The sequence below is a fragment of the Coturnix japonica genome, chromosome 9 (assembly GCF_054131305.1).
Source record: "Coturnix japonica strain WE chromosome 9, WE-NBRP24, whole genome shotgun sequence".
NCBI lineage: Eukaryota > Metazoa > Chordata > Aves > Galliformes > Phasianidae > Coturnix > Coturnix japonica.
Genome location: NC_140671.1, coordinates 25433629 through 25558157, shown reverse-complemented (window position 1 = coordinate 25558157; position 124529 = coordinate 25433629). Strand labels below are relative to the sequence as shown.

At 49.7% G+C, this 124529-nt stretch overlaps 8 protein-coding genes and 1 long non-coding RNA gene across 13 annotated transcripts; 6 read left to right on the top strand and 3 right to left on the bottom strand.

Annotated features, from left to right (window-relative positions):
* Positions 1–4190: 4190 nt before the first annotated feature.
* LOC146759875 (protein MANBAL-like) lies at positions 4191–10851 on the bottom strand. Of its 3 annotated transcripts, XM_085508803.1 has the most exons (6): positions 10497–10851; positions 7643–7741; positions 7489–7568; positions 7191–7314; positions 6912–7105; positions 5124–6473 (listed from the first exon to the last, which is right to left on the bottom strand). In XM_085508803.1, the coding sequence occupies exons 5-6, from the start codon at positions 7059–7061 to the stop codon at positions 6366–6368; spliced, it is 258 nt and encodes an 85-aa protein (XP_085364929.1). In that variant the 5' UTR covers positions 7062–7105; positions 7191–7314; positions 7489–7568; positions 7643–7741; positions 10497–10851; the 3' UTR covers positions 5124–6365. The 3 variants fall into 3 exon arrangements, with proteins under 3 accessions (XP_085364927.1, XP_085364929.1, XP_085364928.1); XM_085508802.1 differs by lacking the exon at positions 7191–7314; XM_085508801.1 differs by lacking the exons at positions 5124–6473; positions 7191–7314; positions 7489–7568 and adding an exon at positions 4191–4344.
* A 5323-nt stretch (positions 10852–16174) lies between these two features.
* Positions 16175–18634, bottom strand: LOC107306923 (olfactory receptor 14C36-like). Its single transcript, XM_015850332.3, has 2 exons — positions 18333–18634; positions 16175–17391 (listed from the first exon to the last, which is right to left on the bottom strand). The coding sequence occupies exon 2, from the start codon at positions 17366–17368 to the stop codon at positions 16436–16438; it is 933 nt and encodes a 310-aa protein (XP_015705818.2). The 5' UTR covers positions 17369–17391; positions 18333–18634; the 3' UTR covers positions 16175–16435.
* A 12662-nt stretch (positions 18635–31296) lies between these two features.
* On the top strand, positions 31297–36694 carry LOC146759874 (uncharacterized). Its single transcript, XM_085508787.1, has 9 exons — positions 31297–31411; positions 31617–31678; positions 32292–32445; positions 32634–32890; positions 33079–33164; positions 34120–34250; positions 34768–34885; positions 35202–36029; positions 36536–36694. Exons 1-9 carry the CDS (start codon positions 31297–31299, stop codon positions 36552–36554), a joined length of 1770 nt encoding a protein of 589 aa, XP_085364913.1. The 3' UTR covers positions 36555–36694.
* A 16251-nt stretch (positions 36695–52945) lies between these two features.
* On the top strand, positions 52946–59185 carry LOC146759873 (uncharacterized). Its single transcript, XM_085508786.1, has 9 exons — positions 52946–53060; positions 53266–53327; positions 53941–54094; positions 54283–54539; positions 54728–54813; positions 55769–55899; positions 56416–56533; positions 56850–57677; positions 58184–59185. Exons 1-9 carry the CDS (start codon positions 52946–52948, stop codon positions 58200–58202), a joined length of 1770 nt encoding a protein of 589 aa, XP_085364912.1. The 3' UTR covers positions 58203–59185.
* A 167-nt stretch (positions 59186–59352) lies between these two features.
* On the top strand, positions 59353–64229 carry LOC146759872 (uncharacterized). Of its 2 annotated transcripts, none has more exons than XM_085508785.1 (2): positions 59353–60064; positions 63468–64229. In XM_085508785.1, exons 1-2 carry the CDS (start codon positions 59353–59355, stop codon positions 63539–63541), a joined length of 786 nt encoding a protein of 261 aa, XP_085364911.1. In that variant the 3' UTR covers positions 63542–64229. The 2 variants fall into 2 exon arrangements, with proteins under 2 accessions (XP_085364911.1, XP_085364910.1); XM_085508784.1 differs by having other exon boundaries at positions 63285–64229.
* Positions 64230–64317: 88 nt separating this feature from the next.
* LOC146759871 (uncharacterized) lies at positions 64318–71557 on the bottom strand. The gene has a single exon (XM_085508783.1). The coding sequence runs from the start codon at positions 71555–71557 to the stop codon at positions 69725–69727; it is 1833 nt and encodes a 610-aa protein (XP_085364909.1). The 3' UTR covers positions 64318–69724.
* Positions 71558–79986: 8429 nt separating this feature from the next.
* Positions 79987–80936, top strand: LOC146759870 (uncharacterized). Of its 2 annotated transcripts, none has more exons than XR_014931941.1 (3): positions 79987–80207; positions 80282–80361; positions 80530–80936. It is a non-coding gene; the product is annotated as an uncharacterized LOC146759870 (long non-coding RNA). The 2 variants fall into 2 exon arrangements; XR_014931940.1 differs by having other exon boundaries at positions 79998–80207; positions 80573–80936.
* Positions 80937–81707: 771 nt separating this feature from the next.
* LOC107306784 (uncharacterized) lies at positions 81708–87528 on the top strand. Its single transcript, XM_085509897.1, has 9 exons — positions 81708–81837; positions 82043–82104; positions 82718–82871; positions 83060–83316; positions 83505–83590; positions 84544–84674; positions 85192–85309; positions 85601–86453; positions 86935–87528. The coding sequence occupies exons 1-9, from the start codon at positions 81723–81725 to the stop codon at positions 87466–87468; spliced, it is 2310 nt and encodes a 769-aa protein (XP_085366023.1). The 5' UTR covers positions 81708–81722; the 3' UTR covers positions 87469–87528.
* A 15575-nt stretch (positions 87529–103103) lies between these two features.
* LOC146759869 (uncharacterized) lies at positions 103104–108134 on the top strand. The gene is made up of 8 exons (XM_085509719.1): positions 103104–103224; positions 103430–103491; positions 104105–104258; positions 104447–104703; positions 104892–104977; positions 105933–106063; positions 106581–106698; positions 107015–108134. The coding sequence occupies exons 1-8, from the start codon at positions 103110–103112 to the stop codon at positions 107928–107930; spliced, it is 1839 nt and encodes a 612-aa protein (XP_085365845.1). The 5' UTR covers positions 103104–103109; the 3' UTR covers positions 107931–108134.
* The last annotated feature ends 16395 nt before the right edge of the window (positions 108135–124529 follow it).

Here is a 124529-nt window from a genome sequence, read left to right as displayed (position 1 = left end):
TTTGCTTTGTAAGCTAACAAGTCTGTTGGTTTCTCTGTAGCATGTTCTGTAGAAATAAAACGTTGTTCTTATGAACCATTGGTGCACTTTGCTGTTCTTTATGTTGCAGAAACATCCCGTGGATGCTGTGGATAACCACACAGCATCTGCTATCCCGGGTAATACTGGACTTCCAGCTGAGATAAATGACTGTCTCCCTCCACTGCTTGAGCAACCTAGTCTGTGTGAATTCATACTGCATAACAAATACATATTCGTATGTAGATGCCAATTAATCCCTGTTCTCAAGCATTAAAATAACTTCTGTTTTGATTTTTGCCTTAAGAAAATGACATGGAAAACTGAATGAGATGCTGAGCTGCTGATGGATGAAGGAACAAAGCCTTATTGCTCCAGGTAGCTCAGGTATTCCTATATGAAGCTGCACAGTAAATGAGCCATGTCTTCATCTGATTGAGCATTGGAAGCTGATATTTTAATGCGTTTCTGTTCCAGAAAAAGAAAAAAAAAACCAAAAACTGAAAACAAAAAGGCTGTTAAAATTGTCTTGTTTGCATCGTTCTGACATGCTGTGCTTAGTCTGTGAATTCAGCTCTCGGTTCTGTTGGTATCTCCAGCCCCTGATTCTTGTGGTGTCTTCTTCCTTTTCTTCAAGCATCGCTGTTTGTGTAGATAAGCTCTATTGAACAAGGACATGAACTGGGATCAGCAGCACTGGATGGTAAAATACTGTCCTGAAATTCATTGTGGAAATTTCCTTGTATTGTAATTTCCAATACTCAGGTAACTGTAACAATATCTCTGTAAGTCAAATACGTTTATAAGAAGAGTCAAATTGATGCTTGTCCTGTTGTTATTGGTTTGGTGTTACGAAGCACGAGTGTAGAAATGAAGGATTGAACTGCTGCATGGGGATGCAGGTAGGCTGGGATTCTGTCGTGTGATATTTCTGCCTGCTGGGAATGTGAGCGGGCATTGGGCCCGAGCCCCGCTCGTGTTGGTCACAGCACAGGGGCTGCGGGAAACACTGGGAGAGCAGAGCGGGGAGAGCCGGGCTGTGTGCAGGCCAGGGCATGACATGGAACCTTGGCAGCTGTGCAGCTGCTGAGCTTTTCCCCCAGGTCTTCAGACTCTCAGGTGATAAGGCTGTGCAGCAAAGCCAGCTGGGCACTGCTGATACTGCATGGTTAGGGGATGAAGCCCTGCAGCACCCGCATGGCACTCCCTGTAGTTTGCCATCCTTATGTGCACAGCTGCTGTAGGTGTTGTTGGAGCAGCGGAGTGGCAGTGCTGTGCTGCAGGGCAGCTACACACCCAAGTGGTCTCCATAGGCTGCAGTGATGTGACCCAAGTCCCACACTTACTTTCTTTCCCATTCCCAAGAATGACATACCAGTAGCAAAATATGTTTTCCCCTTTTCCCAGTGTCCAAAGACAGAGATGAGGTGTCTTAGCAAGTGCACCAGCAATGTGTGGAGCAGAACCGCCTTGGGAGCCACTCAGTGGCTCCTCCAGTCAGTGAAGGTCCTGAAATTGGTCTCTTCAGCTAATAGGGAGCTTTCCTCAGCTACCGTGTGTTTGGAAAGAGGAAGAGCAGTCCCAGGACCTTCAGCTGTGAGACTCTTCATGCAGACCACGTGGAGACATCTGCAGGTGTAGTCTGGGATGGAATGGCTCCTGTTTGGCTCTTGTTACCCATGTGTGGCATGTGGTTACTGAGCTTTGAAGGGAGCAACTTAAGAAAGAATCCTGTTCTCATCTACTACCTAATGCTAAGTCATTCCTCCTCACGGGGAAGTGACTAAACATTGGTCCTGGGTGCTAGGAGAGGAATGTCAGATCTGAAACCAGTGTGAATGATGGCCAGCCTTGTTTAACACAGGGCTGCTCTGCAGTGCGGAGGTGCTTGTGAGTTCAGAAGATACCTGCTGAAGGAGAACTGCTTTGCTGTTGGATGTCATCAAGCTGCAATCTGCAACAGCCAAACAGGCAGAGGTGTGTGCTCTAGACTGTGCCAGCCTTTGGCATCAGCAGGAAGCTCTGCCCATGCAATACTCCTCTCCTGGGTTCCTTTGACCTCCCTGTAAGGTCTGGTGGCACAGCTTGATCCCAGGTCCCTGCTGGGCTGTTACTCCGCCCCGGGAGCAGCTGCCAGGAAAACCAGTGCCACTGGATAGGTGATGTGTGCAATGGGCACCCATGACTTCTCTGGACAAACCATTCAGACCTGTTTATGAGCCCCATCCAACCGCTCCGTGGGGCCCCTAAAATCTCTCTGCAAAGTGAGAGGGGCCCTTTGAGGTCCAATGCTCGGTCGGTCCTGACCTCCTCAGCCCAGCTGTGGATTTATAACAAAACAGCCATTCATCTCTGGCCAGTTTTATTTTTAAGCATCCCTTTGGCAAGCGTGCATTAAGTCTTGTTGCACAGATTCTGTTCCTGAGGCGAGCTGCGCTTTGCTCGCTGCAAATTCCAACTATATTTGTAGGAATTATTACTATGATTAACACAATGGTGGTGATTGAGTCACAGACAGATGCAGCAGAGCCCTTTGCTCTGATCTTTTCAGGAACTCAAGCAGCTTTTTTGGCATCCCCACCTGGAGTCATTGAAGCGTGCAGAATCACAGAATCACAGAATGACCCGGGTTGGAAGGGACCTCAAGGATCATGTAGTTCCAACCCCCCTGCCTAGCAGGGCCACCAAACATACACCTTTACTAGATCAGGTTGCCCAGAGCCCTGTCCAAGCTGATCTTGAACACCTCCAAGGATGGGGCATCCACAACCTCCCTGGGCAGCCTGTTCCAGGACCTAACCACTCTCCTAGTAAAGAACTTCCCCCTAACATCCAACCTAAATCTTCCTTCTTTTAAATTAAAACCATTTCCCCTAGTCCTGCTATTATCAGCCTTTTTGAAGAGTTTACTCCCCTCCTGGGAGTAAGTTCCCTTCAGGCATTGAAAGGCTGCAATGAGGTCACCCTGCAACCTTCTCTTCTCCAGGCTGAACAAACCCAACTCCCTCAGCCTGTCCTCATAGTGGAGGTGCTCCAGCCCCCTGATCATCTTTGTGGCCCTCCTCTGGACCCTTTCCAAAATCTCCATGTCTTTAATGCAGCCAGGAGCTGGACTCAGTGGCCCTCACAGGGACCCTCCAGCTCAGGAATTCTACCATTTTACAATCACTAAACTTGGCAGACTTGCAAAGAGTGTGGATGTGACAGCAAGCAATTAGCATGGCCAGCATCAGGAACCCATGGTTATGAGCTTAGGGCTGGTTTAGGTTTGCCAAGCGGGGGGACTAATGCTGGGATCCTTTTCTCCGGCCTGGAGGCTCTCACACAGCAGCATGGTTCTGTGTTTGGCAGGTGGGTTGGACCCAGGCCATGCAGGAATCAACCGGGCTCTGCTTCAGCTGCAGTCTGAGGTCCTTTGGCTGAGCTGCTGTTCACACAAGGTGCAGAAAGCTCCAAAGCCACACAAGGGCCTTCAGGCTCCGAGTGAAACCCCACAAACTGAGGGGAAGGCAGTAAACATCACCAGAGGTGGGGACTACACAGCACTGATGTGTGGTGACAGATTGGGGTAGGCGGTGAAGACCAACAGGATCATCACCCTGTAATTGCCAGCCCAGACAAGGGACGTTTTGACCAGCGACTGCTCTGATCCACTTAACAGAAGTCACAAAACCACTCCATAAACTTAGAAGAACTGCTCAAAGCCACAAGCTACAGGTACTGGAGGAGAGCAGGACCTTTGCCCCGCAGTCACCAGCAGTTTCAGAAACACCAAAGCCGACACTGGTTTGCTTCCGTATCTCTTGTGGGATGGCCCCAGCCAAATCATCCCTTCTGGTCTGAGGATGAGGAGGGTCAGATCCTTTCAGAGCACCAAACCTGGCAGCCAACCTCATCACCAAACAAGCGGCCGGAATCCAAACGCCAGCACTCTCCATTCATCATCCCACTTCCTCGCTGCAGTCAATCCGATGCTTCATGAGATTCAGAAGCAAACAAAATCAATACAGTCATCTTGATCCCTGCAGGAACACACTGTGAGCAACAGAACACCTTCCTGGAAGAACTACCTCCACGAACAGAGGCAGGGACCACCTCCTCCCCTCCTACAGCCTCATTGCTTTCTCCTTAAGTATCACCACACGGAGCCTTGACCCTCCCTGGCACCCAGGCACCAAAGGGCTCTTTTCATGTTCTTTACACCAGGCTGGGAAATAATCTTGGCTTCAAAACTTCCAGAGCAGCAAGAAGGAAGTATTGGTTCTCTTCACAGATAGCCTTGGCTCTTCCGCTGCTGCCAATGGGGAACATCACCAGAGAGCATCCCTAAAGCAGAGAGAAGCACATGTATGAGAATGAAAGTCAATTAGGTCTGAGCAGGATTAATAGGGATTTACTTGAACTATGTGAACTGGAACTCAGGTCACAAGCTGCTTATTAGCCTGCCTCAAGGGATCATGCAGCTTGCACTGGAGGAGCACAAGGATGCACTGTGAGCGGGACAGCATGTGGTCAGAGAGGGAGACCTGCTTGAACAGTCAAAAATGGAACAGAAAAACTGCTTGAGATAGATGCCTGGGAATCTGAGGACTTACCGCACAGTCTCTCTTTCCTTTCCTCTTCTGGGGAGGGAACCAAGTAACACCAGCCAGAGCTCACCCAGCTCGCCGCTCCTCCTGCAGCCCAAGTGGCTGCCAGGCAGCTCCCTGCTACAGCTACACTTGGCAGGGAGCCTACAGAAATCCCCATTATCAATCAACTGAATCCCCATCTAATTCCCCGCTCCTATTAACAAACACTGCCTTTATTTTGCTACCTCCACGGGGGCTCTTGGAGCCAACATCCCTCATGAGAGGCAAATTAATTAAGACATTGCACCGTTTCCTCTTTCCAGGAAGGTGGAGGTGTTCTGGCAGACATTTGCTGCTTCCAAGTCAAGCACGACACACACATGCCTGAAAGTATGAGCTAACCACCTTCACACAGATCGAAGGAGCTGAAAGGCCTCCCCTAAATGGGTCACTCTCGTGAACAGGCCATGGATATCCCTGTGTTTCTACAGAGCTCCAGCAGCTTTCATAGTAAACACACAGAAAGAGGCAGCATGACTTTTAAAAAGTTATTTTTGTTTTAATTTGAAACAAAGATGATATGTACACAGAACATAAAATATGTAAGATACTAGTAATTACTCAAGGCATGCTATAAGTTCAGCTAATAATCCAGGTTTTAAAACAGGTTTTGAGCTGTTAGAAACCAACCTCCCCCCACAAGATGAAACCCCAGGAATATCCAGGAATTCTACTTAACAAGGAGTCATTCAACCTCAGCTCAGACAGGAGGAGAAGCTGTTCTGAGTTAACAACCACACAGGGCTCATTGCTGACAGGCTCTCGGCAGTGGAAGCACTCCTGTAGTTTGGGTAACATGTGCATTATTCTTTCAGTATTTGTACTTCTCTTAGAAGAAAGCAACAGAACCAACGTTAGGGAACCTGCAGGAGGACAGGATTAACTAAAACAACTACCATCCCCATTTGTGGAAACTCACAGCTCAATATTAGTCTTCATTGTTGGTGTGAGATATTTTTGTCATGTTTCTTTGTCCTGAGATCTCCAAGCAACTTCAGAGTGCTTTTGTCTCGCATGCTTTGTTCTGTTCTCCTCATGGTGCCCACCTGACTCATCCACCAACAGCAAGGGAGAGAAGCAAATGCAGTCCTTCTCACACTGATGGTTCCAGCAAATGTGCTGTTAGGCTTCTGGTAGAGAACAGACACAGCACAGCACTGCTGCCGGACCTGGGCTCACAATGCATTTGTCAATTGAGGATGGCAGTCTGTGTATGCAAAAGGATGGCAGACTTGCAGCCCCACCACAGAACCCTTTTCTTCAAAGCCACTGTAAGCCCTGGGGCACTTAACACAGCAGCTTCTCCTCCCATTGACTCATTCGTGATCAAACAAACCAAGCAGTGAGCTGGCATCAGGAAGCTCCCGATGCCTTACAGAGACTCTGTGGCTATGACACCACCTCTCTCTCCAGTCCCGTCTAGCCATATTTCAGGCTAACACTAGACCGTCCCTGGCCCTCAAGAGACAGACCCTGAAGGAATGAAGCGTCTCCAGCTCTTGCCATATATCAAGTTCAAGATAGGTGAAGTCCTCTTTACTGCTAATGCATTGGAAGCCCTTCCCTTCCAGCTTCTTTAGTTCCAATCCGCAGTCCACGAAAGGGAAAGCACAGCCAGGCCTGAAAAGCAGACCACGCAGTGTGTGTCCTTTGGTGCACCTCTGAAGAAACATTCCAGGTGATTCTGCTGTCCTTTGTGCCTTCCTGCTCAAGCCCTTATCGTTTCTTTTTGCTTTCCTTCTTGGCTTTCTTGCTCAGCTGAGCAGCACTTGCCTTGGGTTTCTTCACCGTCTCCCAAGTCTTAGACTCAAAACCCTCCGAGTCCTACAAGAATCAATTGGGAAACAGTCAGGGAGCTACCTAACAACTGGCTGACAGCTGCTTTGGGAGCTCAAGTCACCAGCCCGGGCAGCATTGGGGCCCAGCACTGGAAATCACCTTCCTGACCACAGGGCACATTAGAAACTCCACCTCTGTCTAGTTCCCAAAAATCCCATGCAAAACAAGACCTAAAGTTTTCTCTTGCAAGGCGGTCCGTGCTGGGAGGGTGGACTCTCTGCCTGGCAGCTCATAGGGCGCAGCAGCAGCTGCAGAATAGGATGAGCTGGCACCTCAAGGCTGCTGGCATGCAGAAGGAAGGACAGAACCAAGTGCGACACTCTCAGCAGTGCCGGGGCACACTGCCGTAGGCAACAGCTACAGACGGTTCACTCCCAGCCGACTTCCTGAGCATTCCTATCAATCTCACACAGCGCTACTTACTGCCTTTGGGGACTTGGAAGCTGGCAGGATGATGGCCAGCAAACACAGGAGCTGGAAAAGGGCTCCAAACAAGAGTCCGTAGCGCAGCATGTTCTCCAATAGCGTGGGCTCAGGGATCTCAGGTGGTGAGAAATGCAGTTCAGAAGCCATAGCACAGACAGCTGCTGCTCCACTGCTCTCACAGAGGCTGCGTGCTGTAAGGGGAGAAAAAGGCATCATTAGACTCAGGTACTGCAATGGGGTTACTTCCTGCTAGCAAACATTTCCAGGCTGACTTACAGAGGTGCTGGGAAGATATCCAGGGCCTACTGACCCGAGAACAAAGAGGGACAGCAAACTTGCATTTCAGTTGCCTTTTCCCGCCTGCCCAGGAAAAGAGCCCTCAGCCTTCAGTACTGTTGCACTTGCAGGTGAGGGGAAGAGAAACAAGAGAGGACGGGTGGATGTCAAATAAAGGAAGAGCTTAACAGTCAAGAATAAACCTATCCCTGAGCTCCAGCACACACGCGTGACCACTGCCTTATTAATAATAACAGCAATCTTATTCTAACCATTAAAGTTTCCCATGTTCACATACCTGGTCGTACACGTGTTCGTGGCCTTGCTGCTGCTATGCTCTACAATGCCAGTCACAGAAATAGAGTGCAGAAAGCTGATCTGTTGAAGACAGAGGAGTGAGCTGTGCTTAACCAACACTGCTTCAGTGCACGCTTACAGTAAGGCACACCTACCTTACAATGGCCACGCAGGAAGCTCCAGACACAGCTCCAGACTGTTTCCATGAAGCCCAATTGCATTTCACAGCCACTCACGCTCTGCTCCTCGACAATCTGCAACAGAAAAGTCACAAGATGCAAATCCCATCCCTCGGAGGTGTCACAGACCTCCTCACTCATGGCATTGGGTGAGAAAGCAGACGTGTGCTTACCAAGTGAGTGCTGTTTGCGGCCAGCTGCTGGTAGGAACCCACCCAACTCTAAGTACGAACAGTAACCTATGTCTAACTCTAAAACAGGAACAAAAACCTACACCTAACACTAAAACGTAAACAGTAACCTACACCTAACTCTAAAACAGGAATAATCATCTACTCCTAACACTATCATGAACAATAACCTACTCCTAACTAAAAAACACTAACAATAACCTAATCCTAACACTACAACTAAACTTAACATGAAAAACACCAATAAAAACAGGGTTCAGATGGAACCGGGGGCCCGCAAGGTCTCAGAGGAGGAGATGATGTTAAATGAAGCCACTCGGCTAATGTCGGGGGCAGGGGCCGCGCAGACAGTACGGAGCCCAGCGCCTGGACCAGTGATGCTGCAGCTGAGGTGGTACTGCTGCAGGGCCTGGCATGGTGGTGTGGTACCAAGCCAACTGTGCATCGGGCAGATCCACCTCCATGGGCTCGTCCTCAGGAGGATCCACCTCCATGGGTTCATCTGGAGGTGGATCCACCTCCATGGGTTCATCTGGAGGTGGATCCACCTCCATGGGTTCATCTGGAGGTGGATCCACCTCCATGGGTTCATCTGGAGGTGGATCCACCTCCATGGGTTCATCCTCAGGTGGATCCACCTCCATGGGTTCATCTGGAGGTGGATCCACCTCCATGGGTTCATCCTCAGGTGGATCCACCTCCATGGGTTCATCCTCAGGTGGATCCACCTCCATGGGTTCATCCTCAGGTGGATCCACCTCCATGGGCTCCACGGAGGTGGTCATGCGCCTGGTCCAGGCGTGATGGCAATGGGCTCGCTTGCCTGTCTGCCACCTGATGGTCCTGGCGGGCCCCCTCCTCCTCCTCTTCAACCCTGCAGTCCCCGGAACCATCTTCCCTGCTAAATGTTGGGTTTCCTCCTGCCTCGCTCTCTTAGCTCCCCACATGGCTGTCAACGGCTGGAGCTCTCAGAGGCGAGTGCGTTGCGTGGGGCAGCAGTGACCAAGGTGACATGGCCAGGGTTCTAACATGGCAGCTGCACTGCTGGCACTGGCGTTCCACATGGCATGAGGAGGGGGCTGGAGGACAGGGCACGGCACGGGAGCCAGAAGGCACTGCCTGTGCCCAGCGGGCAGCCCTTCTCTCCGGCCAGCAAGAGGCCACAGAGGAGCCGGCCCTGAGCAAAGGGCCCTCGGCCTCCTTCATCCTCCCCCTTCTTCCACAAGGGAATCTCTTGGCGCTGCCATATGCAGCACGCAACGGCACACTCAGGGATCTCCTGAGCTCAGCGCCAGCAACAGAAGTCTCTACAGGGGTCTTGACTACGCCTGCCTGCTGGGACACAGAAGCCCCAGCTTCCATTTCAGCACCCAGCGCCTCTTCCTGCAGGTCACATCTGGGCATTCAAACGTCACCTACAATAAGTACAACCAACTGAGTTCTGAACAAAAGGCTCAGAGTATCTGAGGGAAGACCTCATAGGGAACATGCTTCTTCCACAAGGCTGCCTGTTACTCGCCTGGCTTAGAAAGCCCTTGCATTCAACAACCCCAAAATCACACCCCCACTGCTCGCCAGAGCATCTCAGGCAGCCTTGCTTCAAAGATGGGCTGGGGAAGTATTGCAGGACACAATTTCCAGAGGACACCCAGGGACTTGGATGGACGGCAGCTACTGCAAGTCTGTGGATGACGTCAGCATCCTTTCCCTGCTGCAGATGCTCAGCAACAGCAAGACAGCATCTCCTCCTGCCATGAAGCAGGCAGCTGGCAGCGGGGAGCAGGGAGACAGCAGCTGGGGCACAGAGCTGTCAGCAGAACAGGAAGCGCATGCTAAGTGAGCTATGGGAGGCTCACACCGAGCCCAGCAACACCTCAGCTGCACCGAGGGGACGGGCATGCACTGGAGCTGCGGCTCTGTGCCCAGGGGTGCAGCTGCTGCAGGGCCAGCGCTGGGCCTGCCTACATCAGCCCGGGCAGCTTCTGCCAGCTCCCACACAGCTTCTCCTCTTTGCACTTTCTCGTGCCAGGGAAAGCCAGGGCAACAGGCAGAGACCTGATGTGGGTCAGGCCATCGAGTCCAACTGCCGGCCCCGCACAGGAACACCCAAATGCAAACCCCAGCTCCCAGAGCATTGTCCAAATGTTCCTGCAGCTCCAGCAGCTCGCTGCTGGCACCACCGCCCTGGGCAGCGCTTCCACTGCCTTTGCTCCTGACACAAGACACCAACGTCTGCTTCTAATGTGGGTCCACAATGGGATCCTGTTTGCAATAGAAAAACACACGGAGGCTGCCAGCCACTGCAACACACGTGCTGTGAAACCCCCAGCACTGCTGAGTCCAAAGACCAGATGAGAGAAGCGTTTGCCTGCAATGGACGGGCTGTGGTGGGATTTAATCCTGCCTTCGAATCGGGACACCGCAGAGCCTCCCTGGGGACCCAAAGACTTACGACAGCGCCAACACAGCAGGCAGAAACGGGACGTGCTCCTGACTGCCCGCACTGTTAAAAGCTCCCTCTCCCTCCCTCCCTCCGCCCTATGACGGCAGCCCTTCAAAGCAACCAACACAACCACGCCAAACCGCAGCCCGGACTCGTCCCGCTCACTGCAATCCAGACCCACTCCATCCGTACAAACCTTCATCCACGCCGTTTCTTAACCGGGCCTCGGCGCCACCCGGATCTTACAGCCAGCGAGCGGCCGGCAAACGAACGGCCGTCTTCCTCTTGGTGCCGCACAGCCCAGCACGGCCGGAGCCGCACCACACGATCCGGGCCGGGGCCGGCTCAGGCTCTGCCTCCAGGCTTTTGGGGCCGGCCGGGTGACTCCGCAGCACAGCGAGACCGTGGAGCCGCCCGGGAGCCGCCTCTGGGTGCCGGCAGCGCCGCGAGCTCCTCCCCCGACAGCCCCTCCGTGCCCCCGCACCGAGGCCCGACCCCGTTCGCAGCACAGAGCCCGCTCCTCCCGGCCCCGCTCATGGCCGCCATGGCCCGGAAGTGCTCTCCGCCGCCTGCAGGAAGCACTTCCTGTCACGTGGCTCAGGCCGGGCTGGGGGTGGCCCGGGGCCCGTTTGGGATTGGGGGGGGCAGTGAGGGGCCCTGAACTGGACACAGCACTCGAGGTGCGGCCTCAGCAGAGCTGAGTACAGGGGAACAATCACCTCTCTGCTCCTGCTGGCAGTGCTGTTTCTGGTGCAAGCAAGGATGCCATTAGACTTCTTGGCCACCCAAGCAATCTGTCGGCTCATGTTCAGCCGAGCATCAATCAGTACTCCCAGGTCCACTTCCTCTATGCCGTCCTCCAGCCACTCCGCCCCAAGCCTGTAGCGCTGCCTGGGGTTGTTGTGGCCAAAGTGCAGGACCCGGCATTTGGTCTTGTTGAACTTCATCCCGCTGGCTTCGGCCCAGTTCTCCAGCCTGTCCAGATCCCTCTGCAGGGCCTCACTACTCCCAGGCAGATCCACACTCCCTGCCAATTTGGTGTCATCTACGAACTTACTGAGGGTGCACTCGATGCCCTCATCCAGGTCATCAATAAAGATGTTGAAGAGGACACGCCCCAGCACTGACCCCTGGGGAACACCACTCATGACTGGTCTCCAGCTGGATTTAACTCCATTCACTACCACTTTCTGGGCCCAGCCCTCCAGCCAGCTCCTTACCCAGCCAAGAATGTACCCGTCCAAGCCACGGGCTGCCAGCTTTTGCAGGAGAATACTGTGGGAGTCAGTGTCAGAGGCTTTGCTGAAGTCTAGGTAGAGCACATCAACAGTCTTTCCCTTGTCCACCAGATGGGTCACTAGATCATTGAAGGAGATCAGGTTTGTCAAACAGGGCCTGCCCCTTATGAACCCATGCTGGCTAGGCCTGATCCCCCGATTGTCCCGCGCATGCCCCGTGATCTCCCTCAAGCCGATCTGCTCCATAACCTTCCCTGGCACCGAGGTCAGGCTAACAGGCCTGTAGTTCCCCGGATCCTCCTTACAACCTTTCTTGTAGATGGGAATCACATTGGTGAGCCTCCAGTCTTCTGGGACCTCACCAGTCAATGAGGAGCACTGATAGATGGAAAGCAGCTCGGCTATCATATTTATACTTTTGCCATCACCCTTCCTCCCAGAGAGGTTTCATCGTCTTGGCTTGTTTAATTATGGCGCATATTTCACAGTCATGAATAACCTGCACAATAGCATCCATAGTTAAGTCCACCCCTCAGTCTCTGGCCCACTTATATGTCACGTCTCTTCCCTGATAGCCTGAGTTCTCATGGGCCCATCGAGCTAGAAATAACTCACCCTTGTTCTGCCAGTCCAAGTCTATTTGAGCCACCTCAAATCTTGCAGCTCAATCTACCTGTTGGTTGTTTTGTTGTTCTTCAGTAGCCTGACTCTTTGGCACGTGTACATCCATGTGACGCACCTTTACAGCCATATCTTTTGTTCAGGCAGCAATGTCTTTCCAAAGTTCAGCAGCCCAAATAGGTTAACCCCTTTGTTGCCAGTTATTTTGTTCTCACTGCTGTAACCACCCCCATAAAGCATTTGCTACCATACATGAGTAAATATAAAGATACAGCATTGGCCACCTCTCCCATTCAGCAACAATTAAGGCCAGCTGGACAACTTTTACGTCTAAACTGACTTGATTCTCCCTTACCTTCAGTGGCCTCTGCAACCTGTCATGTGGGGCTCCACACAGCAGCTTTCCATTTGCGATGCTTCCCTACAATGAGACATGATCCATCAGTGAACAGGGCATATTTCTTTTCATTTTCCTGTAGTTCATTATATGATGGGGCCTCTCTGGCATGTGACACCTCTTCTGCTGGTGACGTTCCAAACTTTTTACCTTCAGGCCAGTACATGATCGCCTCTAATATTCTTTGAGATCAGTGCAAAGCAGGTGGATGACACTTGATAGCAATGTCACATGAAAGGTTGTCCTCAGGAAACCCCCTTGGCTGGTTTGATGACATCTAAAAAGAAATACTCAGGCTTTTGTAACAGTCAAACTCTGAACAAGTGAAATGTGATGTGGTCTGAGTTCTCAGGCTGCTCAGCCAACAGCTTCCCCTGCAGCAATCTCCCCATCATGGCATCATTTAGGTTAGAAATGACCTCTCAGGCCATCCAACTGTTAACTCAGAGAAGATCTGCTTCAAAGTAATGCCCCCTCTTATATTACCAGGGCCATAAGATCAGAGGCAGATGTAGGAGATGTGGCTGTAGAGGTTGAACCTTCCCACCAGCATCCCATTACGTGTTGCTGCTGTGTGACAGTTAGCAGCAGAGGGGCAGCCTGACAGAATGGCTTATGATGTGGAAGTGCACGTGAAGCAACGGTGTGCCATCGAATTCCTCTAAGTGGAAAAAATCGCACCCGTTGACATTCACCAATGTTTGCTGAATGTTTCTGGACACCAAACAGTGGATGTGAGCAGAGCGAGGCAATGGGAAGTGCATTTCAGCAGTGGTAACTGTGGGTCACCTTCGCTGGTTATGAACATGGAATGTAGGCTCCTCTTCCCTCCCCTCAGTCTCCCATCTCTGTTCTCTGGGCTTCTCCCAACCTCCTCATGTCAGTCATGTCATTAGCGGTAGATTTCTACCTACCAGCCTATGCTCCAGAATGGCTCCTGTAGGTGATGGGTAAATTTTATCAGACCTTTGTGCAAGATGCCTCTACCACAGACCATCCTGGAGGCAGCCAGCACCTCTGTGTACAAAATGGAAGAAGCCCTGAAGGAAGCTTGGAAACTTCTGACATGACAACTCATATCCAAGAATTTGTCCTTCACAGGGTCTCATAGGGAATGAGGAAGTGGGGACCTGACAACCAACATGCAAAACAGCTGTTGCTGCTGGCCTCTCAGAGGCACTGACAGATCACAGAATCACAGAATCACAGAATTATCAAGGTTGGAAAAGACCTAGAAGATCATCTAGTCCAACCATTACCAATACTTCCCTGCTAAATCATATTTCTCAACACCACATTAAAAACATTTCTTGAACACTCCCATGGTCGGTGACTCCACCACCTAACTGGGCAGTGCATTCCAATGCCTGACTACCCTTTCCGAGAAGTAATATTTCCTAATGTCCAGCCTGAACCTCCCCTGGTGCAGCTTGAAGCCATTCCCTCTGGTCCTATCACCTGTTACACAAGAGAAGAGGCCGACCCCCAGCTCACTACAACCTCCCTTCAGGAACTTATAGAGAGCAATGAGGTCTCCCCTGAGCCTCCTCTTCTTCAGGCTGAACAATCCATGTTCCCTCAGCCTCTCCTCATAAGGCCTGTGCTCCAGACCCCTCACCAGCTTCATAGCCCTCCTCTGAACACATTCCAGGGCCGCAATGTCTTTCTTGCAGTGAGGGGCCCAAAACTGAACACAGTACTCGAGGTGCCGAGTACCAATGCCGAGTACAGGGGGACAATTACCTCCCTGTTCCTGCTAGTTACACTGTTTTAGATGCAAGCCAGGATGCCGTTGGCCTTCTTGGCCTCCCGGGCACACTGTTGGCTCATGTTCAGCTGAGTATCAATCAGTACCCCCAGATCCGTTTCCTCCACACAGTCCTCCAGCCACTCCGCCCCAAGCCTATAGCGCTGCCTGGGGTTGTTGCCAAAGTGCAGGACCCGGCATTTGGTCTTGTTGAACTTCATCCCGCTGGCTTCGGCCCAGCTCTCCAGCCTATCCAGATTCCTCTGCAGGGCCTCTCTACCCTCAGGCAGATTGACACTCCCTGCCAATTTGGTGTCATCTGCGTACTTACTGAGGGCACACTCAATGCCCTCATCCAAGTCATCAATAAAGATGTTGAAGAGGACAGGTCCCAGCACTGACCCCTGGGGAACACCACTCATGACTGGTCTCCAGCTGGATTTAACTCCATTTACCACCACTCTCTGGGCTCAGCCCTCCAGCCAGCTCCTTACCCAGCTGAGAGTGTACTAATCCAAGCCACGGGCTGCCAGCTTTTGCAGGAGAATAGCATGGGAGACAGTGTCAGAGGCTTTGCTGAAGTCTAAGTAGACCACATCAACAGCCTTTCCTTCATCTATCAGACGGGTCACAGGATTGTAGAAGGAGATCAGGTTGGTCAAGCAGGACCTGCCCTTCACGAACCCATGCTGGCTAGGTCTGATCTCCTGGTCATCCCACACCTGCCGCGTCATCTCCCTCAAGACAATCCATTCCATTCCCTTCCCTGGCACTGAGATCAGGCTAACAGGCCTGGAGTTGCCCGGATCCTCCTTACAACCTTTCTTGTAAATGGGAGTCACGTTGGCAAGCCTCCAGTCTTCCGGGACCTCACCCGTTAACAGGGGGTGCTGAAAGATAGTGGAAAGCGGCTCAGCGATCACCTCCGCCAGTTCCTTCAGCACTCTCGGGTGAATCTCATCTGGACCCATGGACTTGAGGCAATCCAGTTGGAGTAGTAATTCCCTGACCACTTCTTCAAGAATCACAGGGGGTTCAGTCTGCTCCCCAGGTCAGACTACCAAGTCAGAGCGTGGGGAGCCCTGGGAACAACCAAGATGACTTTTAAAGACAAACGTAAAGAAGGCATTCAGAAGCTCTGCCTTTTCCTTATTCTCTGTGATCACATTCCCAGCCTTGTCCAGTAAAGAATGGAGATTCCTCTTTGTCCTCCTCTTACAGTTGATGTACTTGTAAAAGAGTTTCTTGTTTGTTTTCACCCCAGCGGCCAGCTTAGATTCAGGCTGGGCTTTTGCCTCTCTGATTTTCCCTCTACACATCTTAACAACCTCTTTGTAGTCATTCTGAGTTGCTCTTCCCTCCTTCCACAGGTGGTAGATTCTCTTCTTCTCCTGCAACCTTAAGAACAGTTCCCTATTCATCCACGCTGGTCTTCTTCCCCACTGGCTCATTTTGCATCTCAGGAGGACCGCCTGCTCCTGTGCCCTTAAGACTTCCTTCTTGAAGAGCAACCATCTCTCTTGGACCCCTTTGTTCGCTAAGACCGAATGCCAGGAGACTGCCCCTACTAGTCTCTTGAACAATTCAAAGTCCTCCCTCCGGAAGTCCAAGGTATCAGTTTTACTATTCCCCCTCCAAGCTCCACCACAAATTGAGAAATTTATCATTTCATGGTCACTCTATGTGACCAGATGTGAGCCTGAAAGCACAGACCCCAGCCAGAAGCCTAGGCATGGCCAGTCAGCTGTTGCAGGCTGAAGCCACCGCACATTCTGATGAACAGCCGTGTGCTTCCTCTTGGATTGTGGATTTCTGAGAACATCTGACCCCGACAGCTCCAGAAATGTCTCACAAGAAGGAGGACAGACAGAGTCACTGCACATCCTTTATTCTGTTAGGGTTCACACAGAGCCTGGTTCATTATGTACAGTGTGTCTAGACTACACAACAAAGGTACAAGATGAAGAGGAATTGATTTAGTAATGATGTTTTAGTGAATAGTAATTCAGTATTTAAAAAAATAAGTTTTAATACATTACAGTTATAAAACTCGATCAAAACAAATCAAAACAAAGACTTTGCATCAGAAAAAAGCTGCATTACATGTCATGAATTCTAAAAGATGGGCAGTTCTATATTTTTGAAACACATTTGATCATCACTTTCCTCACAGCATCCTTGACTTCCTGGTTTCTCATGCTGTAGATGAGAGGGTTCACTGCTGGAGGTACCAAGGAGTACAGAACTGCCACCATCAGGTCCATAGATGGGGCGGGAACGGAGGGGGGCTTCAGGTAGGCAAAAGAGGCAGTGCTGAGAAACAGGGAGACCACGGCCAGGTGAGGGAGGCACGTGGAGAAGGCTTTGTGCCAACCCTGTGCAGAGGGCATCCTCATCACAGCTATGAAGATCTGCACATACGACACAGCTATGAAAACAAAGCACCCAAAGGCTAAACTGACACTAAAAAGGACAAGCACAATTTCCCTGAGGTAGGAGCCTGAGCAGGAGAGCTTGAGGATCTGGGGAATTTCACAGAAAAACTGGTTCACAACGTTCCCTTGGCAGAGAGGCAGTGAAAACATACTGGCAGTGTGCAGCAGGGAATAGAGAACCCCAGTGCCCCAGGCAGATGCTGCCATGGTGGCACAAGCTCTGCTGTCCATCAAGGTCCCGTAGTGCAGGGGCTTGCAGATGGCAACGTAGTGGTCATTGGACATGATGGTGAGAAGGGAATACTCTGCTGAGATGAAGAAGACAAAGAAAAAGAGCTGTGCAGCACATCCTGTGTAGGAGATGGCCCTGGTGTCCCAGAGGGTGTTGGCCATGGCTTTGGGGACAGTGGTGGAAATGAAGCCCAGGTCAAAAAGGGCCAGGTTGAGGAGGAAGAAGTACATGGGGGTGTGCAGGCGGCAGTCACAGGCTATGGCTGTGCTGATGAGGCCATTGCCCAGGAGGGCAGCCAGATAGATGCCCAGGAAGAGCCAGAAGTTCAGGAGCTGCAGCTGCCGCATGTCTGCCAACGGCAACAGGAGGAACTCGTTGATGGAGCTGCTGTTGGGCATCTGCTGTTGTTGGGCTTGGAGTCCTGTTCAGAGTGCAGAAGATAATGACAAGTCCAGACCATTCTCAGAGACACTCCTGCTGTACTATAAAAGTTCTTCTTTCTGCTTTCTGCTGTACTATAAAACATTTCCTTTCCCTTTGGAAAATGTTCATTTAACTCCAGAACTTCAAGTTATTTTCACGAGCTTCACCATCCCTTAAGGAGTAGAAGATCACAGAGCTCTTTTCTCATTTCCTAATCATATCCTAGCCTTCTGGATATTTTCCTCTTTACTCCACCTGCTCTTTGAGAACCCAGCTCCAGCCTCTGTGCACTTTACTTCGTCTTAAAGAAATCAGCCTCTATGTAATACAGGTAAACTATTATTGTCTGCAGAAAACAACAAGAACTGAAACTGATTGCATAATTTTAGGAAGAAGAGGCTGAAACTTCGTTCTTTGTGACTGTTCACAAAAGAACTGATGGAATGAAGAAATACCCTTTTAAATTTCTGCCTCCAATCCTTTCCTTCCCTCAGAACAGGAAATGGAAAATCCCTGCCTTGTTTGTTCACTTGCAAAGTACTCTCACAAATATTCAGTTGTGCAGTGGAGCTGTGATCCCCCTGCCCCAGGCAGAAGCTGTGGCAGCACAAGCCCTGCCGGGGGGCTCCTTCCCCCCACACATCTCCCCGCAGCGCCTTGGGCAGCTCACCGGGCAGGCTGAGTGCTGAGCCTGGCAGGCGGCAGAGTCCCACACCCAGCACACAGCCCCTGGGGCACAGTAGGGACCCTGCTCTTCAGGACAGCCCTGGGCACCTGCCTGCAGCACCTGAACTGCATCACGGAAGCCCTCAGTTAAAGCACAAGGCTTTTTCCACAGTAAAGAAACATGCAGTGCCTGCAGCCAGATCTGCTACGGGATGTCCCAGTTATAGTTAACCCTCTATGAAAAGCAGCTACGTGGTCGACAGTGAGACTTACCGTATCATGGTCTGTGATCAATGCTCCTGCAGTGAGCTATCAGCAAGCTCACACCTTACACATCCTGCAAGCTCTCTCCAGTTTCTTTCCTCTCCTTCTGTCAGCTGCAGGCTGTGCTGTGCACAAGAGCTGCTCCTGGGCACAGCTGTCTCTCTGTAGGACCGTCCACTTTTATGAACTCCCTTTGTCCCAGGAGCCCAGCCCATCTCAACACACCAGAGGACTTGAGTTTCACTTCTTTACTGCTTCCTCTGGAGATTTCCCTGGGGGCTGCAGGGCTGAAAGCTCCTGATAGACAGCAGGGTCATCTCTGAAAAAGGCACTTGGACATCAGATAAATTATTTACCAGTGGACAGACTGATTCCAGATGCATGGTTTTGAGTTGCAGAATCAAACTCTATAACCCGGAGTTAGGTTATAAAGCAGGAATGAATGTATTTGGCACTGGGTGCAAAACGGGTCACTCCTATCTTGGGCACCAGCAAGCAGAAGTGTTATATATTTAAAAGCCAAGCCGATACATATTCAACAAATTTCATGGAACTCATCTATATATTCATTATTTTTCAGGAACTCATTTACATTCTGCCCCTCTGTTGCAGAATGGCTGCACGAACATGGCAGCCACAAGGATATGTATGAGCATAGCCTGTATCGCAATACAGACTGCGTACCCATGGAAAAGTACTAGGCGGTAAGCAAAGGACACAATGCCCTTGAAGCAAGCTGTAAACAACTAAAAATGGAATTTGTATCCTCTAATCTAAGGAAGTTGTCGAGTGTCCTAACTGCAGTAGCCCACACATGGGTCTTGCTTGATAACTGCTTCATACGGCTATTCCACCTAGCTTCTTATGGCTATTCTGTCTGGCAACTATAAGCTACTCACCAGTGAACATATGACGCATGTTATTAGGAGCACTACATAAGCTGTGTAAGAGTTGCAATAAAGTTGAAGCTTAATCGCTCATATTGAGTTCGTATTGCTTCCCCGTTCAATGGCAATTGCACAGTGAACCCTACCAGTGGCACCCCTCCCTCCGGCACATGCTCTGTTTGTAACTGGGTTCTTCCTGCAGTGGTCGTGGGGATGAAATCAGACATCTTCCTTGCAAAGGCTCAAAGTCTTCTTCACTCCATCCTTTTTACCCTGTAATGTTTGATAGAACTGTAGTCTGGTTCTGTCCGGCTTCTTCCATTTAGTGTGCAGAACGCTCTTCCCTTATCGTAACCGCACATCCTACTTGGTTGTGGGCCCACATACCTAACTTCTAACTTTGAGATGAACTCTTTTCCTAAATCAGGTTCTAACAGATCATGTTTGCCTAGCAGAAGTGTAAATGCCTCATCTGGAAAGCTCTGCTCCTGGCCCTTAATAAAAAAGACACACAGACAGGACAGGGACTCTCTGACTTCCCCCTTGCAGGGCTGTCATTCAGCTGAGGCAATCAGTGCAGGTGTCTCATCTCCAGATGTAAAAGCCTGGGGTTAAAATGAGATTCAGTTCCCCACAGACCCATGGAAGATGGGACTCCTCTTTCTTTGGAGCAGATGTGCACAAGGAGTTGCCTGCGTGCGTGAGCCCCTGGTCTGAATCCTTGGTGTTTCTTAAGATGGAAGTTACTTGCTCAAAAACAGACACTCGATGAGCACAAAGTGCCTGTGGTGCTCATAGATGTGTGCAGCAGTGCCTGCAAGCTGTGGTAGACAACATCTGAGAGACACCTCCTTCCTGAGCATCAGCTGAGGGCCAGACGGGGCTTGGGAGTATTCTTGGCCATCCAAGATGTTCATCATCAGATGTTCAAGTAATTGGCACCTGAAAAATGCAGCGCTATTCAGCTGATCAATGGGGAGACAGATCTTTCTCTGTTCCCCATCTATTGCAAATTGGCATTCCAAAGCTGTGACACAACTACATTCTTTCACCGATGACATGTTTGTTTGTTTTGGGCTCATGTTTGAATGGCAGTTCCCTGGGGTCTCCAGCACACCTCCAGCCAGCTGGCAAATGCAGATGAGGACCTTCAGGAAAGCCATGCCCCTGTCAGTGTCAGTGCTCACTGTACAACTGTGAGTCCCACAATGGGACTCGTACGTGTGTGCCACTTTCTGAACACCAGTACCACGGTGTAGATCTGAGGCTCAGCCAGGCTAAATCAAATCATGCTTCTGGAATGGGATGCTTTCTGAAGAGTCTTTACACTAATGAGAAGACCACAAACATTCACTCAGCGAAGTCCAAATCACTGTGCATTTGCAGGCCTAGGGTCTTGTTTGGCTCACAGAGACATGGTGGGTTGATTCTCAACTCTGAACTGTAGCAAAGCAGATACAGACTCTTCATGACGGATGGCCAAGGAAGATGAGGAAAGGCTGCTGCCCTTTCATAGAATCACAAGGTTGGAAAGGACCTACAAGATCATCTACTCCAACCGTCCTCCCTTTACCATACCTACAGTAAAACACTAAACCCTATTTCCTAGCTCCCTATCCAGACACTTCTTGAACACTGCCAGGGATGGTGACTCCACCACCTCCCTGGGCAGCCATTCCAGTGCCTGACCACTCTCTGAGAGAAAAAGTTCCTTCTTATGTCCAGTCTAAACCTCATCTGATACAACTCGTGGACATTTCCTCGGGTCCTGTTTGTTGCCTGGGAGAAGAGGAAAATCTCCTCATCACAGCCTCCCTTCATGAAGTTGTAGTGTGCAATGAGGTCTCCCCTGAGCCTCCTCTTCTCCAGGCTTAACAATCCCAGCTCCCTGAGCCGCTCCTCGTAAGACTTGTGCTCCAGACCCCTTACAAGTTTTGTTGCCCTTCTCTGGACACTTTCCAGGGCCTCAGTGTCTTTCTTGTAGTGAGGAGCCCAAAACTGGACACAGTACTTGGGATGCGGCCTCACCAGAGCTGAGTACAGAGGGATGATCACCTCTCTGCTCCTGCTGGCCACACTGTTTCTAATACAGGCCAGGATGCCCTTGGCCTTCTTGGCCACCTGGGCACACTGTTGGCTCATGTTCAGCTGAGCATCGACCAACACCCCCAGGTCCCTTTCCTCTTCAAAGTCATCCAGTCATTCAGCCCCAAGCCTATAGCGCTGCATGGGGTTATTGTGGCCAAATGGCAGGACCCAGCACTTGGCCTTGTTGAACCTCATGCCATTAACCTCAGCCCAGTGATTCAGCTTATCCAGATCCCTCTGGAGGGCCTTCCTACCCTCCGGTAGATTGACTCCACCTCCCAGCTTGGTGTCATCTGCAAACTTACTGTGGGTACACTCAGTTCCCTCATCTGGGTTGTCAATGAAGATGTTAAACAAGATGGGCCCTAGAACCAACCCCTGGGGGACACCACTTGTAACAGGTCACCAGCAGGACTTAACTCCATTAACCACTACCCTCTGGGCACAACCCTCCAGCCAGTTCCTTACCCAAAGAAGAATATATCTGTCTAGGCCACAGGCAGCCAGTTTCCTCAGGAGAATACTGTGAGAGACAATGTCAAAGGCTTTGCTGAAGTCTAGGTAGACTACCTCAACAGACTTACCCTCATCTGGTCACCCAATCATAGAAGGAGATGAGGTTGGTTAAGCACAACCTGCCTTTCATGAATCCGTGCTGGCTGGGCCTGATCCCCTGGATGCCACGCACATGCCGTGTTATCTCACCCCAGATGATTTGCTCCATAACTTTCCCTGGGTCAAGATGACAGGCCTGTAGTTCCCCAGATCCTCCTTACTACCCTTCTTGTAGATGGGAATCACATCAGCAAGCCTCCAATCCTCTGGGACCTCTCCAGTTAACCAGGAGCACTGGTAGATGGTGGAGAGCAGCTCAGCAATCACCCCCGCCAGCTCCCTCAGCACCCGAGGGTGGAGCCCATCTGGTCCCATGGACTTGTGACAGTCCAGGTCGAAGAGGAGCTCTTTAACTGTCTCCACCTGAATCACTGTGGCTGTACTCTGCATTCCATCCCAGACTTTCAGATCAGGGCATAAAGTGCCCTGAGAACAACTGTTCTGCCCATTAAAGGCAGATGTAAAGAAGGCATTGAGGACCTCAGCCTTCCCCTTATTCTCAGTGGTCACATTCCCCACTGCATCAAGTAAGGAGTGGACACTTTCCCTGGTTCTCTTCTTAATGCTGATATATTTGTAAAAAGATTTCTTATTCTCTTTTACTGTCGTGGCCAATCTAAATTCGAGCTGGGCTTTAGCCTTCCTAACTTCCTCCCTGCATTCATTACCAGCCTCCTTGTAGTCTCCCCAAGTAGCCTGTCCCTGTCCCTGCTTCCAGAGGACACAGACTCTCTTTTTCTTCCAGAGTGTTGTATTAGGCATAAGCGGGCTTCGGGTTGTGACGCATTAGGACCCTTCCCCTTGAGATATGGACTAATGATGTGTGCAGTCCTGGTGGGTGCACTTACGTTATTAATCCTTATGTGTGTAGCTTTAGTAGATGATAAGCATAGAATATATAAGCGTGTATCAGCTTCAATAAAGTCCATTTCACTGTTCACCACATTGGTGTCACCTCAGTGATTGGCCAAGCTGCAGTCTTCAAGGGAAAAGGACACTAGAAGTCTACATCAGAGTCTCAACAATAGATCCCGGTTCATCCACACCAGCCTTCTTCCCCTGTGGCTCACCTTGCAGCATTCAGGGACAGCCTGTTCTTGTGCCTTTAAGATTTCTGCCTTGAGGAGCATCCAGGCTTCTTGGACCCCTTTACCCCTAAGGCGAGACTCCCAAGGAACTCCTGTAACTAGTGTCCTGAATAGGTCAGCGTCCGCCCTCTTGAAGTTCAACAGAGCAGTTTTACTAGTCACCCTTCTGACATCTCCAAGAATAGAGAATTCAAGAATTTTGTGATCACTCTGCCCGAGACAGTCCCCTGCCTTCACATCACCCACCCGTCCTTCACTGTTAGTGAAGATCAGGTCTAGCAGGGCACCACCCCTAGTAGGCTCTTGTACCAGCTGTGTGAGGAAGCTATCTTCCACACACTCCAGAAACCTCTTGGACAGCTTCCTCTGCACCGTATTATGTTCCCAGCCTATATCAGGGAAGTTGAAGTCTCCCATGAGAATGAGGGCTGGTGAACGTGCAGCTTCTGCGAGCTGCTCGTATAACACCTCGTCCATCTCTTCATCCTGATTAGGCGGTCTATAACAGATCCCCACCAAGATGTCACCCCTGCAGGCCTTCCCCCTGATCCTTACCTACAGACACTCAACTTTATCATTCCCAACCCCAAGCTCTTCAACTTCAAAACAAAACAGTCTTTAACATAAAGGGCCACACCGCCACCCTTCCTTCCGTGTCTATCCCTTCTGAAGAGCTCGTAACCATCTATCACAGCACTCCAGTCATGGGAGCTGTCCCACCACATTTCAGTGACGGCAACCAGGTCATAGTTCACCTGACACACAGTCGCTTCCGGCTCCTTCTGCTTGTTGTCCATGCTGCTTGCGTTGGTGCACATGCACTTCAGCCGTGTGGCCAGCCTCACCCCAGGCTCAAGATCTGTTCCCCCAGGCTCATTTCTTGTAAGCCCTGTTTCACTCCCTCCCCCCATCAAAGACAGGTTAAAGCTCTTTTGATAAGCGAGAATGGCTATTAGCATTTATCCCACCACCACCAGAGATGTTAATTAATGCTTGGAATTTCTGCCCATGTCCTTGGAATGAATGTCCACAGATAGGCTATGCCTATCAATGGGTAGTCGCTGCTTCTCTGGGTGTGTGGGTCAATGCAGCGATCCCCATGCACCCAGCCCTGCAATAAAGGGAACCGAACCCATTGGCGTGTCACATTCCTGTGTTGGTTTTCTCAGCTTCACCATGGCCATGGCTTTAGGGTCATTTGGAGGCACTTATGGGGTCATTTTTGGGTCATTTGGGGTCACAGATCAGCTTCCAAAGCCCCTTATTTTAAAGGAGATGCCACGATCCAAAGAGAGGAGTTGCTGAGCTTCTTTTACCTCAACTGGCTAGCTCTATAGGAAGAAACAATAATTAAAATGTGTTACATATACACACACCTATATACATATATATACACGAAATCACTGACTGCACTCCTCCAGCATCAAATTCCCTTGTGGTACACACTGGATGTCCCTGTGCTTCTCCAGCACCCACTGAGTGCACCCAGCTCCCTGGGCAAAAGCAGTTCCATGGAGAGGTTTGCCCTTTCCAGAGGCTGGAAAGACCCAAACTGCTTTTCCCAACATGTTCTTTACATGCACTACAGGGACCTCATCTCCCCCTGCAGTATGCAGGGGGCTGGATTGGGTAGGACCATCACAATTGACAGATCCTCTAGTATTGACCAACCAAGTGGCTTCTGCCCAATGCTTCTCCCAGTGCTTCAGTGTTCCACCACCCATTGCTTTCAACATAGCTTTCAACAACCCATGGTATCATTCAATCTTACCAGAGGCTGCTGCATGGTAGGGGATATGATAAACCCACTCAATGCCATGACCTTTGGACCAAGTATTTATAAGGGAATGTTTAAAAGGAGACCCATTATGAGATTCAGTTCTTTCTGGGGTGCCATGTTGACACAGGACTTGTTTCTCAAGACCCAGTATGGTGTTTCGGGCGGTAACATGGGGTACTGCATATGTTTCAAGCCACCCAGTGGTTGCTTCCACCATGGCAAGCGCATAACACCATTGTGAGATTGTGGCAAGGTGATATAATCAACCTGCCACGCCTCCCCATATTTGTCCTTCTGCCATCACCCTTCCTCCCAGAGAGGTTTCATCCTCTTGCTTAAACATGGCACACATGTGTCAGTCACAAATAACCTGTGCAATAGCGTCCATAGTTAAGTCCACCCCTCGGTCTCCACCACACTTACGTGTCACGTCTCTTCCTTGACGGCCTGAGGTCTCATTGGCCCATCGAGAAAGAAACAATTCAACCTTGTTCTGCCAGTGCAAGTCTATTTGAACCACCTCAAATCTTGCTGCTTGATCTACCTGATGTGAAGGATGAGAGAAAAGCCCCACAGTGAGGGAGAGAAAAAAACTGTCACAGAAACTGGGACAGGGGGAGGGAAAAGGTAGTCTGGTAAAAGAAGAATGGGGAGTGCAGACACTGGGTGTGGAATAACAAGGGGGATGAAGACCATAAAAATAAGGATGCAACAGCCCGAGTACAGTGAGGTGACTGGACATCCACAAGGCAAACTGGAACCAGTTTGGGGGGTGCCCCTCCTGCAGGGTTGAAAGTTTACAGCGAGGAAGACGATAAACCTTCATCACACCACCACCCCAACGACTCACCACGCACACACAAGGGGGGAGGGACTGCATGCTAATGGGGTCTGAGGAATGTCATGAATATGTATCCCAATTCCTGCCAGCCATTGATGATGTATTAGTTCAGCCTACATCTGTAGCACGCTTTCTCCTAATGGGGTACAAGTGAGGTGCAGCGATTCCCCTTGCACCAGGGTGTGTGCGCATTGCTCATTAAACATATCTGCTTTACAGCTACTTGGTGCTGATGGAGTTTGGTTACACAAGTCAGTCTGCTGGTCTCTGCATACAGATAAGCCCGGGAGGAGGACAGAGGGAAGTATCGTGCTGCCTGCTGCGTGCTGACCTTCCCACACAGTGAGGCAGTCCAGCCTTGTTGGAGGCCCTGGCTTTGTTGTCTGTGAAACCTGTTTTCTTCTGCTAGGAGCCTCCTATCCTAACAGAACAGCCTTACAATGAGCTTTTCTAGTCCATAATACTCTTCGTGTTCTGTTTGGCACAGCTAAAACTGATTGCAGTTTGGCAAGGAAGGATTAATCCCATCATTCAGCAACTGTATTTCTAAAAGATGCTATTAACTGCCCTGTTCAAATTCTAATGCAGAAACAACGTTTCATTCCCACGGCAGCCAGGCAGGCGGGCACCAGCCCCAAGGCATAAAGCCATGGCCTGAGAGGCCATCACCAGCCCTGGGGCCTAAATCCATGTCCACAGCCAGACAGGCCAGCACCGTCCCCTGGGCACAAAGGATGTCAGCGGGTGCCATGTTTTGTGCACAGAGGAGTTCAGTGCCACAGCTTTAATTCAGACACGCTTCCGTGTCAGACGGCAGATGGTCAGAGTGCCCCTCTGCTGCCATCTTGGCCTAGCAGGGACCCCGGCCTGCAGGCATTTGAGCTGGCGGTGCCCCCCAGAGCAAACAGCTAGCTTTTAGCCTGGCAGGGCCCCCCTAACCACATTACCAGCTTCAGGCCTGGCAAGGTCCCCCCCCGACTGCCTGGCCGGCTTTTGGCCTCACAGGCCCAGCAGATCAGTCAGCCATTTTGTTGCCTGGCAGTGAGCCCCGGGCAGGCTGGATGTTGGCCTGGTAGGATTCCCCAGGCTGGCCAGCCAGCTTTTGGCCTTCCAGTGTTTGCTGGTGTTATGGTTTTGTAATTTGGTTGGTGTTGGTATTCCACATCAGAACACCATGCCTAGTAATGGGAGTAAAGGGGATAAGTTTTTTCTGTGGACAGCCTTAAATGGGCATGTAGGCAGTGGCACCAGAGGAGAAGTGGGGAAGGGGACGGGGTTACTGCCCCAGCTCCCTGCGAGGAGACAACGTGGTCGGAGCTTCCCACCTTCCACAGCTCCATCGGTGAGATTGGGGACTTGGTATTCTCTTTGTTGAAACTCTCTTGTTGTTGTTTAGCGTTATTAGGTTAATAAACTGCCGTTCATTCTCAGATCACCTTTTTTTCTCCTTCATTTTTTGTTAGACCCAATTGCAATCTCCCTTCCCTTCCCCTCTCCCGAAACGCACGTGGCCGGGCTGAGCCGCACCGTGCCGTACAGTGCCGCTAGAGAGAAGGGGTGAACTTTTGTTCCTGCTCCCCCGGGTTTGTTCCCACTGTCCCAGAGTGAGCTCTAGAGAGAACTCCGTGACAGCTGGCCGGCAGCAGGCTCTTGGTCTGGCAGGGCTTCCCAGGCCTGCAGGCTTCTGGCCTGGCAGGGATCCCCAAGCCGGCCTTTGGCCTGGCAGGTGCCCCGCAACCATTCGACCAGACGGCTTTCACCTTTGGGCCTTCCTTGCCAGCTGGCTTTTGTCCTGTCAGGACCCACTCGAGCCACCCGGCTGGCATTTGACCTGGTATGGCGCCTTGGGCCAGCTGGCTTTTGGCCTAGCAGGGACCCCACAGGCCGGCCAGCTGGTTCCATCCCAGCAGGGATCCCTGGGCCTGCCAGCTGGGTTTTGGGCTTGCAGGGCTTCCCAGACGGCCAGCTTTCATCAGAGATTCAAGGTCTTCCTCAAGGGCTGAGCCCAGCCTGTCCTGTGCCAGGAAGTGGCAGATACAGTGTGACCTGCTTTTCCTCTGCTCTCCAGAGCCAGTTGCTGTCTGGGATGCAGTGGCCGCCTACGTACAGGAGCAGCTCCTGATGCACAAGGTGTGTTGGCTGTCAGGTTCCTCCTCTCCCTGTCCAGCTCAGCCTACAGTTCCTCTGCATCTTCCCCTGCACACACAGCAGGAAACTCACCCCACATTTCTCTTCTGGGCATCCCACAGGCTTCCTGTCAATGCAGGATCACTTGTGCTGCTGGTGTCGTATCTCAGGGCCCATCCATCGTTTTTCCCCCATAAATGTCACACTTGACCTCTCCAAAGAGACATTTTCTCCTCAAAACACTGCTTTTCATTCCAAAAGAAGGCATTTTCTACGAAAAATTCCTCTTTTTAGCACAATATGATGATTTCTTCCCAAAATAATATTTTTGTTTGAAACATGACAATTTCTCCCCTTAATATCAATTTATGTCCAAATTAAGACTTTTTTTTCCCCCAAATATCACAATTTATCCCAGAAATAAAACATTTTCTCTGTTAAATATCACACTTGATCCCACCAAAAAGATATTTTCTACCCAAAACACTGAATTTCATCCTCAAAATAAGAGATTTTTTACACAGAATAGAGATTTTTAAAACAATAAGAAGCAATCACCACAAAACACACTTTTTTGTATCCACAATGACATTTTCTCTCCTTAATATTAATCTACGTCAAAATTTAGACATTTTCCCCCAAATTTGACTATTTATTCATGAAATAAAACATTTTCTCTGTTAAATATCACACTTGATCCGACCAAAAAGACATTTTCTACCCAAAGCACAGCATTTCATCCCCAAATGAAGACATTTTCTTCACAAATTTCATCTTTTTAATGTAATATGATGCTTTCTCCCCAAAATACCTATTTTGTCTCCAATATATGATGCTTTCACTACTTCGTATCAATATATATAAAAATTTAGACATTTTTCTCCCTAGTATCATTATTTATCCCAGAAATAAAACATTTTCTCTGTTAAATATCACAGTTGAACCCACCAAAAAGATATTTCCTTCCCAAAATACTGCTTTCCTTCATCAAAAGAAGACATTTTCTACAAAAATTTCCTCTATTTAGCACAATATGACTCTTACTCCCCAATATTTTTGACCCAATACTACAACAATTTCTCTATTTAATATCAATTTCTATAAAAATTTACACATTTTCCCCCAGAATATCACTATTTATCCCAGAAATAAAATGATTTCACTATAGTGTCACACTTGATCCCAACAAAAAGACATTTTCTCCCCAAAACACTGCTTTTCATCCCCAAATGATGACAATTTCTACACAAATTTCATTTACATAGGGTAATGTGACGCTTTCTCCCCAAAATACCCATTTTTGTCTCCAGTATATGATGATTTCTTCCCTTAATATCAATTTATGTAAAAACTTAGACACTTTTCCCCCAAATATCACAATTTATCCCAGAAATAAAACGTTCTCTGTTAAATATCACACTTGATCCCATCAAAATGACATTTTCTCCCCAAAACACTGCTTTTCATCCCCAAAAGAAGAAATTTTCTACAAAAAATCACTCTTTTTAGGACAATATGATGCTTTCTCCCCAGTATAATATTTTTGTCTTGAGAATGCAATGATTTCAGCACTCAATATCTATTTATGTCAAGATTTAGACAGTTTTCACCCAAATATCACTATTTATCCCAGAATGCAGACGGGTGCATTCTTTCTTTCCAGGATCCCAATAAGCAGCTGTGCTGTTTATGACCCTCCATGGCTTCTCCTGGTGGTTCGACGTGTCCGGCCTCATCTGGAAAGGAAAACTCAAAGCACAAACAGTTCCTAATAGGTGCTACAGGAGGGTTTTCTCTCTGCCACTGGATGGACCAACCAGATGCTGCCTGGAGGGTTTCACTTCACTGGAAGAAGGACAGGAATGGGAGCCTGAGCAGATCCAAGCTGAACTTAAATACTCAATGTGTTTAATGACCACAATGAATGGGTTGGTTCCAATGGGCCCCACGCCCCCACTAAAGAGCTGTGACAGCTCACAGAACTTGCCCAGAGCACTGCGGGTTGTTTCTCCTCTGCACTGTGGGGTGTCAGGGCTGGGAGCCTGCAGTTTTCTAAGCTTATTTTGGCTGAAAAAAAGTCCCGTGTCAAAGAAAGTCAAGCCTGCCCCTTGATCCTCATTAAGCTCTGAGGCCGGCCTGCCCTGGGTGCCCAAAGAGAATCAGTGAGGGCTGCAGCCATCGAGATGCTCATCATTAGAGATAGCAGCGGTCAAGAGGCTCAGGCCCATGCAGGAAGATGCTGAGAAGGGCAGCGGGCTCAGCATCTCATCCTGAGGCCAGCCTGCCTGAGGAGGCCACCTCCAGCCCCTCTGGTGGACATCCACCCATCCTCTCTTGCTTCTCTTCCCTTTCAGTTGTTAGAAAGCTCCCTGACTGTTTCCCAATTGATTCTTGTAGGACTCGGAGGGTTTTGAGTCTAAGACTTGGGAGACGGTGAAGAAACCCAAGGCAAGTGCTGCTCAGCTGAGCAAGAAAGCCAAGAAGGAAAGCAAAAAGAAACGATAAGGGCTTGAGCAGGAAGGCACAAAGGACAGCAGAATCGCCTGGAATGCTTCCTCAGAGGTGCACCAAAGGACACACACTGTGTGGTCCGGTTTTCACACCTGGCTGTGCTTTCCCTTTCGTGGACTGCAGAGAGGAACTATGGAAGCTGTGTCTTTATTCATTACCAGTATCCCGCCTATTTGATTTCATATTGAAATGTATTTTGGATGCATTTTGCATCTCTTTGTTGCAAATAAAAGCGAAACAAACATTTGAATAGTGGTGCTGCCTCTTTCAATAGCCGCTCAAAACGTGCCTGGCTCGTGCTTGTAATCACAGGCTTCATGTGATTACATGTGAACACACATGAAGTGTTTGGCTTCACGTCCCTCCCTGGAAATGGAGCTGCTTGTCCCACGTTTCCGTGTTGGTGTTCCCAACTGGTGGCCTTTCAGCTCAGCTGGAACTGCTGGCGATGGACTGTGAGCATCCCCTGCTCTGTGAGGGCTGAGAGAAACAAAAGCAGTGCGGGAGGAAGAAAGGTATCCCTGAGCCTTGAGCTTGCCTCTCTTCCCTGTTGGCTTTTCAGGGTTCTGATGCACTGTCTGTTGCTGTTTGCATTGGGAAGTGCAGCTGCATGTGGGCAGCCATGTCGTGCGCTTCAGCTTCTCATCTACCCACAAGGAGGAGTTCAAGTGTGGGTGAGATGGTGAGAAGAGCCGGGCTGGGAGTGGAGCAAGGAGGAGAGGGCAGCGGGAGGGCTGCAGGTGAACGTGCCTTGGGCCCAGAGCCACCTCCATCCCTTCTGGTGGGGGCCATGGCACACAGGGGATGAGCATCAGCCTGAAAAGAGCAGAGCTGGGCTCCTGCAGGCAGGGCAGGCAGCAGGCAGGCACAGAATGGGCAGCAGCCATCACCGGCTGCATTCCATTGCGTCACAATGGGCTGCTGTGTGACATGGAACCCAGGAGCAGCATCAGAGCGGCTGCAGGGTGGTGGGTGCCACATCCTGGAGGAGCTTCTGGCAGACGACTGGAAGCATCTGGAAGGGGTGAGCTCCCACATGGCTGCTGCCAACAAGGAGCAACCTGCGCGTGTGATACGTACCAAGTTAAGCTGGTGGGAGGACGGCCCCGCAACGGGCTGTGCCTCCAGGAGTCCATATGGCACCACCAAAGGTACGGGGATCCACAGACAGCACACGGCACCGCTGCCAATGGGTCCTGGCAGCGAGTGGGCCGGAACCAGCACTCTTCCTCGGGGCTGTCTCTCTTTGGGATCAGGGATGACGCTGACCCTTTTCACCTGCCATCCTGCTCTGAGGCAGTCGGGGTGCTGGGAAGGGGTAGATGGGCTGCAACCTGCTTTACCTTTGCTCTGCAGAGCGAGTGGCCGTCTGGGACTCCGTGGCCGTCTGTGTGCAACAACAACTCCTGCTGCACAAGGTGGGTCAGCACCTGTTTCCTGCCGGTCCCCTTGGAGAGCTGGGCAGTCCCCTTGGCCCTGGGCTGTGTGATGCAGTGACTCTTCCCCTCCCCAGAATGCAGGTTCTTCATAGGGATGTCCCACTCCAAAGTCCCTATGAGGTTCTTCATAGGGATATCCCCCCCTTGAAGTCCCTATGAGGTTCTTCATAGGGATGTTCCCCTCTTGAAGTCCCTATGAGGTTCTTCATAGGGATGTCCCCCCCTTGAAGTCCATATGAGGTTCTTCATAGGGACATCCCCCCCAAAAGTCCCTATGAAATCCCAGTGGGCCTCCCACAGGTGCAGCACTGCTTGTGGCAGGAGGTGCTGGATCTCAGCGCTGCTGCCAGCTGCTGGAATCCTGGATTCCATGAAGCTGCTTCTGCTGGGGCTGCCATGCTGCAGTTTGGAGGGTGGTGGGAAGGAGAGGGGTGGGCAGTTCCTTCCCAAATGACTCCCAGTCCCCAGGCCAGCACCTCTCAACAGTGGCAGATGATACAGCAGGGCCTGAAGCACGGTCCCTGGGCAGGGAAACTCCCAGGCCCTCCTTCAGCCTTAACCCTTGGGCCCTTCCGTTCTCTTCCACTCGTAGGGGATCCGAATTCCTACCTTCGGTTCCTTCGACATCGTCTTCAAAGAGATCAGGGCTAAGGAGGGCACCCTGGTTGTGCAGTGGCCGGCGTTTCGCCTGGCCAGGAACCTTCTGGACGTCCACAGTCTGACAGGTGATGAGGAACTCCTGACAGGTAGGAGGAGAATTCAACCCTTGCTGGCAAACAGGATGGCTGCTTCCACTTTCAGAAGCAAACCAGCCCTTCCATGGAGCCCATCCAAACACAGGGCCGTCCTGGGTGGTGAATACAAGTAGCACTCAGAAGTAGGGGCAGGAGGGCTGCTAAGTGACCAATTCTGACCACCTGGTGTGATTTTACAGGCCATAAGGAAGTGGAGCCCCTCAAGTACACCGAGGTGGCCTCAACTGCATCGGTGTCCCGGCACAGAGTGGAGACCTGCATATGCAGCACCACATCCCTCATCTCCCACTGCCTGAGGAACGGGGAGAGCGTTGCCTTTGTCCTGAAGGACATCGGGGTCCTCTTCTTAGAAGGAGCACGAGTTCAAATGAAATTCTACTACGACTTCCTCGAGAAGGTCTGTGGGAAAGCCAGTCTGGAAACAGCAGTTTTCAAGGTGAGCTTTTGGGTTCTGCCTGACCCGGGCAGTCCCACAGCCCTTACCCTGCCTGCATATGGCCTGCCAGAACCCGGCCAGCTGCTCAGGCAGCCAAGAGAGCTATGGTGCTGTCAGCTCTCCCTCCGCTCCCGAGTGCTTCAGCCATCACAAGGATGTTCCACCGCCTCCCTGATCCTCCCCTGCAGGTCCCCTGGCTGCTGGACATGGTGGTGTCCCGGGTGGCAGAGGTGGCCTCCCTGACACTCTCTGGCCGGGTCATCGTCTTTCCTGAGTGAGTATGTTTGTGGATGGAGCCTCTGCTCAGCGCAGCTGCTCGGCTCTCCCTTGCTATCGTTTCCTCCTTGTGACCACAGCTGTCCTGCCATGAGGACTCTGGGCAGCCAGTGTTGTTTCTGTGCTGCCACATGGGATGGGCAAACAAGTCTGGTGGCAGCCTCTTGTGTTGCAGCTTGTCCTCAGCCATCAGAGGGGCTGGGGGGAGGCTGAGCACTGGGGGGATGCCTCATTTGGTGCTGTAAGTCTGTCTGGATTGCCAGTCATAACTGTGCTGTCTGCAAAGGATGTGCCGTTAACCAATGACCTGAGTAATGCAGCTGCCTGCAGTCCCATGGAATGATGGCATTACCCCATAGAGATTGCTGGTTTACCTGGGGAAAACAGCCTGATTTGACTGTGTGTGCAAATCAGACCCGACAGGTGACCCCACATGGGGGGGAGTTAAGCAGGGTGGAGAAAGTCACCGAATCTGGGCACGGGGCCTTCACCCAGCTCCACAACCAGAGGGGTGTTTGCTGTTGAAGTCAGTATATCAGGCTCCCCTGGGGTCTGCTGACAGCTCAGGACTCAGGTTGTGCTGTTGCTTAGGGAACTATAATGGAGCAGATGATCCACAGCATTTCCTCCTGGAGCCTTTACCTTCTCTCCAGAGGTGGGCACTTTGAGAATCCACCCTTGGGACCTATTTACACGTCCCAGAGCTGTAGAGGTTTCTGTGAGGAAGATCTGATGGTAGAGATGAAGGAATTTAGGTGATGTTTTCATCCTTTTGAGGCCTGGATTTCTCAGCTGGGTGACCCCATTTCCCAGCACAGCCCCTGGAATTGGGGCACAGGCAGCTTTGGGGGATGCTGGACCTTGATGCAGTGTGAAAATCAAGCTGTGAGCAGGCAATCCCGGTGGGCAGCAAAGGCTGCTGAGTCACGCCTCCATCCTCTCCTTCTGTACAGGTTTAAGTTGGAGTTTATCCACAAACCACCTCCCAGGAAACCATCCAAGGCATCCAGGGAAGTGCCTGGTGAGGGCAAGATGGAGAAAGAAGAGGGTTTGGGTGTGCCACCTCTTGGCCGGGACAAGAAAGGTAAAGCAGCAGCCAGCTCCTTTCCGTGCCCCACACAACCAAGCTGCCGTGGGAAAAGCCCCACTCAGTGATCACCCAATGGCTCCAACTCATGCAAAGATTCATGCCTCTCCCAGCCACATGTTGGTCTCATGAAATGAGGATGCCTCATAAAATCTAAGGTGCAGGATGCGATGTTCCCACGTGCCCCCATCCCTGGGTGTGGCAGGAGGGGGGGGGGATCCTCGGCCCCGTCCTCCCTTTGGGCAACGAGCCCCTAGAAGAGGCTGTCAGCTCACAGACACCACTCAGCTCCTCTTTCCCAAAGCAAAGGTCAGGAAAGCGGGCCCAAATCTGAGCTGCACCCCTGAGAGGAGGAGCTGGGCAAGAGGGACAGACGTCCCTGGAGGGAGGGAGCATCTGCCAGGGAAGTGGAGCGGCCCCCCTGGATGGTTTGGGACAGGCCTGAGCAGCCCTGCACGTCCCAGAGATGGCAGATTGACAGCGAATCCCCTCTGATGAGATGTCTTCTTCCCAGGGCCAGGAAAGATCCCTGAGCAGCCATCCTTACATGGCCGACGGAGCACTGCCCATAGAGGAGGCACAGGTTCTTTTCCCAAAACAAGGGTGGAGCAGAAGAAGAGCTCTGTGCCCAGGTGAGGCTGGGTGCTCGGGGTTGGGATCCTCATGGGGCTGAACCAGCAAGGGCCCATTCTCCAGCCCCACTGCCTGGGGCTGTCCGGCACTGCTGAATGCAGAGCATGGATGGGTAGTATGTGGCTGCTGTGAGATCACAGGGCTGGTTCCCTTCTGGCCCTCAAGAGAACCCAAGGGCAGCCTGTGAGCTCTGCTTGGGGAAGGCTGTGCTGCAGCCAAGGCTGCAGGATGTGGCCCCAAAGGTGGCTGCAGGATGTGGCCCCAAAAATGTCACACACTGTAAAGCATCTCCTCTGCTCTGCTCTTCTCTTTCAGTCAAGTTCCAGCGCTCCCGGCGGTGTCTTCACCCAAAAAGATGGCTGTGCCCAGCAAAACCCAGAGTGAAGGCACGACCAAAAGCACTGCACCACCCACGGGTCCAGCACGGGCAATAAAACCCCACAGGTGCACAGAGGAACAAGGTGCGGTGAGGCCGGCACTGAGCAGCCAAGGTCAGCACAAGCTGACAGCACAAAGTAAAGCAGCAGAGCCAGGCCGCACTCGTGGAGTGGAACCTCAGAGCTGCCAGGAAGGAAGAGGAGCAGCAAAGCCGGTGCTGAGCAGCAAAAGTGATGGGAAACACACAGCCAGAGCTCCAGCACAAGGCTTGGGTCGGGCTCAGGCTGCTGGAGCTCAGTGGGTCAGAAAACAAGCAGTGAAGCCAGCACTGAGCAGCCAGCTTCAGGGCAAAGTCATCACCAAAGGGAAGGCTCCAGAAATACGTCCAGCACAGCCTCAGAGTTTGAAAGAAGAAAGAGGGGTGGTGAGACCGGCACCAATGAGTCAGTTTGTGGGCAAATCCATAGCCAAAGCTCCAGTACCAAAGGCAGGTGGAGCCCAGGCAGTGCAGTCTCAGAGCATCAGAGAAGGACGAGGAGCAGAGAAAACCCTCAGTGATGGCAGAGTGCCGGAGGCAAACAAGGCGGAGCTGAGTGGCCCTCATGCAGCCCGGCCTCCATGGATAATACCCAAGATAGTGATTGAATCGCCATCGAGCTCTGAGGGCAGCCTGCCTGGGAAGCCCGTCTACGACAGATCCCTTTTGATGCCACCACCACTCAGCTTCAAGCGCCAACAACGGTCCCGAGACAGGGCACAAAAGAGGTGTGTGATTCCTACCCGTATCGCTGTAGGTTGCCATATCCCTGTAGGAAAGCAGGGGTGGAGGAACAGGGTGGGGGGACTCTCCTGAGACCCCTTGGCTCTGAGGGATGGGATGGCTGAATTCCCTCCAGCCTTGGGCTGCTGCGACACTAGAGGAGAGTTCCTCCTCCTCCAATGCCACGCTGTGCTCTGTTGGCACACCCAGCACACCAAGGCTGATTCTGCAGCATGTGGAAGGCCCAGCTAAGTGTGAGTCTGCTCAGGGTTGGAGAGGAACCCACTGCTTTCCAGCTCGTAGCTCCTCCAGTTCCCTGATGTTTTGGGGGTGGGGGGGTCGCTCGGGAGCAAAGTAATTCAGCTGGACACCGAGGGGGGAGGGAGAGAGAGGGAGTGAAATGGCTGCCCTGCCCTCAGCATCCTGAGCTGAAGTCTCCGACGGGGTCTGTTAGTGGGCAAAGAGCTCTCCAAACCCGCCCTGTTTTTGAAGAGTTCTTCTCCTGTTACAGAAAACAATCGGCCTTGTGAGCGTGGGGGTGCATGGAAGGCTATTGGAGCGAGATGAACAGCAGGTGGAAGCAAGGCTGAGAACCAAGGGCATCTCTAGAAGAGGAGGAGAGCCCTCTTCTAGGGGGGATCACGGCGGAGGAGGCGAAGAAGTCGAGCTACCTGAACATCGTGGGCATGGTGGGCTCTATCGACAACGACTTCTGTGGCACCGACAGGACCATCGGCACTGACTCAGCACTGCACCGCATCATAGAGATCGTGGACGCCATCACCACCACGGCCCAGAGGTGAAACAGAGTCTTCTCAAGCATCAGTGTGAGAAGGACCGCGTTTGCTTCTCTCCCTTGCTGTTGGTGGATGAATCAGGTGGGAAGCATGAGGAGAACAGAACAAAGCATGCAAGACAAAAGCACTCTGAAGTTGCTTGGAGATCTCAGGATAAAGAAACATGCCAAAAATATCTCACACCAACAATGAAGACTAATATTGAGCTGTGAGTTTCCACAAATGGTGATGGTAGTTGTTTTAGTTAATCCTGTCCTCCTGCAGGTTCCCTAACGTTGGTTCTGTTGCTTTCTTCTAAGAGAAGTACAAAGAATTATCCATTTCAATAAAAAGGTCTCTCTTAGGTACCACTCTTTACCCTTGGAAAAATATGGTTTTCTTCCCAAACTAATGCTTTTCATCTCTACAAACAGCATTTTATTATCCATTTCAGACAAATTTCCGATGTATTTCACACTAATATCAAGACTTACACCAGAAAAAAATGTGTTCTCTCTTAGGTATCACTCTTGAATCTTGCAAAAAATTCATTTTCTTACCAATACAAAGCTTTTCATCATTACAAGTAGCATTTTCTACCCAAAAAAGTGGTTTTCATCCCCAATAGAAATCCTTTTCTCTACAAATGGTCCCTTGTAGCAACATATGAAACACTGTTATTGGAATACCTCTTTCCCTCTTCAAAATAAGGACATTTCCAACAGAAATATCGATTTCTGACAAATTTTAGAAGAATGTCACACAAATATCAGTACCTATCCCAGAAATAAAAAGTTTTCTCCTAATAATCATTCTTTATCCTTGCAAAGACATGGATTTCTCACCAAAATAATGCTTTTTATCCCTTTAAAATAGCGTTGTTTCCCAGAAATACTGGTTTTCATCCCCAGAAGAAGACATTTTCTCTACAAAATGAAGCTTTCTAGCAAAATAGGACACATTGTTTCCAGAATACCTTTTCTCTTCTACAAATTGAGGACATTACTAACAGAAATACCTTTTCTCCTCTACAAAATAAGGACATTTCCAACAGATATATACTTTTCTGACAGATTTAAGAAAAATTTCACAGGAATATCAATACTTATACCAGAAATAAAAAGGTCTCTCTTAGGTACCACTCTTTACCCTTGCAAAAATATGGTTTTCTTACCAAAAGAATGTTTTTCATCTCTACAAACAGCATTTTCTAAACATAAAGGTGGTTTTCGTTGTGGGGATACAAGAAAAGCTGTTCAGAGCAGCAGCTGTGGAGCAAGATAAACAGCATGGGAACCAAGGACACCTCTGCAAGGAGAAGAAGAGTCTCACAGCTCTGATTGGTTATGTGCCTGCATGGACAGTTGAAAAGTGTTTTGTAGAATGCTTTGTTGACATGTAAGATGTTTGGGAAAGTTGTAAGGGCGGATGGGAAAGTTAGAAAATAACAACTTGTGAAGGTATATAAGGGATGTGAGAACTTGTAATAAACGATTTGGATCGTTCACATCTGAGTCCGTGCCGAGTCGCTGCAAATGGCGCCCACAACGTGGGGCAAATCAACCCGCGGCTGAGCGAGCCCGGTCCGGCAGCGTCGCCCGACTGAACTTCGGAGAGACTGTTTCGCGCGCACCCGCACCGTTCTGCAGGACAGAAGGTGAGCAGTCGGGAACTATGGGGAGCTCACTACCGAAGGAGCAGAAAGTAAATCTCGAAGTATTGCGGTCAGTGTTACCGTATCAGGATAAGACTGTGTCTACTTCAGCATTAGCTACTCTTCTTAAATGGATAAGCAAAAACGTCCCTGAATTTCCAAAAACTGAGTTCTCTCTAGATGGAGAACTTTGGGACAAAATCGGCTCAAAACTCTACGAGGCTTCTCTCGCTAAAGACAGAACGGCTGCTAAGCTGTTGCCCGTTTGGAGCCGGATAATGGAAGGGATTAAGCAATCACGACGGGAAAGAATTTATTCCGACCATTCCCTGCCGCCCTCCGTCCCAACCCCGCCGCTGCCTCTCGCTGCGGGAAGCGGCCCGTGCCCGGATCCGACCGGCGGCTCCGACCCCCCCGCGATTCGGGGAGACGAAAAGCCGCAACCGCCCCCCCTCGCGCTCCCGCCGTTCGCTCCTCCCCCGACGTTCGCCGCGTTGCCGCCCTCTACGGCGCCCCCGCCCTTCGCCCCGCCTACGACGTTCGTCGCGCCGCTTCCGCCCCCCGCTCCGCCCACGACGCTCGCCGCGCCCCCGCCCTCCGCTCCGCCCATGACGTTCTCTGCGCCGCCGCCCTCCGCCCCCCCCACGTCGTGCGCGGCAGCGTCTGTGCAGCCGGCGTGTAACGTGATTAAAGACACGGACGGATCGAAACCAGGGGATCGTTGTGACCCAGGTCCAGTATATCCGGAATGCGAATCGGGCGCATTTCTTCCTGATGATAATTTGAAGGGAGCAGAAACGACAAATTTCCCTACAGCGTACTGTGGTGTCTTAGAGCAGTGCAGAAAAGAAGCAATATTAAGGGGTGATGGTGACACATTGCAAGCCTTTCCTGTGTTGTATCAGCCGAATCAGGTCCCCCGTTGGGAACCCCTGCCTTATGAGGCAGTGAAAGAGCTAAGGAAGTCAGTGAGAACATACGGAGTTCAGTCTACCTTTACATATAATCTTTTGGTTGCAATTGGTGATAGTTATGTTATGACCCCTCATGACTGGAAAAGTGTGTTACGAATGATCCTCTCTCCCATGCAATACACCGTGTTCATGACTGAATACCGGGATCAGGCTGCTGTCCAGGCCTTGAATAATTTGAACAATCTAAATCACATTGGCCTAGAGGAACTCATGGGGGAGGGGGTCCGGGCAACACCTCAGGCACAGGCACAGCTGGACAGGCAGTGCCTGGAACAAGTTAAGACTTTGGTGTTGCGTGCTGTCCGTCGGGTTCCTGATATTAATTCACCCGATGCTTCATTTACTTCAATTAGGCAAGAGGCTACTGAGCCTTACATTAAATTTCTTGACCGTTTACAAAATTCATTAGAGAGACAAGTAGAAAATGAAGCTGCCCGAAATGTCTTGCTTAAGCAATTAGGAGTAGAAAACGCAAATGCAGACTGTCGAAAGGTTTTAAAGTCCCTAAGGAATGCAGACCCATCAATTACTGACTTGATTAAAGCCTGTCAAGATGTAGGCACAGAAAGTCATAAAATGGCCCTGCTAGCAGATTCATTGGCCACCCAACTTGATGCAGGGACAGCTCAAAAAGTAAAGTGTTACAATTGTGGAGAACCAGGTCGTGTCCAACGGGACTGTAAAAAGCCCAAGCGAGTAAATAAAAATGCTTCTGCTGTTCCAACTCGACCCTGTCCACGGTGCAGGAAGGGGCTACACTGGGCTAGAGACTGCCGATCCAAACTTCCTGTTGCTGCACAGCCCTGCGATCTGCCGGGAAACGGCAAGAGGAGCGCGAGACCGCGCGCTATGACAGCAAATACGGTCCCGACTCAGCCAGATGCTGTCTGGCCAGCTCACTCAGACCAGCCACCATTGGCAGCGCAGGAGTGGATTTGTCCACTGCCCAGTCAGTGACGCTGACTGATAGCACCGTGACTCTCATTCCAACAGGGGTAATGGGTCCCCTTGGGGACGGGTGTAGCGCCCTCTTGTGAGGACGTTCTTCTGTTACAAGGATGGGACTTTTTGTTTTACCTGGAGTTATAGATGCTGACCATACCGGGGAAATTAAGATAATGGCATGGACACCCTCACCCCCCTGTTTTATTCCAAAAGGCCAAAAAATAGCACAATTAGTCCCTTTTCATTCTATGACCAAACCTGGTATTAGAGATCGAACCGGTGGATTTGGGAGCACAGATAAACCTGTTGTGCTATGGACCACACAACTGTCAAAAGACAAACCTTTATTACCATGCTTAGTAAATGGCAGACAGTTATTAGGACTAGTGGATACTGGAGCTGATGTTACCATCATTAAGTCCAGTGATTGGCCCCCTGAGTGGCCACTAAGAGACCCTAATTCTGCTATTGTGGGGGTTGGGGGCCTACAGCAGCCAAAACAAAGTGCCCGAATTTTATCTTTTGAAGGGCCTGATGGTCGCATTGCTCACGCTGCTCCTTACATTGTACCAATTCCCTGTACTTTGTGGGGTCGTGATCTCTTAAGTCAGTGGGGTATGATTTTGCAGACAAATTTTCAGTAAGGGCCATTGATCGGCAGCAACCTATACCCTTAGCTTGGAAAACAGAACAACCTATTTGGGTAGATCAGTAGCCCTTAAAAAGAGAAAAGTTGCTGCACTTACATGAGTTAGTTCAAGAACAGCTAGCTGCTGGTCACATAGTGCCTACTACCAGCCCTTGGAATACTCCGGTTTTTGTTATCCTCAAGAAGAGTGGAAAATGGAGACTTTTACAGGACTTGCGTGCTGTCAATGCAGTAATTGAGCCTATGGGAGCGTTGCAGCCTGGCCTTCCTTCACCCTCAATGTTACCTTCGGATTGGCCTATAGCAGTCATTGATTTGAAAGACTGTTTTTTTACCATTCAGCTTCATCCAAAAGATGCACCACGATTTGCTTTCTCAGTGCCCTCTATCAACCTACAAAGCCCTGTTCAGCGGTATCATTGGACAGTGTTACCACAAGGAATGCTTAATAGTCCAACGATATGTCAATTGACTGTAGCAAATGCATTACAACCAGTACGAAAGGCTAGACCTCATGTCCTTATTTATCATTACATGGATGATATTTTAATAGCAGCAGAACAAGAAGAGGGTCTAAAGGACGCTTTACTGCTCGTCTGGGAGGCAGTCCAATCTATTGGCTTATAAATAGCAGAAGAAAAAGTGCAACTTAGTTCTCCATGGAAATATTTAGGATGGAAAATTGCATCTCACACTATCCAGCCACAAATCCTCAAAATAGTACCTCACGTACGGACATTAAATGATCTGCAAAAGTTATTAGGAACCATCAATTGGTTGCGGCCACTTTTGGGAATTACTACTCAAGAGCTGCATCCTTTATTCAAACTACTGAAAGGAGACCCAGATCTAACTTCTAAAAGACAATTAACACCAGAAGCACAACAATGCTTAGACTCTGTAATAACATCAGTGCAAAATCGATACAGCCATCGTGTTTGTTTATCACTTCCAGTACATCTCATAATAATATCCAACTTCTATCAGCCATATAGCTTGTTATGTCAATGGGATACCTCAAAAAAGGATCCTCTCATTATTCTCGAATGGGTATTTTTACCTCATACATTTTCAAAAACTATTACATCACGAGTGGAAATGTTTGCTATGCTAATACAGCGAGGTCGTCATCGTCTACAAATTCTACGAGCTCTTGACCCTGATTGCATATACGTACCTGCTACTAAAAAAGATTTAGATTGGATGCTTGCGCAGTCACTTCCTTTTCAGACTGCTATGGCAGACTATACCGGACAATTGTCCACTCATCCTCCCAAACATCAGTTACTACATAATTTGGCTGATATCCCCATTGCTACTAATACTTTACTTTCACATGTTCCAATACCTAATGCTGTTACTGTATTTACAGATGGCTCTGGCAAGACACACCAAGCAGTGGTTCTCTGGCGTGCGACTGCTACACAATGGCAGTCAGACGTACATGTTGTTGATGGATCACCTCAAGTTGTAGAACTTGCTGCAGTAGCTCGAGCTTTCCAAATTTTTTCAGACCAAAAGCTTAATATAATAACTGACTCTTTGTATGTTACAGGTATCATTCAGCGGATTGAAGGATCCTTTCTTAAGGAAGTTGATAATCCGGTTTTGTTTGTACAGCTCAAACGAGTCTTGCATTATGTTTCTCACCGTACTCTTCCTTATTTTATTATGCACATTCGATCGCATACTACATTGCCTGGTCCTTTAACTGAGGGCAACCGTAAGGCTGATCAAGCCACAGTCGCTTTTGCTACTCCTCAATTATTTGAGCAAGCACGACTCTCCCATCAATTTTTCCATCAGAACAGGAGAGCCTTACAAAAACAATTCCAACTGACAGTAGATCAAGCCCGTAACATTATTTTAACATGCCCAGACTGCCAGGCAATTGCCCCTTTGCCTCAAACTGGGACAAATCCACGTGGAACAGCCCCTCTTCAACTCTGGCAGACAGATGTCACTCACGTTCCTGAATTCAGCCGTCTAAAATACGTACATGTAACGATAGATACTCATTCTTCTTACATATTTGCCACAGCACATACAGGTGAACGCAGTCGTGACGCCCGTAAACACTGGTTATCTGCTTATGCTGCTATGGGAATCCCTCATACGATAAAAACAGATAATGGGCCCGCTTATACTTCTAAGGCCACTCAAACTTTCCTTCAAGAATGGGGAGTTAGACATATTACAGGCATCCCTCATTCTCCCACTGGACAAGCTATCATTGAGCGTACTCATCAAACACTGAAATCTGTTCTTAATAAACAAAAAAGGGGGAATACGGGAGACACACCACAAGAAAGATTATGTAAGGCTTTGTTTGTGCTGAATTTTTTGAATCGTGATCATACAAATACAACTCGTGTGGATCGTCATTTTGGGGGCTCCCCAGTGCTCAAGGAACGGCCAATGGTTAACATTCGAAATATGGCCACAGGGCACTGGGAAGGTCCCTTACCATTGATAACCTGGGGTCGTGGATATGCTTGTGTTTCTACAAGGACTGGCCCTACATGAGTTCCGGCAAGATATGTTCGGCCTCATCTCAAGGCAGAAAATAGCACCCAGCCTTAATAATGATTGTGATTATACGCCTCTTACTTCATTGATATTGCTTTGTAATTTGTTGTATTGCAAATAATAATTTTAGTAATGGTAAGACATAGTAGGTAACTCTTCCACATTACTGGTATAAATTTAAGAATTAGAATTATTAAGCATTATTTAGATTATTGTGTGTCTTTCCTATTTTGGCAGTAGATAGAATATAAGTTAAATAGGATTTGATGTTACCAATGCTGGAAATTATGGGAATAGCTCTTCTAGTGTATTAGTAATGTTCAGTTATGATTTTATTAGCCTATCAACTAGCCTCTTCTTAGTTTGTAAAAATAAGACCCTGGAAAAGAATCCTGGACAAACGGATGATTCTTAAACATAACAGTTATTAACTCTTTTTCATCTCACTAATTGGGATTTTCAAAATATGACCATGCATCAATTGAAACAAAGGTGCTTGCAAAAAAAAGCTAACCTCGGCAATTTATTCTGTTTTGTAAGCAGGTGTTCCACTTGGACTCTGTACCATGCACTGGCCATGTGGATGCAGTGTACAAATGGAAAATACCATTCAGACCCTGAGTAGGAAAAGAGCAAGAGAGAATCCGTGGTGGATGAGAAAGGGAAAGTGCACCTTGAAGCAGGGGACGCCCTGCTGGCGCTGCCTATCGCATCCACCGCCAACATGATCCTTCTCTCTCCTTTTCTGCAGTTTTCTGCCTCTCCAGGGACAATAAGTAATAATGTGCTAGCTTAGGGAGTATTTGCTTCATGCTAACGGGATGGTCTAAAATGGATAACACGAAATTGAAGTCTTTTCTAACCTATTTCAAATTTACACAGAATTGGATTCTCAGGGGTTCTTTTCCAGGTTGTAGGAACTTAGGCCGCAGGCAAAATGCGTCTGATATTTTAGTGGATTTAACCATATATTTTGTCATTTGCCTTATCTCCTTTTTCATTTTCAGAATATTGTCAATCGAGGCCTTGATTGAGTTATAATGATTATGTTATTAATATAATTAGTATTATTATTTTATAGTATGGTAGTAGCTTGTCAATAAACAAAAAAGGGGGAATTGTGGGGATACAAGAAAAGCTGTTCAGAGCAGCAGCTGTGGAGCAAGATAAACAGCATGGGAACCAAGGACACCTCTGCAAGGAGAAGAAGAGTCTCACAGCTCTGATTGGTTATGTGCCTGCATGGACAGTTGAAAAGTGTTTTGTAGAATGCTTTGTTGACATGTAAGATGTTTGGGAAAGTTGTAAGGGTGGATGGGAAAGTTAGAAAATAACAACTTGTGAAGGTATATAAGGGATGTGAGAACTTGTAATAAACGATTTGGATCGTTCACATCTGAGTCCGTGCCGAGTCGCTGCATTTCATCACCAAAAGAAATGGATTTCTCTACAAAATTATCGTTTGTAGCCAAATATGACACATTGTTTCCAGAATAACTCTTTTCATCTAAAAAAGAATGACATTTCCAACAGAAATATCGATTTCTGACAAATTTTAGAAGTAGGTCACATGAATATCAATACTTATCCCAGAAATGAAAAGTACACTCTTAGGTATCACTCTTCATCCTTGCAAAGCTATGGTTTTCTTCCCAAACTAATGCTTTTCATCCCTACAAATAGCACTTTCTCCCTAAATTACTGGTTTTCATCCCCAAAAGAAGACACATTCTCTTTAAAATGATGCTTTGTAACAAATTATGACTCATTGATTCCAGAATATCTGTCTTCCCCTACAAAATAATGACATTAACATAAGAATTATCCATTTCAGACAAATTTCCGATGTATTTCACACTAATATCAAGACTTACACCAGGAAAAATGTGTTCTCTCTTAGGTATCACTCTTGAATCTTGCAAAAAATTCATTTTCTTACCAATACAAAGCTTTTCATCATTACAAGTAGCATTTTCTACCCAAAAGAGTGGTTTTCATCCCCAATAGAAATCCTTTTCTCTACAAATGTGTCTGGGTCTCACTGTCTCCCACTGTAATCCATGGGGTCCCTATGTGTCCCAATGTACCCCTATGGGTTCCAGTGTCTCCCTATGGGTCACTATGTGTCCCTATGTGGCCCAATGTCCTCCCTATGTGTTGCTATGGGCCTTTATGGGGTCTCGTATGGGTCTCAGCGAGGTCCCTATGTGTCTCTATGGGTCTCACTGTCCCCCACTGTAATCAATGAAGTCCCTAGGTGTCCCAATGTCCTCACCTCGATGAGACCCTTAAGAGACTCCATAGAGGCACATGGGGACCACGTTGAATCCCATAGATACCCATATGAAAACATTTGGGCCCATAGATACCCATAAGAGACCCCATAGAGACCCCATATAGGCACATAGGGACCACACTGAAACCCTTTGATACCCATAGGTAGACATTTGGGCACAGAGATACACATAAGAGACCCCATAGAGACCCCATAGAGGCACATAGCAACGCATATGGGGGACATTGGGACACATAGGGACACATAGTGACACATAGGGAGACGCTGGGACACATCAGGTGACACTGGTCCACATAAGGACACCGTGGATTACAGTGGGGGACAGTGAGACCCATAGAGACACATAGGGACCATGCTGAGACTCATATGAGACCCCATGGAGGCACATAGGGACCACACTGAAACCCATAGATACCCATAGGATGACATTTGGGTTCAGAGCTACCCATAAGAGACCCCATAGAGACCCCATAGAGGCACATAGCAACGCATAGGGGGGACGTTGGGATACACAGGGACACATAGTGACTCATAGGGAGACACTGGGACACATATAGGGGGACATTGGGACATATAGGGACCCCATGGATTACAGTGGGGGACAGTGATACCCATAAAGACAAATAGGGAACCTAGCTGAGACCCATAAGAAACCACATAGAGGCACATAGGGACCACATTGAAACCCATAGATACCCATCTGAAGACATTTGGGCCCAGAGATACCCATAAGAGACCCCTTAGAGACCCCATAGAGGCACATAGCAACCCATAGTGGGGACATAGGGAAACATAGGGACACATAGTGACCCATAGGGAGACACTGGGACCCATAGGGGGATATTGGGACATATAGGGACCCCATGGATTACAGTGGGGGACAGTGAGACGCATAGAGACACATAGGGACTCTGCTGGGACCCATAAGAGACCCTATAGAGAAACGTAGCGAGCACATTGAAACAGATAGATACCCACAGGAAGTCATTTGGGCCCAGAGATACCCATAAGAGACCCCATAGAGACCCCATTGAGGCACATAGCAACCCATAGTGGGGACATTGGGACACCTAGGAACACATAGTGACCCATAGGGAGACACTGGGACCCATAAGGGGACACTGGGACACATAGGGACCCCATGGAATACAGTGGGGGACAGTGATACCCATAAAGACAAATTGGGACACCGCTGAGACCCATAAGAGACCCCATAGACGCACATAGGGAGCACATTGAAACACAAAGATACCCATAGGAAGACATTTGGCCCAGAGCTACCCATAAGAGACCCCATAGAGGCACATAGCAACCCATAGGGGGGATATTGGGACACATAGGAACACATAGTGACCCATAGGGAGACACTGGGACACATAGGGGGAAAATGGAGCACATAGGGAACCCATGGATTACAGTGGGGGACAGTGAGACCCATACAGACACATCGGGACCCTGCTGAGACCCATAAGAGACCCCATAGAGGCACATAGGGACCACATTGAAACCCTTAGATACCTGTAGGAAGACATTTGGGCCCAGAGATAATCTTAAGAGATCCCATAGAGGCACATAGCAACACACAGGGGGGACATTGGGACACGTAAGGACACATAGTGACCCATAGGGAGACACTGGGACCCATAGGGGGACATAGAGATCCATAGGGGGACATTGGGACACATTGGGACCCCATGGAGAGACATAGAGACACATAGGGACACTTTGGGAGGCATAATAATTCAATTATCAACGTGACTACCATTTCCAAGCAAGGTTGTCAGGAGGATCCGGGCAACTCCAGGCCTGTTAGCCTGACCTCGGTGCCAGGGAAGGGAATGGAACGAATTGTCTTGAGGGAGATGACAAATGCGGCAGGTGTGGGATGAGCAGGAGATCAGACCTAGCCAGCATGGGTTCGTGAAGGGCAGCTCCTGCTTGACCAATCTGATCTCCTTCTACGATCCTGTGACCCATCTGATGGATGAAGGAAAGAAAGAAAGGCTGTTGATGTGCTCTACTTGGACTTCAGCAAAGCCTTCACAACTGTCTCCCATGCTATTCTCCTACAAAAGCTGGCAGCCCTTTTCCAACCTTGAGAATTCTGTGATTCTGTGAGGCAGCATCTCTTGGACATCGCTCTGCAGTGAAGACCGCCCCAGCTTCCTCAGCGAAGGCATCACCACTGGTGAGTTTCTCTCTCGCTTAGAACCTCTGTACATTTGTTACCATCTTTGTTACCATCTGTATAGTTACCACCTAGACAGGGGGACATAGAGAGACACTGGGACCCATAGGGACCCATAGAGATCCAGAGGAAGACATTGGGACCCATAGAGAGACACTGGGACCCATAGGGACACATAGAGACCCATAGACAGTCATTGGGAGCCATAAGGATAGAGACCCATAGAGACCCCATTGAGACCCATAGTGCCTCAAAGAAACCCATAGCGACCCCATAGTCACCCATAGCGCCCCATAGGAACACAAAGATACCCCATAGAGCCCCATAGACACCCCATAGTGACCCATAGGGGCCCAAAGAGACCCCATAGCACCCCATAGCTACTCCATAGTGCCCCATAGCAGCCCATGGAGCCTCATAGACACTCCATTGTGCCCCACAGCACCCCATTGCACCCCATAGGGACCCATAGACACAGCATACTGCTCCATAGAGCCCCATAGACACCCCATAGTTCCCCACAGCACCCCATAGCAGCCCACAGTGCCCCATAGACACCACATAAGGCCCTACAGCCACACCATAGAGCCCAATTGAACCACATAGACACCCCATATCGCCCCATAGTGCCTGTAGACACCCCATAGAGCCCCATAGAGACCCACTGAACCCCATACAGACTTCATGCAGACCCCATAGAGCCCCACAGACAACCCATAGATCCCCAAAGACACCCCATAGACTCCCCATAGAGCCCCATAGGGACCCCTTAGCGCCCCATAGAGACCCCATTCTTCCACATAGAGCCCCATAGCAAACCATAGCACCCCATAGTCACCCATAGCGCCCCATAGGAACCCAAGGATACCCCAAAGCACCCCATAGCCACCCTACAGCAAAGCATAGCCACCCCATAGAGCCCCATAGACACCACATAGTGACCCATAGTGACCCATAGGGGCACAAAGAGACCCCAAATCATCCCATAGCTACTCCACAGTGCCCCATAGCAGCCCATGGAGCCTCATAGACACTCCCTTGTGCCCCACAGCGCCCCATTGCACCCCATAGGGACCCATAGACACCCTATACTGCTCCATAGAGCCCCATAGCACCCCATAGTGCCTCACAGCACCCCATAGCACAACATAGTGCCACATAGACACCACATAAGGACATATAGCTGCGCCATAGAGCCCCTATACATCCCATAGAGCCCCGTAGGCAACCCATTGTGCCCCATAGAGCTCCCATAGCCACCCATAGAAACTCATTTTGCCACATAGACACACCATAGCGTTCCATAGACAATGGGTCCTGGCAGCGAGTGGGCCGGAACCAGCACTCTTCCTCGGGGCTGTCTCTCTTTGGGATCAGGGACGACGCTGACCCTTTTCACCTGCCATCCCGCTCTGAGGCAGTCGGGGTGCTGGGAAGGGGTAGATGGGCTGCAACCTGCTTTCCAATCAGAATGAGTGGATGCAAATGGAGTCGGAGGTGTTACAAGGAGAGGCTCTGGATTGGAACATGGAGAGCAGAGCTGGTGTGTCCCAGCAGGCAGGCGTAGTCAGGTGCCCTTTGGAGCCTGCTGTTGTTGGCGCTGAGCTCAGGAGCCCCATCAGCGTGGTCCTGCGTGCTGCGTATGGCAGCGCCAAGAGATTCCCTTGTGGAAGAAGGGGGAGGATGAAGGAGGCCGAGGGCCCTTTGCTCAGGGCCGGCTCCTCTGTGGCCTCTTGCTGGCCGGAGAGAAGGGCTGCCCGCTGGGCACAGGCAGTGCCTTCTGGCTCCCGTGCCGTGCCCTGTCCTCCAGCCCCCTCCTCATGCCATGTGGAACGCCAGTGCCAGCAGTGCCAGCAGTTAGAACCCTGTTGGGCCATGTTAGAACCCTGGCCTCAGATGTCACCTTGTTCACCACTGCCCCACGCAATGCACTCGCCTCTTAGAGCTCTGGCCATTAACAGCCATGTGGGGGCCTAAGAGAGCGAGGCAGGAGGAAACCCAACATTTAGGTGGGAAGATGGTTCTGGGGACCGTGGGGTCGAGGAGGAGGAGGAGGGGGCCCACCAGGACCATCAGGCGGCAGACACGCAAGCGAGCCCATTGCCATCGCGCCTGGACCAGGCGCGTGACCACCTCTGTGGAGCCCATGGAGGTGGATCCACCTGAGGATGAACCCATGGAGGTGGATCCACCTGAGGATGAACCAATGGAGGTGGATCCACCTCCAGATGAACCCATGGAGGTGGATCCACCTGAGGATGAACCCATGGAGGTGGATCCACCTGAGGACGAGCCCATGGAGGTGGATCCGCCCGATGCACAGCTGGCCTGGCACCACACCACCGTGCCAGGCCCTGCAGCAGTGTCACGGGTTACTTAGATTTACCTATGCCTGTGACAGGGGAAGCCAACCCGTGGGCCCCCCTCCCCGGGGCCCAGAAAGGAGGGGGAAAAAGGGGAGTGGGATAAAACAGTGACAATCTAAGGAGGAAAAACTTATTTTACTAAATATGATATCAAAATACAAGATAACACAATATAATATAATTGAGGCTAACAAATCGAACGAAACAGAGAGAGAGAGTCCCCGAAAACCGAGAGGCCTACTGTGAACTCTAGGCGACACGGCTGGAACGCTTCCCACTCTCCGAGAAGTTCAAGAGAAGAAGGAGGGCACTCCAGCCTGGGAACGAGATTATATAGCGTCCTGGTCCTGTGACTTATCATTACCCCTGTTGTTCTCTGGGATATGTAGTCTTCTTCTGTGGACTGCACATTCAATAGAAGTATCCATACTTTACATGATGTTATGATGTGGAATACTGATAGCAAAATTACGAAATTACAAAACCATGACAAGCAGTACCACCTCAGCTGCAGCATCACTGGTCCAGGCGCTGGGCTCCGTACCGTCTGCGTGGCCCCAGCCCCCGGCATTAGCCGGGTGGCTTCATTTAACATCATTTCCTCTTCTGAGACCTTGCGGGCCCCCAGTTCCATCTGAATCCTATTTTTATTGTTAAATTTAGTTAGTTAGGATTAGGTGTTAGGAGTAGGTTATTGTTCACGTTTTATTGTTAGGTGTAGGTTTTTGTTCCTGTTTTAGAGTTAGACATAGGTTACTGTTCGTACTTAGAGCTGGGTGGGTTCCTACCAGCAGCTGGCAGCAAACAGAGCTCACTTGATAAGCACACGTCTGCTTTCTCACCCAATGCCATGAGTGCTGCTTCATGAGTGCAGAGGTCTGTGACATCTCCGAGGGATGGGTTTTGCATCTTGTGACTTTTCTGTTGAAGATTGTCAAGGAGCAGAGCGTGAGTGGCTGTGAAATGCAATTGGGCTTCATGGAAACAGTCTGGAGCTGTGTCTGGAGCTTCATGCGTGGCCATTGTAAGGTAGGTGTGCCTTACTGTAAGCGTGCACTGAAGCAGTGTTGGTTAAGCACAGCTCACTCCTCTGTCTTCAACAGATCAGCTTTCTGCACTCTATTTCTGTGACTGGCATTGTAGAGCACAGCAGCAGCAAGGCCACGAACACGTGTACAACCAGGTATGTGAACATGGGAAACTTCAATGGTTAGAATAAGATTGCTGTTATTATTAATAAGGCAGTGGTCACACGTGTGTGCTGGAGCTCAGGGATAGTTTTATTCTTGCCTGTTGAGCTTTTCCCTTATTTGACATCCACCCATCCTCTCTTGCTTCTCTTCCCTTTCAGTTGTTAGAAAGCTCCCTGACTGTTTCCCAATTGATTCTTGTAGGACTCGGAGGGTTTTGAGTCTAAGACTTGGGAGACGGTGAAGAAACCCAAGGCAAGTGCTGCTCAGCTGAGCAAGAAAGCCAAGAAGGAAAGCAAAAAGAAACGATAAGGGCTTGAGCAGGAAGGCACAAAGGACAGCAGAATCGCCTGGAATGCTTCCTCAGAGGTGCACCAAAGGACACACACTGTGTGGTCCGGTTTTCACACCTGGCTGTGCTTTCCCTTTCGTGGACTGCAGAGAGGAACTATGGAAGCTGTGTCTTTATTCATTACCAGTATCCCGCCTATTAGATTTCATATTGAAATGTATTTTGGATGCATTTTGCATCTCTTTGTTGCAAATAAAAGCGAAACAAACATTTGAATAGTGGTGCTGCCTCTTTCAATAGCCGCTCAAAACGTGCCTGGCTCGTGCTTGTAATCACAGGCTTCATGTGATTACATGTGAACACACATGAAGTGTTTGGCTTCACGTCCCTCCCTGGAAATGGAGCTGCTTGTCCCACGTTTCCGTGTTGGTGTTCCCAACTGGTGGCCTTTCAGCTCAGCTGGAACTGCTGGCGATGGACTGTGAGCATCCCCTGCTCTGTGAGGGCTGAGAGAAACAAAAGCAGTGCGGGAGGAAGAAAGGTATCCCTGAGCCTTGAGCTTGCCTCTCTTCCCTGTTGGCTTTTCAGGGTTCTGATGCACTGTCTGTTGCTGTTTGCATTGGGAAGTGCAGCTGCATGTGGGCAGCCATGTCGTGCGCTTCAGCTTCTCATCTACCCACAAGGAGGAGTTCAAGTGTGGGTGAGATGGTGAGAAGAGCCGGGCTGGGAGTGGAGCAAGGAGGAGAGGGCAGCGGGAGGGCTGCAGGTGAACGTGCCTTGGGCCCAGAGCCACCTCCATCCCTTCTGGTGGGGGCCATGGCACACAGGGGATGAGCATCAGCCTGAAAAGAGCAGAGCTGGGCTCCTGCAGGCAGGGCAGGCAGCAGGCAGGCACAGAATGGGCAGCAGCCATCACCGGCTGCATTCCATTGCGTCACAATGGGCTGCTGTGTGACATGGAACCCAGGAGCAGCATCAGAGCGGCTGCAGGGTGGTGGGTGCCACATCCTGGAGGAGCTTCTGGCAGACGACTGGAAGCATCTGGAAGGGGTGAGCTCCCACATGGCTGCTGCCAACAAGGAGCAACCTGCGCGTGTGATACGTACCAAGTTAAGCTGGTGGGAGGACGGCCCCGCAACGGGCTGTGCCTCCAGGAGTCCATATGGCACCACCAAAGGTACGGGGATCCACAGCCAGCACACGGCACCGCTGCCAATGGGTCCTGGCAGCGAGTGGGCCGGAACCAGCACTCTTCCTCGGGGCTGTCTCTCTTTGGGATCAGGGATGACGCTGACCCTTTTCACCTGCCATCCCGCTCTGAGGCAGTCGGGATGCTGGGAAGGGGTAGATGGGCTGCAACCTGCTTTACCTTTGCTCTGCAGAGCGAGTGGCCGTCTGGGACTCCGTGGCCGTCTGTGTGCAACAACAACTCCTGCTGCACAAGGTGGGTCAGCACCTGTTTCCTGCCGGTCCCCTTGGAGAGCTGGGCAGTCCCCTTGGCCCTGGGCTGTGCGATGCAGTGACTCTTCCCCTCCCCAGAATGCAGGTTCTTCATAGGGATGTCCCACTCCAAAGTCCCTATGAGGTTCTTCATAGGGATATCCCCCCCTTGAAGTCCCTATGAGGTTCTTCATAGGGATGTTCCCCTCTTGAAGTCCCTATGAGGTTCTTCATAGGGATGTCCCCCCCTTGAAGTCCATATGAGGTTCTTCATAGGGACATCCCCCCCAAAAGTCCCTATGAAGTCCCAGTGGGCCTCCCACAGGTGCAGCACTGCTTGTGGCAGGAGGTGCTGGATCTCAGCGCTGCTCCCAGCTGCTGGAATCCTGGATTCCATGAAGCTGCTTCTGCTGGGGCTGCCATGCTGCAGTTTGGAGGGTGGTGGGAAGGAGAGGGGTGGGCAGTTCCTTCCCAAATGACTCCCAGTCCCCAGGCCAGCACCTCTCAACAGTGGCAGATGATACAGCAGGGCCTGAAGCACGGTCCCTGTGCAGGGAAACTCCCAGGCCCTCCTTCAGCCTTAACCCTTGGGCCCTTCCGTTCTCTTCCACTCGTAGGGGATCCGAATTCCTACCTTCGGTTCCTTCGACATCGTCTTCAAAGAGATCAGGGCTAAGGAGGGCACCCTGGTTGTGCAGTGGCTGGCGTTTCGCCTGGCCAGGAACCTTCTGGACGTCCACAGTCTGACAGGTGATGAGGAACTCCTGACAGGTAGGAGGAGAATTCAACCCTTGCTGGCAAACAGGATGGCTGCTTCCACTTTCAGAAGCAAACCAGCCCTTCCATGGAGCTCATCCAAACACAGGGCCGTCCTGGGTGGTGAATACAAGTAGCACTCAGAAGTAGGGGCAGGAGGGCTGCTAAGTGACCAATTCTGACCACCTGGTGTGATTTTACAGGCCATAAGGAAGTGGAGCCCCTCAAGTACACCGAGGTGGCCTCAACTGCATCGGTGTCCCGGCACAGAGTGGAGACCTGCATATGCAGCACCACATCCCTCATCTCCCACTGCCTGAGGAACGGGGAGAGCGTTGCCTTTGTCCTGAAGGACATCGGGGTCCTCTTCTTAGAAGGAGCACGAGTTCAAATGAAATTCTACTACGACTTCCTCGAGAAGGTCTGTGGGAAAGCCAGTCTGGAAACAGCAGTTTTCAAGGTGAGCTTTTGGGTTCTGCCTGACCCGGGCAGTCCCACAGCCCTTACCCTGCCTGCATATGGCCTGCCAGAACCCGGCCAGCTGCTCAGGCAGCCAAGAGAGCTATGGTGCTGTCAGCTCTCCCTCCGCTCCCGAGTGCTTCAGCCATCACAAGGATGTTCCACCGCCTCCCTGATCCTCCTTTGCAGGTCCCCTGGCTGCTGGACATGGTGGTGTCCCGGGTGGCAGAGGTGGCCTCCCTGACACTCTCTGGCCGGGTCATCGTCTTTCCTGAGTGAGTATGTTTGTGGATGGAGCCTCTGCTCAGCGCAGCTGCTCGGCTCTCCCTTGCTATCGTTTCCTCCTTGTGACCACAGCTGTCCTGCCATGAGGACTCTGGGCAGCCAGTGTTGTTTCTGTGCTGCCACATGGGATGGGCAAACAAGTCTGGTGGCAGCCTCTTGTGTTGCAGCTTGTCCTCAGCCATCAGAGGGGCTGGGGGGAGGCTGAGCACTGGGGGGATGCCTCATTTGGTGCTGTAAGTCTGTCTGGATTGCCAGTCATAACTGTGCTGTCTGCAAAGGATGTGCCGTTAACCAATGACCTGAGTAATGCAGCTGCCTGCAGTCCCATGGAATGATGGCATTACCCCATAGAGATTGCTGGTTTACCTGGGGAAAACAGCCTGATTTGACTGTGTGTGCAAATCAGACCCGACAGGTGACCCCACATGGGGGGGAGTTAAGCAGGGTGGAGAAAGTCACCGAATCTGGGCACGGGGCCTTCACCCAGCTCCACAACCAGAGGGGTGTTTGCTGTTGAAGTCAGTATATCAGGCTCCCCTGGGGTCTGCTGACAGCTCAGGACTCAGGTTGTGCTGTTGCTTAGGGAACTATAATGGAGCAGATGATCCACAGCATTTCCTCCTGGAGCCTTTACCTTCTCTCCAGAGGTGGGCACTTTGAGAATCCACCCTTGGGACCTATTTACACGTCCCAGAGCTGTAGAGGTTTCTGTGAGGAAGATCTGATGGTAGAGATGAAGGAATTTAGGTGATGTTTTCATCCTTTTGAGGCCTGGATTTCTCAGCTGGGTGACCCCATTTCCCAGCACAGCCCCTGGAATTGGGGCACAGGCAGCTTTGGGGGATGCTGGACCTTGATGCAGTGTGAAAATCAAGCTGTGAGCAGGCAATCCCGGTGGGCAGCAAAGGCTGCTGAGTCACGCCTCCATCCTCTCCTTCTGTACAGGTTTAAGTTGGAGTTTATCCACAAACCACCTCCCAGGAAACCATCCAAGGCATCCAGGGAAGTGCCTGGTGAGGGCAAGATGGAGAAAGAAGAGGGTTTGGGTGTGCCACCTCTTGGCCGGGACAAGAAAGGTAAAGCAGCAGCCAGCTCCTTTCCGTGCCCCACACAACCAAGCTGCCGTGGGAAAAGCCCCACTCAGTGATCACCCAATGGCTCCAACTCATGCAAAGATTCATGCCTCTCCCAGCCACATGTTGGTCTCATGAAATGAGGATGCCTCATAAAATCTAAGGTGCAGGATGCGATGTTCCCACGTGCCCCCATCCCTGGGTGTGGCAGGAGGGGGGGGGATCCTCGGCCCCGTCCTCCCTTTGGGCAACGAGCCCCTAGAAGAGGCTGTCAGCTCACAGACACCACTCAGCTCCTCTTTCCCAAAGCAAAGGTCAGGAAAGCGGACCCAAATCTGAGCTGCACCCCTGAGAGGAGGAGCTGGGCAAGAGGGACAGACGTCCCTGGAGGGAGGGAGCATCTGCCAGGGAAGTGGAGCGGCCCCCCTGGATGGTTTGGGACAGGCCTGAGCAGCCCTGCACGTCCCAGAGATGGCAGATTGACAGCGAATCCCCTCTGATGAGATGTCTTCTTCCCAGGGCCAGGAAAGATCCCTGAGCAGCCATCCTTACATGGCCGACGGAGCACTGCCCATAGAGGAGGCACAGGTTCTTTTCCCAAAACAAGGGTGGAGCAGAAGAAGAGCTCTGTGCCCAGGTGAGGCTGGGTGCTCGGGGTTGGGATCCTCATGGGGCTGAACCAGCAAGGGCCCATTCTCCAGCCCCACTGCCTGGGGCTGTCCGGCACTGCTGAATGCAGAGCATGGATGGGTAGTATGTGGCTGCTGTGAGATCACAGGGCTGGTTCCCTTCTGGCCCTCAAGAGAACCCAAGGGCAGCCTGTGAGCTCTGCTTGGGGAAGGCTGTGCTGCAGCCAAGGCTGCAGGATGTGGCCCCAAAGGTGGCTGCAGGATGTGGCCCCAAAAATGTCACACACTGTAAAGCATCTCCTCTGCTCTGCTCTTCTCTTTCAGTCAAGTTCCAGCGCTCCCGGCGGTGTCTTCACCCAAAAAGATGGCTGTGCCCAGCAAAACCCAGAGTGAAGGCACGACCAAAAGCACTGCACCACCCACGGGTCCAGCACGGGCAATAAAACCCCACAGGTGCACAGAGGAACAAGGTGCGGTGAGGCCGGCACTGAGCAGCCAAGGTCAGCACAAGCTGACAGCACAAAGTAAAGCAGCAGAGCCAGGCCGCACTCGTGGAGTGGAACCTCAGAGCTGCCAGGAAGGAAGAGGAGCAGCAAAGCCGGTGCTGAGCAGCAAAAGTGATGGGAAACACACAGCCAGAGCTCCAGCACAAGGCTTGGGTCGGGCTCAGGCTGCTGGAGCTCAGTGGGTCAGAAAACAAGCAGTGAAGCCAGCACTGAGCAGCCAGCTTCAGGGCAAAGTCATCACCAAAGGGAAGGCTCCAGAAATACGTCCAGCACAGCCTCAGAGTTTGAAAGAAGAAAGAGGGGTGGTGAGACCGGCACCAATGAGTCAGTTTGTGGGCAAATCCATAGCCAAAGCTCCAGTACCAAAGGCAGGTGGAGCCCAGGCAGTGCAGTCTCAGAGCATCAGAGAAGGACGAGGAGCAGAGAAAACCCTCAGTGATGGCAGAGTGCCGGAGGCAAACAAGGCGGAGCTGAGTGGCCCTCATGCAGCCCGGCCTCCATGGATAATACCCAAGATAGTGATTGAATCGCCATCGAGCTCTGAGGGCAGCCTGCCTGGGAAGCCCGTCTACGACAGATCCCTTTTGATGCCACCACCACTCAGCTTCAAGCGCCAACAACGGTCCCGAGACAGGGCACAAAAGAGGTGTGTGATTCCTACCCGTATCGCTGTAGGTTGCCATATCCCTGTAGGAAAGCAGGGGTGGAGGAACAGGGTGGGGGGACTCTCCTGAGACCCCTTGGCTCTGAGGGATGGGATGGCTGAATTCCCTCCAGCCTTGGGCTGCTGCGACACTAGAGGAGAGTTCCTCCTCCTCCAATGCCACGCTGTGCTCTGTTGGCACACCCAGCACACCAAGGCTGATTCTGCAGCATGTGGAAGGCCCAGCTAAGTGTGAGTCTGCTCAGGGTTGGAGAGGAACCCACTGCTTTCCAGCTCGTAGCTCCTCCAGTTCCCTGATGTTTTGGGGGTGGGGGGGTCGCTCGGGAGCAAAGTAATTCAGCTGGACACCGAGGGGGGAGGGAGAGAGAGGGAGTGAAATGGCTGCCCTGCCCTCAGCATCCTGAGCTGAAGTCTCCGACGGGGTCTGTTAGTGGGCAAAGAGCTCTCCAAACCCGCCCTGTTTTTGAAGAGTTCTTCTCCTGTTACAGAAAACAATCGGCCTTGTGAGCGTGGGGGTGCATGGAAGGCTATTGGAGCGAGATGAACAGCAGGTGGAAGCAAGGCTGAGAACCAAGGGCATCTCTAGAAGAGGAGGAGAGCCCTCTTCTAGGGGGGATCACGGCGGAGGAGGCGAAGAAGTCGAGCTACCTGAACATCGTGGGCATGGTGGGCTCTATCGACAACGACTTCTGTGGCACCGACAGGACCATCGGCACTGACTCAGCACTGCACCGCATCATAGAGATCGTGGACGCCATCACCACCAGGGCCCAGAGGTGAAACAGAGTCTTCTCAAGCATCAGTGTGAGAAGGACCGCGTTTGCTTCTCTCCCTTGCTGTTGGTGGATGAATCAGGTGGGAAGCATGAGGAGAACAGAACAAAGCATGCAAGACAAAAGCACTCTGAAGTTGCTTGGAGATCTCAGGATAAAGAAACATGCCAAAAATATCTCACACCAACAATGAAGACTAATATTGAGCTGTGAGTTTCCACAAATGGTGATGGTAGTTGTTTTAGTTAATCCTGTCCTCCTGCAGGTTCCCTAACGTTGGTTCTGTTGCTTTCTTCTAAGAGAAGTACAAAGAATTATCCATTTCAATAAAAAGGTCTCTCTTAGGTACCACTCTTTACCCTTGGAAAAATATGGTTTTCTTACCAAAAGAATGTTTTTCATCTCTACAAACAGCATTTTCTAAACATAAAGGTGGTTTTCGTTGTGGGGATACAAGAAAAGCTGTTCAGAGCAGCAGCTGTGGAGCAAGATAAACAGCATGGGAACCAAGGACACCTCTGCAAGGAGAAGAAGAGTCTCACAGCTCTGATTGGTTATGTGCCTGCATGGACAGTTGAAAAGTGTTTTGTAGAATGCTTTGTTGACATGTAAGATGTTTGGGAAAGTTGTAAGGGCAGATGGGAAAGTTAGAAAATAACAACTTGTGAAGGTATATAAGGGATGTGAGAACTTGTAATAAACGATTTGGATCGTTCACATCTGAGTCCGTGCCGAGTCGCTGCAAATGGCGCCCACAACGTGGGGCAAATCAACCCGCGGCTGAGCGAGCCCGGTCCGGCAGCGTCGCCCGACTGAACTTCGGAGAGACTGTTTCGCGCGCACCCGCCCCGTTCTGCAGGACAGAAGGTGAGCAGTCGGGAACTATGGGGAGCTCACTACCGAAGGAGCAGAAAGTAAATCTCGAAGTATTGCGGTCAGTGTTACCGTATCAGGATAAGACTGTGTCTACTAAGGCATTAGCTACTCTTCTTAAATGGATAAGCAAAAACGTCCCTGAATTTCCAAAAACTGAGTTCTCTCTAGATGGAGAACTTTGGGACAAAATCGGCTCAAAACTCTACGAGGCTTCTCTCGCTAAAGACAGAACGGCTGCTAAGCTGTTGCCCGTTTGGAGCCGGATAATGGAAGGGATTAAGCAATCACGACGGGAAAGAATTTATTCCGACCATTCCCTGCCGCCCTCCGTCCCAACCCCGCCGCTGCCTCTCGCTGCGGGAAGCGGCCCGTGCCCGGATCCGACCGGCGGCTCCGACCCCCCCGCGATTCGGGGAGACGAAAAGCCGCAACCGCCCCCCCTCGCGCTCCCGCCGTTCGCTCCTCCCCCGACGTTCGCCGCGTTGCCGCCCTCTACGGCGCCCCCGCCCTTCGCCCCGCCTACGACGTTCGTCGCGCCGCTTCCGCCCCCCGCTCCGCCCACGACGCTCGCCGCGCCCCCGCCCTCCGCTCCGCCCATGACGTTCTCTGCGCCGCCGCCCTCCGCCCCCCCCACGTCGTGCGCTGCAGCGTCTGTGCAGCCGGCGTGTAACGTGATTAAAGACACGGACGGATCGAAACCAGGGGATCGTTGTGACCCAGGTCCAGTATATCCGGAATGCGAATCGGGCGCATTTCTTCCTGATGATAATTTGAAGGGAGCAGAAACGACAAATTTCCCTACAGCGTACTGTGGTGTCTTAGAGCAGTGCAGAAAAGAAGCAATATTAAGGGGTGATGGTGACACATTGCAAGCCTTTCCTGTGTTGTATCAGCCGAATCAGGTCCCCCGTTGGGAACCCCTGCCTTATGAGGCAGTGAAAGAGCTAAGGAAGTCAGTGAGAACATACGGAGTTCAGTCTAGCTTTACATATAATCTTTTGGTTGCAATTGGTGATAGTTATGTTATGACCCCTCATGACTGGAAAAGTGTGTTAGGAATGATCCTCTCTCCCATGCAATACACCGTGTTCATGACTGAATACCGGGATCAGGCTGCTGTCCAGGCCTTGAATAATTTGAACAATCTAAATCACATTGGCCTAGAGGAACTCATGGGGGAGGGGGTCCGGGCAACACCTCAGGCACAGGCACAGCTGGACAGGCAATGCCTGGAACAAGTTAAGACTTTGGTGTTGCGTGCTGTCCGTCGGGTTCCTGATATTAATTCACCCGATGCTTCATTTACTTCAATTAGGCAAGAGGCTACTGAGCCTTACATTAAATTTCTTGACCGTTTACAAAATTCATTAGAGAAAGAAAATTCATTAGAGTAGAAAATGAAGCTGCCCGAAATGTCTTGCTTAAGCAATTAGCAGTAGAAAACGCAAATGCAGACTGTCGAAAGGTTTTAAAGTCCCTAAGGAATGCAGACCCATCAATTACTGACTTGATTAAAGCCTGTCAAGATGTAGGCACAGAAAGTCATAAAATGGCCCTGCTAGCAGATTCATTGGCCACCCAACTTGATGCAGGGACAGCTCAAAAAGTAAAGTGTTACAATTGTGGAGAACCAGGTCGTGTCCAACGGGACTGTAAAAAGCCCAAGCGAGCAAATAAAAATGCTTCTGCTGTTCCAACTCGACCCTGTCCACGGTGCAGGAAGGGGCTACACTGGGCTAGAGACTGCCGATCCAAACTTCCTGTTGCTGCACAGCCCTGCGATCTGCCGGGAAACGGCAAGAGGAGCGCGAGACCGCGCGCTATGACAGCAAATACGGTCCCGACTCAGCCAGATGCTGTCTGGCTAGCTCACTCAGACCAGCCACCATTGGCAGCGCAGGAGTGGATTTGTCCACTGCCCAGTCAGTGACGCTGACTGATAGCACCGTGACTCTCATTCCAACAGGGGTAATGGGTCCCCTTGGGGACGGGCGTAGCGCCCTCTTGTTAGGACGTTCTTCTGTTACAAGGATGGGACTTTTTGTTTTACCTGGAGTTATAGATGCTGACCATACCGGGGAAATTAAGATAATGGCATGGACACCCTCACCCCCCTGTTTTATTCCAAAAGGCCAAAAAATAGCACAATTAGTCCCTTTTCATTCTATGACCAAACCTGGTATTAGAGATCGAACCGGTGGATTTGGGAGCACAGATAAACCTGTTGTGCTATGGACCACACAACTGTCAAAAGACAAACCTTTATTACCATGCTTAGTAAATGGCAGACAGTTATTAGGACTAGTGGATACTGGAGCTGATGTTACCATCATTAAGTCCAGTGATTGGCCCTCTGAGTGGCCACTAAGAGACCCTAATTCTGCTATTGTGGGGGTTGGGGGCCTACAGCAGCCAAAACAAAGTGCCCGAATTTTATCTTTTGAAGGGCCTGATGGTCGCATTGCTCACGCTGCTCCTTACATTTTACCAATTCCCTGTACTTTGTGGGGTCGTGATCTCTTAAGTCAGTGGGGTATGATTTTGCAGACAAATTTTCAGTAAGGGCCATTGATCGGCAGCAACCTATACCCTTAGCTTGGAAAACAGAACAACCTATTTGGGTAGATCAGTGGCCCTTAAAAAGAGAAAAGTTGCTGCACTTACATGAGTTAGTTCAAGAACAGCTAGCTGCTGGTCACATAGTGCCTACTACCAGCCCTTGGAATACTCCGGTTTTTGTTATCCTCAAGAAGAGTGGAAAATGGAGACTTTTACAGGACTTGCGTGCTGTCAATGCAGTAATTGAGCCTATGGGAGCGTTGCAGCCTGGCCTTCCTTCACCCTCAATGTTACCTTCGGATTGGCCTATAGCAGTCATTGATTTTGAAAGACTGTTTTTTTACCATTCAGCTTCATCCAAAAGATGCACCACGATTTGCTTTCTCAGTGCCCTCTATCAACCTACAAAGCCCTGTTCAGCGGTATCATTGGACAGTGTTACCACAAGGAATGCTTAATAGTCCAACGATATGTCAATTGACTGTAGCAAATGCATTACAACCAGTACGAAAGGCTAGACCTCATGTCCTTATTTATCATTACATGGATGATATTTTAATAGCAGCAGAACAAGAAGAGGGTCTAAAGGACGCTTTACTGCTCGTCCGGGAGGCAGTCCAATCTATAGGCTTATAAATAGCAGAAGAAAAAGTGCAACTTAGTTCTCCATGGAAATATTTAGGATGGAAAATTGCATCTCACACTATCCAGCCACAAATCCTCAAAATAGTACCTCACGTACGGACATTAAATGATCTGCAAAAGTTATTAGGAACCATCAATTGGTTGCGGCCACTTTTGGGAATTACTACTCAAGAGCTGCATCCTTTATTCAAACTACTGAAAGGAGACCCAGATCTAACTTCTAAAAGACAATTAACACCAGAAGCACAACAATGCTTAGACTCTGTAATAACATCAGTGCAAAATCGATACAGCCATCGTGTTTGTTTATCACTTCCAGTACATCTCATAATAATATCCAACTTCTATCAGCCATATAGCTTGTTATGTCAATGGGATACCTCAAAAAAGGATCCTCTCATTATTCTCGAATGGGTATTTTTACCTCATACATTTTCAAAAACTATTACATCACGAGTGGAAATGTTTGCTATGCTAATACAGCGAGGTCGTCATCGTCTACAAATTCTACGAGCTCTTGACCCTGATTGCATATACGTACCTGCTACTAAAAAAGATTTAGATTGGATGCTTGCGCAGTCACTTCCTTTTCAGACTGCTATGGCAGACTATACCGGACAATTGTCCACTCATCCTCCCAAACATCAGTTACTACATAATTTGGCTGATATCCCCATTGCTACTAATACTTTACTTTCACATGTTCCAATACCTAATGCTGTTACTGTATTTACAGATGGCTCTGGCAAGACACACCAAGCAGTGGTTCTCTGGCGTGCGACTGCTACACAATGGCAGTCAGACGTACATGTTGTTGATGGATCACCTCAAGTTGTAGAACTTGCTGCAGTAGCTCGAGCTTTCCAAATTTTTTCAGACCAAAAGCTTAATATAATAACTGACTCTTTGTATGTTACAGGTATCATTCAGTGGATTGAAGGATCCTTTCTTAAGGAAGTTGATAATCCGGTTTTGTTTGTACAGCTCAAATGAGTCTTGCATTATGTTTCTCACCGTACTCTTCCTTATTTTATTATGCACATTCGATCGCATACTACATTGCCTGGTCCTTTAACTGAGTGCAACCGTAAGGCTGATCAAGCCACAGTCGCTTTTGCTACTCCTCAATTATTTGAGCAAGCACGACTCTCCCATCAATTTTTCCATCAGAACAGGAGAGCCTTACAAAAACAATTCCAACTGACAGTAGATCAAGCCCGTAACATTATTTTAACATGCCCAGACTGCCAGGCAATTGCCCCTTTGCCTCAAACTGGGACAAATCCACGTGGAACAGCCCCTCTTCAACTCTGGCAGACAGATGTCACTCACGTTCCTGAATTCAGCCGTCTAAAATACGTACATGTAACGATAGATACTCATTCTTCTTACATATTTGCCACAGCACATACAGGTGAACGCAGTCGTGACGCCCGTAAACACTGGTTATCTGCTTATGCTGCTATGGGAATCCCTCATACGATAAAAACAGATAATGGGCCCGCTTATACTTCTAAGGCCACTCAAACTTTCCTTCAAGAATGGGAAGTTAGACATATTACAGGCATCCCTCATTCTCCCACTGGACAAGCTATCATTGAGCGTACTCATCAAACACTGAAATCTGTTCTTAATAAACAAAAAAGGGGGAATACGGGAGACACACCACAAGAAAGATTATGTAAGGCTTTGTTTGTGCTGAATTTTTTGAATCGTGATCATACAAATACAACTCGTGTGGTGTTGGAAGTAACCGCGGGAGACAAGTCTCATGCTATCATGGTCAACAAGCCTCGTTTATTAGGTGTTACAGCATCTCATTTATACAATCAGTAATAAGTTCATGCATATTGCAAAAGTTAAGCTCAGGATTGGTGAATTAGACATTACTTCATCTGACCTTTGTGGTTAGTCTTATAGATACTTTTTCTTTGCAGCTTTGTCTACACCTTGCTACACATCTTGCTTTTCCCTTAGGCCGTCCTTGCTTCTAGATACATATTTCATCTTTAGCTACATACCCTGTCTTTTCACATACTGATTTCCCCACAGCTGCTTAGCTCGTGACCGTCCCTAGGATAAACCGTCTTTGTCTTTAATCACATTCATTCTTTTACAATTTAACTAGAGGAATCTCTTCATGTCCTTTCTCATGAAGCCATTCTGCATAAACACTCTCCACATTTCCCCCGTTTTCTTTTTGGACGACCAAGGATACATTGTATTTTGAGTCAACCATTCTCATTAGTGCATTTTGCAAGCATTTAAAGAGGCAAGGAACTATTAATATGATAGCTATCAGTACCAGACCGATTGTAATCAAATGCTGTAGTAGAGAAGTAAGCCAGGGGCCTAAACCTAAACTTCTAAGCCAGTCATCAAGACCAAAACCAGATTGCACCTGCAAACGGTTAGTTAATGCGTGCAGCGTTTGTATCTGTTTATGTATAGACACGGAGTGGTCTGATAAGTTCATACAACACATGCCTTCGAACTCCTCACATCCGTGCCCCTGTGCTAGTAATAGAAAATCAATTGCTGCTCTATTCTGGAGTGTAGCATGCCTTACTGAATCCACATCCATCAGTAGTTGAGATAATGCCTCTGAGGTGGCATTCGTTTGTTTTGCTAGCCAGCAGCCTAAACCATTTAGCATGGCTAATGCTTTAGCAGCGGCAACATTAGCTGACAAAATAGAGGCAAATATTCTTCCTGTTGTAGACCAAAATTGTACCTTATCCTTACAGTCTGGGGTAAAGGCATGAGTCACCCTTTTCACTCTAGAATGCTGTCTGTGAATTTGGAGGATCATAGAAGTATTTGGAGTAAGCAGTGTTAAACGACCTAATGTGCATGGTCCTCCTATTATCTTAGAGGGGACTCCTGCCCAAGCCCGATCCCCACATATCAGAAACACTCCATAGGGCAATGTTATAGGGTTGTTAGATGAAACAGATATACTGGTGCTTGTATAGTTACACCATGCTGATTGATTTCTATATACAAGCAGGCTAGAATTTACACTTCTTGGTTTGATTTTTGATCTGTCAGGCCCAATTCGATAACTGCCGGTCCAATTAAAATATATGCACCAATCGGCTTTTACTGATCCCAAAATTTCTAATTCTTGTGGTTCTAGAGGGGCTACAGGAAAGTGTGGTATATATGCATCCCAATGGTCTGCGTAGCCCTTTGTACCTTTTGATTGGCAAGGCAGAACACCTTCTGGACATGGAGGAGTGTCCAAAGGTATGCCTACCAAGCAGGTAGAAAAAGGATTGCCAGGAGATGACAATGCTAAACATATGGCATCTTGACCCGTCTTGTTGGCTAACGTAACCCAGACATTTTCCTTAGGCTGCGGAGGGGCCCAAAATGCACCACAGCATTGCAGCCAGACCAGAACTCCTAGGGCTGTTAGGCCCCAAGAGCTCTGACTGTACCGCCGCATTGATAGCTTATGATGCGAGACCTCCTAGCAGCTCGAGCTCTCTGAGCGAATCTCTTAAGCACCCAGCAAAGACGGGTCACTGATAAAATATCCTCCGGTTCTGAATCTAGCGGTTGGTCTTCTGCACACCAGGTTTTATCACACTCTCTGCACCACAGATAGTGTTGGTTAATGTAAAAGACTGATTGGTGGTACCAACCCAATTTTCCACAACCACCACAAAGAAGCAACGCTTGAGCCTGATGCTCACGCACACCACATCCCCAACACCTGTAATATCTATTAGATGGAATCAGTCCTCGTATGTTAACCAACGCATGTATCAGTTCCATATATGGACCATAGAAATTTTGAGTCACTGTTGACTGAACATGCCGAATGAAGGTCTGGAGTGGCTCCTCAATCAGCTGGAGACACTCTTCCAACTTTTCTGCAGTCACCGATCTGTAGTCAGTCATCCAGGTTCACTGTGCTCTCCGGGATGCGATGGCGTCACCGGCTTGGTCCAACGAGCAGGAATCCACTCAGAACCTGTAGGGGTTGAAACACAAAGGTAGCCTCGCCCTAAATAAAGCACTCTTGCAGGGCCTTTCCATTCCCCAGTTTTCAAGCATCTATACCTAACCCACATTTCTTCTTCAAGATGCTTCTCTGATTCTGGGCTCTGTAACTTATGTTTTTCGGCTGCAGGACAATCTGAGGATCCTATTATGCATAAATGATTCAATACAAACAGTGCCTTAGCAAGCCTTTCCTGCATGTCCTGAATTTCTGAGAATTTCTTGAGATAAGTTTTCAAGGTGCTATTTGCTCGTTCAACTATTGCCTGCCCTTGTGGATTGTGTGGAATGCCAGTAATATGTTTAACACCCCATTGTTGTAGAAAACGTTGAACCTTTTGACCTATGTAGGCAGGACCATTATCTGTTTTTAACTGTTTGCATACTCCCATGACTGCAAAACATGCTGTGAGGTGTCGGGTTACATGGATGCCCCTTTCCCCAGCCTGAGCTGTTGCCCAGATAAAATTGCTGTAGGTGTCAATGGTGACATGCACATATTTTAACCTTCCCAGACTGGGTTCATGGGTAACATCCATTTGCCATATTTCATTGACTGATAAACCTCTAGGATTAACTCCAATTCCCAGACCCATTCCATTGTTGTGATTTGCACAGACTGGGCAGCTTCTGACAATGGCAGAAGCATCTGTTTGAGAGATCTGAAATTGCCTCTGCAGTCCTCTGGCATTCTGATGGAAGGTAGCATGAGCTTCCCTTGCCAGAGTAAATTGTGACATTGGTACTGCAACTGATACCAGCCGATCTGCCCTCTGATTGCCTTCTCCTAAACCCGTGCTTAATTTATGACTCCTGATATGGATAATGGAGTAAGGCTCTGTTCTGTTCCTGAGGGCTCGCTTGAGTTGTAAAAATAACTCATATAATCGCTTGTTCTGAACCTCCTTAACAATTGCATCCTCAATTCTTGAGGCCACCCCTACTACATAGAGAGAATCTGAAACCACATTCAAAGGCTCAGTGATATTAGAAACAGCCCACACTACAGCAAGAAGTTCTAGTGTTTGTAAACTGTCTTCAGGGACCGCCTCCAGTGTGTGTTGCTGCCAAATTCCCTTCTTTTGCCAAACAATAGCTGCTTTGCGTGTCTTTTTCCCAGCGTCAGTGTAAACAGTTACAGCTTCCGAGATGGGTTTGTCCCTTCGCAAAGGCACGCCAATCCAGCTCCATTCACCGATCCATTGCAATGCTCGTGGAACAAGTGGACCTGTTTCTATTTTAGCTCCCAAGGCTAAAAGCGCTTCAGCTAGATCTGGCGAATTCAGCAAATACCAGTCTAGCGTTGCTTTTTCCATGGGAAGATAAACTGTCTGTGGTTCCAGACCGCTAATTTCCAATATACGCATGCGGCCTTTTTTGACCACTGCTGCCAGATTTTCAATTTTTGTGGTTATTGTTTTCCGTTTTTGAAGAGGTGGCGAAATCCACTCCAGGACCCTTTCCCCCGTTTTCTTTTTATGCTGAGTAACTGCACCAAGGAGATGCATATCGCTGCTCCAAATGGTAAGAGTCAATGGTACTGTAGGGTCCATGCGGGAAACGAACCCTTTGGTAATACAGTCTGAAATTTTTTGTAGCACCTCCTTTTGTTCTGGTATAAGAGTCACTGGGGTGCAAGGGTCCGTGCCTTTCAGCAGGGGCAGCAGTTTTTCTAGCAGCACATTTGGGAGACCTACTATTGGTTTTAGCCATTGTAAGTCTCCAAGGAGTTTTTGTGCATCATTAAGGGTAGAAATGTCTGTAGCAATGGTTAATTTTTGCGGTTTCACCTGCTTATTGGTGATTTGCCATCCCAGATATTTCCAGGGCGTGGATTTCTGTACCTTTTCAGGAGCTATAACTAAAGAGGAGGTTGCCAGCACTGCTTTGATATGTTCAATCTGAGAGTCTGTGAATGGATCCTTTTGAGCCAGAAGAATATCATCCATATAGTGATAAATAATAGTGTCCGGCATTTCTCGGCGTAACGGTTGCAGTGCTGCGTCGACATACAGCTGGCAAATGGTTGGGGAGTTACGCATTCCTTGTGGTAACACTGTCCATTCAAATCGCTTGTCGGGTTCTCCCCTATTTATCGCTGGCAGAGTAAAAGCAAAACGTTTTGTATCCTGGGGGTGTAAGGCAATTGTAAAGAAACAGTCTTTCAGGTCGATGATGAGGATGGGCCAATTCTCGGGAATCATAGAAGGGTTGGGTAATCCGGGTTGTAGCGCCCCCATGGGCTCCATCTGGTCGTTGACAGCCCTTAGGTCGTGCAATAGACGATATTTTCCAGATTTCTTTTTGATTACGAATATCGGAGTATTCCAAGGGCTAGTAGACAGTTTCAAATGCCCCTGGGCAAACTGCTCCTGCACAAGTTGATGTGCTTGCTGAAGACTTTCCCTTTTTAGTGGCCACTGCTTAACCATGACTGGAGTTTCTGTAGTCCATGTAAGTGGTAGTGGGAAAGTCCAAGCAATGGCCATTATACTAAAGGGTGTTCATTGGTAAGAACAAGACCCAGTTGAGCCAGCACGTCCCTGCCGATAAGGCAGGATACCGTAGGTGGAAGTAGTGTAAGTGAAAAAATTGCTGTGGCTCTCCTGCCATCTATTTCCACTGTGAGCATGGGGGTTCGGTTTGCCAGTGTCATTCCTCCGACCCCTGACACTGTGGTAGTTGAAGATTGAAGCGGCCAGTCAGACGGCCACTCCCCTGGGGTGATAATTGATGTATCCGCTCCTGTATCCAAAAGTCCTGTCAGAGTAATACTCTGATCACGGTAGTGCAAAGTGCACGATTTTTTCGGGCGCGTTGATAAATCAAGAGTAAGCAAAGTTAATTTCCCAGTTGAGCCAAATGCTCCCTGTTTTCTTGGCTCTTGTTTAAGGGGAGTCAGTCCTTTTGCTAACTGCGGCAGCGGCACTAATTGAGCTAGACGCTGCCCTTTAAGTATTTTTACAGGCGGGTAAGGGGTGTGTACCATGATCATAATTTCCCCTTGATAGTCCGCATCTATTACTCCAGGTAAAACAAACAGTCCCATCATGCTGACAGACGATCTACCCAATAACAGTCCTCCTACTGCTTGTTCATTAATCATGACAGGGCCAAATAGTCCAGTAGGAATCCGATAGGGCTGATTAGTCAAAATAGTAACATTTACTGAGGCTGCCAAGTCCAAGCCGAGGCTCCCGCTGGTGGCAGGTTGGGGTTGTTGCTGTTGGGGGTTGCCGATACTGCAGCTGCTACTTGTGTCCGAGCGCGGCTGCTGCTCGCGCTGCTTTTCGAGTTTCCCGACCTGCAGGCAGCAGCGTTGTGAGTGTTGGATCGACATTTGCTGCACCAAATCCCAGTGGCTTGGCAATCGCGACGAAAATGTCCAGTTTTTCCACAACGGAAACATTTCATACGGAGGCTGTTCTGCGAGCGTGGGTTTGTAGCGACTGCAGCTTGGAGGGGTGCAAGGGCTGCTAGAACCTGAGTATGTGAGGATTTTGATTGCTCCTGAAATGCTTTTGCCTGCTCCTGCAACCCCTCACTAATTTTCTGCAAAGCACTCACTAAGAATGCCTGGGTTCCAGTTGGAACCGAAGCAGCCTTTTCTAACAACTCAGGGATCGACCAATCTCCGGGCAATGTATTGACCAGGGATCGGGTTGAGGAATTACCATTTTGAAGCACACATTGTTTAATCAAAGCCCCTTGCATATATTCCGGAACACTAGCCTTCTTAATGGCATCCACAACTTTATCTATGAAATTACCTAGCGGCTCCTCACGTCCCTGTTTTATTCCCATGTAAATGGGCGTTCCTCCCGGAGCTTTTATACTATCCATAGCTTTCCTGGCTAAATTCATAGTTTCTCGCAAAACTTCAGGGTCAGAAATCGCCTGAGCCTCTATTCGAGTCCATGCCCCAAGACCCAACAATTGTTCCATTGTTACACCTGCTAAGGGGTCTCCTGGTCCTCTCTGAACTGCTGCAGACGCCACAGCTAACTGATGCCAATGAGCATTAAACAATATTAACTGATGAGGAGTATAAATCAATTTCGTGATACTTCTAATATCTGCTGGGAGAAGGATATGTGCACTAAAAAGATAATCTAGCATTTGCCTGGCCGGTTCACTAGTCACTCCATATGACCCTACAGTAGCTCGCAACTGTGATAACATCTTCCAGTCTAGAGATTGAATCTCAGCCTGAACTCCTCCCTGCGGCAAGGGAGCATAAACAACAGGAAATGCAAGATTCTCAGTCGCTGCCTGTACTAATTCATTATCACCATCCTCTATTCCGCGCCTTGCCAGCATAGACCACAACTTGCGCCTTTCCCTTGCAACAGTCCCCACAAAATCAGACCCAGCTCCAGAGATCGGACCCGACCCGCGCAGAACTGACAGCTCCGGAGCTACCGAAAGCTCAGAGCAGCCGGACGGCTGCGGCTGCGGCACAGACGGTGCCGAGACAGGGAGCGGCGCCGAGTCGGCTCCGGACGGCGGAGCTCCGGACAGCGAAGAGGGGGGGCTAGAGGAGACCTCTGCGGGCTCCGTTGCTAGGTCAGCCTGCACTTCGCGAGGGGGTGCAGAGGGCACTGCGGCTGCAGACGGCAGAGTAACGGAAGAAAAAACAGGGGGGTTTGGAACGCTAGTGCCCCATGGCAGCCCATAATCTTGATTCTGTTTTTGCGCAGCTTGAGCTTCCTGAGCTGCCCTTTTTTCCGCCTGACTCATCAACAACTCATTATGCACTGCTTTCCACAACTTACTTATCTTTTTTGCCGACTTATCATCATCTAAAACTAACTCCCACAACTTATCCCCATACCGCCGCCACTCCTCTAATGTATGCACTAAGTGGGGGTTTGCAAAAAAGCCATATGAGACCGCGTGGCTCAATAAAGCAGGGAGATCCTTTTCTAAGTCTATACCCTTAAACTGTCTCCGCCTAAGAAAAGCGGAAAATAAATCATATGCTGCTTGCCTGTCCATTTTTTACTCACGTCGGTACCGTTGCAGCCCTCCAGGCTTCGGCAGCACGTGTCGGTCGAGCCCACCTGTGTGGTCACTCGAGACGCGGAGCTCCAATTTTAGCTCTTTCGTCGTCCGTCGGGCTGTGAAATCCGGACCCGAACCCAACGCAGTTCTTCACCCGTGGCACCCTTTTTTCCTTATCACGTCGGGGTCACCATTTGTTGGAAGTAACCGCGGGAGACAAGTCTCATGCTATCATGGTCAACAAGCCTCGTTTATTAGGTGTTACAGCATCTCATTTATACAATCAGTAATAAGTTCATGCATATTGCAAAAGTTAAGCTCAGGATTGGTGAATTAGACATTACTTCATCTGACCTTTGTGGTTAGTCTTATAGATACTTTTTCTTTGCAGCTTTGTCTACACCTTGCTACACATCTTGCTTTTCCCTTAGGCCGTCCTTGCTTCTAGATACATATTTCATCTTTAGCTACATACCCTGTCTTTTCACATACTGATTTCCCCACAGCTGCTTAGCTCGTGACCGTCCCTAGGATAAACCGTCTTTGTCTTTAATCACATTCATTCTTTTACAATTTAACTAGAGGAATCTCTTCATGTCCTTTCTCATGAAGCCATTCTGCATAAACACTCTCCACAGTGTGGATCGTCATTTTGGGGGCTCCCCAGTGCTCAAGGAACGGCCAATGGTTAACATTCGAAATATGGCCACAGGGCACTGGGAAGGTCCCTTACCATTGATAACCTGGGGTCGTGGATATGCTTGTGTTTCTACAAGGACTGGCCCTACATGGGTTCCGGCAAGATATGTTCGGCCTCATCTCAAGGCAGAAAATAACACCCAGCCTTAATAATGATTGTGATTATACGCCTCTTACTTCATTGATATTGCTTTGTAATTTGTTGTATTGCAAATAATAATTTTAGTAATGGTAAGACATAGTAGGTAACTCTTCCACATTACTGGTATAAATTTAAGAATTAGAATTATTAAGCATTATTTAGATTATTGTGTGTCTTTCCTATTTTGGCAGTAGATAGAATATAAGTTAAATAGGATTTGATGTTACCAATGCTGGAAATTATGGGAATAGCTCTTCTAGTGTATTAGTAATGTTCAGTTATGATTTTATTAGCCTATCAACTAGCCTCTTCTTAGTTTGTAAAAATAAGACCCTGGAAAAGAATCCTGGACAAACGGATGATTCTTAAACATAACAGTTATTAACTCTTTTTCATCTCACTAATTGGGATTTTCAAAATATGACCATGCATCAATTGAAACAAAGGTGCTTGCAAAAAAAAGCTAACCTCGGCAATTTATTCTGTTTTGTAAGCAGGTGTTCCACTTGGACTCTGTACCATGCACTGGCCATGCGGATGCAGTGTACAAATGGAAAATACCATTCAGACCCTGAGTAGGAAAAGAGCAAGAGAGAATCCGTGGTAGATGAGAAAGGGAAAGTGCACCTTGAAGCAGGGGACGCCCTGCTGGCGCTGCCTATCGCATCCACCGCCAACATGATCCTTCTCTCTCCTTTTCTGCAGTTTTCTGCCTCTCCAGGGACAATAAGTAATAATGTGCTAGCTTAGGGAGTATTTGCTTCATGCTAACGGGATGGTCTAAAATGGATAACACGAAATTGAAGTCTTTTCTAACCTATTTCAAATTTACACAGAATTGGATTCTCAGGGGTTCTTTTCCAGGTTGTAGGAACTTAGGCCGCAGGCAAAATGCGTCTGATATTTTAGTGGATTTAACCATATATTTTGTCATTTGCCTTATCTCCTTTTTCATTTTCAGAATATTGTCAATCGAGGCCTTGATTGAGTTATAATGATTATGTTATTAATATAATTAGTATTATTATTTTATAGTATGGTAGTAGCTTGTCAATAAACAAAAAAGGGGGAATTGTGGGGATACAAGAAAAGCTGTTCAGAGCAGCAGCTGTGGAGCAAGATAAACAGCATGGGAACCAAGGACACCTCTGCAAGGAGAAGAAGAGTCTCACAGCTCTGATTGGTTATGTGCCTGCATGGACAGTTGAAAAGTGTTTTGTAGAATGCTTTGTTGACATGTAAGATGTTTGGGAAAGTTGTAAGGGCAGATGGGAAAGTTAGAAAATAACAACTTGTGAAGGTATATAAGGGATGTGAGAACTTGTAATAAACGATTTGGATCGTTCACATCTGAGTCCGTGCCGAGTCGCTGCATTTCATCACCAAAAGAAATGGATTTCTCTACAAAATTATCGCTTGTAGCCAAATATGACACATTGTTTCCAGAATAACTCTTTTCATCTAAAAAAGAATGACATTTCCAACAGAAATATCGATTTCTGACAAATTTTAGAAGTAGGTCACATGAATATCAATACTTATCCCAGAAATGAAAAGTACACTCTTAGGTATCACTCTTCATCCTTGCAAAGCTATGGTTTTCTTCCCAAACTAATGCTTTTCATCCCTACAAATAGCACTTTCTCCCTAAATTACTGGTTTTCATCCCCAAAAGAAGACACATTCTCTTTAAAATGATGCTTTGTAACAAATTATGACTCATTGATTCCAGAATATCTGTCTTCCCCTACAAAATAATGACATTAACATAAGAATTATCCATTTCAGACAAATTTCCGATGTATTTCACACTAATATCAAGACTTACACCAGGAAAAATGTGTTCTCTCTTAGGTATCACTCTTGAATCTTGCAAAAAATTCATTTTCTTACCAATACAAAGCTTTTCATCATTACAAGTAGCATTTTCTACCCAAAAGAGTGGTTTTCATCCCCAATAGAAATCCTTTTCTCTACAAATGTGTCTGGGTCTCACTGTCTCCCACTGTAATCCATGGGGTCCCTATGTGTCCCAATGTACCCCTATGGGTTCCAGTGTCTCCCTATGGGTCACTATGTGTCCCTATGTGGCCCAGTGTCCTCCCTATGTGTTGCTATGGGCCTTTATGGGGTCTTGTATGGGTCTCAGCGAGGTCCCTATGTGTCTCTATGGGTCTCACTGTCCCCCACTGTAATCAATGAAGTCCCTAGGTGTCCCAATGTCCTCACCTCGATGAGACCCTTAAGAGACTCCATAGAGGCACATGGGGACCACGTTGAATCCCATAGATACCCATATGAAAACATTTGGGCCCATAGATACCCATAAGAGACCCCATAGAGACCCCATATAGGCACATAGAGACCACATTGAAACCCTTTGATACCCATAGGTAGACATTTGGGCACAGAGATACACATAAGAGACCCCATAGAGACCCCATAGAGGCACATAGCAACGCATATGGGGGACATTGGGACACATAGGGACACATAGTGACACATAGGGAGACACTGGGACACATTAGGTGACACTGGTCCACATAAGGACACCATGGATTACAGTGGGGGACAGTGAGACCCATAGAGACACATAGGGACCATGCTGAGACTCATATGAGACCCCATGGAGGCACATAGGGACCACACTGAAACCCATAGATACCCATAGGATGACATTTGGGTTCAGAGCTACCCATAAGAGACCCCATAGAGACCCCATAGAGGCACATAGCAACGCATAGGGGGGACGCTGGGATACACAGGGACACATAGTGACTCATAGGGAGACACTGGGACACATATAGGGGGACATTGGGACATATAGGGACCCCATGGATTACAGTGGGGGACAGTGATACCCATAAAGACAAATAGGGAACCTAGCTGAGACCCATAAGAAACCACATAGAGGCACATAGGGACCACATTGAAACCCATAGATACCCATCTGAAGACATTTGGGCCCAGAGATACCCATAAGAGACCCCTTAGAGACCCCATAGAGGCACATAGCAACCCATAGTGGGGACATAGGGAAACATAGGGACACATAGTGACCCATAGGGAGACACTGGGACCCATAGGGGGATATTGGGACATATAGGGACCCCATGGATTACAGTGGGGGACAGTGAGACGCATAGAGACACATAGGGACTCTGCTGGGACCCATATGAGACCCTATAGAGAAACGTAGCGAGCACATTGAAACAGATAGATACCCACAGGAAGTCATTTGGGCCCAGAGATACCCATAAGAGACCCCATAGAGACCCCATTGAGGCACATAGCAACCCATAGTGGGGACACTGGGACACCTAGGAACACATAGTGACCCATAGGGAGACACTGGGACCCATAAGGGGACACTGGGACACATAGGGACCCCATGGAATACAGTGGGGGACAGTGATACCCATAAAGACAAATTGGGACACCGCTGAGACCCATAAGAGACCCCATAGACGCACATAGGGAGCACATTGAAACACAAAGATACCCATAGGAAGACATTTGGCCCAGAGATACCCATAAGAGACCCCATAGAGGCACATAGCAACCCATAGGGGGGATATTGGGACACATAGGAACACATAGTGACCCATAGGGAGACACTGGGACACATAGGGGGAAAATGGAGCACATAGGGAACCCATGGATTACAGTGGGGGACAGTGAGACCCATACAGACACATAGGGACCCTGCTGAGACCCATAAGAGACCCCATAGAGGCACATAGGGACCACATTGAAACCCTTAGATACCTGTAGGAAGACATTTGGGCCCAGAGATAATCTTAAGAGATCCCATAGAGGCACATAGCAACACACAGGGGGGACATTGGGACACGTAAGGACACATAGTGACCCATAGGGAGACACTGGGACCCATAGGGGGACATAGAGATCCATAGGGGGACATTGGGACACATTGGGACCCCATGGAGAGACATAGAGACACATAGGGACACTTTGGGAGGCATAATAATTCAATTATCAACGTGACTACCATTTCCAAGAAAGGTTGTCAGGAGGATCCGGGCAACTCCAGGCCTGTTAGCCTGACCTCGGTGCCAGGGAAGGGAATGGAACGAATTGTCTTGAGGGAGATGACAGATGCGGCAGGTGTGGGATGAGCAGGAGATCAGACCTAGCCAGCATGGGTTCGTGAAGGGCAGCTCCTGCTTGACCAATCTGATCTCCTTCTACGATCCTGTGACCCATCTGATGGATGAAGGAAAGAAAGAAAGGCTGTTGATGTGCTCTACTTTGACTTCAGCAAAGCCTTCACAACTGTCTCCCATGCTATTCTCCTACAAAAGCTGGCAGCCCTTTTCCAACCTTGAGAATTCTGTGATTCTGTGAGGCAGCATCTCTTGGACATCGCTCTGCAGTGAAGACCGCCCCAGCTTCCTCAGCGAAGGCATCACCACTGGTGAGTTTCTCTCTCGCTTAGAACCTCTGTACATTTGTTACCATCTTTGTTACCATCTGTATAGTTACCACCTAGACAGGGGGACATAGAGAGACACTGGGACCCCTAGGGACCCATAGAGATCCAGAGGAAGACATTGGGACCCATAGAGAGACACTGGGACCCATAGGGACACATAGAGACCCATAGACAGTCATTGGGAGCCATAAGGATAGAGACCCATAGAGACCCCATTGAGACCCATAGTGCCTCAAAGAAACCCATAGCGACCCCATAGTCACCCATAGCGCCCCATAGGAACACAAAGATACCCCATAGAGCCCCATAGACACCCCATAGTGACCCATAGGGGCCCAAAGAGACCCCATAGCACCCCATAGCTACTCCATAGTGCCCCATAGCAGCCCATGGAGCCTCATAGACACTCCATTGTGCCCCACAGCACCCCATTGCACCCCATAGGGACCCATAGACACAGCATACTGCTCCATAGAGCCCCATAGACACCCCATAGTTCCCCACAGCACCCCATAGCAGCCCACAGTGCCCCATAGACACCACATAAGGCCATACAGCCACACCATAGAGCCCAATTGAACCACATAGACACCCCATATCGCCCCATAGTGCCTGTAGACACCCCATAGAGCCCCATAGAGACCCACTGAACCCCATACAGACTTCATGCAGACCCCATAGAGCCCCACAGACAACCCATAGATCCCCAAAGACACCCCATAGACTCCCCATAGAGCCCCATAGGGACCCCTTAGCGCCCCATAGAGACCCCATTCTTCCACATAGAGCCCCATAGCAAACCATAGCACCCCATAGTCACCCATAGCGCCCCATAGGAACCCAAGGATACCCCAAAGCACCCCATAGCCACCCTACAGCAAAGCATAGCCACCCCATAGAGCCCCATAGACACCACATAGTGACCCATAGTGACCCATAGGGGCACAAAGAGACCCCAAATCATCCCATAGCTACTCCACAGTGCCCCATAGCAGCCCATGGAGCCTCATAGACACTCCCTTGTGCCCCACAGCGCCCCATTGCACCCCATAGGGACCCACAGACACCCTATACTGCTCCATAGAGCCCCATAGCACCCCATAGTGCCTCACAGCACTCCATAGCACAACATAGTGCCACATAGACACCACATAAGGACATATAGCCGCGCCATAGAGCCCCTATACATCCCATAGAGCCCCGTAGGCAACCCATTGTGCCCCATAGAGCTCCCATAGCCACCCATAGAAACTCATTTTGCCACATAGACACACCATAGTGTTCCATAGACAATGGGTCCTGGCAGCGAGTGGGCCGGAACCAGCACTCTTCCTCGGGGCTGTCTCTCTTTGGGATCAGGGACGACGCTGACCCTTTTCACCTGCCATCCCGCTCTGAGGCAGTCGGGGTGCTGGGAAGGGGTAGATGGGCTGCAACCTGCTTTCCAATCAGAATGAGTGGATGCAAATGGAGTCGGAGGTGTTACAAGGAGAGGCTCTGGATTGGAACATGGAGAGCAGAGCTGGTGTGTCCCAGCAGGCAGGCGTAGTCAGGTGCCCTTTGGAGCCTGCTGTTGTTGGCGCTGAGCTCAGGAGCCCCATCAGCGTGGTGCTGCGTGCTGCGTATGGCAGCGCCAAGAGATTCCCTTGTGGAAGAAGGGGGAGGATGAAGGAGGCCGAGGGCCCTTTGCTCAGGGCCGGCTCCTCTGTGGCCTCTTGCTGGCCGGAGAGAAGGGCTGCCCGCTGGGCACAGGCAGTGCCTTCTGGCTCCCGTGCCGTGCCCTGTCCTCCAGCCCCCTCCTCATGCCATGTGGAACGCCAGTGCCAGCAGTGCCAGCAGTTAGAACCCTGTTGGGCCATGTTAGAACCCTGGCCTCAGATGTCACCTTGTTCACCACTGCCCCACGCAATGCACTCGCCTCTTAGAGCTCTGGCCATTAACAGCCATGTGGGGGCCTAAGAGAGCGAGGCAGGAGGAAACCCAACATTTAGGTGGGAAGATGGTTCTGGGGACTGTGGGGTCGAGGAGGAGGAGGAGGGGGCCCACCAGGACCATCAGGCGGCAGACACGCAAGCGAGCCCATTGCCATCGCGCCTGGACCAGGCGCGTGACCACCTCTGTGGAGCCCATGGAGGTGGATCCACCTGAGGATGAACCCATGGAGGTGGATCCACCTGAGGATGAACCAATGGAGGTGGATCCACCTCCAGATGAACCCATGGAGGTGGATCCACCTGAGGACGAGCCCATGGAGGTGGATCCGCCCGATGCACAGCTGGCCTGGCACCACACCACCGTGCCAGGCCCTGCAGCAGTGTCACGGGTTACTTAGATTTACCTATGCCTGTGACAGGGGAAGCCAACCCGTGAGCCCCCCTCCCCGGGGCCCGGAAAGGAGGGGGAAAAAGGGGAGTGGGATAAAACAGTGACAATCTAAGGAGGAAAAACTTATTTTACTAAATATGATATCAAAATACAAGATAACACAATATAATATAATTGAGGCTAACAAATCGAACGAAACAGAGAGAGAGAGTCCCCGAAAACCGAGAGGCCTACTGTGAACTCTAGGCGACACGGCTGGAACGCTTCCCACTCTCCGAGAAGTTCAAGAGAAGAAGGAGGGCACTCCAGCCTGGGAACGAGATTATATAGCGTCCTGGTCCTGTGACTTATCATTACCCCTGTTGTTCTCTGGGATATGTAGTCTTCTTCTGTGGACTGCACATTCAATAGAAGTATCCATACTTTACATGATGTTATGATGTGGAATACTGATAGCAAAATTACGAAATTACAAAACCATGACAAGCAGTACCACCTCAGCTGCAGCATCACTGGTCCAGGCGCTGGGCTCCGTACCGTCTGCGTGGCCCCAGCCCCCGGCATTAGCCGGGTGGCTTCATTTAACATCATCTCCTCTTCTGAGACCTTGCGGGCCCCCAGTTCCATCTGAATCCTATTTTTATTGTTAAATTTAGTTAGTTAGGATTAGGTGCTAGGAGTAGGTTATTGTTCACGTTTTATTGTTAGGTGTAGATTTTTGTTCCTGTTTTAGAGTTAGACATAGGTTACTGTTCGTACTTAGAGCTGGGTGGGTTCCTACCAGCAGCTGGCAGCAAACAGAGCTCACTAGATAAGCACACGTCTGCTTTCTCACCCAATGCCATGAGTGCTGCTTCATGAGTGCAGAGGTCTGTGACATCTCCGAGGGATGGGTTTTGCATCTTGTGACTTTTCTGTTGAAGATTGTCAAGGAGCAGAGCGTGAGTGGCTGTGAAATGCAATTGGGCTTCATGGAAACAGTCTGGAGCTGTGTCTGGAGCTTCGTGCGTGGCCATTGTAAGGTAGGTGTGCCTTACAGTAAGCGTGCACTGAAGCAGTGTTGGTTAAGCACAGCTCACTCCTCTGTCTTCAACAGATCAGCTTTCTGCACTCTATTTCTGTGACTGGCATTGTAGAGCACAGCAGCAGCAAGGCCGCGAACACGTGTACAACCAGGTATGTGAACATGGGAAACTTCAATGGTTAGAATAAGATTGCTGTTATTATTAATAAGGCAGTGGTCACGCGTGTGTGCTGGAGCTAAGGGATAGTTTTATTCTTGCCTGTTGAGCTTTTCCCTTATTTGACATCCACCCATCCTCTCTTGCTTCTCTTCCCTTTCAGTTGTTAGAAAGCTCCCTGACTGTTTCCCAATTGATTCTTGTAGGACTCGGAGGGTTTTGAGTCTAAGACTTGGGAGACGGTGAAGAAACCCAAGGCAAGTGCTGCTCAGCTGAGCAAGAAAGCCAAGAAGGAAAGCAAAAAGAAACGATAAGGGCTTGAGCAGGAAGGCACAAAGGACAGCAGAATCGCCTGGAATGCTTCCTCAGAGGTGCACCAAAGGACACACACTGTGTGGTCCGGTTTTCACACCTGGCTGTGCTTTCCCTTTCGTGGACTGCAGAGAGGAACTATGGAAGCTGTGTCTTTATTCATTACCAGTATCCCGCCTTTTTGATTTCATATTGAAATGTATTTTGGATGCATTTTGCATCTCTTTGTTGCAAATAAAAGCGAAACAAACATTTGAATAGTGGTGCTGCCTCTTTCAATAGCCGCTCAAAACGTGCCTGGCTCGTGCTTGTAATCACAGGCTTCATGTGATTACATGTGAACACACATGAAGTGTTTGGCTTCACGTCCCTCCCTGGAAATGGAGCTGCTTGTCCCACGTTTCCGTGTTGGTGTTCCCAACTGGTGGCCTTTCAGCTCAGCTGGAACTGCTGGCGATGGACTGTGAGCATCCCCTGCTCTGTGAGGGCTGAGAGAAACAAAAGCAGTGCGGGAGGAAGAAAGGTATCCCTGAGCCTTGAGCTTGCCTCTCTTCCCTGTTGGCTTTTCAGGGTTCTGATGCACTGTCTGTTGCTGTTTGCATTGGGAAGTGCAGCTGCATGTGGGCAGCCATGTCGTGCGCTTCAGCTTCTCATCTACCCACAAGGAGGAGTTCAAGTGTGGGTGAGATGGTGAGAAGAGCCGGGCTGGGAGTGGAGCAAGGAGGAGAGGGCAGCGGGAGGGCTGCAGGTGAACGTGCCTTGGGCCCAGAGCCACCTCCATCCCTTCTGGTGGGGGCCATGGCACACAGGGGATGAGCATCAGCCTGAAAAGAGCAGAGCTGGGCTCCTGCAGGCAGGGCAGGCAGCAGGCAGGCACAGAATGGGCAGCAGCCATCACCGGCTGCATTCCATTGCGTCACAATGGGCTGCTGTGTGACATGGAACCCAGGAGCAGCATCAGAGTGGCTGCAGGGTGGTGGGTGCCACATCCTGGAGGAGCTTCTGGCAGACGACTGGAAGCATCTGGAAGGGGTGAGCTCCCACATGGCTGCTGCCAACAAGGAGCAACCTGCGCGTGTGATACGTACCAAGTTAAGCTGGTGGGAGGACGGCCCCGCAACGGGCTGTGCCTCCAGGAGTCCATATGGCACCACCAAAGGTACGGGGATCCACAGACAGCACACGGCACCGCTGCCAATGGGTCCTGGCAGCGAGTGGGCCGGAACCAGCACTCTTCCTCGGGGCTGTCTCTCTTTGGGATCAGGGATGACGCTGACCCTTTTCACCTGCCATCCCGCTCTGAGGCAGTCGGGATGCTGGGAAGGGGTAGATGGGCTGCAACCTGCTTTACCTTTGCTCTGCAGAGCGAGTGGCCGTCTGGGACTCCGTGGCCGTCTGTGTGCAACAACAACTCCTGCTGCACAAGGTGGGTCAGCACCTGTTTCCTGCCGGTCCCCTTGGAGAGCTGGGCAGTCCCCTTGGCCCTGGGCTGTGCGATGCAGTGACTCTTCCCCTCCCCAGAATGCAGGTTCTTCATAGGGATGTCCCACTCCAAAGTCCCTATGAGGTTCTTCATAGGGATATCCCCCCCTTGAAGTCCCTATGAGGTTCTTCATAGGGATGTTCCCCTCTTGAAGTCCCTATGAGGTTCTTCATAGGGATGTCCCCCCCTTGAAGTCCATATGAGGTTCTTCATAGGGACATCCCCCCCAAAAGTCCCTATGAAGTCCCAGTGGGCCTCCCACAGGTGCAGCACTGCTTGTGGCAGGAGGTGCTGGATCTCAGCGCTGCTCCCAGCTGCTGGAATCCTGGATTCCATGAAGCTGCTTCTGCTGGGGCTGCCATGCTGCAGTTTGGAGGGTGGTGGGAAGGAGAGGGGTGGGCAGTTCCTTCCCAAATGACTCCCAGTCCCCAGGCCAGCACCTCTCAACAGTGGCAGATGATACAGCAGGGCCTGAAGCACGGTCCCTGTGCAGGGAAACTCCCAGGCCCTCCTTCAGCCTTAACCCTTGGGCCCTTCCGTTCTCTTCCACTCGTAGGGGATCCGAATTCCTACCTTCGGTTCCTTCGACATCGTCTTCAAAGAGATCAGGGCTAAGGAGGGCACCCTGGTTGTGCAGTGGCCGGCGTTTCGCCTGGCCAGGAACCTTCTGGACGTCCACAGTCTGACAGGTGATGAGGAACTCCTGACAGGTAGGAGGAGAATTCAACCCTTGCTGGCAAACAGGATGGCTGCTTCCACTTTCAGAAGCAAACCAGCCCTTCCATGGAGCCCATCCAAACACAGGGCCGTCCTGGGTGGTGAATACAAGTAGCACTCAGAAGTAGGGGCAGGAGGGCTGCTAAGTGACCAATTCTGACCACCTGGTGTGATTTTACAGGCCATAAGGAAGTGGAGCCCCTCAAGTACACCGAGGTGGCCTCAACTGCATCGGTGTCCCGGCACAGAGTGGAGACCTGCATATGCAGCACCACATCCCTCATCTCCCACTGCCTGAGGAACGGGGAGAGTGTTGCCTTTGTCCTGAAGGACATCGGGGTCCTCTTCTTAGAAGGAGCACGAGTTCAAATGAAATTCTACTATGACTTCCTCGAGAAGGTCTGTGGGAAAGCCAGTCTGGAAACAGCAGTTTTCAAGGTGAGCTTTTGGGTTCTGCCTGACCCGGGCAGTCCCACAGCCCTTACCCTGCCTGCATATGGCCTGCCAGAACCCGGCCAGCTGCTCAGGCAGCCAAGAGAGCTATGGTGCTGTCAGCTCTCCCTCCGCTCCCGAGTGCTTCAGCCATCACAAGGATGTTCCACCGCCTCCCTGATCCTCCCCTGCAGGTCCCCTGGCTGCTGGACATGGTGGTGTCCCGGGTGGCAGAGGTGGCCTCCCTGACACTCTCTGGCCGGGTCATCGTCTTTCCTGAGTGAGTATGTTTGTGGATGGAGCCTCTGCTCAGCGCAGCTGCTCGGCTCTCCCTTGCTATCGTTTCCTCCTTGTGACCACAGCTGTCCTGCCATGAGGACTCTGGGCAGCCAGTGTTGTTTCTGTGCTGCCACATGGGATGGGCAAACAAGTCTGGTGGCAGCCTCTTGTGTTGCAGCTTGTCCTCAGCCATCGGAGGGGCTGGGGGGAGGCTGAGCACTGGGGGGATGCCTCATTTGGTGCTGTAAGTCTGTCTGGATTGCCAGTCATAACTGTGCTGTCTGCAAAGGATGTGCCGTTAACCAATGACCTGAGTAATGCAGCTGCCTGCAGTCCCATGGAATGATGGCATTACCCCATAGAGATTGCTGGTTTACCTGGGGAAAACAGCCTGATTTGACTGTGTGTGCAAATCAGACCCGACAGGTGACCCCACATGGGGGGGAGTTAAGCAGGGTGGAGAAAGTCACCGAATCTGGGCACGGGGCCTTCACCCAGCTCCACAACCAGAGGGGTGTTTGCTGTTGAAGTCAGTATATCAGGCTCCCCTGGGGTCTGCTGACAGCTCAGGACTCAGGTTGTGCTGTTGCTTAGGGAACTATAATGGAGCAGATGATCCACAGCATTTCCTCCTGGAGCCTTTACCTTCTCTCCAGAGGTGGGCACTTTGAGAATCCACCCTTGGGACCTATTTACACGTCCCAGAGCTGTAGAGGTTTCTGTGAGGAAGATCTGATGGTAGAGATGAAGGAATTTAGGTGATGTTTTCATCCTTTTGAGGCCTGGATTTCTCAGCTGGGTGACCCCATTTCCCAGCACAGCCCCTGGAATTGGGGCACAGGCAGCTTTGGGGGATGCTGGACCTTGATGCAGTGTGAAAATCAAGCTGTGAGCAGGCAATCCCGGTGGGTTTGAGGCTGCTGAGTCACGCCTCCATCCTCTCCTTCTGTACAGGTTTAAGTTGGAGTTTATCCACAAACCACCTCCCAGGAAACCATCCAAGGCATCCAGGGAAGTGCCTGGTGAGGGCAAGATGGAGAAAGAAGAGGGTTTGGGTGTGCCACCTCTTGGCCGGGACAAGAAAGGTAAAGCAGCAGCCAGCTCCTTTCCGTGCCCCACACAACCAAGCTGCCGTGGGAAAAGCCCCACTCAGTGATCACCCAATGGCTCCAACTCATGCAAAGATTCATGCCTCTCCCAGCCACATGTTGGTCTCATGAAATGAGGATGCCTCATAAAATCTAAGGTGCAGGATGCGATGTTCCCACGTGCCCCCATCCCTGGGTGTGGCAGGAGGGGGGGGGGATCCTCGGCCCCGTCCTCCCTTTGGGCAACGAGCCCCTAGAAGAGGCTGTCAGCTCACAGACACCACTCAGCTCCTCTTTCCCAAAGCAAAGGTCAGGAAAGCGGGCCCAAATCTGAGCTGCACCCCTGAGAGGAGGAGCTGGGCAAGAGGGACAGACGTCCCTGGAGGGAGGGAGCATCTGCCAGGGAAGTGGAGCGGCCCCCCTGGATGGTTTGGGACAGGCCTGAGCAGCCCTGCACGTCCCAGAGATGGCAGATTGACAGCGAATCCCCTCTGATGAGATGTCTTCTTCCCAGGGCCAGGAAAGATCCCTGAGCAGCCATCCTTACATGGCCGACGGAGCACTGCCCATAGAGGAGGCACAGGTTCTTTTCCCAAAACAAGGGTGGAGCAGAAGAAGAGCTCTGTGCCCAGGTGAGGCTGGGTGCTCGGGGTTGGGATCCTCATGGGGCTGAACCAGCAAGGGCCCATTCTCCAGCCCCACTGCCTGGGGCTGTCCGGCACTGCTGAATGCAGAGCATGGATGGGTAGTATGTGGCTGCTGTGAGATCACAGGGCTGGTTCCCTTCTGGCCCTCAAGAGAACCCAAGGGCAGCCTGTGAGCTCTGCTTGGGGAAGGCTGTGCTGCAGCCAAGGCTGCAGGATGTGGCCCCAAAAATGTCACACACTGTAAAGCATCTCCTCTGCTCTGCTCTTCTCTTTCAGTCAAGTTCCAGCGCTCCCGGCGGTGTCTTCACCCAAAAAGATGGCTGTGCCCAGCAAAACCCAGAGTGAAGGCACGACCAAAAGCACTGCACCACCCACGGGTCCAGCACGGGCAATAAAACCCCACAGGTGCACAGAGGAACAAGGTGCGGTGAGGCCGGCACTGAGCAGCCAAGGTCAGCACAAGCTGACAGCACAAAGTAAAGCAGCAGAGCCAGGCCGCACTCGTGGAGTGGAACCTCAGAGCTGCCAGGAAGGAAGAGGAGCAGCAAAGCCGGTGCTGAGCAGCAAAAGTGATGGGAAACACACAGCCAGAGCTCCAGCACAAGGCTTGGGTCGGGCTCAGGCTGCTGGAGCTCAGTGGGTCAGAAAACAAGCAGTGAAGCCAGCACTGAGCAGCCAGCTTCAGGGCAAAGTCATCACCAAAGGGAAGGCTCCAGAAATACGTCCAGCACAGCCTCAGAGTTTGAAAGAAGAAAGAGGGGTGGTGAGACCGGCACCAATGAGTCAGTTTGTGGGCAAATCCATAGCCAAAGCTCCAGTACCAAAGGCAGGTGGAGCCCAGGCAGTGCAGTCTCAGAGCATCAGAGAAGGACGAGGAGCAGAGAAAACCCTCAGTGATGGCAGAGTGCCGGAGGCAAACAAGGCGGAGCTGAGTGGCCCTCATGCAGCCCGGCCTCCATGGATAATACCCAAGATAGTGATTGAATCGCCATCGAGCTCTGAGGGCAGCCTGCCTGGGAAGCCCGTCTACGACAGATCCCTTTTGATGCCACCACCACTCAGCTTCAAGCGCCAACAACGGTCCCGAGACAGGGCACAAAAGAGGTGTGTGATTCCTACCCGTATCGCTGTAGGTTGCCATATCCCTGTAGGAAAGCAGGGGTGGAGGAACAGGGTGGGGGGACTCTCCTGAGACCCCTTGGCTCTGAGGGATGGGATGGCTGAATTCCCTCCAGCCTTGGGCTGCTGCGACACTAGAGGAGAGTTCCTCCTCCTCCAATGCCACGCTGTGCTCTGTTGGCACACCCAGCACACCAAGGCTGATTCTGCAGCATGTGGAAGGCCCAGCTAAGTGTGAGTCTGCTCAGGGTTGGAGAGGAACCCACTGCTTTCCAGCTCGTAGCTCCTCCAGTTCCCTGATGTTTTGGGGGTGGGGGGGTCGCTCAGGAGCAAAGTAATTCAGCTGGACACCGAGGGGGGAGGGAGAGAGAGGGAGTGAAATGGCTGCCCTGCCCTCAGCATCCTGAGCTGAAGTCTCCGACGGGGTCTGTTAGTGGGCAAAGAGCTCTCCAAACCCGCCCTGTTTTTGAAGAGTTCTTCTCCTGTTACAGAAAACAATCGGCCTTGTGAGCGTGGGGGTGCATGGAAGGCTATTGGAGCGAGATGAACAGCAGGTGGAAGCAAGGCTGAGAACCAAGGGCATCTCTAGAAGAGGAGGAGAGCCCTCTTCTAGGGGGGATCACGGCGGAGGAGGCGAAGAAGTCGAGCTACCTGAACATCGTGGGCATGGTGGGCTCTATCGACAACGACTTCTGTGGCACCGACATGACCATCGGCACCGACTCAGCACTGCACCGCATCATAGAGATCGTGGACGCCATCACCACCACGGCCCAGAGGTGAAACAGAGTCTTCTCAAGCATCAGTGTGAGAAGGACCGCGTTTGCTTCTCTCCCTTGCTGTTGGTTGATGAATCAGGTGGGAAGCATGAGGAGAACAGAACAAAGCATGCAAGACAAAAGCACTCTGAAGTTGCTTGGAGATCTCAGGATAAAGAAACATGCCAAAAATATCTCACACCAACAATGAAGACTAATATTGAGCTGCGAGTTTCCACAAATGGTGATGGTAGTTGTTTTAGTTAATCCTGTCCTCCTGCAGGTTCCCTAACATTGGTTCTGTTGCTTTCTTCTAAGAGAAGTACGAAGAATTATCCATTTCAATAAAAAGGTCTCTCTTAGGTACCACTCTTTACCCTTGGAAAAATATGGTTTTCTTCCCAAACTAATGCTTTTCATCTCTACAAACAGCATTTTATTATCCATTTCAGACAAATTTCCGATGTATTTCACACTAATATCAAGACTTACACCAGAAAAAAATGTGTTCTCTCTTAGGTATCACTCTTGAATCTTGCAAAAAATTCATTTTCTTACCAATACAAAGCTTTTCATCATTACAAGTAGCATTTTCTACCCAAAAAAGTGGTTTTCATCCCCAATAGAAATCCTTTTCTCTACAAATGGTCCCTTGTAGCAACATATGAAACACTGTTATTGGAATACCTCTTTCCCTCTTCAAAATAAGGACATTTCCAACAGAAATATCGATTTCTGACAAATTTTAGAAGAATGTCACACAAATATCAGTACCTATCCCAGAAATAAAAAGTTTTCTCCTAATAATCATTCTTTATCCTTGCAAAGACATGGATTTCTCACCAAAATAATGCTTTTTATCCCTTTAAAATAGCGTTGTTTCCCAGAAATACTGGTTTTCATCCCCAGAAGAAGACATTTTCTCTACAAAATGAAGCTTTCTAGCAAAATAGGACACATTGTTTCCAGAATACCTTTTCTCTTCTACAAATTGAGGACATTACTAACAGAAATACCTTTTCTCCTCTACAAAATAAGGACATTTCCAACAGATATATACTTTTCTGACAGATTTAAGAAAAATTTCACAGGAATATCAATACTTATACCAGAAATAAAAAGGTCTCTCTTAGGTACCACTCTTTACCCTTGCAAAAATATGGTTTTCTTACCAAAAGAATGTTTTTCATCTCTACAAACAGCATTTTCTAAACATAAAGGTGGTTTTCATTGTGGGGATACAAGAAAAGCTGTTCAGAGCAGCAGCTGTGGAGCAAGATAAACAGCATGGGAACCAAGGACACCTCTGCAAGGAGAAGAAGAATCTCACAGCTCTGATTGGTTATGTGCCTGCATGGACAGTTGAAAAGTGTTTTGTAGAATGCTTTGTTGACATGTAAGATGTTTGGGAAAGTTGTAAGGGCGGATGGGAAAGTTAGAAAATAACAACTTGTGAAGGTATATAAGGGATGTGAGAACTTGTAATAAACGATTTGGATCGTTCACATCTGAGTCCGTGCCGAGTCGCTGCAAATGGCGCCCACAACGTGGGGCAAATCAACCCGCGGCTGAGCGAGCCCGGTCCGGCAGCGTCGCCCGACTGAACTTCGGAGAGACTGTTTGGCGCGCACCCGCCCCGTTCTGCAGGACAGAAGGTGAGCAGTCGGGAACTATGGGGAGCTCACTACCGAAGGAGCAGAAAGTAAATCTCGAAGTATTGCGGTCAGTGTTACCGTATCAGGATAAGACTGTGTCTACTAAGGCATTAGCTACTCTTCTTAAATGGATAAGCAAAAACGTCCCTGAATTTCCAAAAACTGAGTTCTCTCTAGATGGAGAACTTTGGGACAAAATCGGCTCAAAACTCTACGAGGCTTCTCTCGCTAAAGACAGAACGGCTGCTAAGCTGTTGCCCGTTTGGAGCCGGATAATGGAAGGGATTAAGCAATCACGACGGGAAAGAATTTATTCCGACCATTCCCTGCCGCCCTCCGTCCCAACCCCGCCGCTGCCTCTCGCTGCGGGAAGCGGCCCGTGCCCGGATCCGACCGGCGGCTCCCACCCCCCCGCGATTCGGGGAGACGAAAAGCCGCAACCGCCCCCCCTCGCGCTCCCGCCGTTCGCTCCTCCCCCGACGTTCGCCGCGTTGCCGCCCTCTACGGCGCCCCCGCCCTTCGCCCCGCCTACGACGTTCGTCGCGCCGCTTCCGCCCCCCGCTCCGCCCACGACGCTCGCCGCGCCCCCGCCCTCCGCTCCGCCCATGACGTTCTCTGCGCCGCCGCCCTCCGCCCCCCCCACGTCGTGCGCTGCAGCGTCTGTGCAGCCGGCGTGTAACGTGATTAAAGACACGGACGGATCGAAACCAGGGGATCGTTGTGACCCAGGTCCAGTATATCCGGAATGCGAATCGGGCGCATTTCTTCCTGATGATAATTTGAAGGGAGCAGAAACGACAAATTTCCCTACAGCGTACTGTGGTGTCTTAGAGCAGTGCAGAAAAGAAGCAATATTAAGGGGTGATGGTGACACATTGCAAGCCTTTCCTGTGTTGTATCAGCCGAATCAGGTCCCCCGTTGGGAACCCCTGCCTTATGAGGCAGTGAAAGAGCTAAGGAAGTCAGTGAGAACATACGGAGTTCAGTCTACCTTTACATATAATCTTTTGGTTGCAATTGGTGATAGTTATGTTATGACCCCTCATGACTGGAAAAGTGTGTTACGAATGATCCTCTCTCCCATGCAATACACCGTGTTCATGACTGAATACCGGGATCAGGCTGCTGTCCAGGCCTTGAATAATTTGAACAATCTAAATCACATTGGCCTAGAGGAACTCATGGGGGAGGGGGTCCGGGCAACACCTCAGGCACAGGCACAGCTGGACAGGCAATGCCTGGAACAAGTTAAGACTTTGGTGTTGCGTGCTGTCCGTCGGGTTCCTGATATTAATTCACCCGATGCTTCATTTACTTCAATTAGGCAAGAGGCTACTGAGCCTTACATTAAATTTCTTGACCGTTTACAAAATTCATTAGAGAAAGAAAATTCATTAGAGTAGAAAATGAAGCTGCCCGAAATGTCTTGCTTAAGCAATTAGCAGTAGAAAACGCAAATGCAGACTGTCGAAAGGTTTTAAAGTCCCTAAGGAATGCAGACCCATCAATTACTGACTTGATTAAAGCCTGTCTAGATGTAGGCACAGAAAGTCATAAAATGGCCCTGCTAGCAGATTCATTGGCCACCCAACTTGATGCAGGGACAGCTCAAAAAGTAAAGTGTTACAATTGTGGAGAACCAGGTCGTGTCCAACGGGACTGTAAAAAGCCCAAGCGAGTAAATAAAAATGCTTCTGCTGTTCCAACTCGACCCTGTCCACGGTGCAGGAAGGGGCTACACTGGGCTAGAGACTGCCGATCCAAACTTCCTGTTGCTGCACAGCCCTGCGATCTGCCGGGAAACGGCAAGAGGAGCGCGAGACCGCGCGCTATGACAGCAAATACGGTCCCGACTCAGCCAGATGCTGTCTGGCCAGCTCACTCAGACCAGCCACCATTGGCAGCGCAGGAGTGGATTTGTCCACTGCCCAGTCAGTGACGCTGACTGATAGCACCGTGACTCTCATTCCAACAGGGGTAATGGGTCCCCTTGGGGACGGGCGTAGCGCCCTCTTGTTAGGACGTTCTTCTGTTACAAGGATGGGACTTTTTGTTTTACCTGGAGTTATAGATGCTGACCATACCGGGGAAATTAAGATAATGGCATGGACACCCTCACCCCCCTGTTTTATTCCAAAAGGCCAAAAAATAGCACAATTAGTCCCTTTTCATTCTATGACCAAACCTGGTATTAGAGATCGAACCGGTGGATTTGGGAGCACAGATAAACCTGTTGTGCTATGGACCACACAACTGTCAAAAGACAAACCTTTATTACCATGCTTAGTAAATGGCAGACAGTTATTAGGACTAGTGGATACTGGAGCTGATGTTACCATCATTAAGTCCAGTGATTGGCCCTCTGAGTGGCCACTAAGAGACCCTAATTCTGCTATTGTGGGGGTTGGGGGCCTACAGCAGCCAAAACAAAGTGCCCGAATTTTATCTTTTGAAGGGCCTGATGGTCGCATTGCTCACGCTGCTCCTTACATTTTACCAATTCCCTGTACTTTGTGGGGTCGTGATCTCTTAAGTCAGTGGGGTATGATTTTGCAGACAAATTTTCAGTAAGGGCCATTGATCGGCAGCAACCTATACCCTTAGCTTGGAAAACAGAACAACCTATTTGGGTAGATCAGTGGCCCTTAAAAAGAGAAAAGTTGCTGCACTTACATGAGTTAGTTCAAGAACAGCTAGCTGCTGGTCACATAGTGCCTACTACCAGCCCTTGGAATACTCCGGTTTTTGTTATCCTCAAGAAGAGTGGAAAATGGAGACTTTTACAGGACTTGCGTGCTGTCAATGCAGTAATTGAGCCTATGGGAGCGTTGCAGCCTGGCCTTCCTTCACCCTCAATGTTACCTTCGGATTGGCCTATAGCAGTCATTGATTTGAAAGACTGTTTTTTTACCATTCAGCTTCATCCAAAAGATGCACCACGATTTGCTTTCTCAGTGCCCTCTATCAACCTACAAAGCCCTGTTCAGCGGTATCATTGGACAGTGTTACCACAAGGAATGCTTAATAGTCCAACGATATGTCAATTGACTGTAGCAAATGCATTACAACCAGTACGAAAGGCTAGACCTCATGTCCTTATTTATCATTACATGGATGATATTTTAATAGCAGCAGAACAAGAAGAGGGTCTAAAGGACGCTTTACTGCTCGTCCGGGAGGCAGTCCAATCTATAGGCTTATAAATAGCAGAAGAAAAAGTGCAACTTAGTTCTCCATGGAAATATTTAGGATGGAAAATTGCATCTCACACTATCCAGCCACAAATCCTCAAAATAGTACCTCACGTACGGACATTAAATGATCTGCAAAAGTTATTAGGAACCATCAATTGGTTGCGGCCACTTTTGGGAATTACTACTCAAGAGCTGCATCCTTTATTCAAACTACTGAAAGGAGACCCAGATCTAACTTCTAAAAGACAATTAACACCAGAAGCACAACAATGCTTAGACTCTGTAATAACATCAGTGCAAAATCGATACAGCCATCGTGTTTGTTTATCACTTCCAGTACATCTCATAATAATATCCAACTTCTATCAGCCATATAGCTTGTTATGTCAATGGGATACCTCAAAAAAGGATCCTCTCATTATTCTCGAATGGGTATTTTTACCTCATACATTTTCAAAAACTATTACATCACGAGTGGAAATGTTTGCTATGCTAATACAGCGAGGTCGTCATCGTCTACAAATTCTACGAGCTCTTGACCCTGATTGCATATACGTACCTGCTACTAAAAAAGATTTAGATTGGATGCTTGCGCAGTCACTTCCTTTTCAGACTGCTATGGCAGACTATACCGGACAATTGTCCACTCATCCTCCCAAACATCAGTTACTACATAATTTGGCTGATATCCCCATTGCTACTAATACTTTACTTTCACATGTTCCAATACCTAATGCTGTTACTGTATTTACAGATGGCTCTGGCAAGACACACCAAGCAGTGGTTCTCTGGCGTGCGACTGCTACACAATGGCAGTCAGACGTACATGTTGTTGATGGATCACCTCAAGTTGTAGAACTTGCTGCAGTAGCTCGAGCTTTCCAAATTTTTTCAGACCAAAAGCTTAATATAATAACTGACTCTTTGTATGTTACAGGTATCATTCAGTGGATTGAAGGATCCTTTCTTAAGGAAGTTGATAATCCGGTTTTGTTTGTACAGCTCAAACGAGTCTTGCATTATGTTTCTCACCGTACTCTTCCTTATTTTATTATGCACATTCGATCGCATACTACATTGCCTGGTCCTTTAACTGAGTGCAACCGTAAGGCTGATCAAGCCACAGTCGCTTTTGCTACTCCTCAATTATTTGAGCAAGCACGACTCTCCCATCAATTTTTCCATCAGAACAGGAGAGCCTTACAAAAACAATTCCAACTGACAGTAGATCAAGCCCGTAACATTATTTTAACATGCCCAGACTGCCAGGCAATTGCCCCTTTGCCTCAAACTGGGACAAATCCACGTGGAACAGCCCCTCTTCAACTCTGGCAGACAGATGTCACTCACGTTCCTGAATTCAGCCGTCTAAAATACGTACATGTAACGATAGATACTCATTCTTCTTACATATTTGCCACAGCACATACAGGTGAACGCAGTCGTGACGCCCGTAAACACTGGTTATCTGCTTATGCTGCTATGGGAATCCCTCATACGATAAAAACAGATAATGGGCCCGCTTATACTTCTAAGGCCACTCAAACTTTCCTTCAAGAATGGGAAGTTAGACATATTACAGGCATCCCTCATTCTCCCACTGGACAAGCTATCATTGAGCGTACTCATCAAACACTGAAATCTGTTCTTAATAAACAAAAAAGGGGGAATACGGGAGACACACCACAAGAAAGATTATGTAAGGCTTTGTTTGTGCTGAATTTTTTGAATCGTGATCATACAAATACAACTCGTGTGGATCGTCATTTTGGGGGCTCCCCAGTGCTCAAGGAACGGCCAATGGTTAACATTCGAAATATGGCCACAGGGCACTGGGAAGGTCCCTTACCATTGATAACCTGGGGTCGTGGATATGCTTGTGTTTCTACAAGGACTGGCCCTACATGGGTTCCGGCAAGATATGTTCGGCCTCATCTCAAGGCAGAAAATAACACCCAGCCTTAATAATGATTGTGATTATACGCCTCTTACTTCATTGATATTGCTTTGTAATTTGTTGTATTGCAAATAATAATTTTAGTAATGGTAAGACATAGTAGGTAACTCTTCCACATTACTGGTATAAATTTAAGAATTAGAATTATTAAGCATTATTTAGATTATTGTGTGTCTTTCCTATTTTGGCAGTAGATAGAATATAAGTTAAATAGGATTTGATGTTACCAATGCTGGAAATTATGGGAATAGCTCTTCTAGTGTATTAGTAATGTTCAGTTATGATTTTATTAGCCTATCAACTAGCCTCTTCTTAGTTTGTAAAAATAAGACCCTGGAAAAGAATCCTGGACAAACGGATGATTCCTAAACATAACAGTTATTAACTCTTTTTCATCTCACTAATTGGGATTTTCAAAATATGACCATGCATCAATTGAAACAAAGGTGCTTGCAAAAAAAAGCTAACCTCGGCAATTTATTCTGTTTTGTAAGCAGGTGTTCCACTTGGACTCTGTACCATGCACTGGCCATGCGGATGCAGTGTACAAATGGAAAATACCATTCAGACCCTGAGTAGGAAAAGAGCAAGAGAGAATCCGTGGTGGATGAGAAAGGGAAAGTGCACCTTGAAGCAGGGGATGCCCTGCTGGCGCTGCCTATCGCATCCACCGCCAACATGATCCTTCTCTCTCCTTTTCTGCAGTTTTCTGCCTCTCCAGGGACAATAAGTAATAATGTGCTAGCTTAGGGAGTATTTGCTTCATGCTAACGGGATGGTCTAAAATGGATAACACGAAATTGAAGTCTTTTCTAACCTATTTCAAATTTACACAGAATTGGATTCTCAGGGGTTCTTTTCCAGGTTGTAGGAACTTAGGCCGCAGGCAAAATGCGTCTGATATTTTAGTGGATTTAACCATATATTTTGTCATTTGCCTTATCTCCTTTTTCATTTTCAGAATATTGTCAATCGAGGCCTTGATTGAGTTATAATGATTATGTTATTAATATAATTAGTATTATTATTTTATAGTATGGTAGTAGCTTGTCAATAAACAAAAAAGGGGGAATTGTGGGGATACAAGAAAAGCTGTTCAGAGCAGCAGCTGTGGAGCAAGATAAACAGCATGGGAACCAAGGACACCTCTGCAAGGAGAAGAAGAGTCTCACAGCTCTGATTGGTTATGTGCCTGCATGGACAGTTGAAAAGTGTTTTGTAGAATGCTTTGTTGACATGTAAGATGTTTGGGAAAGTTGTAAGGGCAGATGGGAAAGTTAGAAAATAACAACTTGTGAAGGTATATAAGGGATGTGAGAACTTGTAATAAACGATTTGGATCGTTCACATCTGAGTCCGTGCCGAGTCGCTGCATTTCATCACCAAAAGAAATGGATTTCTCTACAAAATTATCGCTTGTAGCCAAATATGACACATTGTTTCCAGAATAACTCTTTTCATCTAAAAAAGAATGACATTTCCAACAGAAATATCGATTTCTGACAAATTTTAGAAGTAGGTCACATGAATATCAATACTTATCCCAGAAATGAAAAGTACACTCTTAGGTATCACTCTTCATCCTTGCAAAGCTATGGTTTTCTTCCCAAACTAATGCTTTTCATCCCTACAAATAGCACTTTCTCCCTAAATTACTGGTTTTCATCCCCAAAAGAAGACACATTCTCTTTAAAATGATGCTTTGTAACAAATTATGACTCATTGATTCCAGAATATCTGTCTTCCCCTACAAAATAATGACATTAACATAAGAATTATCCATTTCAGACAAATTTCCGATGTATTTCACACTAATATCAAGACTTACACCAGGAAAAATGTGTTCTCTCTTAGGTATCACTCTTGAATCTTGCAAAAAATTCATTTTCTTACCAATACAAAGCTTTTCATCATTACAAGTAGCATTTTCTACCCAAAAGAGTGGTTTTCATCCCCAATAGAAATCCTTTTCTCTACAAATGTGTCTGGGTCTCACTGTCTCCCACTGTAATCCATGGGGTCCCTATGTGTCCCAATGTACACCTATGGGTTCCAGTGTCTCCCTATGGGTCACTATGTGTCCCTATGTGGCCCAATGTCCTCCCTATGTGTTGCTATGGGCCTTTATGGGGTCTCGTATGGGTCTCAGCGAGGTCCCTATGTGTCTCTATGGGTCTCACTGTCCCCCACTGTAATCAATGAAGTCCCTAGGTGTCCCAATGTCCTCACCTCGATGAGACCCTTAAGAGACTCCATAGAGGCACATGGGGACCACGTTGAATCCCATAGATACCCATATGAAAACATTTGGGCCCATAGATACCCATAAGAGACCCCATAGAGACCCCATATAGGCACATAGGGACCACATTGAAACCCTTTGATACCCATAGGTAGACATTTGGGCACAGAGATACACATAAGAGACCCCATAGAGACCCCATAGAGGCACATAGCAACGCATATGGGGGACATTGGGACACATAGGGACACATAGTGACACATAGGGAGACACTGGGACACATTAGGTGACGCTGGTCCACATAAGGACACCATGGATTACAGTGGGGGACAGTGAGACCCATAGAGACACATAGGGACCATGCTGAGACTCATATGAGACCCCATGGAGGCACATAGGGACCACACTGAAACCCATAGATACCCATAGGATGACATTTGGGTTCAGAGCTACCCATAAGAGACCCCATAGAGACCCCATAGAGGCACATAGCAACCCATAGGGGGGATATTGGGACACATAGTAACACATAGTGACCCATAGGGAGACACTGGGACACATAGGGGGAAAATGGAGCACATAGGGAACCCATGGATTACAGTGGGGGACAGTGATACCCATAAAGACAAATAGGGAACCTAGCTGAGACCCATAAGAAACCACATAGAGGCACATAGGGACCACATTGAAACCCATAGATACCCATCTGAAGACATTTGGGCCCAGAGATACCCATAAGAGACCCCTTAGAGACCCCATAGAGGCACATAGCAACCCATAGTGGGGACATAGGGAAACATAGGGACACATAGTGACCCATAGGGAGACACTGGGACCCATAGGGGGATATTGGGACATATAGGGACCCCATGGAATACAGTGGGGGACAGTGAGACGCATAGAGACAAATTGGGACACCGCTGGGACCCATAAGAGACCCCATAGAGAAACGTAGCGAGCACATTGAAACAGATAGATACCCACAGGAAGTCATTTGGGCCCAGAGATACCCATAAGAGACCCCATAGAGGCACATAGCAACCCATAGGGGGGATATTGGGACACATAGTAACACATAGTGACCCATAGGGAGACACTGGGACACATAGGGGGAAAATGGAGCACATAGGGAACCCATGGATTACAGTGGGGGACAGTGAGACCCATACAGACACATAGGGACCCTGCTGAGACCCATAAGAGACCCCATAGAGGCACATAGGGACCACATTGAAACCCTTAGATACCTGTAGGAAGACATTTGGGCCCAGAGATAATCTTAAGAGATCCCATAGAGGCACATAGCAACACACAGGGGGGACATTGGGACACGTAAGGACACATAGTGACCCATAGGGAGACACTGGGACCCATAGGGGGACATAGAGATCTATAGGGGGACACTGGGACACATTGGGACCCCATGGAGAGACATAGAGACACATAGGGACACTTTGGGAGGCATAATAATTCAATTATCAACGTGACTCCCATTTCCAAGCAAGGTTGTCAGGAGGATTAGGGCAACTCCAGGCCTGTTAGCCTGACCTCGGTGCCAGGGAAGGGAATGGAACGAATTGTCTTGAGGGAGATGACAGATGCGGCAGGTGTGGGATGAGCAGGAGATCAGACCTAGCCAGCATGGGTTCGTGAAGGGCAGCTCCTGCTTGACCAATCTGATCTCCTTCTACGATCCTGTGACCCATCTGATGGATGAAGGAAAGAAAGAAAGGCTGTTGATGTGCTCTACTTGGACTTCAGCAAAGCCTTCACAACTGTCTCCCATGCTATTCTCCTACAAAAGCTGGCAGCCCTTTTCCAACCTTGAGAATTCTGTGATTCTGTGAGGCAGCATCTCTTGGACATCGCTCTGCAGTGAAGACCGCCCCAGCTTCCTCAGCGAAGGCATCACCACTGGTGAGTTTCTCTCTCGCTTAGAACCTCTGTACATTTGTTACCATCTTTGTTACCATCTGTATAGTTACCACCTAGACAGGGGGACATAGAGAGACACTGGGACCCATAGGGACCCATAGAGATCCAGAGGAAGACATTGGGACCCATAGAGAGACACTGGGACCCATAGGGACACATAGAGAGACACTGGGACCCATAGGGACACATAGAGACCCATAGACAGTCATTGGGAGCCATAAGGATAAATTGAGACCCATAGAGACCCCATTGAGACCCATAGTGCCTCAAAGAAACCCATAGCGACCCCATAGTCACCCATAGCGCCCCATAGGAACACAAAGATACCCCATAGATCCCCATAGACACCCCATAGTGACGCATAGGGGCCCAAAGAGACCCCATAGCACCCCATAGCTACTCCATAGTGCCCCTGAGCAGCCCATGGAGCCTCATAGACACTCCATTGTGCCCCACAGCACCCCATTGCACCCCATAGGGACCCATAGACACAGCATACTGCTCCATAGAGCCCCATAGACACCCCATAGTTCCCCACAGCACCCCATAGCAGCCCACAGTGCCCCATAGACACCACATAAGGCCCTACAGCCACACCATAGAGCCCAATTGAACCACATAGACACCCCATATCGCCCCATAGTGCCTGTAGACACCCCATAGAGCCCCATAGAGACCCACTGAACCCCATACAGACTTCATGCAGACCCCATAGAGCCCCACAGACAACCCATAGATCCCCAAAGACACCCCATAGACTCCCCATAGAGCCCCATAGGGACCCCTTAGCGCCCCATAGAGACCCCATTCTTCCGCATAGAGCCCCATAGCAAACCATAGCACCCCATAGTCACCCATAGCGCCCCATAGGAACCCAAGGATACCCCAAAGCACCCCATAGCCACCCTACAGCAAAGCATAGCCACCCCATAGAGCCCCATAGACACCACATAGTGACCCATAGTGACCCATAGGGGCACAAAGAGACCCCAAATCATCCCATAGCTACTCCACAGTGCCCCATAGCAGCCCATGGAGCCTCATAGACACTCCCTTGTGCCCCACAGCGCCCCATTGCACCCCATAGGGACCCACAGACACCCTATACTGCTCCATAGAGCCCCATAGCACCCCATAGTGCCTCACAGCACTCCATAGCACAACATAGTGCCACATAGACACCACATAAGGACATATAGCCGCGCCATAGAGCCCCTATACATCCCATAGAGCCCCGTAGGCAACCCATTGTGCCCCATAGAGCTCCCATAGCCACCCATAGAAACTCATTTTGCCACATAGACACACCATAGTGTTCCATAGACAATGGGTCCTGGCAGCGAGTGGGCCGGAACCAGCACTCTTCCTCGGGGCTGTCTCTCTTTGGGATCAGGGACGACGCTGACCCTTTTCACCTGCCATCCCGCTCTGAGGCAGTCGGGGTGCTGGGAAGGGGTAGATGGGCTGCAACCTGCTTTCCAATCAGAATGAGTGGATGCAAATGGAGTCGGAGGTGTTACAAGGAGAGGCTCTGGATTGGAACATGGAGAGCAGAGCTGGTGTGTCCCAGCAGGCAGGCGTAGTCAGGTGCCCTTTGGAGCCTGCTGTTGTTGGCGCTGAGCTCAGGAGCCCCATCAGCGTGGTGCTGCGTGCTGCGTATGGCAGCGCCAAGAGATTCCCTTGTGGAAGAAGGGGGAGGATGAAGGAGGCCGAGGGCCCTTTGCTCAGGGCCGGCTCCTCTGTGGCCTCTTGCTGGCCGGAGAGAAGGGCTGCCCGCTGGGCACAGGCAGTGCCTTCTGGCTCCCGTGCCGTGCCCTGTCCTCCAGCCCCCTCCTCATGCCATGTGGAACGCCAGTGCCAGCAGTGCCAGCAGTTAGAACCCTGTTGGGCCATGTTAGAACCCTGGCCTCAGATGTCACCTTGTTCACCACTGCCCCACGCAATGCACTCGCCTCTTAGAGCTCTGGCCATTAACAGCCATGTGGGGGCCTAAGAGAGCGAGGCAGGAGGAAACCCAACATTTAGGTGGGAAGATGGTTCTGGGGACCGTGGGGTCGAGGAGGAGGAGGAGGGGGCCCACCAGGACCATCAGGCGGCAGACACGCAAGCGAGCCCATTGCCATCGCGCCTGGACCAGGCGCGTGACCACCTCTGTGGAGCCCATGGAGGTGGATCCACCTGAGGATGAACCCATGGAGGTGGATCCACCTGAGGATGAACCAATGGAGGTGGATCCACCTCCAGATGAACCCATGGAGGTGGATCCACCTGAGGATGAACCCATGGAGGTGGATCCACCTGAGGACGAGCCCATGGAGGTGGATCCGCCCGATGCACAGCTGGCCTGGCACCACACCACCGTGCCAGGCCCTGCAGCAGTGTCACGGGTTACTTAGATTTACCTATGCCTGTGACAGGGGAAGCCAACCCGTGAGCCCCCCTCCCCGGGGCCCGGAAAGGAGGGGGAAAAGGGGAGTGGGATAAAACAGTGACAATCTAAGGAGGAAAAACTTATTTTACTAAATATGATATCAAAATACAAGATAACACAATATAATATAATTGAGGCTAACAAATCGAACGAAACAGAGAGAGAGAGTCCCCGAAAACCGAGAGGCCTACTGTGAACTCTAGGCGACACGGCTGGAACGCTTCCCACTCTCCGAGAAGTTCAAGAGAAGAAGGAGGGCACTCCAGCCTGGGAACGAGATTATATAGCGTCCTGGTCCTGTGACTTATCATTACCCCTGTTGTTCTCTGGGATATGTAGTCTTCTTCTGTGGACTGCACATTCAATAGAAGTATCCATACTTTACATGATGTTATGATGTGGAATACTGATAGCAAAATTACGAAATTACAAAACCATGACAAGCAGTACCACCTCAGCTGCAGCATCACTGGTCCAGGCGCTGGGCTCCGTACCGTCTGCGTGGCCCCAGCCCCCGGCATTAGCCGGGTGGCTTCATTTAACATCATCTCCTCTTCTGAGACCTTGCGGGCCCCCAGTTCCATCTGAATCCTATTTTTATTGTTAAATTTAGTTAGTTAGGATTAGGTGTTAGGAGTAGGTTATTGTTCACGTTTTATTGTTAGGTGTAGGTTTTTGTTCCTGTTTTAGAGTTAGACATAGGTTACTGTTCGTACTTAGAGCTGGGTGGGTTCCTACCAGCAGCTGGCAGCAAACAGAGCTCACTTGATAAGCACACGTCTGCTTTCTCACCCAATGCCATGAGTGCTGCTTCATGAGTGCAGAGGTCTGTGACATCTCCGAGGGATGGGTTTTGCATCTTGTGACTTTTCTGTTGAAGATTGTCAAGGAGCAGAGCGTGAGTGGCTGTGAAATGCAATTGGGCTTCATGGAAACAGTCTGGAGCTGTGTCTGGAGCTTCGTGCGTGGCCATTGTAAGGTAGGTGTGCCTTACTGTAAGCGTGCACTGAAGCAGTGTTGGTTAAGCACAGCTCACTCCTCTGTCTTCAACAGATCAGCTTTCTGCACTCTATTTCTGTGACTGGCATTGTAGAGCACAGCAGCAGCAAGGCCGCGAACACGTGTACAACCAGGTATGTGAACATGGGAAACTTCAATGGTTAGAATAAGATTGCTGTTATTATTAATAAGGCAGTGGTCACGCGTGTGTGCTGGAGCTCAGGGATAGTTTTATTCTTGCCTGTTGAGCTTTTCCCTTATTTGACATCCACCCATCCTCTCTTGCTTCTCTTCCCTTTCAGTTGTTAGAAAGCTCCCTGACTGTTTCCCAATTGATTCTTGTAGGACTCGGAGGGTTTTGAGTCTAAGACTTGGGAGACGGTGAAGAAACCCAAGGCAAGTGCTGCTCAGCTGAGCAAGAAAGCCAAGAAGGAAAGCAAAAAGAAACGATAAGGGCTTGAGCAGGAAGGCACAAAGGACAGCAGAATCGCCTGGAATGCTTCCTCAGAGGTGCACCAAAGGACACACACTGTGTGGTCCGGTTTTCACACCTGGCTGTGCTTTCCCTTTCGTGGACTGCAGAGAGGAACTATGGAAGCTGTGTCTTTATTCATTACCAGTATCCCGCCTATTTGATTTCATATTGAAATGTATTTTGGATGCATTTTGCATCTCTTTGTTGCAAATAAAAGCGAAACAAACATTTGAATAGTGGTGCTGCCTCTTTCAATAGCCGCTCAAAACGTGCCTGGCTCGTGCTTGTAATCACAGGCTTCATGTGATTACATGTGAACACACATGAAGTGTTTGGCTTCACGTCCCTCCCTGGAAATGGAGCTGCTTGTCCCACGTTTCCGTGTTGGTGTTCCCAACTGGTGGCCTTTCAGCTCAGCTGGAACTGCTGGCGATGGACTGTGAGCATCCCCTGCTCTGTGAGGGCTGAGAGAAACAAAAGCAGTGCGGGAGGAAGAAAGGTATCCCTGAGCCTTGAGCTTGCCTCTCTTCCCTGTTGGCTTTTCAGGGTTCTGATGCACTGTCTGTTGCTGTTTGCATTGGGAAGTGCAGCTGCATGTGGGCAGCCGTGTCGTGCGCTTCAGCTTCTCATCTACCCACAAGGAGGAGTTCAAGTGTGGGTGAGATGGTGAGAAGAGCCGGGCTGGGAGTGGAGCAAGGAGGAGAGGGCAGCGGGAGGGCTGCAGGTGAACGTGCCTTGGGCCCAGAGCCACCTCCATCCCTTCTGGTGGGGGCCATGGCACACAGGGGATGAGCATCAGCCTGAAAAGAGCAGAGCTGGGCTCCTGCAGGCAGGGCAGGCAGCAGGCAGGCACAGAATGGGCAGCAGCCATCACCGGCTGCATTCCATTGCGTCACAATGGGCTGCTGTGTGACATGGAACCCAGGAGCAGCATCAGAGCGGCTGCAGGGTGGTGGGTGCCACATCCTGGAGGAGCTTCTGGCAGACGACTGGAAGCATCTGGAAGGGGTGAGCTCCCACATGGCTGCTGCCAACAAGGAGCAACCTGCGCGTGTGATACGTACCAAGTTAAGCTGGTGGGAGGACGGCCCCGCAACGGGCTGTGCCTCCAGGAGTCCATATGGCACCACCAAAGGTACGGGGATCCACAGCCAGCACACGGCACCGCTGCCAATGGGTCCTGGCAGCGAGTGGGCCGGAACCAGCACTCTTCCTCGGGGCTGTCTCTCTTTGGGATCAGGGATGACGCTGACCCTTTTCACCTGCCATCCCGCTCTGAGGCAGTCGGGATGCTGGGAAGGGGTAGATGGGCTGCAACCTGCTTTACCTTTGCTCTGCAGAGCGAGTGGCCGTCTGGGACTCCGTGGCCGTCTGTGTGCAACAACAACTCCTGCTGCACAAGGTGGGTCAGCACCTGTTTCCTGCCGGTCCCCTTGGAGAGCTGGGCAGTCCCCTTGGCCCTGGGCTGTGCGATGCAGTGACTCTTCCCCTCCCCAGAATGCAGGTTCTTCATAGGGATGTCCCACTCCAAAGTCCCTATGAGGTTCTTCATAGGGATATCCCCCCCTTGAAGTCCCTATGAGGTTCTTCATAGGGATGTTCCCCTCTTGAAGTCCCTATGAGGTTCTTCATAGGGATGTCCCCCCCTTGAAGTCCATATGAGGTTCTTCATAGGGACATCCCCCCCAAAAGTCCCTATGAAGTCCCAGTGGGCCTCCCACAGGTGCAGCACTGCTTGTGGCAGGAGGTGCTGGATCTCAGCGCTGCTCCCAGCTGCTGGAATCCTGGATTCCATGAAGCTGCTTCTGCTGGGGCTGCCATGCTGCAGTTTGGAGGGTGGTGGGAAGGAGAGGGGTGGGCAGTTCCTTCCCAAATGACTCCCAGTCCCCAGGCCAGCACCTCTCAACAGTGGCAGATGATACAGCAGGGCCTGAAGCACGGTCCCTGTGCAGGGAAACTCCCAGGCCCTCCTTCAGCCTTAACCCTTGGGCCCTTCCGTTCTCTTCCACTCGTAGGGGATCCGAATTCCTACCTTCGGTTCCTTCGACATCGTCTTCAAAGAGATCAGGGCTAAGGAGGGCACCCTGGTTGTGCAGTGGCCGGCGTTTCGCCTGGCCAGGAACCTTCTGGACGTCCACAGTCTGACAGGTGATGAGGAACTCCTGACAGGTAGGAGGAGAATTCAACCCTTGCTGGCAAACAGGATGGCTGCCTCCACTTTCAGAAGCAAACCAGCCCTTCCATGGAGCCCATCCAAACACAGGGCCGTCCTGGGTGGTGAATACAAGTAGCACTCAGAAGTAGGGGCAGGAGGGCTGCTAAGTGACCAATTCTGACCACCTGGTGTGATTTTACAGGCCATAAGGAAGTGGAGCCCCTCAAGTACACCGAGGTGGCCTCAACTGCATCGGTGTCCCGGCACAGAGTGGAGACCTGCATATGCAGCACCACATCCCTCATCTCCCACTGCCTGAGGAACGGGGAGAGCGTTGCCTTTGTCCTGAAGGACATCGGGGTCCTCTTCTTAGAAGGAGCACGAGTTCAAATGAAATTCTACTACGACTTCCTCGAGAAGGTCTGTGGGAAAGCCAGTCTGGAAACAGCAGTTTTCAAGGTGAGCTTTTGGGTTCTGCCTGACCCGGGCAGTCCCACAGCCCTTACCCTGCCTGCATATGGCCTGCCAGAACCCGGCCAGCTGCTCAGGCAGCCAAGAGAGCTATGGTGCTGTCAGCTCTCCCTCCGCTCCCGAGTGCTTCAGCCATCACAAGGATGTTCCACCGCCTCCCTGATCCTCCCCTGCAGGTCCCCTGGCTGCTGGACATGGTGGTGTCCCGGGTGGCAGAGGTGGCCTCCCTGACACTCTCTGGCCGGGTCATCGTCTTTCCTGAGTGAGTATGTTTGTGGATGGAGCCTCTGCTCAGCGCAGCTGCTCGGCTCTCCCTTGCTATCGTTTCCTCCTTGTGACCACAGCTGTCCTGCCATGAGGACTCTGGGCAGCCAGTGTTGTTTCTGTGCTGCCACATGGGATGGGCAAACAAGTCTGGTGGCAGCCTCTTGTGTTGCAGCTTGTCCTCAGCCATCAGAGGGGCTGGGGGGAGGCTGAGCACTGGGGGGATGCCTCATTTGGTGCTGTAAGTCTGTCTGGATTGCCAGTCATAACTGTGCTGTCTGCAAAGGATGTGCCGTTAACCAATGACCTGAGTAATGCAGCTGCCTGCAGTCCCATGGAATGATGGCATTACCCCATAGAGATTGCTGGTTTACCTGGGGAAAACAGCCTGATTTGACTGTGTGTGCAAATCAGACCCGACAGGTGACCCCACATGGGGGGGAGTTAAGCAGGGTGGAGAAAGTCACCGAATCTGGGCACGGGGCCTTCACCCAGCTCCACAACCAGAGGGGTGTTTGCTGTTGAAGTCAGTATATCAGGCTCCCCTGGGGTCTGCTGACAGCTCAGGACTCAGGTTGTGCTGTTGCTTAGGGAACTATAATGGAGCAGATGATCCACAGCATTTCCTCCTGGAGCCTTTACCTTCTCTCCAGAGGTGGGCACTTTGAGAATCCACCCTTGGGACCTATTTACACGTCCCAGAGCTGTAGAGGTTTCTGTGAGGAAGATCTGATGGTAGAGATGAAGGAATTTAGGTGATGTTTTCATCCTTTTGAGGCCTGGATTTCTCAGCTGGGTGACCCCATTTCCCAGCACAGCCCCTGGAATTGGGGCACAGGCAGCTTTGGGGGATGCTGGACCTTGATGCAGTGTGAAAATCAAGCTGTGAGCAGGCAATCCCGGTGGGCAGCAAAGGCTGCTGAGTCACGCCTCCATCCTCTCCTTCTGTACAGGTTTAAGTTGGAGTTTATCCACAAACCACCTCCCAGGAAACCATCCAAGGCATCCAGGGAAGTGCCTGGTGAGGGCAAGATGGAGAAAGAAGAGGGTTTGGGTGTGCCACCTCTTGGCCGGGACAAGAAAGGTAAAGCAGCAGCCAGCTCCTTTCCGTGCCCCACACAACCAAGCTGCCGTGGGAAAAGCCCCACTCAGTGATCACCCAATGGCTCCAACTCATGCAAAGATTCATGCCTCTCCCAGCCACATGTTGGTCTCATGAAATGAGGATGCCTCATAAAATCTAAGGTGCAGGATGCGATGTTCCCACGTGCCCCCATCCCTGGGTGTGGCAGGAGGGGGGGGGGATCCTCGGCCCCGTCCTCCCTTTGGGCAACGAGCCCCTAGAAGAGGCTGTCAGCTCACAGACACCACTCAGCTCCTCTTTCCCAAAGCAAAGGTCAGGAAAGCGGGCCCAAATCTGAGCTGCACCCCTGAGAGGAGGAGCTGGGCAAGAGGGACAGACGTCCCTGGAGGGAGGGAGCATCTGCCAGGGAAGTGGAGCGGCCCCCCTGGATGGTTTGGGACAGGCCTGAGCAGCCCTGCATGTCCCAGAGATGGCAGATTGACAGCGAATCCCCTCTGATGAGATGTCTTCTTCCCAGGGCCAGGAAAGATCCCTGAGCAGCCATCCTTACATGGCCGACGGAGCACTGCCCATAGAGGAGGCACAGGTTCTTTTCCCAAAACAAGGGTGGAGCAGAAGAAGAGCTCTGTGCCCAGGTGAGGCTGGGTGCTCGGGGTTGGGATCCTCATGGGGCTGAACCAGCAAGGGCCCATTCTCCAGCCCCACTGCCTGGGGCTGTCCGGCACTGCTGAATGCAGAGCATGGATGGGTAGTATGTGGCTGCTGTGAGATCACAGGGCTGGTTCCCTTCTGGCCCTCAAGAGAACCCAAGGGCAGCCTGTGAGCTCTGCTTGGGGAAGGCTGTGCTGCAGCCAAGGCTGCAGGATGTGGCCCCAAAGGTGGCTGCAGGATGTGGCCCCAAAAATTTCACACACTGTAAAGCATCTCCTCTGCTCTGCTCTTCTCTTTCAGTCAAGTTCCAGCGGTCCCGGCGGTGTCTTCACCCAAAAAGATGGCTGTGCCCAGCAAAACCCAGAGTGAAGGCACGACCAAAAGCACTGCACCACCCACGGGTCCAGCACGGGCAATAAAACCCCACAGGTGCACAGAGGAACAAGGTGCGGTGAGGCCGGCACTGAGCAGCCAAGGTCAGCACAAGCTGACAGCACAAAGTAAATCAGCAGAGCCAGGCCGCACTCGTGGAGTGGAACCTCAGAGCTGCCAGGAAGGAAGAGGAGCAGCAAAGCCGGTGCTGAGCAGCAAAAGTGATGGGAAACACACAGCCAGAGCTCCAGCACAAGGCTTGGGTCGGGCTCAGGCTGCTGGAGCTCAGTGGGTCAGAAAACAAGCAGTGAAGCCAGCACTGAGCAGCCAGCTTCAGGGCAAAGTCATCACCAAAGGGAAGGCTCCAGAAATACGTCCAGCACAGCCTCAGAGTTTGAAAGAAGAAAGAGGGGTGGTGAGACCGGCACCAATGAGTCAGTTTGTGGGCAAATCCATAGCCAAAGCTCCAGTACCAAAGGCAGGTGGAGCCCAGGCAGTGCAGTCTCAGAGCATCAGAGAAGGACGAGGAGCAGAGAAAACCCTCAGTGATGGCAGAGTGCCGGAGGCAAACAAGGCGGAGCTGAGTGGCCCTCATGCAGCCCGGCCTCCATGGATAATACCCAAGATAGTGATTGAATCGCCATCGAGCTCTGAGGGCAGCCTGCCTGGGAAGCCCGTCTACGACAGATCCCTTTTGATGCCACCACCACTCAGCTTCAAGCGCCAACAACGGTCCCGAGACAGGGCACAAAAGAGGTGTGTGATTCCTACCCGTATCGCTGTAGGTTGCCATATCCCTGTAGGAAAGCAGGGGTGGAGGAACAGGGTGGGGGGACTCTCCTGAGACCCCTTGGCTCTGAGGGATGGGATGGCTGAATTCCCTCCAGCCTTGGGCTGCTGCGACACTAGAGGAGAGTTCCTCCTCCTCCAATGCCACGCTGTGCTCTGTTGGCACACCCAGCACACCAAGGCTGATTCTGCAGCATGTGGAAGGCCCAGCTAAGTGTGAGTCTGCTCAGGGTTGGAGAGGAACCCACTGCTTTCCAGCTCGTAGCTCCTCCAGTTCCCTGATGTTTTGGGGGTAGGGGGGTCGCTCAGGAGCAAAGTAATTCAGCTGGACACCGAGGGGGGAGGGAGAGAGAGGGAGTGAAATGGCTGCCCTGCCCTCAGCATCCTGAGCTGAAGTCTCCGACGGGGTCTGTTAGTGGGCAAAGAGCTCTCCAAACCCGCCCTGTTTTTGAAGAGTTCTTCTCCTGTTACAGAAAACAATCGGCCCTGTGAGCGTGGGGGTGCATGGAAGGCTATTGGAGCGAGATGAACAGCAGGTGGAAGCAAGGCTGAGAACCAAGGGCATCTCTAGAAGAGGAGGAGAGCCCTCTTCTAGGGGGGATCACGGCGGAGGAGGCGAAGAAGTCGAGCTACCTGAACATCGTGGGCATGGTGGGCTCTATCGACAACGACTTCTGTGGCACCGACATGACCATCGGCACCGACTCAGCACTGCACCGCATCATAGAGATCGTGGACGCCATCACCACCACGGCCCAGAGGTGAAACAGAGTCTTCTCAAGCATCAGTGTGAGAAGGACCGCGTTTGCTTCTCTCCCTTGCTGTTGGTGGATGAATCAGGTGGGAAGCATGAGGAGAACAGAACAAAGCATGCAAGACAAAAGCACTCTGAAGTTGCTTGGAGATCTCAGGATAAAGAAACATGCCAAAAATATCTCACACCAACAATGAAGACTAATATTGAGCTGCGAGTTTCCACAAATGGTGATGGTAGTTGTTTTAGTTAATCCTGTCCTCCTGCAGGTTCCCTAACATTGGTTCTGTTGCTTTCTTCTAAGAGAAGTACGAAGAATTATCCATTTCAATAAAAAGGTCTCTCTTAGGTACCACTCTTTACCCTTGGAAAAATATGGTTTTCTTCCCAAACTAATGCTTTTCATCTCTACAAACAGCATTTTATTATCCATTTCAGACAAATTTCCGATGTATTTCACACTAATATCAAGACTTACACCAGAAAAAAATGTGTTCTCTCTTAGGTATCACTCTTGAATCTTGCAAAAAATTCATTTTCTTACCAATACAAAGCTTTTCATCATTACAAGTAGCATTTTCTACCCAAAAAAGTGGTTTTCATCCCCAATAGAAATCCTTTTCTCTACAAATGGTCCCTTGTAGCAACATATGAAACACTGTTATTGGAATACCTCTTTCCCTCTTCAAAATAAGGACATTTCCAACAGAAATATCGATTTCTGACAAATTTTAGAAGAATGTCACACAAATATCAGTACCTATCCCAGAAATAAAAAGTTTTCTCCTAATAATCATTCTTTATCCTTGCAAAGACATGGATTTCTCACCAAAATAATGCTTTTTATCCCTTTAAAATAGCGTTGTTTCCCAGAAATACTGGTTTTCATCCCCAGAAGAAGACATTTTCTCTACAAAATGAAGCTTTCTAGCAAAATAGGACACATTGTTTCCAGAATACCTTTTCTCTTCTACAAATTGAGGACATTACTAACAGAAATACCTTTTCTCCTCTACAAAATAAGGACATTTCCAACAGATATATACTTTTCTGACAGATTTAAGAAAAATTTCACAGGAATATCAATACTTATACCAGAAATAAAAAGGTCTCTCTTAGGTACCACTCTTTACCCTTGCAAAAATATGGTTTTCTTACCAAAAGAATGTTTTTCATCTCTACAAACAGCATTTTCTAAACATAAAGGTGGTTTTCATTGTGGGGATACAAGAAAAGCTGTTCAGAGCAGCAGCTGTGGAGCAAGATAAACAGCATGGGAACCAAGGACACCTCTGCAAGGAGAAGAAGAATCTCACAGCTCTGATTGGTTATGTGCCTGCATGGACAGTTGAAAAGTGTTTTGTAGAATGCTTTGTTGACATGTAAGATGTTTGGGAAAGTTGTAAGGGCGGATGGGAAAGTTAGAAAATAACAACTTGTGAAGGTATATAAGGGATGTGAGAACTTGTAATAAACGATTTGGATCGTTCACATCTGAGTCCGTGCCGAGTCGCTGCAAATGGCGCCCAACGTGGGGCAAATCAACCCGCGGCTGAGCGAGCCCGGTCCGGCAGCGTCGCCCGACTGAACTTCGGAGAGACTGTTTCGCGCGCACCCGCACCGTTCTGCAGGACAGAAGGTGAGCAGTCGGGAACTATGGGGAGCTCACTACCGAAGGAGCAGAAAGTAAATCTCGAAGTATTGCGGTCAGTGTTACCGTATCAGGATAAGACTGTGTCTACTAAGGCATTAGCTACTCTTCTTAAATGGATAAGCAAAAACGTCCCTGAATTTCCAAAAACTGAGTTCTCTCTAGATGGAGAACTTTGGGACAAAATCGGCTCAAAACTCTACGAGGCTTCTCTCGCTAAAGACAGAACGGCTGCTAAGCTGTTGCCCGTTTGGAGCCGGATAATGGAAGGGATTAAGCAATCACGACGGGAAAGAATTTCTTCCGACCATTCCCTGCCGCCGTCCGTCCCAACCCCGCCGCTGCCTCTCGCTGCGGGAAGCGGCCCGTGCCCGGATCCGACCGGCGGCTCCGACCCCCCCGCGATTCGGGGAGACGAAAAGCCGCAACCGCCCCCCCTCGCGCTCCCGCCGTTCGCTCCTCCCCCGACGTTCGCCGCGTTGCCGCCCTCTACGGCGCCCCCGCCCTTCGCCCCGCCTACGACGTTCGTCGCGCCGCTTCCGCCCCCCGCTCCGCCCACGACGCTCGCCGCGCCCCCGCCCTCCGCTCCGCCCATGACGTTCTCTGCGCCGCCGCCCTCCGCCCCCCCCACGTCGTGCGCGGCAGCGTCTGTGCAGCCGGCGTGTAACGTGATTAAAGACACGGACGGATCGAAACCAGGGGATCGTTGTGACCCAGGTCCAGTATATCCGGAATGCGAATCGGGCGCATTTCTTCCTGATGATAATTTGAAGGGAGCAGAAACGACAAATTTCCCTACAGCGTACTGTGGTGTCTTAGAGCAGTGCAGAAAAGAAGCAATATTAAGGGGTGATGGTGACACATTGCAAGCCTTTCCTGTGTTGTATCAGCCGAATCAGGTCCCCCGTTGGGAACCCCTGCCTTATGAGGCAGTGAAAGAGCTAAGGAAGTCAGTGAGAACATACGGAGTTCAGTCTACCTTTACATATAATCTTTTGGTTGCAATTGGTGATAGTTATGTTATGACCCCTCATGACTGGAAAAGTGTGTTACGAATGATCCTCTCTCCCATGCAATACACCGTGTTCATGACTGAATACCGGGATCAGGCTGCTGTCCAGGCCTTGAATAATTTGAACAATCTAAATCACATTGGCCTAGAGGAACTCATGGGGGAGGGGGTCCGGGCAACACCTCAGGCACAGGCACAGCTGGACAGGCAATGCCTGGAACAAGTTAAGACTTTGGTGTTGCGTGCTGTCCGTCGGGTTCCTGATATTAATTCACCCGATGCTTCATTTACTTCAATTAGGCAAGAGGCTACTGAGCCTTACATTAAATTTCTTGACCGTTTACAAAATTCATTAGAGAGACAAGTAGAAAATGAAGCTGCCCGAAATGTCTTGCTTAAGCAATTAGCAGTAGAAAACGCAAATGCAGACTGTCGAAAGGTTTTAAAGTCCCTAAGGAATGCAGACCCATCAATTACTGACTTGATTAAAGCCTGTCAAGATGTAGGCACAGAAAGTCATAAAATGGCCCTGCTAGCAGATTCATTGGCCACCCAACTTGATGCAGGGACAGCTCAAAAAGTAAAGTGTTACAATTGTGGAGAACCAGGTCGTGTCCAACGGGACTGTAAAAAGCCCAAGCGAGTAAATAAAAATGCTTCTGCTGTTCCAACTCGACCCTGTCCACGGTGCAGGAAGGGGCTACACTGGGCTAGAGACTGCCGATCCAAACTTCCTGTTGCTGCACAGCCCTGCGATCTGCCGGGAAACGGCAAGAGGAGCGCGAGACCGCGCGCTATGACAGCAAATACGGTCCCGACTCAGCCAGATGCTGTCTGGCCAGCTCACTCAGACCAGCCACCATTGGCAGCGCAGGAGTGGATTTGTCCACTGCCCAGTCAGTGACGCTGACTGATAGCACCGTGACTCTCATTCCAACAGGGGTAATGGGTCCCCTTGGGGACGGGCGTAGCGCCCTCTTGTTAGGACGTTCTTCTGTTACAAGGATGGGACTTTTTGTTTTACCTGGAGTTATAGATGCTGACCATACCGGGGAAATTAAGATAATGGCATGGACACCCTCACCCCCCTGTTTTATTCCAAAAGGCCAAAAAATAGCACAATTAGTCCCTTTTCATTCTATGACCAAACCTGGTATTAGAGATCGAACCGGTGGATTTGGGAGCACAGATAAACCTGTTGTGCTATGGACCACACAACTGTCAAAAGACAAACCTTTATTACCATGCTTAGTAAATGGCAGGCAGTTATTAGGACTAGTGGATACTGGAGCTGATGTTACCATCATTAAGTCCAGTGATTGGCCCTCTGAGTGGCCACTAAGAGACCCTAATTCTGCTATTGTGGGGGTTGGGGGCCTACAGCAGCCAAAACAAAGTGCCCGAATTTTATCTTTTGAAGGGCCTGATGGTCGCATTGCTCACGCTGCTCCTTACATTTTACCAATTCCCTGTACTTTGTGGGGTCGTGATCTCTTAAGTCAGTGGGGTATGATTTTGCAGACAAATTTTCAGTAAGGGCCATTGATCGGCAGCAACCTATACCCTTAGCTTGGAAAACAGAACAACCTATTTGGGTAGATCAGTGGCCCTTAAAAAGAGAAAAGTTGCTGCACTTACATGAGTTAGTTCAAGAACAGCTAGCTGCTGGTCACATAGTGCCTACTACCAGCCCTTGGAATACTCCGGTTTTTGTTATCCTCAAGAAGAGTGGAAAATGGAGACTTTTACAGGACTTGCGTGCTGTCAATGCAGTAATTGAGCCTATGGGAGCGTTGCAGCCTGGCCTTCCTTCACCCTCAATGTTACCTTCGGATTGGCCTATAGCAGTCATTGATTTGAAAGACTGTTTTTTTACCATTCAGCTTCATCCAAAAGATGCACCACGATTTGCTTTCTCAGTGTCCTCTATCAACCTACAAAGCCCTGTTCAGCGGTATCATTGGACAGTGTTACCACAAGGAATGCTTAATAGTCCAACGATATGTCAATTGACTGCAGCAAATGCATTACAACCAGTACGAAAGGCTAGACCTCATGTCCTTATTTATCATTACATGGATGATATTTTAATAGCAGCAGAACAAGAAGAGGGTCTAAAGGACGCTTTACTGCTCGTCCGGGAGGCAGTCCAATCTATAGGCTTATAAATAGCAGAAGAAAAAGTGCAACTTAGTTCTCCATGGAAATATTTAGGATGGAAAATTGCATCTCACACTATTCAGCCACAAATCCTCAAAATAGTACCTCACGTATGGACATTAAATGATCTGCAAAAGTTATTAGGAACCATCAATTGGTTGCGGCCACTTTTGGGAATTACTACTCAAGAGCTGCATCCTTTATTCAAACTACTGAAAGGAGACCCAGATCTAACTTCTAAAAGACAATTAACACCAGAAGCACAACAATGCTTAGACTCTGTAATAACATCAGTGCAAAATCGATACAGCCATCGTGTTTGTTTATCACTTCCAGTACATCTCATAATAATATCCAACTTCTATCAGCCATATAGCTTGTTATGTCAATGGGATACCTCAAAAAAGGATCCTCTCATTATTCTCGAATGGGTATTTTTACCTCATACATTTTCAAAAACTATTACATCACGAGTGGAAATGTTTGCTATGCTAATACAGCGAGGTCGTCATCGTCTACAAATTCTACGAGCTCTTGACCCTGATTGCATATACGTACCTGCTACTAAAAAAGATTTAGATTGGATGCTTGCGCAGTCACTTCCTTTTCAGACTGCTATGGCAGACTATACCGGACAATTGTCCACTCATCCTCCCAAACATCAGTTACTACATAATTTGGCTGATATCCCCATTGCTACTAATACTTTACTTTCACATGTTCCAATACCTAATGCTGTTACTGTATTTACAGATGGCTCTGGCAAGACACACCAAGCAGTGGTTCTCTGGCGTGCGACTGCTACACAATGGCAGTCAGACGTACATGTTGTTGATGGATCACCTCAAGTTGTAAAACTTGCTGCAGTAGCTCGAGCTTTCCAAATTTTTTCAGACCAAAAGCTTAATATAATAACTGACTCTTTGTATGTTACAGGTATCATTCAGCGGATTGAAGGATCCTTTCTTAAGGAAGTTGATAATCCGGTTTTGTTTGTACAGCTCAAACGAGTCTTGCATTATGTTTCTCACCGTACTCTTCCTTATTTTATTATGCACATTCGATCGCATACTACATTGCCTGGTCCTTTAACTGAGGGCAACCGTAAGGCTGATCAAGCCACAGTCGCTTTTGCTACTCCTCAATTATTTGAGCAAGCACGACTCTCCCATCAATTTTTCCATCAGAACAGGAGAGCCTTACAAAAACAATTCCAACTGATAGTAGATCAAGCCCGTAACATTATTTTAACATGCCCAGACTGCCAGGCAATTGCCCCTTTGCCTCAAACTGGGACAAATCCACGTGGAACAGCCCCTCTTCAACTCTGGCAGACAGATGTCACTCACGTTCCTGAATTCAGCCGTCTAAAATACGTACATGTAACGATAGATACTCATTCTTCTTACATATTTGCCACAGCACATACAGGTGAACGCAGTCGTGACGCCCGTAAACACTGGTTATCTGCTTATGCTGCTATGGGAATCCCTCATACGGTAAAAACAGATAATGGGCCCGCTTATACTTCTAAGGCCACTCAAACTTTCCTTCAAGAATGGGAAGTTAGACATATTACAGGCATCCCTCATTCTCCCACTGGACAAGCTATCATTGAGCGTACTCATCAAACACTGAAATCTGTTCTTAATAAACAAAAAAGGGGGAATACGGGAGACACACCACAAGAAAGATTATGTAAGGCTTTGTTTGTGCTGAATTTTTTGAATCGTGATCATACAAATACAACTCGTGTGGATCGTCATTTTGAGGGTTCCCCAGTGCTCAAGGAACGGCCAATGGTTAACATTCGAAATATGGCCACAGGGCACTGGGAAGGTCCCTTACCATTGATAACCTGGGGTCGTGGATATGCTTGTGTTTCTACAAGGACTGGCCCTACATGGGTTCCGGCAAGATATGTTCGGCCTCATCTCAAGGCAGAAAATAACACCCAGCCTTAATAATGATTGTGATTATACGCCTCTTACTTCATTGATATTGCTTTGTAATTTGTTGTATTGCAAATAATAATTTTAGTAATGGTAAGACATAGTAGGTAACTCTTCCACATTACTGGTATAAATTTAAGAATTAGAATTATTAAGCATTATTTAGATTATTGTGTGTCTTTCCTATTTTGGCAGTAGATAGAATATAAGTTAAATAGGATTTGATGTTACCAATGCTGGAAATTATGGGAATAGCTCTTCTAGTGTATTAGTAATGTTCAGTTATGATTTTATTAGCCTATCAACTAGCCTCTTCTTAGTTTGTAAAAATAAGACCCTGGAAAAGAATCCTGGACAAACGGATGATTCTTAAACATAACAGTTATTAACTCTTTTTCATCTCACTAATTGGGATTTTCAAAATATGACCATGCATCAATTGAAACAAAGGTGCTTGCAAAAAAAAGCTAACCTCGGCAATTTATTCTGTTTTGTAAGCAGGTGTTCCACTTGGACTCTGTACCATGCACTGGCCATGCGGATGCAGTGTACAAATGGAAAATACCATTCAGACCCTGAGTAGGAAAAGAGCAAGAGAGAATCCGTGGTGGATGAGAAAGGGAAAGTGCACCTTGAAGCAGGGGACGCCCTGCTGGCGCTGCCTATCGCATCCACCGCCAACATGATCCTTCTCTCTCCTTTTCTGCAGTTTTCTGCCTCTCCAGGGACAATAAGTAATAATGTGCTAGCTTAGGGAGTATTTGCTTCATGCTAACGGGATGGATAACACGAAATTGAAGTCTTTTCTAACCTATTTCAAATTTACACAGAATTGGATTCTCAGGGGTTCTTTTCCAGGTTGTAGGAACTTAGGCCGCAGGCAAAATGCGTCTGATATTTTAGTGGATTTAACCATATATTTTGTCATTTGCCTTATCTCCTTTTTCATTTTCAGAATATTGTCAATCGAGGCCTTGATTGAGTTATAATGATTATGTTATTAATATAATTAGTATTATTATTTTATAGTATGGCAGTAGCTTGTCAATAAACAAAAAAGGGGGAATTGTGGGGATACAAGAAAAGCTGTTCAGAGCAGCAGCTGTGGAGCAAGATAAACAGCATGGGAACCAAGGACACCTCTGCAAGGAGAAGAAGAGTCTCACAGCTCTGATTGGTTATGTGCCTGCATGGACAGTTGAAAAGTGTTTTGTAGAATGCTTTGTTGACATGTAAGATGTTTGGGAAAGTTGTAAGGGCAGATGGGAAAGTTAGAAAATAACAACTTGTGAAGGTATATAAGGGATGTGAGAACTTGTAATAAACGATTTGGATCGTTCACATCTGAGTCCGTGCCGAGTCGCTGCATTTCATCACCAAAAGAAATGGATTTCTCTACAAAATTATCGTTTGTAGCCAAATATGACACATTGTTTCCAGAATAACTCTTTTCATCTAAAAAAGAATGACATTTCCAACAGAAATATCGATTTCTGACAAATTTTAGAAGTAGGTCACATGAATATCAATACTTATCCCAGAAATGAAAAGTACACTCTTAGGTATCACTCTTCATCCTTGCAAAGCTATGGTTTTCTTCCCAAACTAATGCTTTTCATCCCTACAAATAGCACTTTCTCCCTAAATTACTGGTTTTCATCCCCAAAAGAAGACACATTCTCTTTAAAATGATGCTTTGTAACAAATTATGACTCATTGATTCCAGAATATCTGTCTTCCCCTACAAAATAATGACATTAACATAAGAATTATCCATTTCAGACAAATTTCCGATGTATTTCACACTAATATCAAGACTTACACCAGGAAAAATGTGTTCTCTCTTAGGTATCACTCTTGAATCTTGCAAAAAATTCATTTTCTTACCAATACAAAGCTTTTCATCATTACAAGTAGCATTTTCTACCCAAAAGAGTGGTTTTCATCCCCAATAGAAATCCTTTTCTCTACAAATGTGTCTGGGTCTCACTGTCTCCCACTGTAATCCATGGGGTCCCTATGTGTCCCAATGTACCCCTATGGGTTCCAGTGTCTCCCTATGGGTCACTATGTGTCCCTATGTGGCCCAATGTCCTCCCTATGTGTTGCTATGGGCCTTTATGGGGTCTCGTATGGGTCTCAGCGAGGTCCCTATGTGTCTCTATGGGTCTCACTGTCCCCCACTGTAATCAATGAAGTCCCTAGGTGTCCCAATGTCCTCACCTCGATGAGACCCTTAAGAGACTCCATAGAGGCACATGGGGACCACGTTGAATCCCATAGATACCCATATGAAAACATTTGGGCCCATAGATACCCATAAGAGACCCCATAGAGACCCCATATAGGCACATAGGGACCACATTGAAACCCTTTGATACCCATAGGTAGACATTTGGGCACAGAGATACACATAAGAGACCCCATAGAGACCCCATAGAGGCACATAGCAACGCATATGGGGGACATTGGGACACATAGTGACACATAGTGACACATAGGGAGACACTGGGACACATTAGGTGACACTGGTCCACATAAGGACACCATGGATTACAGTGGGGGACAGTGAGACCCATAGAGACACATAGGGACCATGCTGAGACTCATATGAGACCCCATGGAGGCACATAGGGACCACACTGAAACCCATAGATACCCATAGGATGACATTTGGGTTCAGAGCTACCCATAAGAGACCCCATAGAGACCCCATAGAGGCACATAGCAACGCATAGGGGGGACGTTGGGATACACAGGGACACATAGTGACTCATAGGGAGACACTGGGACACATATAGGGGGACATTGGGACATATAGGGACCCCATGGATTACAGTGGGGGACAGTGATACCCATAAAGACAAATAGGGAACCTAGCTGAGACCCATAAGAAACCACATAGAGGCACATAGGGACCACATTGAAACCCATAGATACCCATCTGAAGACATTTGGGCCCAGAGATACCCATAAGAGACCCCTTAGAGACCCCATAGAGGCACATAGCAACCCATAGTGGGGACATAGGGAAACATAGGGACACATAGTGACCCATAGGGAGACACTGGGACCCATAGGGGGATATTGGGACATATAGGGACCCCATGGATTACAGTGGGGGACAGTGAGACGCATAGAGACACATAGGGACTCTGCTGGGACCCATAAGAGACCCTATAGAGAAACGTAGCGAGCACATTGAAACAGATAGATACCCACAGGAAGTCATTTGGGCCCAGAGATACCCATAAGAGACCCCATAGAGACCCCATTGAGGCACATAGCAACCCATAGTGGGGACATTGGGACACCTAGGAACACATAGTGACCCATAGGGAGACACTGGGACCCATAAGGGGACACTGGGACACATAGGGACCCCATGGAATACAGTGGGGGACAGTGATACCCATAAAGACAAATTGGGACACCGCTGAGACCCATAAGAGACCCCATAGACGCACATAGGGAGCACATTGAAACACAAAGATACCCATAGGAAGACATTTGGCCCAGAGATACCCATAAGAGACCCCATAGAGGCACATAGCAACCCATAGGGGGGATATTGGGACACATAGGAACACATAAAGACCCATAGGGAGACACTGGGACACATAGGGGGAAAATGGAGCACATAGGGAACCCATGGATTACAGTGGGGGACAGTGAGACCCATACAGACACATAGGGACCCTGCTGAGACCCATAAGAGACCCCATAGAGGCACATAGGGACCACATTGAAACCCTTAGATACCTGTAGGAAGACATTTGGGCCCAGAGATAATCTTAAGAGATCCCATAGAGGCACATAGCAACACACAGGGGGGACATTGGGACACGTAAGGACACATAGTGACCCATAGGGAGACACTGGGACCCATAGGGGGACATAGAGATCCATAGGGGGACATTGGGACACATTGGGACCCCATGGAGAGACATAGAGACACATAGGGACACTTTGGGAGGCATAATAATTCAATTATCAACGTGACTACCATTTCCAAGAAAGGTTGTCAGGAGGATCCGGGCAACTCCAGGCCTGTTAGCCTGACCTCGGTGCCAGGGAAGGGAATGGAACGAATTGTCTTGAGGGAGATGACAGATGCGGCAGGTGTGGGATGAGCAGGAGATCAGACCTAGCCAGCATGGGTTCGTGAAGGGCAGCTCCTGCTTGACCAATCTGATCTCCTTCTACGATCCTGTGACCCATCTGATGGATGAAGGAAAGAAAGAAAGGCTGTTGATGTGCTCTACTTGGACTTCAGCAAAGCCTTCACAACTGTCTCCCATGCTATTCTCCTACAAAAGCTGGCAGCCCTTTTCCAACCTTGAGAATTCTGTGATTCTGTGAGGCAGCATCTCTTGGACATCGCTCTGCAGTGAAGACCGCCCCAGCTTCCTCAGCGAAGGCATCACCACTGGTGAGTTTCTCTCTCGCTTAGAACCTCTGTACATTTGTTACCATCTTTGTTACCATCTGTATAGTTACCACCTAGACAGGGGGACATAGAGAGACACTGGGACCCATAGGGACCCATAGAGATCCAGAGGAAGACATTGGGACCCATAGAGAGACACTGGGACCCATAGGGACACATAGAGAGACACTGGGACCCATAGGGACACATAGAGACCCATAGACAGTCATTGGGAGCCATAAGGATAGAGACCCATAGAGACCCCATTGAGACCCATAGTGCCTCAAAGAAACCCATAGCGACCCCATAGTCACCCATAGCGCCCCATAGGAACACAAAGATACCCCATAGAGCCCCATAGACACCCCATAGTGACCCATAGGGGCCCAAAGAGACCCCATAGCACCCCATAGCTACTCCATAGTGCCCCTGAGCAGCCCATGGAGCCTCATAGACACTCCATTGTGCCCCACAGCACCCCATTGCACCCCATAGGGACCCATAGACACAGCATACTGCTCCATAGAGCCCCATAGACACCCCATAGTTCCCCACAGCACCCCATAGCAGCCCACAGTGCCCCATAGACACCACATAAGGCCATACAGCCACACCATAGAGCCCAATTGAACCACATAGACACCCCATATCGCCCCATAGTGCCTGTAGACACCCCATAGAGCCCCATAGAGACCCACTGAACCCCATACAGACTTCATGCAGACCCCATAGAGCCCCACAGACAACCCATAGATCCCCAAAGACACCCCATAGACTCCCCATAGAGCCCCATAGGGACCCCTTAGCGCCCCATAGAGACCCCATTCTTCCACATAGAGCCCCATAGCAAACCATAGCACCCCATAGTCACCCATAGCGCCCCATAGGAACCCAAGGATACCCCAAAGCACCCCATAGCCACCCTACAGCAAAGCATAGCCACCCCATAGAGCCCCATAGACACCACATAGTGACCCATAGTGACCCATAGGGGCACAAAGAGACCCCAAATCATCCCATAGCTACTCCACAGTGCCCCATAGCAGCCCATGGAGCCTCATAGACACTCCCTTGTGCCCCACAGCGCCCCATTACACCCCATAGGGACCCATAGACACCCTATACTGCTCCATAGAGCCCCATAGCACCCCATAGTGCCTCACAGCACTCCATAGCACAACATAGTGCCACATAGACACCACATAAGGACATATAGCCGCGCCATAGAGCCCCTATACATCCCATAGAGCCCCGTAGGCAACCCATTGTGCCCCATAGAGCTCCCATAGCCACCCATAGAAACTCATTTTGCCACATAGACACACCATAGCGTTCCATAGACAATGGGTCCTGGCAGCGAGTGGGCCGGAACCAGCACTCTTCCTCGGGGCTGTCTCTCTTTGGGATCAGGGACGACGCTGACCCTTTTCACCTGCCATCCCGCTCTGAGGCAGTCGGGGTGCTGGGAAGGGGTAGATGGGCTGCAACCTGCTTTCCAATCAGAATGAGTGGATGCAAATGGAGTCGGAGGTGTTACAAGGAGAGGCTCTGGATTGGAACATGGAGAGCAGAGCTGGTGTGTCCCAGCAGGCAGGCGTAGTCAGGTGCCCTTTGGAGCCTGCTGTTGTTGGCGCTGAGCTCAGGAGCCCCATCAGCGTGGTGCTGCGTGCTGCGTATGGCAGTGCCAAGAGATTCCCTTGTGGAAGAAGGGGGAGGATGAAGGAGGCCGAGGGCCCTTTGCTCAGGGCCGGCTCCTCTGTGGCCTCTTGCTGGCCGGAGAGAAGGGCTGCCCGCTGGGCACAGGCAGTGCCTTCTGGCTCCCGTGCCGTGCCCTGTCCTCCAGCCCCCTCCTCATGCCATGTGGAACGCCAGTGCCAGCAGTGCCAGCAGTTAGAACCCTGTTGGGCCATGTTAGAACCCTGGCCTCAGATGTCACCTTGTTCACCACTGCCCCACGCAATGCACTCGCCTCTTAGAGCTCTGGCCATTAACAGCCATGTGGGGGCCTAAGAGAGCGAGGCAGGAGGAAACCCAACATTTAGGTGGGAAGATGGTTCTGGGGACCGTGGGGTCGAGGAGGAGGAGGAGGGGGCCCACCAGGACCATCAGGCAGCAGACACGCAAGCGAGCCCATTGCCATCGCGCCTGGACCAGGCGCGTGACCACCTCTGTGGAGCCCATGGAGGTGGATCCACCTGAGGATGAACCCATGGAGGTGGATCCACCTGAGGATGAACCAATGGAGGTGGATCCACCTCCAGATGAACCCATGGAGGTGGATCCACCTGAGGATGAACCCATGGAGGTGGATCCACCTGAGGACGAGCCCATGGAGGTGGATCCGCCCGATGCACAGCTGGCCTGGCACCACACCACCGTGCCAGGCCCTGCAGCAGTGTCACGGGTTACTTAGATTTACCTATGCCTGTGACAGGGGAAGCCAACCCGTGAGCCCCCCTCCCCGGGGCCCGGAAAGGAGGGGGAAAAAGGGGAGTGGGATAAAACAGTGACAATCTAAGGAGGAAAAACTTATTTTACTAAATATGATATCAAAATACAAGATAACACAATATAATATAATTGAGGCTAACAAATCGAACGAAACAGAGAGAGAGAGTCCCCGAAAACCGAGAGGCCTACTGTGAACTCTAGGCGACACGGCTGGAACGCTTCCCACTCTCCGAGAAGTTCAAGAGAAGAAGGAGGGCACTCCAGCCTGGGAACGAGATTATATAGCGTCCTGGTCCTGTGACTTATCATTACCCCTGTTGTTCTCTGGGATATGTAGTCTTCTTCTGTGGACTGCACATTCAATAGAAGTATCCATACTTTACATGATGTTATGATGTGGAATACTGATAGCAAAATTACGAAATTACAAAACCATGACAAGCAGTACCACCTCAGCTGCAGCATCACTGGTCCAGGCGCTGGGCTCCGTACCGTCTGCGTGGCCCCAGCCCCCGGCATTAGCCGGGTGGCTTCATTTAACATCATCTCCTCTTCTGAGACCTTGCAGGCCCCCAGTTCCATCTGAATCCTATTTTTATTGTTAAATTTAGTTAGTTAGGATTAGGTGTTAGGAGTAGGTTATTGTTCACGTTTTATTGTTAGGTGTAGGTTTTTGTTCCTGTTTTAGAGTTAGACATAGGTTACTGTTCGTACTTAGAGCTGGGTGGGTTCCTACCAGCAGCTGGCAGCAAACAGAGCTCACTTGATAAGCACACGTCTGCTTTCTCACCCAATGCCATGAGTGCTGCTTCATGAGTGCAGAGGTCTGTGACATCTCCGAGGGATGGGTTTTGCATCTTGTGACTTTTCTGTTGAAGATTGTCAAGGAGCAGAGCGTGAGTGGCTGTGAAATGCAATTGGGCTTCATGGAAACAGTCTGGAGCTGTGTCTGGAGCTTCGTGCGTGGCCATTGTAAGGTAGGTGTGCCTTACTGTAAGCGTGCACTGAAGCAGTGTTGGTTAAGCACAGCTCACTCCTCTGTCTTCAACAGATCAGCTTTCTGCACTCTATTTCTGTGACTGGCATTGTAGAGCACAGCAGCAGCAAGGCCGCGAACACGTGTACAACCAGGTATGTGAACATGGGAAACTTCAATGGTTAGAATAAGATTGCTGTTATTATTAATAAGGCAGTGGTCACGCGTGTGTGCTGGAGCTCAGGGATAGTTTTATTCTTGCCTGTTGAGCTTTTCCCTTATTTGACATCCACCCATCCTCTCTTGCTTCTCTTCCCTTTCAGTTGTTAGAAAGCTCCCTGACTGTTTCCCAATTGATTCTTGTAGGACTCGGAGGGTTTTGAGTCTAAGACTTGGGAGACGGTGAAGAAACCCAAGGCAAGTGCTGCTCAGCTGAGCAAGAAAGCCAAGAAGGAAAGCAAAAAGAAACGATAAGGGCTTGAGCAGGAAGGCACAAAGGACAGCAGAATCGCCTGGAATGCTTCCTCAGAGGTGCACCAAAGGACACACACTGTGTGGTCCGGTTTTCACACCTGGCTGTGCTTTCCCTTTCGTGGACTGCAGAGAGGAACTATGGAAGCTGTGTCTTTATTCATTACCAGTATCCCGCCTATTTGATTTCATATTGAAATGTATTTTGGATGCATTTTGCATCTCTTTGTTACAAATAAAAGCGAAACAAACATTTGAATAGTGGTGCTGCCTCTTTCAATAGCCGCTCAAAACGTGCCTGGCTCGTGCTTGTAATCACAGGCTTCATGTGATTACATGTGAACACACATGAAGTGTTTGGCTTCACGTCCCTCCCTGGAAATGGAGCTGCTTGTCCCACGTTTCCGTGTTGGTGTTCCCAACTGGTGGCCTTTCAGCTCAGCTGGAACTGCTGGCGATGGACTGTGAGCATCCCCTGCTCTGTGAGGGCTGAGAGAAACAAAAGCAGTGCGGGAGGAAGAAAGGTATCCCTGAGCCTTGAGCTTGCCTCTCTTCCCTGTTGGCTTTTCAGGGTTCTGATGCACTGTCTGTTGCTGTTTGCATTGGGAAGTGCAGCTGCATGTGGGCAGCCATGCCGTGCTCTTCAGCTTCTCATCTACCCACAAGGAGGAGTTCAAGTGTGGGTGAGATGGTGAGAAGAGCCGGGCTGGGAGTGGAGCAAGGAGGAGAGGGCAGCGGGAGGGCTGCAGGTGAACGTGCCTTGGGCCCAGAGCCACCTCCATCCCTTCTGGTGGGGGC

Bases quoted from the DNA above. Each gene is read 5' to 3' on its own strand.
- LOC107306923 (XM_015850332.3), bottom strand. From the start codon at position 17,368: ATGCCCAACAGCAGCTCCATCAACGAGTTCCTCCTGTTGCCGTTGGCA.
- LOC107306784 (XM_085509897.1), top strand. From the start codon at position 81,723: ATGGCTGCTGCCAACAAGGAGCAACCTGCGCGTGTGATACGTACCAAG. The intron at 83,591-84,543 runs GTGAGTATGTTT...CCTTCTGTACAG, and splicing joins CGGGTCATCGTCTTTCCTGA to GTTTAAGTTGGAGTTTATCC. The intron at 84,675-85,191 runs GTAAAGCAGCAG...TCTTCTTCCCAG, and splicing joins TCTTGGCCGGGACAAGAAAG to GGCCAGGAAAGATCCCTGAG.
- LOC146759869 (XM_085509719.1), top strand. From the start codon at position 103,110: ATGGCTGCTGCCAACAAGGAGCAACCTGCGCGTGTGATACGTACCAAG. The intron at 104,978-105,932 runs GTGAGTATGTTT...CCTTCTGTACAG, and splicing joins CGGGTCATCGTCTTTCCTGA to GTTTAAGTTGGAGTTTATCC. The intron at 106,064-106,580 runs GTAAAGCAGCAG...TCTTCTTCCCAG, and splicing joins TCTTGGCCGGGACAAGAAAG to GGCCAGGAAAGATCCCTGAG.
- LOC146759873 (XM_085508786.1), top strand. From the start codon at position 52,946: ATGGCTGCTGCCAACAAGGAGCAACCTGCGCGTGTGATACGTACCAAG. The intron at 54,540-54,727 runs GTGAGCTTTTGG...CCTCCTTTGCAG, and splicing joins TGGAAACAGCAGTTTTCAAG to GTCCCCTGGCTGCTGGACAT. The intron at 55,900-56,415 runs GTAAAGCAGCAG...TCTTCTTCCCAG, and splicing joins TCTTGGCCGGGACAAGAAAG to GGCCAGGAAAGATCCCTGAG.
- LOC146759872 (XM_085508784.1), top strand. From the start codon at position 59,353: ATGGGGAGCTCACTACCGAAGGAGCAGAAAGTAAATCTCGAAGTATTG. The intron at 60,065-63,284 runs GTCCAGTATATC...CTGTATTTACAG, and splicing joins AGGGGATCGTTGTGACCCAG to ATGGCTCTGGCAAGACACAC.
- LOC146759874 (XM_085508787.1), top strand. From the start codon at position 31,297: ATGGCTGCTGCCAACAAGGAGCAACCTGCGCGTGTGATACGTACCAAG. The intron at 32,446-32,633 runs GTAGGAGGAGAA...GTGATTTTACAG, and splicing joins TGATGAGGAACTCCTGACAG to GCCATAAGGAAGTGGAGCCC. The intron at 34,251-34,767 runs GTAAAGCAGCAG...TCTTCTTCCCAG, and splicing joins TCTTGGCCGGGACAAGAAAG to GGCCAGGAAAGATCCCTGAG.
- LOC146759875 (XM_085508801.1), bottom strand. The intron at 7,106-7,642 runs GTAGGTGTGCCT...CTCCCCTTACAG, and splicing joins TCCTGCGTGGCCATTGTAAG to CACGCAGCCTCTGTGAGAGC.
- LOC146759871 (XM_085508783.1), bottom strand. From the start codon at position 71,557: ATGGACAGGCAAGCAGCATATGATTTATTTTCCGCTTTTCTTAGGCGG.